The following is a 144,179-nucleotide window of genomic DNA, read 5'->3' as shown; positions in this document are numbered from 1 at the left end:
CAAACCGCAGGCTTAGGCCTCCTCTTCCCTTGTAACACTTCCTGTGTACTATTGACGCCATTTCATTACAGAACTTTCCATCTTTGATGGTTGCATGTTACTTCAAACTTTGCTATCTTGCCACTGCTCTTTTCTGTGGTGCTCTGTTCCTTTCAGTTCACCTAGAAGACAGAGCCTATCTGAGACAACAAGGAACGCTGAATAATAGTTTGACAAACCAAGCCGTTAGCATCAACAGGTGACCACTAAGCTACCGCCCTGTTAAATTTTATTCAGGCCCATACTGAACTACCTAAATTGTCCCACCGAATGATTTAACTGTCTGCATCAGTTAACCAAAATTTTCATACACGGCATAGCCCGTATTATAGCTCGTTAAACGTAGAACGAAATTGCACTGGTCTCTCTGCGTGTGTTGTGTTCCTCTCGCCCACAGTGAAGCCAGTTTGTTCCGGTCCCACAACCCGCTGGGACAACCTCGACACATGGCTGACGGCCATGACGGCTAACTTCCTGCCCGAGGACGCTAGTGACTCAGAGCCTCGAGCCAAGAGCATCGCAGACGTGGACAAGCTGACGGCGCACAAACCAAGCCAAAGCTCCCACGACAAAGACCGGTCAGACACGTCAACCTCACTTGCCAGCTCATCACACAAGAACGTCTCCACGAAAGGAGCCGCATCGCCCTGGAGCACAAAGTTGCAACGCTAAGGATGCAAGCCGAGGATGACAACGACCCCTAGCTACAAGAAGGAAGTGGAAAGACTTCAAACCGCCCTGGCTAACCTTCATCGACACAGACCGAAGTGAATAGTCAGAGAAAAGAACCAGAGAGGAACTCGACGAGAAACTCCGACAAAGTGAAGCCTCTTGCAAAGAGCAGAGACCGAACTGAAAGAGACTCGAAAGCGCACGGCCTGCGAAAAACCCAAAAGAGGCCCGTGCGACCATCCACAAGCCCGTTCAACAGAGACAAGATCTCGAACACGAACTTGGCACCGATCACACAGAGTCGCCACACTCTGTTAGACTGCAGCATGACCTGAAAAGGGGAAACACACACCACAAGTTTCCCCTGACCGGTCCGCACATTTCAGCCAACGCACAAGAGCTGAAAAGGGGGGTGAAAAAGCCCGCCTTCCACACATCTCTGACAATCTACAGGACATTGATTTTTCACCTGCAGTCTCCAACCGGTGAACACACGTCACAGACACCCAGCAGCACAGACCTAGAAGAACCTGTGCTACCACCACCGGCTCCGAACGAGTTTGCTGTGGAACTTACAACGAACCTGTGACTGAGGACACAAGTTTCAAGAAACTTTCCCTCCAAAACCCGTCAGCCACCATAGTTCTTCTGCCCCCACGCAATGCCCACTCAACGATGCGTGAAGGTCCCCTCAGTAAGAATTCCTAAAACCCCAAATTCCTGAACTGCAAAACCAGAAGACACACTGCACGAACACCGTGCAAGACTCAGCTAAAAGGTCCTTGATCAACATCGGACATAAAACTTTTAAAAGTAGATGAAAGTGTGCTCAAAGAGTTGCAAGACTCTGCGTCTGTAAAATTAGAATTTTACTGATTTAAAGGAATCTTAGATGGACATGTAAGCCTCAACGGCCGACAGACTATGCACGACTCTTTTGAAACAAACGGTTTCTAGATGTTGAGTAAATCGGCACCGCTAAACATTAGGTTCCGTGACAGTGAAGAGTTACCTAGAACACCAGATCCAAATAGGGTATACGTTACCTTGACGCCAGAGTGTAGTAAAATCACCTGAGTTCTAAACTACCGTTAACCCACGGGCGTGCACTTGATCATCGCGATCCAACTAAAACAAAACGTGCAATACGTGTTTCGATCGCTGGCTTGTCTAAATGCCGATAAAACAATAGCTGGAATTGACATCTCTACTTCAAGTAAAAGAGCCTTAGATTCTCAACTGGTATCAGTAACTTCAGCATTAAAGCGTAAGTCTGTGTGAAAAAGGTATCATCTCAGCAGCTTGTAATCTGTACCGATATCCATTCCGCTTTGGTTAAAAAGAAATCCAAATCGCGGTATGACTAAAACCTGTTTCTGACAAAGAAAACTCAGAACAGTGTTATCTATGTAGACCCGGGTGATGCTCCCCTTTCTACGATGTAAAGGCCCTCAGAAAAAAAAAGAAAAATAAATTTGTTGCTAGATTGATGTAATTCACCTAAATTTTGGCTGCATCTACAAGCAGAAAGCTACTAAGCGATCAAACCAAGTCACGTGCTGAAAAATCAGCATTTATGCACGAGAAGAAACGTAACTACATACGCTTAGACAAGCGTTGACTTGCAGCAATTCTATTTCCTTACTTTGCAAACAAATAGAATAAGTCATGTAAAGTAAAGAGCAAAGTTCCATTAGTACAATTAGCAAATGCCAAAACACATCTGCAGTTTACTAAATGGAACATCAAGTTCTTGAAAAACAAAGTATAGGCGCCTCCTGTTAACCCGTTAAAACGTGTGTGATTCATGTAAAATGGACAGACAATCTTCAAGTACTGTTGAATTGTTCTGACATGCTCTGGTTCCCATGACAACAACTTGCCACAGGAAGTGTTAACTCGTAATGTCACTTTTGTAAACAAACCAGCCTGGGTGGCTAAGCTAAATCTAGCCTAGCATCCAGCTAACTTGGGCTAAGCTAACCTAGCCTAGCATCAAGCTAACTTAGGCTAAGCTAACCTAGCTTAGCATCAAGCTAACTTAGGCTAAGCTAACCTAACCTAGCTCCCGTACAGCATAGGCTAAGCTAAATAACTTCCACAGTTAGCAGCTAGCATCATTTACTTGAACCCTTAATCACCGCCTGTGTTCCACAGGGCAAAGTATTCTAGAATACTTTCCTCAACACCAGTTAGGGTTTCTAATTATCCACTTTCCGTGTTTGCAATTCTTATTAGCTAAAGTTCACCTTCACTGGTTTAGGAATACTCCTTGCTAACCGTTGAAGACTAACTTCGCAGATCCCCTGTTAATTAAACTTAAGTTTAACTACATGTAAAATGCGTAACTAACTACAGAAGAATTTGTATAACCATAGGAATTTTCATCTGCATGTGGACTAAACCTTTGGAGGGACACACACGAGGTGGTTTTGAACATGCAACCGCTACAACCCACTATAAAGTGTTGATCAAAGCAAATCCAAAGTTTAGTCACTAATGCCACTGATTATTCTCGACTTCAGATCATTCCTGTGTTTGATCATTTTATTCCATTTTGCTTTAATTTTTATTTTATTTTCCTCATTAATTATTTCATTCCTTTGACCTTGATAATAATAGCAAGCAGCTATTCCCTGGTCTATTAGGTCATCTATATGATTTAAATTATTTTTTGCCTCTCTTGTCCGAGTGTGGTTCCATCTCCTATAGGGCCCAGAAAGGAAACAGACCCCCTTATTTGTTATTTTGGCTTAATTTCAACCAGTGCACTCGTTTTGTGACCCTTCAACACCACTACTAGAGTCCTGAGGATTGACAATAAGCAGAATTTAAATAAGAAAGCTGTCCTTTTCCCTATTATCGTTCACTTCGTCAAACCATCTCTAAGTCCAGAGAAATAATTTAGTCATAAGAACCACCTTACGTCATTTATTTCATCTCGGCTATGTCCTTTCCAGGAAATACCATCGGAACCACACAAAACTTAGCCTAACAGTCACAGCTAAGATAAGGACACAAGAGACACTTAGCTTTATGCTAAATGCTTAACGAACCTATTAAGCAGTAGTTCTGAACTTTTAGGGCCACGCATTAATCACTCACAACAAGTGTGCCAGAATGCCACAGAGCCCCTGCCTAACCTGACCTTAACCTTTCAGCTTACCAAAGACTGACAAAACAATAGACACTATGAGAAACCTCCACTCATACCCCTCCAACCACCCACGGACGCCGTCCGCAGAAACCGACAACCGGTGCTCCAGACAACCTGCGTCAACAAGCACATGCTGCGTGCACTCAACAACATTCAGCGTTCTGCACCTGATGCCATCACCGCGCCACGGCTTGTGATGCCACAGTGCAAAAGGGGGGGTAATGCCAATGTATGCCGCTGCACGCCGCAGCACCAGAGACACTTGCAAGACACCGAAGCAAGTGGCATACCGGCGTTCTCAAAGCGAAAAGACTGTCCTCTCGCTGAAATTTTTCCTCCCTTTCTCTTTTTCTCTCTCCCTTTCACTTTTACCAGGATGCTGCTGTGCCTCCAGCCAACCAGAGGGCAACCGCAATCGGACATCTCACCAGGTCTGGCACCAGGACTCCTTTTCTGCCGGACGCGCACTCAGAAAGTGAATGTGCCACCTGATCCTCACAACGCCTACAGAACACTACCCCAGCGTAACAACACAATACAGCTGGGTAGGTATCGATGGACAAAGGACTCCCGCACTCACGCTGAGACCGTGGTTGAACACATGCTCAAGCAACTTGAGAAAATGACTGTCACGCTAGCGGAGCCAGGTGGCCACAACCACCGCCGCACTGCCGTCAGAACTCTGTTTAACACTTGTATGTCCAGCATGAATGCAGCAAACCTCGCCAACGTGGGACGGCATGTAGCCGAAATTCAGACTGAGATTCCACAGATAAAAGAGCACTCACAACAGAGTGCATCCCTGCAGACCATCGACAAGACACTAAAGGGAACTGTGGTAACTTTCAACACTCACAGCGTTGAACCCCATGCACTCCAACACTCACTCCATGAAACAGCTGTTTACTGTCTTCCAGAATGACTTTGCTCAAACTCAGCTGGTAACAGCCCTGATGACAAACCTGCTGCAGGGGGTGAGCTCCTCCATCGACAGCCTCGCCAGGGGTAGAATTCCACCGCACCTGATACCCTTAAGCCTCGTGAAAACCGTGCTGGCGTCCGCCATCACCACGCCACGAGTACAAATACACCTTTCCTACTCTCTGGGTGGTGCCATCCCTCTCTGCGCCGACTACAAGCAGAGAAGTTGTGGGGTTTTCTCTTGAACTTGCCTATCATAGAGTCAAGCCGAATCTACCGGCTCAAGAACATTGTCAAGGTCAGATTTTGAAAAGTAACATTCACATCAAGATCCACACGCCGGACGGGGTTGACTGCAACGACGGCAACACAAAGCCGTCCTAAGCTCCGAACCCGTACGTGTGCACATTGACCAAAGAAATTCACTATCTCTGCCCTAACAAGCCTCTCCTCAGAGACAACACTGACGGAATCTGCGGGCTGCAGATCAGCGACACCCGCTGCCCTGCCGAAGCCAAGCTACGCACTCAAGGCATCAAGACCCAAGCAGAGAGTGTAAGTGACAGGCGGCTCGCTAACACTCCAGTGCGCACAGCTGCACTCACTTACGACCAGAATGACACTGACACCTGTGTCACCTCGCTCCACTAGAGCCTGTAAATCCAAGCACCGAAAAGTGCCATCCTTCACCTTGACGACCTGGCATGGTACCATCTTCCATGCAAAGAGTACAAATTAAAACTGGAAATCCCATCCCTCTCCAGGTACCACACTTTCACCCTAACTCCAGAACGGGAGTTGTGGTTTGCGAAAGGGGGGTGATCCCAGCTAATTGACATTGCTCCTATCGACACAGCTCTCCAAGCTTTGTCTCGACTACCCATTCTGACTACCTCACCTGTTGTCCAAGCCTGGACCGCAGCCGACACTGCACGGTGTACCTCTATGGTAGTCAGACACACCCTGACACTGGGCTTGACCTTCATCCTATACAGGAGACTCAACGAGATACAAACATCTTCAGCCAAGCTCACGAAAGGTTTCGGACGAAACCCGCAAAAAGGGGGTGCCAAGTCAGAGACCAGGCCAGAGGCAGCTTCGAACCTCATAGAGCTGAATCCTCAGCCTTAATAACCACCTGCTGCATGAGTCATGATTCACCTGCCATCCGTCCATTGTGATGATTGTTGTCCGATTAAGTCCACACAGGGACTTCATCAGACAAAAAGGGGGACTGTAAGGACTGGGCTAAAAGGGTGAATCTGAATAACTAAATACATCCTGCTAAAGACCCAAAAAGACTGAATGCAACACACACACACACACTCTCTCTCTCAGGAATGGCCAGAGTCATAAAATGCTTTAAACATTCCATGCCATCCCCCATCTCTACAAGAGAGATAACAGAACTCTGACACACACACACACGAACCAACACACACACACATAATGGACCTTTACATTACACGCATAAAACGAGCCATTACCAATTGTATATGATATATTCCTGTATGTCTGTGTGTTTCCCAGTCCATGGTAGTTTAGAAATGATCTCCTAGCGTATCAGTGAAACTCTTGAGAGTTTAAAAGTTATGTATTAAATGTATCTTCATATTCCAATTATGTGTAAATGTTGTGTTTGGTACCGTTTTAATTATCTCGTTCCAACTGATTTGGTCAGATACAGAAGATTATAGTAAAATGTATGTTTTCTATGTTTTTATCATCTTGTGGAATGATTCTGACAAATTCTGACTGGTCATAAAAGAGGCGGACACGGCCATAGTTTAACTTTGACAAGACAAAGAGAATTTGGCCGCCAAAAGTTTCGTTGAATGTCATTGGCCAGTTCGCACCTCAGAGGTGTGGACTCCAGTTCCTCTAAAGAGGACTGAACCTTCCTCTCTCTCTCTTCCTCCCGTGTCCTCGTGTCATGATGTAACGTCTCGCCTCCGGGCGAGTTCTTCGCCTTTCTTTTATTTGTTTCTAGTTCAGTTTGTGTTTTTCAGTTGTAGATAAGTCTCTGTGTTTAATTCCAATCGACGATTGAAAAGAAAACCCCGTGACATATCTCTTCAGTAAATCCATCTACAAGGGACCTTTAAACGAGCGCGCGCTCGCTTTGAAGGAGAAACACGCGCACGTGACCGCGTGACGCGCCGGACCGAGCGAAGCACGCGCTTCTTCGCCAGCCATGCACAAATGGAACATTAACTCCTCGTGATTCCTCCGTTCTACGAAGTGAAACGAACTCAGCCGAACTATTTTCCTTTGGTAATGTTACCCCAAAGACTGTGAACCTCCGTTCAACACGCGCGCCAAGCAGCCCACGTGATGCTTCCTCACACACAAAGGAATCCTCTCACGCACGCGGCCAGACAAGGCCGCGCAGGATTTCCGCGACACAGAGAGAGACCATAACATAAGTTGATTGCAAGTATAATCTCTTTATAGAGCTTCTAAGAAGTTTTAAGATGATGTTTCGTGTTGTTATCAGAGAGGTGAATGTCTTCCTGCCAATGCAATTCTCCCAATTTCTCTGTTCTCTCTCTCCCCATCCCCTTTCCTCTCTCTCTTACTCGCTCACGCGTGTACGTTATCCATTGTCCAAACTTTATGCATTTCTCGTTCATTGATGTCTTATTGTATTGTTCATTGTTGTCTATGTGTTTGTAAATACATATATCCCATGTAACCGTAGTAAATACATAAGTAGTCATGCCTCTATTAAATCAATTATATATTCATTAGATTGATGTGCTGTCTCTTTGCTCAATTTCAAGTCACTTAAGTGCCAAAGGTCTAACTTATGCTACAAGCTTTACGAATTAAAGATACTTTAAAGAGTAACGTTATGTGCTGATAGGGCGGGAAACCCAATTCTTCTGGCCAGAGAATTGCGTTTCCTGAAATCCTATAAAGTAAGATGATATTGTGGATCCCACAAATATTATCCTGACAATTGAGCTAATTCATTTTACCTGTTTGTGAAACATGGTCCGTGTAATTAACTACAATCAACTTGTGGTTAATTTCCGGGATTCATACGTATGCATGCAGGTAAAATGACAAATCCTCCCTTAGAGGGAGATTAAATTTAATGTAAGACTGATCTAATCCAAACATGTATGAATAATTATTAATTACCAATTATTAATTATGATATGCAACTTCCCCACGGATGAGATCCGCCCTGAATCCTTACAATTCATATACTCTTATTTCTTATACAGACCAATACAATGCGTCTTACATTTTCTTGTAATCAAAATTTAACAGTGCTTAATAAGATAGCTCGTAATTATTACCGTGTTCGCCTGGTAGACCAGCTGTAGAATAATAAACGGGAGCTTAAAAGTTCGCTGTTTTCACCCGCGACTCTCTCTTCTCACACGCGCTACTCTCAATACTTCCGGGGTTAAACATGTGACTATTAATAAACAACTTTTCTCTTCGTCATAAATTTAACAAGAGCAAGGTAAAAAACAGCTTTAAGTCACACTATTACTCAGAATTACTATAAACAAAACACATTATAAATTGCATTACAAAATGACTTTATCGTCTTACAAGGTTGCGCATGAACAACTTCCGGTGTAGTCATGGAAACGCGTCTACACTGGACTCAGCGTCAGCTACAAGTATCCTCCCATGGCACTGTAAACTCTATCAGTTGAACAATGCGTGCTGATCCAGACCACAAAACAATATCTGGTCGGCGGTTAGTGGTGGCAATCTCAGGTGGAAAAATAAGCCGTTGATCAAGATCAGCCAGCATTTTCCAGTCCCTAGCATCTTCCAGTTGTCCTGGGCAAGAATTGGTTTTAACACCTTTTCTTGGTGATTGCTCGCCTGGGCGGAGGAATATTGTCTTCTGTGTGTAATGTTTTGCTAGAACAGGTGGCAACTTATTGGTCATGTTACGCTTGCCTTCCAATGCTAGAGCCAAACATCGCAGTACTTGGTCATGGCGCCAAGTAAACCGACCTTGGCTAAGAGCCACCTTACATCCTGTCAAAATTTGCCTTAATGTGGCAGGTGATGAACACAAAGGACAAGAGGGATCCTCTCCTACCCAGAGGTTTAGGTTCTGTGGTGATGGGAGAACATCATATGTTGACCTGATAAGGAAACTGATCATACTCTCTTCCATTGACCAAAGGTCTTGCCAGCCCATCTTACGTTGTTCCACACTCTCCCATCTCATCCACTCTCCCTGCTTGGCCTGGGAAATGGCCTTTATACACCTCATCCTCTCCTCCTGCTTTCGCACCACATTGAGTACCAGCCTCCTCCTTTGAGCTGGGGCTGCCTTGTGCCATTTAGGAGGAGCTAAACTGAGCCCAAAACCCCTCTTCCATGCTGTACCTGTCCCACGATATCACCAATTTGAAAGGCAGTCTTTGCCTCTACCAAAGATTTCTTTGCTGACCACTTTCTACCAGTTTTTAACACAGGTGCTGCCTCCCTTACACATTTGTCGCGTGACTCTACTAAGGTCATTTCCAGTCTGACCTTGGCACACTTAAACTCCTCGGTTAAAGCAGAGACTGGCAGCTGCAATATTCCTTTACTATAAAGTCCCACTCTGCTGAGGCAGCGTGGAACTTCCAACCATTTCCTAATGTATGAACTTATTAACGCTTCCAGCTTATCCACTGTTGTCAAAGAAACCTCGTACACAGTCAGTGGCCACAGCAACCTCGGCAATAGACCAAACTGAAAGCACCAGAGTTTTAGTTTTCCTGGTAGAGCACAGCTGTTTATGCTCTTCAACCCTTCCACTGCTTGTCGTCTAACTTCTCCCACTCGAACTGTGTCCTTTAGATCAGTGGTTTTCAAACTTTTTCAAGAGGGACCCTTTTATTTTGACGCAACCCATAGGCTTGTGCGCAGAACAAAATCAGCTCAGCACTTTTTTTAACCACTTTTCATGATGCACGTGCACTTGCTGATCCTTGACGCGATTGGAACGCAAAGTCGATTCTGAAATAATTTGATCAAGCTATAGGCCTACATACAGGAATGTTAACCAATTAATAGCCTATAGTTTGCTGCATGCTTAAAAAATACACAAAACATATTCCACAACAAACTCTTTAAATGTAATATTCATTATATACAGAACAGAACAAGAATTAAAAAATAATAATAACTATAAACAAGCCAACACGAAATAATTTAAAGCGAAAGTAAAAGTAAGGGGCATTATGCTCACGTAACTCTCTCATTAGAATCACCATTGCAATATCGACAGGAAAAAAATTATCCTTTTCACATGCGCAAAAATGTGCTTGGAAACATCACAACATCACAGTTGAGCGGTGCTTACGCTGAATAGTACGAATTGTAGGCCTACTCAGTGTGATTTTTATATTAGTTGACTATTTTATTATCATATTTTATTTCGGCTATAATGAACAGGCTGCAATGTCAAGCCTGGAATGGTGTGTGTGTGTGTGTGTGTGTGTGTGTGTGTGTGTGTGTGTGTGTGTGTGTGTGTGTGTGTGTGTGTGTGAGGCGCGGCACTGGAAACAAAAGCATACTTTGTCACTTTGTCATACAGGACATCATTCAAACTCCAAAGTGTTTATTTATATTTGTGCACTCGCAGTAAAACACAACATTGTGCTTTTGTCAAACTGTAAACTCTTGTCAAACTTAACCGTCACCCAACCAAAATCACACAGTTTAAAAGCAAACATATTTATAATTCAAATTATAATAAAGTTAGTGTTAATTACAATTTTAAGGAAAACAAATAGGCCTATATTGATCTGAAATGTGTGTGTTGTGTTGCGGATGGAGCGAATGAGTGTGTGTTTATATATTAATGAGAAGGGTGGGCCTGTTTATTCTGCATATCGTAAAACTTCAAATAATAGCCGAGTCCCAAATAGACGCCTGTCTCTTTTACACGCCTGGTGTGGCTGCAGGTTTGGGTAAATAAAGGCCAATCTCAAATAGAGGCCGGGTCTGTTTTTTAGTTTCGGGTTGTATTTAATCCTCTAAAACCGTCAGATCGTCCACTTTTTGGCGGCTGCCAAAGCTAATTTTTTGTCCCTCCAAAGCCTTTTTTGATCGATGAGTGATGTAGAATAGAATGACTGCTGGTTTGACAGGGCGTGAGCAGAGAGAGCGCGCGCGCGCAGTCACGTCTTCAAACAACACGAGCGCGTCTTGCTCTCTCTCCCTCGCGCATATTAATCAAAATCAATTGACGCGATAGTAAAAGGTCGAAAGACCGCAGTTTCACGTGGAGCATTTGGAGATTGTTAGAGATTAGAGACAGGCCTATACACTCAATGAACAACATCTCAACAAAATTATAAAGGCCTGTCTCATATAGACGCCTGTCTCATAGACGCCTGTCTCAAATACAAGCCGGTGCAGTTCGACGATTTGGGAAAATAAAAGCCCGGGCTACTATTTGAAGTTTTACGATAATCTGGTCTCAAGCCGGTTCGCAGGACGAGAGGGCAACACGCATGTCAGGACAAGCATTCAGTTTGTTTCGTTGTTTCGTCTTCATTTTGGTTAAAACTGAGAATCCAGTTTCACACGTAGTGGTGAAGGGTAGTAGCAAAGAAATGCTTGCTTTGCTCAGCATGGGGTACTCGGTGAAGAGGCCAATCCAGAACGAAGACAATTTTTCTTGTTTTGTGATGGGTTTTCAAAGTGCTGTCACTGGTTAGATGGAGCATTTCTGATTCTTCACAAGGAGTTAAATTCAGTTCAGCAATTGAATCTGGAGTTTCAAAGTCAAAGGGATTTTTCACCCATCGCTTGTCTTTTAATTCATCGAACTTCTCCTGGGGAAAGTAGCGAGAAAATTTCCCCATCAGTGCATCAAGATGTGACTGAATGAGACGCGTCAGGCCAGCGACCGATTCCTTGGGCACGTCGTTTTCTTCAATGCGTTTCATCATTGTCGGGAACATATAGTAGCTTGAGGTTTTGAGTCGCAGCTGCCAGAGTTCGAGTGATTTCTGGAAGGCCTGAATTTGTTCGCAATGTCTGAAAATGTTGTCATCCTGTCCTTGTAGTTTTAGATTCAGTTCGTTTAGAACAGAAAATATGTCAGCAAGATAAGACAGGGTTAAAAGCCATTTCTCATCACTGAATGAGCTTGCGAGAGGTGACAGTTTATCAGTAAGAAAAGCTTGTATTTCATCCGTCAATTCGTACACTCGGCTAAGCACCCTGCCCTTCGACAGCCATCTCACGTCTGTATGGAAGAGTAAATGTTTGTGCTCGGCTCCCATTTCAATACACAGGGCCTTGAAAAGACGGCAATTAAGAGCACTGCCTTTAATGTAGTTCACAACTTTGACAGTGTCTCTCATCACTACTTCAAGCTCAGGTGGGATTCCTTTTGATGCCAACGCTTCACGATGAATAAAACAATGATACCAAACAATATTCTGTCCTGCTGCATCCTTAATCCTTCTGACAACTCCGCTATTTTTGCCAGTGAGGTTGGCCGCGCCGTCGCTGGTGATGCCTTTGCAATTGGCCCAATCAAGACCGCATTTTGTTATGAAAGCATTTAATTGTTCAAAAATATGCGCTCCTGAAGTGCTAGAAGGCAATGTTAGGCAGCACAGAAGATCTTCAAGAAATTCACCTTGCCAAATGTACCGAACATAAACCAGTAATGTAGCGCTTGATGCAACGTCAGTGCTCTCGTCCAGCTGAATAGCAAAATCCCTCGCTGACTTCAGTCTCGCTATGAGCTGGTCTTCTAAATTCTGGGCAATATCCACAATTCGACGTGACATCGTATTGTCACTAAGAGGAATTCGTTTTAGCTTTTCAGATGCCTTTTCATCAAGAACTGTAATAACTATGTCCAGTGCAGCAGGCAATATTAATCTCTCTGCAATTGTATGTGGTGCTTTTTCTTTGGCAACACGATATGAGACTTTATAAGATGCCAAGTGCAATTTGTGATGGTGTGTCACACTTCTGCTGAGTAACTGAGCTGATGACTGAATTTCTTGAGACTTCCTCTGAAAAAAAGATAACGGTTTGTCTGCAAGATCTGCATGGCGTGTACTTAAATGTCTCTCCAACTTCGCTGGTTTCAAACTTTCATTTGCCAACTTTTCACCGCATATTACGCACATTGGTATTGCTGCATGGACTGCGTCCGAACAGTTGACAAACCCAAACTTCAAAAAATCATCTTTATATGGCCTTACTCCGGGTTGCTTTTTCTTTGCTGGGAAAGTACTGCTACTCTGTTGTACTGCTGCTGTACTGCTACATGCATCGCCTTCATTATTTTCCCTGCTGATCTCCGCTGTTCGCGGCAGGGTTTGATGGTTGACCGCGTTTTCTGCTGCTTCATTTAAAGGGGTCTCGGTTTCTGACCCTCTTTTTCTTGTGAAAAAATCATAAATGGTTTTTGACTTTGGTTTGCTCAGGTTCAGCATAAAATAAATTCATTACGGGCTACTAATTTCACGGTACAGAATATTTTCATCATATAATGGGAAAATAAAATAAAATGGCTGCATATCAACAACACTGCGCACAAAGTTTTTTGTTTTGTTTTGTGTTGCCTAGGGCTACGAGTAGGTCGGTCAGCCGGTCAGGTGACGTGGATTATTTATTTTGCATGAATTTGAATGTTTTTTAGTGTACTTATAATCAAAGCTATTATTATTAATATTAATATTATTAAAAAACGAAATTAATTTGTAAAAAAAAAAAATTTAAATCACTGGCGACCCATTTTTTAATTCTCGCGACCCACCCGAGGGTCGCGACCCAGGGTTTAAAAACCACTGCTTTAGATCCCCATCGTACCATCTCCCAAGACTCTTCACTGGCTTCTCAGAAACTGTTGGTATTGCCTCACCATTAATGAACAATGTTTTATCTACTACCTTTTTTCCTTTAACTATCGAGATGCTCCTTGATTTAGAGGGCTTAAATTGCATTCGTGCCCATTCAATATTATCGGTTAACTTGCCCAATAACCGATTAGTGCAGGCTACTGTTGTAGTCATGGTTGTCATGTCATCCATGTACAGTGATGGGAATAACGCCGATGGGAATATTATAAATAACGCCGTTACTAACGGCATTACTTTTTCCAGTAACGAGTAATCTAATTGATTACTCTTCTAATCTTAATAACGCCGTTCCCGTTACTGCCAAAAAATGCGGCGCGTTACTATAACTGATGAAGCTGGTTTTTTTTTTCATCAGACCAACTAGATCTCTGAGCGAGAGGCAAATACTTTTTTTACTGTTCTTCCTTGGTTAGTGGGCAGAGCACGAGACAAGCGCATAAATGCTGACGACTGAGGTAGAGTAAAATGTCATTGTAAGCCAATCAGAGGTAGAGTTGGGCGGGTGTTCGAAAGCACGCATAGTAGGCATTCGGCACTTTTGACTCAGCTCACTGAAAAGAGCCGGCTCTTTTGGCTCACAAACGGCTCTTTAAATGACTTTGACTATAATATTTTTTTTTTTTTTTTACATAATTATTTAATTTCTATAGGCTAAATTTGTAAAAATAGAGTCGGCTCTTCAGATATGCGAGCCAGCTCCCGACGTTCACCTAAAAGAGCCGGCTCTTAGAGTCGCCTCATTCGCGAATCGCGAACGACCCATCAAAAGCTCATTCGCGAACGAGTCGATCCATCATCACTAACGGCTAACGCTCATGAATTGCGAACGACCCATCATAACGCATAGTCGGACAGGACAGGACACACAATGAACAACACAAGAAAGCCAGTCAGTCAACGAGAGACAGGTATGGCGACGAGCTTAACAAGCTTAATTTAATTTTGCCCAGTTGTGGCCTGTTGAGGGGCAATAAATATCAAAAGTTCCAAAACATCTATTGTGTTATTTGCATTGATCCACTATATAAACATAATATCTACATGGCATTTGATTGGAGGCTAGTCTCACTTTGTCCCACAGCAGCATTTTTTTTGTTTAGATGTGTGTACAATGTTTCATGTTTCTGTTAATAATGTATTGTATTAAGTGTCCATTTCATTATAATATTCAGATTTATCATAAATAATTGAACATGCACATGTATAAGTTCCGTTAAAGAGGGGTAGAGGTGGGGTCACATTTGAGCATTTAAAATTTAATTTTACTTGAAAGTAACGCAATAGTTACTTTCTTAAGTAACTAGTTACTTTTAAAATTTGTAACTGAGTAACTAATTTAGTTACTTTTTGGAAGTAGTAACTAGTAACTGTAACTAATTACTTTTTAAAAGTAACTTGCCCAACACTGTCCATGTATGCTCTGATTGGTGGTAGTCGCATCCCAGAAGCCAAGCGCTCTCCTCCTACTACCCATCTCGATGCCCTAATGCCGGGCTATTCAATTGGCGGCCCGTGGGCCACATGCGGCCCGCCAATCATCTCCATCCGGCCCCCAACCGCCCTCCTCCTCTTATCCTGGTGGTGCGGTTAAATTTGTTTAGATATGCGCGTGGCCGCAGTGGCGCCTGCAGCTGTACGGATATACGTATTCTGCGTACCATGAGCGCTCAGACTGAACTGAGAAACGTTTCTCAAGTTTACTTTGAACTTCGCAACATAGTGTATAACGGAACGCAAGCTTACAGGAGTTGCGTTTACTCCCGGTCCCGGACACTATTATTTAACAGCGTTGATACATCTAGTGAGAAGCGGTTCAATTCAACACACCTGTCTGTTACAAGCCACAAATCACTCAATGATTTAACAGTTTTAAATCGGATGAAACAGCCTCAACATTCCAACGCGACTGATGAGGTAAACAGCAGAAACATTGTGCCATGAATGAATTAGAAGACTTTAAATCCCTTAATCACCAGCCTTACAAACATTTACCATGAATGTACTGTAGTAATTTACCATAGTTTGGGCAGAAATTTGGAATATTTAATACTTAGTTATAGTAAGAGTTGGGTATCGAGAACTGGTTCCATTTTAGAACCGGTAACAAATTTCCCAAAACCGGGGATTCGATAAGAAGCACGCATTATGATTCCTCTTATCGATTCCTGACTTTGGGACAGTTGCAAATTCGTTATTTCAAATGTAGGCGCGTGGCAAGCACGTTCATAATAGAAGCGACGAGCATGCGGTGCGTGGCGCTCGTTTTTGCAGGCGCGCAGGTCATGTGACAAAAAACAACGACCTTTCTGTAACATCGAAAGCTCGGCCAAACAGCTGCCCAGCTAACAGGGAACGTTCCCAGAACATTCACTAACGTTCTTTAAAAGTTGTGTAAATGTTAGGACAAAACGTTATTAAAATAATGTTTTCGGAACGTTCATATAACGTTATTAACGTTCTTGTAACGTTGAGAGAAAACGTTCTTAGAACAACGTTCTTGGAACGTCTTTATGACGTTATTTATGATTGATGAACGTTCTCATTACGTTGATAGAAAACGTTCTTAGAACAACGTTCTTGGAACATCTTTATGACGTTATTTGTGCTTGATGAACGTTCTCATTACGTTGATAGAAAACATTCTTAGAACAACGTTCTCGGAACATCTTTATGACGTTATTTGTGATTGATGAACGTTCTCATTACGTTGATAGAAAACGTTCTTAGAACAACGTTATCGGAACGTCTTTATCACGTTATTTGTGCTTGATGAACGTTCTCATTATGTTGATAGAAAACGTTCTTAGAACAACGTTATCGGAACGTCTTTATCACGTTATTTGTATTTGATGAACGTTCTCATTACGTTGATAGAAAACGTTCTTAGAACAACGTTATCGGAACCTCTATATCACGTTATTTGTGTTTGATGAATGTTCTCATAATGTTGATAGAAAACATTCTTAGAACAACGTTATCGGAACGTCTTTATCACGTTATTTGTGCTTGATGAACGTTCTCATTACGTTGATAAAAAACGTTCTTAGAACAACGTTATCGGAACGTCTTTATCACGTTATTTGTGCTTGATGAACGTTCTCATTATGTTGATAGAAAACGTTCTTAGAACAACGTTATCGGAACGTCTTTATCACGTTATTTGTATTTGATGAACGTTCTCATTACGTTGATAGAAAACTTTCTTAGAACAACGTTATCGGAACGTCTATATCACGTTATTTGTGTTTGATGAATGTTCTCATTACGTTGATAGAAAACGTTCTTAGAACAACGTTATCGGAACGTCTTTATCACGTTATTTGTGCTTGATGAACGTTCTCATTGCGTTGATAGAAACGTTCTTAGAACAATGTTATCGGAACGTCTTTATCACGTTATTTGTGCTTGATAAACGTTCTCATAACGTTGATAGAAAACGTTCTTAGAACAAGGTTTTTGGAACGTCTTTATCACGTTATTTGTATTTGATGAACGTTCTCATAATGTTGATAGAAAACGTTCTTAGAACAACGTTATCGGAACGTCTTTATCACGTTATTTGTATTTGGTGAACGTTCTCATTACGTTGATAGAAAACGTTCTTAGAACAACGTTATCGGAACCTCTATATCACGTTATTTGTGTTTGATGAATGTTCTCATAATGTTGATAGAAAACATTCTTAGAACAACGTTATCGGAACGTCTTTATCACGTTATTTGTGCTTGATGAACGTTCTCATTACGTTGATAAAAAACGTTCTTAGAACAACGTTATCGGAACGTCTTTATCACGTTATTTGTGCTTGATGAACGTTCTCATTATGTTGATAGAAAACGTTCTTAGAACAACGTTATCGGAACGTCTTTATCACGTTATTTGTATTTGATGAACGTTCTCATTACGTTGATAGAAAACTTTCTTAGAACAACGTTATCGGAACGTCTATATCACGTTATTTGTGTTTGATGAATGTTCTCATTACGTTGATAGAAAACGTTCTTAGAACAACGTTATCGGAACGTCTTTATCACGTTATTTGTGCTTGATGAACGTTCTCATTGCGTTGATAGAAACGTTCTTAGAACAATGTTATCGGAACGTCTTTATCACGTTATTTGTGCTTGATAAACGTTCTCATAACGTTGATAGAAAACGTTCTTAGAACAAGGTTTTTGGAACGTCTTTATCACGTTATTTGTATTTGATGAACGTTCTCATAATGTTGATAGAAAACGTTCTTAGAACAACGTTATCGGAACGTCTTTATCACGTTATCTGGCTTGATGAACGTTCTCATAATGTTGATAGAAAACGTTCTTAGAACAACGTTATCGGAATGTCTTTATCACGTTATTTGTGCTTGATGAACGTTCTCATTACGTTGATAGAAAACGTTCTTAGAACAACGTTCTCGGAACGTCTTTATGACGTTATTTGTGATTGATGAACGTTGTCATTACGTTGATAGAAAACGTTCTTAGAACAATGTTATCGGAACGTCTTTATCACGTTATTTGTGCTTGATAAACGTTCTCATAACGTTGATAGAAAACGTTCTTAGAACAAGGTTTTTGGAACGTCTTTATCACGTTATTTGTATTTGATGAACGTTCTCATTACGTTGATAGAAAACGTTCTTAGAACAACGTTATCGGAACGTCTATATCACGTTATTTGTGTTTGATGAACGTTCTCATAATGTTGATAGAAAACGTTCTTAGAACAACGTTCTCGGAACGTCTTTATCACGTTATTTGTGCTTGATGAACATTCTCATAATGTTGATTGAAAACGTTCTTAGAACAACGTTATCGGGACGTCTTTATCACGTTATTTGTGCTTGATGAACGTTCTCATAATGTTGATAGAAAACGTTCTTAGAGCAACGTTATCGGAACGTCTTTATCACGTTATTTGTGCTTAATAAACGTTTTCATAATGTTGATAGAAAACGTTCTTAGAACAACGTTATCGGGACGTCTTTATCACGTTATTTGTGCTTGATGAACCTTCTCATAATGTTGATTGAAAACGTTCTTAGAACAACGTTATCGGGACGTCTTTATCACGTTATTTGTGCTTGATGAACGTTCTCATAATGTTGATAGAAAACGTTCTTAGAGCAACGTTATCGGAACGTCTTTATCACGTTATTTGTGCTTAATGAACGTTCTCATAATGTTGATAGAAAACGTTCTTAGAACAACGTTATCGGGACGTCTTTATCACGTTATTTGTGCTTGATGAACCTTCTCATAATGTTGATTGAAATGTTCCGAGAAATATTCATACATATGTTACTTGCTGAACATTCTCATAATGTTTAGAGAAAACATTCTTATAATATTTAATGTCCTGGTATTATTTGTTAAGTCATCCATTAACATTAACATAAGTTAATAAAAATATTGCTTGGAACCTGAAAGGATTAAAAATATAATTGGTACCAGAGAAAAAATTGGTATAAGAAACTGACTTCACCCTCAATGTTTTAAAAATGTTCAACCAAGGGAAAAAAACCCAAGGCTTTTGGGGGGTGCAAAGAACCCTAGGTCGATTTTACTCCGAACCCTGTCAGGTCTCAAAGTATTGAAGTCCAATTTTCCTATTAAAAGTTGGGGGAAAAAATCTGATTGAAAGGGACAACAACTCTGGTCTTTTTTTTTACACTCCATGCATAAAAGAGTAGTAGCCTAGTTAGCTTATTCAGAGATATCAGCCGAATGCCAGTGCAGGCGCTAACGGCTCCATGTATCACATAAATTACATATGTAAACTTTCCAATGCCTCGTTTTTGAGTACGGAACCTATTTGTACCATTCTGGGCATTAATAGTAGGGTAATTTACGAGATACAAACCTGGATCCGTTAGCGCCTGCACTATGCCAGCTGATAACTCTAAATAAGCTCTAATTTTAATATTGTTCAACCAAGGGAAAAAAAGGCTTCTGGGTGGGTGTTTGGCTCGAGGTCATGGTGCAAATTACAGGTTGATTTTACTCCGAACCATCCCTTTTATGGACGAATATATGGACGAAAGACCCTCTGACCAATTCTGTCCACCATGGCAGGAAGAAGGGGAAGGACCAAAAGAGCAACATCACCTCTATTCTCTGCAGAAAAGAGACATAACATCTCAGAAACAGGACCAGCTACAACAAATATATACTAAAGTTAGTGCAATAAGCTACAGACATAGAAATATGCAATAATGATACTACATACCGAAAGTTGCCTTTTATGTTGTATAATTTTGAAGATCTAAAACAACTAACCTTGCAGATATTTTTTATGCACAAACAGCAACATAACACACTAACTAAAGTTGAATAAATGAAATAGATTAATAAAGTAATTCTCCACCCACAAATTTAAATCTCTCATCATTTACTAGCCCTCATTCCACCACAGATGTGATGTATATGACTTTCTTTCTTCTGTGTAACACAAATGGAGATTAACCATATAACATAGTCCATACTATACCAGCTAGCAGTGCTCCCTTTATGTTTTTAGCATTAGTTGAGAGATTTTTTCCTTTAAATTTGTTTACATGAAGCTAGTACTACATCTGATATTTATCCAAATGAATCGACATTGAATCAAGATCGGAATCGAATCACAAGCTTTTAAATTGCTAAACTCTAAGGTTGGCAGCCTTGTGAGCTACCTATAACATACGGATCAAATGTAACGTTATATAGGCTACGTTAAGTTACGCGAGGTTGAGTTGATTATCACAGGCAGTCAATTATATGTAAAAGCTGCAAACGTGTAACGTAGACTAACCATGTTCCGTACACTTTTAGCCTATCACCGCACGTCAGCGACCACTCCTCTGTTTCTGAGAGCAAGACTAGCATGTTTGTGTGATCATTCTCCGGGGGAATACCCATTGATTGGTCCACACTTTGATTGATGTCTTTTGGACCAATAGTTTTTGAGAAAAGTGGGGAAAACTACCTCCTCCACCTGTGTACGGAAGATGATAAGCGTTAACGATGTTCCGTACAGGCTTATAATGGTGTTCCGTACAGAGCGAATAACTTATTTTCAACGGCGAAATGGAAAATTAACCGGTCAACTGATTAATTTTAATGTTAAAATATTTAACCATGTAACAATTTATGTTAATATTAACTTAATTGACCCTTTATGAATATAAACATCATCACTGCACTGCTGACAGACGTGCAGCCTTTTTTGCTGCCTGAGAGTGGCGCCAAACGGTCATCGGCCGCAATCGTTTAAAAATCCCCATTTCACAGCATTTAGTCAACAAAAGGGTAATATATTTAACAATTTGTGATAGCATAATATTCATTTAATAAAGACTGTTATACTGGGAAAAGCATAAATGAAATTGAAATGTACATTTTCGTTGCTCTAGTTGTCTCCCCACCCAAGCCGCTGTCTGAAGTATAGCTTGCCCACGGGCAATTTTCAAGCGAAGTGGGCGCACCTGGCAAACTAACTGAAATATCACTGGAACATACAGCTGGAGTGTCGCCGCGTTTCCATTACCCTTCAAATTGCGCAAATTGAAATTGCGAATTGAAATTACGCTCAATGGAAACACGTCAATTTCGCAAAAACTCCCATTTATCGCAAAAAAGTTTTTACGCTCGCATGAGGAGGTTTTTCAGGCAATTCGAAAAAGGAATATTTCGCAAAACTGCAATGGAAACAGTTTTTGCGCATTTACAGTCACCTGACTTAGAAGACGCGGTGTGTTTGGGGTCCGTCCGTGGTATACGCAAATAATAATGGGCTAATAATTATCATCATTATTATAACATTTATTAGGCTACATATTTAGAAGATGCTTTTATCCAAAAAAAGGAACAAAGCAATTCGTCAAATGTCATTCATAATGGTTAGACAAAATAAAATAGTAATAAATAATAAAATAAAACAATCATGCGCGCTTTCATGATCTCCGTGAAAAAAGCTAAAGCTTGAAATGTCCACTTTAAAACGAACAAATTCGAATCGAAAGCTAATACCTTCTGATTATGTAATCCGTATGAATGGTGCATTTCTCTCTAAAGGTGCATTCGCGCGGCGCGCCTCAGCGGAGATGGAGATGTTTTTAGCCGACACTAATTTAGAAAACAATAGTTTATTAATAAAATTAAAATGCCTCGTTATTCTTTCAGACACATTTATTATCATTAGCCTATAACTCACCTAAATCACCTTTCTGTAGGCTGTGGTTCCAGAGACATAGGCCTAAATATGGCTCTTCTCATTCAGCACTGCGGGAAAAATATAATTTTCAGGTTCTAATTTGGCCTTAGAAAACCATTAAAATCTAAAAAAAAATTGTATTAAGTTGGGAATATTTTAAATGTTTAGTAAAGGGGCAAAAAGTCATAAACAAACATCTGAAATTTAGTCGATTTTTTTTTTTTCGCAGCATTTGTGTAGTTTAAATTTAAAAAAAAAAATTGGTGTTCAACTTTGCATTTAAAAAACAACAACCACCGTTCATTTTTCGTTTTGCAATACGGGTTAAATAAGGAAAAACGAATGGACACAAATGTACACTGACCGTTTGGACAGAGTTCTTTATTAAATTCATAAAAGAAACAATAGGCTACAGGAATACTGGATTCTAAACCTCAAAGAAATGCCACAATCAGACCTCGGAGCAGAAATGAGGGAGAAACACCCAGAAACTCCTTATGCCGTTCGCAGTATACGGGTCTTTCCCTGCCATTAATGCTTGGATAACACACCACGTCTCCTTCTATTAATAATAATGTCTAGTGTGGTGGTGCGGTGGCTGTGATATAGGGATATAGGCTATAAACCTACCCGTTGATGTTTAAATTACTTATCGCGAGAGGGGAAAAAGTCGCATAACATCAGTTAATGGAAACGCCGTCATTTCGCAATAGTTTTTTATCGACATTTAGAAAAAATCGCAAAAGTTTTGCGCAAATCTGTAATGGAAACGCGCCTTCTGTTTTGATCGGGGATGAAAGAGGGAGAAATGAAGACGACACAGATATGTATTTTGTGTATGACCTAGAGGTATTTATTCAGCGATCGGCGGTTAAAGTTAATCTGTACGGAACATCGTTGTTGTACGGAACATGGTTAGTCTACGTTATATTATAATAAACATGAACTTACCGTTAAACTTGTCGATAAGACTGGCTAACTGCCACTCGAGTTTCCCTCACAAATGTATCCATGCTTTTCTGACTAGAAAAAAACGACATTTTGAATTACATCACTTACCAAAAACAAATTTATGTATGTAAAAATACTTTTTGTACCACACATCAAATCACCTCACTGGTCCAACCCACGGCACTGAGCATGCGCGCGCTTTGAAAGTTTTTGCGGTGCTGATAAGTCGATTCATTTCTTGGAATCATTTTGTTTCAAAATTGGTGAACCGGTTTATTTGAACCGGATGGACGGTTCTTTTCGACCTGCGGTCCCACAACATTTTACGCACTTGTTATGTCTTTTACATGTCGGTAATTGCAGGCGTTTTACATAAGAGCAGTGAGTGATATTACTCAATTGTTTTGTTTTGAGTGACTCGACTCACTTTGTTCAATTCGCTTGTCAGTGACAGAAACGACTCTTTCCTCTGTTTCAGATATTCACATATTTAATGGGTTCCGTGTGGTACATAATCATGAACTGTATATTTAAAATAATTATTAATTAGAAAAAAACATTATATAAACTTACCTCAAAACAGTTTCACCCAGCTGCTTTGCCTTTGCCCCTTTGTCCTCTCAAAATGACAGCTGGGAGCGAATTTGAACATCTCCAAGGCGCGAAACTCGTGAAACAACCCAGCGTTACGACCCAGCAGATTTAACCCAACCACTGGAAAATTAAAACTACCCAAAGGTGTTTAAAATATGGTAAAATAACCCAACAAAATTACCCAACAGACTCAACCCAGCATTCTGGGTTAAAAAACAACCCAGCATTTTTTAGAGTGTAATTAAACCTTTTTAGCATGTTTGGGTGATTCTGGGGAGTTAAAGCAGAATTTAAGGTAGCATTGTTTTGACCCTAATTACAAGTTTCCAGCAGCTTGTTGACCGGGTTGTCCACCCAGATTGTGATCCTCAGACATTATAGATTTCATTTTTATATGACAACCTTTTACAGCAGCCCATGTCTGATTTCCTAAAAAACAGGTGTTTTGCCCCCTGGGTATGATGGAACATTTTCAGTCAAAGCAACTGTTACGATCTTTAAAGGTCTAGGAGATGGAACGCAACATCAGATATCACACTACTGCTGGTAGATTGGGAAAAGCAGAAAGAATCATGAATAGAATACAGCAAGTGTTGGAAACGTGATGATTGATTACAAAAAGCTGAAGCCACTAGATACAGTGAGTGAGCTATGTACAATGTAAATTAAAACACAAAAAAGGAAATAGCACATACATTAAGCGTAGTGTCAGTTCTGGCAGGTCACGTTAGTCAAGCTCGCATCAGCTGACTCTCAGCTGATACACGTCTACCTATAGGAATACGTCGCCTATCACTGTATACATATATAAGCTCCTTCAGTATTATCAGCAGCTATTGCGTTTCTCAGGAGCTAATTACCCTCCTCCATCCCCAGCTCCTCTCGTCCAGTCAGTATGGCATTCTGATTCCCCTTGAATCAGAATACATTCTCGAATTATGTACTACTGTATTATGTACTAATTATAATGTTGGTTCTGTTCTGTTTATCCTAAGAGGGTTTATTGCTGCTCTCCCTGCTCTTATCTATGCTAGGCTGAATGGATGCCCAGGGAGTTCTTGCCCAGAACAGAACCATACCGCCAATCCTAACGGTATGCTAATTGTCAATCGTATTTGACGATAGTGGTCCTGACAGAAAAATAATTATAGGGAAAAGGAACTTAAGTGGCGCCAAATTAAAGAACCAAATATAACAAAATAATTCCCTTAAACTATTCCCCACAATCTCTAACCTAATAAAAGAAAATGTGGAAAATAAACTGAATTCTTCAGCGTATTCGACGCCCTAAAATCCTTCTCTAACTTGAGCGTGGAACACACCAAGCCGACGGTCGGCAGTCGGGCAGTTTTTGTGCGTCGGCCGACTAAGTTTCCTCGGTGTGTTCCGTGGAATAAAGAAAGTGTTTAGCAGGATTGATATTTAAAAAGGTAAGCATGCACTGCTTTGTTTATGGTTTGTGTATCTGCAGCATCGGTTTCCCCTTTTTGAATGACGAATATATCTGCAGAAATAGACAGTTGTCTCATTTACATGCAGGCGCAGAATGCGCATTGTAGCTAACAGTCGGCAGTAGTTCTCTCGGTGTAAGTGCAGCTTTTTACCCCGACGCGAGGCGACAACACAGTCGGCTTTCATCAGCGCTAGTTCGTCGGCGTCGGCTTGGTGTGTTCCAGGCTTTAGAAAACAAAAATACAAAGGGTGGCGCACACTTCTTACCTAGTGTGTCTAACACCTGACATTACTACGGGCACAATGTAGCTACATCACTTGATCTACTGACCTATTCTCTTTTCCGACATAAAGAACATCAAACTCAGAACATCGGCATAAATCACAAATTACACTAAGGAAATGAATGTTAGACTACACACAAATGGGATTTAATTAAAATGATACAAAATACGCATGCAGCACACTGAACACACACATTGCTGCCAAACGAGACGCGCTGGAAGTCTTGTAAAGCAGCGGGGCGACAGATTGGACGCAGAAGATCTGCCCTAACGATGATTGACAGCTGACACGGCCTATCACAGGAACCTGAGAGCGAATAAGAGGCATACAAGAGAGGGATGGTAAAACAAAAACAGAAGCACAACAACAAACACGTATAGAACGTAACAGCGACCTCTCTCTCTCTCTCTCTCTCTCTCTCTCTCAGTCTATATATATATATATATATATATATATATATATACTCACCTAAAGGATTATTAGGAACACCATACTAATACTGTGTTTGACCCCCTTTCGCCTTCAGAACTGCCTTAATTCTACGTGGCATTGATTCAACAAGGTGCTGAAAGCATTCTTTAGAAATATTGGCCCATATTGATAGGATAGCATCTTGCAGTTGATGGAGATTTGTGGGATGCACATCCAGGGCACGAAGCTCCCGTTCCACCACATCCCGAAGATGCTCTATTGGGTTGAGATCTGGTGACTGGGGGGCCATTTTAGTACAGTGAACTCATTGTCATGTTCAGGAAACCAATTTGAAATGATTCGAGCTTTGTGACATGGTGCATTATCTTGCTGGAAGTAGCCATCAGAGGATGGGTACATGGTGGCCATAAAGGGATGGACATGGTCAGAAACAATGCTCAGGTAGGCCATGGCATTTAAACGATGCCCATTTGGCCCTAAGGGGCCTAAAGTGTGCCAAGAAAACATCCCCATTACACCACCCCCACTAGCCTGCACAGTGGTAACAAGGTATGATGGATCCATGTTCTCATTCTGTTTACGCCAAATTCTGACTCTACCATCTGAATGTCTCAACAGAAATCGAGACTCATCAGACCAGGCAACATTTTTCCAGTCTTCAACTGTCCAATTTTGGTGAGCTCTTGCAAATTGTAGCCTCTTTTTCCTATTTGTAGTGGAGATGAGTGGTACCCGTTGGGGTCTTCTGGTGTTGTAGCCCATCCGCCTCAAGGTTGTGCGTGTTGTGGCTTCACAAATGCTTTGCTGCATACCTCGGTTGTAACGAGTGGTTATTTCAGTCAAAGTTGCTCTTCTATCAGCTTGAATCAGTCGGCCCATTCTCCTCTGACCTCTAGCATCAACAAGGCATTTTCGCCCACAGGACTGCTGCTTACTGGATGTTTTTCCCTTTTCACACCATTCTTTGTAAACCCTAGAAATGGTTGCGCGTGAAAATCCCAGTAACTGAGCAGATTGTGAAATACTCAGACCGGCCCGTCTGGCACCAACAACCATGCCACGCTCATAATTGCTTAAATCACCTTTCTTTCCCATTCTGACATTCAGTTTGGAGCTCAGGAGATTGTCTTGACCAGGACCACACCCCTAAATGCATTGAAGAAACTGCCATGTGATTGGTTGATTAGATACTTGCATTAATGAGAAATTGAACAGGTGTTCCTAATAATCCTTTAGGTGAGTGTATGTATATATTAGGGGTGTAACGGTTCACAAAATTCACGGTTCGGTTCGATACGATACACTTGTGTCATGGTTCGCTTCGGTACGTTTTCGATACAGAAAAGTCACGTCAAGTCAAGTCATCTTCATTTATATAGCGCTTTTAACAATGGAGATTGTTTCAAAGCAGCTTTACAGAGATAAACATAAAATTTACGGTAACAGAGATTGTTTTGGCTTTATAGCGATTTTTGAATAATGTTATTTCCAGCTAAAGTTGGTTTGATTGATTCACTTCCAGCAAAATTATCATTTGTTATTACATTAGGGGCCACTAAGACGACGCCGTTCTCTCTAAACAGACTTTAAACGCGAACCTGTGACCTGATGGCGTTCACATGCGCATTAAAAATTGATTCTATAGTTATATTCGTTTGAATATGTGTGCGCAGGTTTGTAATTTCCCTACAAACCATGCCTAAACAAACTACTTGTCTTGCCTATAAATTTGATACAGAATTTTATTTTATCACTTCGGGGTACGCGAACCGGATTTTCAACAACGCTTTATCTGTAGAGTGGGAAAGAGATCCTCCATAGGGAGAGGATAGTTGACACTTCAGCACTGCATTGTCATCGGGTCCAGGCGAATCTCCTTCGTCAGATCTGGACACGGCCTGGATCCGGCAGGCTGCAGGAAAACCTCGGGATAAACAAAGACACTAAAGTTAGCGTAGATGCCATTCTTCTTATGATGTAACGAGTACATCTGGATTTAAGGGAAGTGTTCCCAGTTCCGGCTGACCTAATCTATGCAGCCAAACATTGAATTATCAAAGTCTATAATGTATTATGTGTATGCTAGGTCAAAGAGATGTGTTTTTAGTCTAGCTTCAAACTGACAGAGTGTGTCTGCTTCCCGGACAATGGTAGGAAGACTGTTCCAAAGTTTTGGTGCTAAATAGGAAAAGGATCTACCGCCTGCAGTCGATTTTGATATTCTAGGTATAATCAACTGGCCGGAATTTTGAAATCGCAATAGACGTGACGGACTATAATGCTTTAAAAGCTCACTCAAGTACTGCGGAGCTAAGCCATTTAGTGCTTTGTAAATAATCAACAATATTTTAAAATGTATACGATGTTTAATAGGCAGCCAATGCAGTGTTGACAGAACCGGGCTAATATGGTCATATTTCCTGGTTCTGGTGAGAACTCGAGCTGCTGCGTTTTGAACTAGCTGTAGTTTATTTATTAAGCGTGCAGGGCAACCACCCAGTAGAGCATTACAATAATCTAGCCTTGATGTCATGAACGCATTAACTAATTGTTCTGCATTTGTTAATGAGAGCATATGGCGTAATTTAGATATGTTTTTAAGATGGAAAAATGCGGTTTTACAGATACTAGACACGTGACTTTCAAATGAGAGATTGGTATCAAAGAGCACACCCAGGTTCCTAACAGACGACGAAGACTTAACAGAGCAGCCATCAAGTGTTAGACAGTATTCTAGGTTATTACGTGTGGAAGTTTTTTGTCCAATAATTAGAATCTCTGTTTTTTCAGAATTTAGTAGTAGGAAATTAATAGTCATCCAATTTTTTATATCGGCTTTGCATTCCGTTAATTTTGTGAATTGGTAAGTTTCGTTGGGGTGTGAAGAAATATACAGCTGAGTATCATCGGCATAACAGTGAAAACTAATTCCATGTTCCCTACTGATATCTCCTAATGGTAGCATGTACAGAGTGAACAGCAACGGTCCTAGTACTGAGCCTTGTGGTACGCCATACTGAACTTGTGATCGATAAGACATATCTTCATTTATTGCTACAAACTGATAACGGTCAGATAAGTATGATTTAAACCATGCTAGTGCAACTCCACTAATGCTAACATAATTTTCGAGTCTATTTAAAAGAATGTTGTGGTCAATAGTATCAAATGCAGCACTAAGATCAAGTAACACTAATAGAGAGATACAACCACGATCGGATGATAAGAGCAAATCATTTGTGACTCTGATGAGAGCTGTCTCGGTACTATGGTACGGTGTGAATCCAGACTGAAAATCCTCGCAGATATCATTTCTTTCTAGAAAGGAACACAGTTGTGAGGATACTGCTTTTTCTAATATCTTTGATAGAAAAGGCAGATTCGAGATCGGCCTGTAATTGACTAGTTTTGTATGATCAAGTTGCGGTTTTTTAACAAGCGGTTTTATCATAGCCAGCTTAAAGGTTTTTGGTACGTATCCTAGAGACAAAGACGAATTAATGATAGTAAGAAGAGGATCTATGACCTCTGGAAGCATCTCTTTCAGTAGCTTAGCCGGTATAGGGTCTAACATACATGTTGTCGATTTAGATGATTTAACAAGTTTAGAAAATTCGTCCTCTGCTATGGCAACAAATGAATCAAATTTTTCCTCATGGAGACTACAATGCACTGTCGGATGCGATACTGTGGTAGACGGTTGCATAGTTATAATTTTGTCCCTGATATTATCGATCTTATAAGTTCATAAAGTCATTACTGCTGTGTTGCTTGGACACTTCTGGGGTTGAAGCTTTCTTTTTCGTTAGTTTAGCTACTGTTTCAAATAAATACCTAGGATTATGTTTATTTTCTTCTAATAGGGTTGGAAAATAAGCAGATCTAGCAGCTTTTAAAGCCTATCTGTAAGCAATCGAGCTCTCTTTCCATGAAATCCGAAATACCTCTAGTTTAGTTTTCTTCCAGTTGCGCTCCATTTTTCTGGCTGCTCTCTTAAGGGCCTGAGAGTGCTCGTTGTACCACGGAGTTGGACTATTTTCTTTAATCTTCTTTAAGCGCAATGGAGCAACTGCGTCTAAAGTGCTGGAAAAGAGAGTTAAAAGTTTCTGTTGCAATATCGAGTTCTTCTAAGCTATCTGGGATGCTGAGATGATGAAACTGATTAGGAAGATTATTGATAAAGCAATCTTTAGTGGCAGAAGTTATAGGTCTAACGTATTTATAACACGGAGTCGGCTTTGCAGCCTTGGCTAAATGTAATTTACATGAGACTAGATAATGATCTGAGATGTCATCGCTCTGCTGCAGAATTTCAAGGGCATCAATATCTATTCCATGTGATAGTATTAGATCTAGAGTATGATTACGACAATGAATAGGTCCCGACACGTGTTGTCTAACTTCAATTTTCATTATCTACATGTATATTAAAATCACCAACAATTAGTACTTTATCTGCAGCTAATACTAATTCTGATAGAAAGTCCGCAAATTCTTTGATAAAATCTTTATGGTGGCCTGTATACAGTAGCCAGCAGAATTCTCAAATGTGATTTATCGTTTACACTATATATTTTTACATTAAGAACCAACACTTCAAAAGAAGTATATTTAAAACTAGATTTCTTAGTGGTTTTGAAAATATTACTATAAATTACAGCAACACCTCCCCCTTTGCCTTTCAGACGAAGTTCATGTTTATAACTGTAATCTTGTGGGGTTGACTCATTTAAAGTAATATAATAATTTGGTTTTAACCAGGTTTCTGTCAAACACAGCACATCTAGATTGTAATCTGAAATCATATCATTCACTATGAGTGATTTTGGAGTAAGGGATCGAATATTCTGCAACCCAAGCTTTATCATTTGCTCATCTGTATTATATCTGTTTTTTATTTGTTGAACATCAATTCAATTTTTTTACCTGACGTTTTTTGGATTTCCAAATTCGGGGAACAGACACAGTGTCTATATGATGATATCTAGGTGAAAGAGGCTCTAAGTGATGGGATTTATCTGACCTTGGTGACGTGAGGCCGCTAGCAGACGGTCGGTTTAGCCAGTCTGTCTGCTTCCTGACCTGAGCCCCAGATTGTCATGTTTTAGCTCTAAGACTATGAGCCAAATTACTAGAGAGAAGAGCAGCACCATCCCAGGAGGGACGAATACCATCTCTTTTCAACAGGTCAGGCTTGCCCCAAAAACTTTTCCAATTGTCTATGAATTCTACATTATTTTGCGGACACCACTCAGACAGCCAGCGATTCAGTGAGGCCAATCTACTAACTATCTCATCACTCCTGCGAACAGGAAGAGGGCCAGAGCAAATTACAGTGCCTGACATCATACTTGCGAGTTCACAGACCTCTTTAATATTAATTTTGGTGATCTCCGACTGGCGGAGTCGAACATCATTAGTGCCGACATGAATAATGATCTTAGAGAATTTACGATTAGCATTAGCCAGCACTTTTAAATTTGCTTTGATGTCAGGCACTCTGGCTCCCGGCAAACATGTGACTATGGTGGCTGGTGTCTCTATTTTCACGTTCCGTGTGATCGAATCACCAATTACCAGGGCACAATCAACAGAATTCTCAGTGGGTGTTTCACTGAGTGGGGCAAATCGATTTGTTATGGGAATCGGAACGGAAGAGTGGTTCTTTGATCCGCGACTAGAACGATCTCTCACAGTCACCCATCTGCCCTGCTGCACGGGCTCTGTTTCAGCCGGAACCGAATCATGTAAAGAGTTCACTATGCTAGGCGCATCCAAAACACTATCTAAAGATCTAGCATTCTTACCATCCTCAATTAAAGTTTGGATGCGTGTCTCTAGTTCTGAAATCTTCTCCGTCAGCCTGACTGTCTCCTTGCATTTATCACATATAAATCCTATATTGCCATCGGAGAAGGCTATACTAAACATATGACACGTGATACAGGTGACAATAACAGGACAATACATTACTTACCGTGTTTGTTGACTGATTCTTACTTACCTGGACTTATGAACTCAAAGGCGCGGGCGCGCGAGAGAAAATAAATAAACAAATCGCACGGGTGGCGCGTTAACAGGCTAACGTTAGCGAGTTAGCGTGCTGTGTTAACAATAACGGAAGCTAGAGATGTAAGGTTAATCTCAGATGTTGGGTAAGCTGTATTTAGTAGTATAAACAACTAGAAATGATAGTAAATGATAAATGATGGCTCAAAACAGAAAGAAATACGAGGCTCAGGCAGAGCTTACAACCTCGAAGCAAACAAACACACAGCAGGCAGCGAGGCAGACAGGAGCAATCGATCAGCGATCCAGACAGGAGCAATCACGAGCAAAAAGAAAGTAATGCCAGATAAATTTCCTTGATTCAATTTTTTAAATTATATTTTTATTAAAACTAACATCATAAAGTAATATATGTTTTTTACTTTGAGCAATGATGGAGCTATACTTGACTTTTCTTAGGAGCATATAAAACAAAACAGCTCCTTGGACAAAATGAAATGTAATATTGTAGTAGTTATAAACAAAGGTTTATTTTAGTTCAGATTAACATTTGAGGGCAGCAATTGTATTCATAATGTCAAAATAAAACCGACGTAATGTTACTTAAAAGCATTATAGCCTACTATTCCTGCCAAACTTGCATGGTTACAGTTAGTAGTGTTACTACAGTAAATTCATGGTGAATGTTGACACTGATCTGTGGACACTGGATAGTTCATTCATGGCACAATGTTTCTTCCTGGTTTCCACGTCAGCGCTGTTTGATCCGTTAATAACGGAGAAATGTGAATGTTTCTCGCTAGATCTCGCAGCGATGTTATTACTTCAGTGGTGAATTGAAATGCTTTCTTTACTGGATTTCGCTGTGTAGTAACAGTGCTGCTTGATTAAGATCGGCTCACGCTGCATTGGTCCAAACTGATAAACGGTCCGTCAACCACACAATAACGAGTAAATGGTAAATGGACTGCATTTATATAGCGCTTTCACAGACCCAATGGCCACCAAAGCGCTTTACAATTTGCCTCACATTCACCCATTCACTCACTCATTCATACACCGACGGGCGACGGCAGCCATGCAAGGCGCCATCCAGCTCGTCGGGAGCAGCTCGTTTTGCTTATCGTCAGCTCGTTAGGTGTCTTGCTCATGGACACCTCGACACTTGGTCAGGTGGAACCGAGAATTGAACCACCAACCTTCCGGTTTGTAGACAACCCACATGAACCACTGAGCCACTGCCGCCCTTTTGTAATGTATTTAAGATAACTATACAAATAATCTCTGAACAAGCATAACACAGTTAAATTCCAAACATTTAATATAATAGTTGTATATAATTATATATGTTGAATTTAAAGAGAATTGTCCAATAGCATCAACAAATGCTTATTACAATATATTATAATTAAACCATATGTTCCCTAAATATACCATACATACTCATTTTGTTAACCTTTTCTATATATTTTTACCTGGTAATCCACAAGCCCCAATGTGAGAGCCAGTGTAGTAAATTTGATCTCACATTCACATTACTGTGAGCTGACTGGAGTGTAGTTACAATAGTATACAAGTAGTATATAATAGTTTGACATAAAATTTTAGTTTTTTGTCAGACAGGCGACTTACAGTGCATTAAGGCAATACATATCAGCGTGTTCTCTGGGAATTGAACTCGCAACCTTTTGCACAGTAAACAAAATGCTCTAATCACTGAGCCACAGAAACCTTACAGCAAGAGTTGTAGTAAACAGCTTTATTTTCGGCACGAACCCAGAGTCTCCGCTGGGTAACATCGGACGGAAACTGGTAAAACGAGCATCTTTCATTCGACGACTTGTGGTTGCATCTCGGGACAAAACAAAACACCATTGTTGAACTACAGTCTCTCCACAGAAATAAAGAACTGGTAATCGGTTACCTTAATATCACAGAATTCTGTGTACAACAATATTTGGAAAAACTACAATTTGAAAAGACTAAATATATGACGTTATGTATATTAACTGAAAGGTAAACTTCTGAGAACGTGAGGCTGAAACACGGGCTAGTGAGAGATTTCCTGTTTGTCACGATGACGTCTAAAGTCCCCGCCAAAGGATGTAGTCCCTTTTAGCAACTTGTTAGCAATCACCATTTTTAAGACACAATAAAGTTTAAAAAACCACAAGCAGGTTATAACTGGTGTGTGTTATGTCATAGATCAAAACGTGAAAATATTTAGAGGCTTTGTTAACCACAGACCTTATTTCAGGCGATTTAGCAAAAACCCATTAAAAAAACCCATAGACTTTAGGACGAGGGAACCGGAAATGCTAAAATGATAACTCACTTCCGCGTTTTGGCCTACAAAGTGACGTCATAACTTCGGCACTCTATAAGTAACCTAACACGGGTTCGTTCATTCAATTGCATCCGTGCGCTGAAAGTGGTGTAGTTGAGAGTGACGGAAAAAGAGCTGAGTGTCCCCACTACTTGAAACGCGTGATAATACCATAGACTGTAGGATAATACCAGGTTTAACATTAATGCGTCTTGGCTGACCACTTGTGATTGGATCACCGAAAACGCATCTTAATACCAGGTATAAACAGGCTTTCTTTTTGCTCTAGAAATCCCTAAGCCTAGGGGAATGTGTAGACCTTAATCTGCCACTGGCCCCAAACCATGATTCTGCAGTGCACGCTTCACCATGGGTATGGTGTTATTTTGCTGATGTGCTGTGCTGTTTTTGTGCCAAACATTCCTTTTACAATTTTGGTCAAAAAGTTCAATCTTGGTCTTGTCAGACCATAACACATATTTCCACAAGAGTCTGAATATATGGTTTTGCAAAGTTTAGCCGAGCTTTGATGCTTTTTGGTCAGAAAAGGTTTGCGTCTCAAAGCCCAGACATGGAGAATATGGGAGATAGTTGTCACATGTACTTGCCAGAAAGAGCTGAAACACTTTTAAAGGCACACTATGCAAGAATTGTACCTTAATATAACAGCTTCAAAGTCAGTTCGGTGGTAAACAAACTCGTAGTAGGGCAAATCATCCTGGTAGTAAAGCTTGGGGGGGACGCCGCTGGAAAAACCAGCAATGCAAGTTTGAGAGGAGCGCCCCCGACAAATCTCGCGAGAATCACGACATACGGTAACACTTTGTAATAACTGCACGCTATTAATCATTAAGTAAGCATGAGTAAACAGTTAATTCATCATTTATAAAGCATTAATAGACATTAATAAGCAGTTTGTAAATACAGCTATAAATACTTTTTTCTTGATTTATAAGCATATCTATAATGTGTTTAATAATTGTATTTTCATACTTTGTTAATGATTAATTAATAATTTCTAAATGAAGTATAGCATTATTTACAAACCAGTTATTTAAGAGTTGTCAGTCATTCATAAGATCACTTAGAAAGTGTAAGTAAATGGAGTAAATTCAGGTAGTTATAAAGCATTTAGTAGTGGTCAGTTAACTATTTTTGTGAGCTCATCTAAAGTGAGGACTACTCATGCCTTGTAAAGCATTTATAAAGGAGATTTAAAGACTGTAGCAACAATGAGTTTGTTTGGGGAAATTATTAGCTCAAATGGGGAATATTATTCATAAGCTAATGAATATGCACTATCGCATACATAAACTAAATTATCTCAAATAGGGAATGGACTAAACCTTACCATATATGAATAATTAACACGATTAATCGTAGTAATTATTAATATCTGGGTTGGTTAAGTCAGATTAATTATCAGGGTCAATTTACATGTGATTCCAAATTAGTTTGTCATGCATCCCGGTTCGTCCTGCGGACCGGAGCCGAAAACTTCCTTATATCACAAGATTACCTGCCTGTATACCGAGTGAATATTTTCCGGTGGCCACACGGAAGTATCTGCTCGTATACGGCACTTTCAGATGTTTAAAAAAATAGTTAACCGAGGTAGAGCTTTGGCAACTTTACAGACCTTTGACATATTACAGAGACTTCAAGCATGGGACAATGAGACAGATTCGATTCAAAGGATTATGGAATTTAATAACACAATACTAAGGGTTATATAGACTACTAAAAATCACGCAGGAGTAAATAATATGCATATCAAAACAAACAATTAACACAGGATTGCAATATGACGTATTTAAAAAGAGACAGTTAGAATGAGAGAGAGAGAGAGAGAGAGAGAGAGAGAGAGAGAGAGAGAGAGAGAGAGAGAGAGAGAGAGAGAGAGAGAGAGAGAGAGAGAGAGGGTGTGAGAGAGAGAGTGAGAGAGTGAGAGAGACAGAACAGTTCAAAAACAGTTCAAAACCACGAAACTCCCCGAAGGATTCTAACGTTAATCTAGACACCTTTAAGCAGCACTTAATTGAGATTCGTACGTTACTTGATTTAAAACGGTCCCCTTTTGCGTGCGGCTGTGTTACAGAGGCTGGTCGGTAGCTGGCGTGTCTGGAGCGTCTTCCGGTAGGAGGCAGATGTTTGCGATTGCTTCAGCTGCGCCCGTACGAGAAACGATAAATCTTAGGCTTGTTTCGTTCGTGAATACACTGACCGAAGTCAACTATCAAACGGAGGTAGATCAAATAAAAGAAAACTTAGATTAAAACAAAGTAGGAAAAACGACGATGAAGAATAGGCAGAACTCCGGCTGGAGTTTGCAGGAAATTTGGGATTTCTCTCTCTGGCTAAAAGACTGCAAAGAGGAGAAGGTGGCGGTCTATTTTGAAGGGGCGCGGGACACGCCTTTCTCACGTGTCTGATCCAATCGTTTGGCAGGGAGGCGGGTCGCCAGACCTTGTGATTCCCGAGGTACAGCCTCCCTGTCATGTGCATAGCAGATAAAGACTTAGTAACACTATACTTCTTAAACTAGGTATTAATAAAATCATGCATCATATTAAATTTTGAGTTGCTGATTCAATCTTCTTTGGTTATTCTGATTACAACGATATCGCACACGATAGAGTTATACGTTAGTAAGATTACGATACATGATTTTCGTGATTAAACACATATCAAGTCTGATTACATATTATAAACTTACAGTTATGCAGATTTGGTAACAAGGGAATCATGAAAACACAACCACAAAACATTATACATTTACAAAAAGGGATTTTTGATCCCATGTGTTCAGAGTGTTCCGTGTGTGTAAATGGGTGTTCAGAAGTTCAACCAGCGTTGGTCACGCGGTGAATTTGTGATCGAGTCCAGTATGTATGTGTGTGTGTTCATGCGTATGTATGTATGTATGTTCAGAGTTCATTGACCGATGGTGACGGGGGTGAACTCGCGACCAGTCCCGTGTGAGCGTGTGTGCTTCGAATTTTAAGAGTTTAAACAACTGCTACAATGGCCAGTTGTCTAATCTCACAATTCTCTTCTGTGTGTGTAAGCGAAAAACCCCAGGGGGAAGTCACATGTGGATAGTGGCCCGTCTGTCCACTTACTCAAGAGAGAAACCTCATGAGCGCATCACTATCAGTAATTCAATCAAGTCCAGTCACCATCCGCTTAGTATGGCAAATTACAACAGAGAGGCTTTGTGAGTGACTCGGTAATCTAATCAGCAGTTCCAGGACACCTACTTTTGTCATAGTCTCTGAATTAAAAGAATGCACAAACAGCAGTTTAAGAAAATGGCAGATCTGACCATGGCTACAAGACTCAGTTTTCTTCTAAACAGAAAAATGAAACAAACACAACACAGTGATACAGAACATAGAAATTATTAACAGCATTTAAATCTCCTTTGTAAATGCTTTACAAGGCATAAATAGTCCTCACTTTAGATGAGGTCACAAAAATAGTTAACTGACCACTACTAAATGCTTTATAACTACCCGAATTAACCCTGAATTACAGTATAAATACATGTTAATAAAGCATTTATTAACACACCAAGTAACTATTACTATATGTCTGAATAATAAGATATATGAATGTACATTTAAATAGTTTATTAATCATTTACTTACACTTTCTAAGTAATGTTATGAACCACTGACAACTTTTAAATAACTGGTTTATAAATAATGCAATACTTCATTTAGAAATGATAAATTGATCATTAATAAAGTATGAAAATACAATTATTAAACACACTATAGATATGCTTTTAAATCAAGAATAAAGCATGTATAGCTGTATTTATAAACTGCTTATTAATGTTTGTTAATGCTTTATAAATGATGAATTGACTGTTTACTAATGCTTAACTAATGATTAACAGCGTGCAGTTATTATAAAGTGTTACCCAGACGGGATACGCGGTCGGAAGAGACTAGGAAAAGGAAAAGAGAATCTGACCGCGTGAGGAACCGGACAAGAGTCCCACTCGGTCGGGCTTTCACTCGTTGGCGCGAGCTAAAAAGCAGCACTGGATGCAACAGTGATGCTGACCTGGCGATCTTGTTGATGGACTAGTAAGTAAATCTTTCTAAGTTTTTTTGCATTTTATTTTGTGATTTCACCGGAATGAATAGAGAGTCTCTGCAACGGCGATAGATTAAAGAGCGCGTCCGAGTGAAGACTGCGCGCGCCGCCACAAGAGACACTGATAGCAGCGGACATGAGCGCTCAGATTGAGTTCAAAATCACATTTCAGCGCTAGATCTCTTATTTAAAGGCACACTATGCAAGATTTGTACCTTATTATAACAGCTTCAAAGGGGTATCAGGCCGTGAGTGCAGAGACCAGTCTATGGCAGACGGTCTGCGTGAGTGGCATTTTCGACATTAACGTTAAATACAAGTACTCCACAGCGACTCTAGGGGTCGCTGTTTGACAAAAACGGAATTCCTGCATAGTGTGCCTTTAATGTTGCTGTAGCCTCCCTGACCAGTTTTCTCTTTGTCTTCTCGTCAGTTTTGGAGGGTAAATGTTCTTGATATTGTCACTGTTGTTTCATACTTTCTCCACTTGTTGATGACTGTTGTCATTGTGTTGATATATAGATATACTATGGTATACCTAATGGCTTGGAAATTTTGTAGTAGCGTGCAACCAAGAAGATGTCAGAAAAATCTCTCAAGAATAGCTGAGATTTATTTGGTGTTAATCAGAGTCATTTCAGGTGATAGGCGTGTACTATTGCACATGAGCTTGATTATACATTTTTTCAGTGGGATTGCATAGGTTATTATTACACATTAAAGGTACAATAAAATATCCAAAAATCACTTGCACAGTGTGATATATTTCCTGCAGTTGTGCACTTACAATATCCCAAAAGTTTCCAAAGATTTTTAATTTCAGAGAAATTCCAATTTTAAATAATTTTCGAGATGCCGAGAGCTCCACGTCCGATACAACCTTTGACTTGACAGAGCTCTTACATGATGCACTTTATTAGACAGGTGAGCAAATGTACATAAAACTAATCGGTGTTATAGTTCAAAATGATGAAATGTTAGAATATGATCTGTATGTTATTCTAATGTTGATCTAGCTTACTGCTAGTATCATACAGCCAACAAACTAACACATAGAATAACACTATAAAACTTTCAACACACTCAAATGCAGTTTAGTGTGATAGTGTAGAGTGAAGCAGCGCTGCGTTACACAAGCTTCATTCATCAAATAAACTGACCTGTGTGAGTAATTCAGCACTTGCGGGTAGTTTGGTAGAATTAAATGTCCTTATTCCTTTATATCCACGGGACTTGCGTGTGGCGCTGATATCTGTCTCTGATTAGCAATCGAGCCCTGCTTCATACCACAGTCATGATAAAAACATCAATGTATTCACTCATCCATTAGCATTATTAGATCCATAAGCTTGACGACAAGTTCCATAATTCAACTGGAATTTTGCGTCATCAACGCCTTTGTTATTGTAAGAGATTAGCGACCCCTAGCGGCAAATTACATATTGTATCTTAAAGATTCAAAAGTTCTGATTTAATTTTTCTTTCTTTCTTTCTTTACATGACAAAACCAAACTGTTTTAACAAAGGTGTGTAGACATTTTACAACCACTGTACAGGATTGTAAGTTGTACTAATTGTTTTATGTTTTAAAAGCTATTCAAATTATGACAATATGACAATGTTTTTGGTGAGTTTATAATGTAATACATTTCTCATAATATAAAAATTATTACATTATGAGCTCAAGATTTTATTACATTGAGAAAGATTACATTATGAAAATTGTATTACAATTATGTGATATTTATAATGTTATGTGCAGTTTTTACATTATGAGTTGTTATAGGGTCATAGACGTTTGAAGACCATAGGATGGTATTATGCAAATGTGATACCGTGTTACAAATGCAGGTCACGGAAGTGAGACTGGAATTCCTGATGACTCGTTAGTCTATTCTTTCTTCTGGGAGACAATAACTTTATTTATTGTGCACTTTCGACTTTCCAACTTTGCAGACTGTTAACATTCACAGACAGCTATATCACTGCATAAAATATTTGGAAAAAGCATAATAGAGGCACTTTAAAGAGACATTGCAATAAACATTTAAGTTTCAAAGGCGTTTTTATTTGTATTAAGTAAATATTGACCAACAATATTGTAATTAACATTGTAATTAATGATATATACTGTACCTGTATGTATGTATATATATATATATATATATATATATATGACATTTGTTATGTATGTATTATTTTAACAAATCTTTAAAGTAACTTCAAATCTCTTTCAAAATACAAGTACATTTTTGTGATCATTTCCAATATCAGAAAAATAATGTTATCATAGGATCATTAAACACAATAAAAATGTAGGCTTTTATGTTTCCAACATGCCTAACACCATGTATATGTCAAACAAACATGGGTTTCTTATATGTTTGTGAATAGAAAGAATCAGATAAAGAAAGAAGCCAATGGAAATAAGATTTTTTTTTTGTTTTTTTTTTGGAAAACTCGCCAACGTTACTACTATATCCATACTACTCTAAAGCATGATTAGTCCTCAGGTCTCTCTCGGGTCTCATCAGATCAGATGCAAGAAGATACCGAGAAGGCAAATTGCTACTGTAAGTCATAACAAGAAAAGAGAGAGTTATTTGAACTGTATGCATTGAGAAAAGAACATAAATGTTATTGTTGAATAAATTGTGACTAACACAACTTTGGAGAACTTTTGAGAAATGTATTTACCATGACTCAGTAGGCTGGTGAGTGAGATGCTGGCATTTGATTTAGCTGTGGTGCTAGCTGTGGTCCTAGCTGTAGTGCCAGCTGTAGTGCCAGATGTGGTGTTAGCTGTCGTGCCAGCTGTGGTGCCAGCTGTGGTGCTTACAACATTAGTAGAATTGACATCACGTAGATTAACCAGAACAGAGGACCCAAGTACACTTGTTGGTGCTCCCAGCACAGTTCCTTTAAAACAAATGGCAAAATGGCAGTCTATAATCAGCTCAGGGTTTGTGCATGTACAGTTGGGACCAAAAGTCTGAGGCCACTAGTAAAAACGCTACTTTTTTGCATTTTTCATATTTATTATACATCCTTGTTCCTGTCTGCATTTCATGGATTGCATGTGTGTTTGGTAGGGATGGGCAAATTAAGCCTCATGTAGCACTGAGGCCTTCCCCTGAATGTTTCGGGAAAAGATTCAAAGCATCAAGAGTGTGGAAAACAGCGCCATCTTGTGGCAGGTCCAATTTATTGCAGCCATGTTTATGAGCAGCTGAGTGCGTAGCGCCATTGTTTTATCCATTAAGCACAAATAAAAGCCTGACAACGCTAAATGTTCAGTTTTCTAACAAAATAATTCACATATTAAAGTGTGGCAATAAAATAAATGTAAAAATTATATTAATACTAATTATAAAAATACAAACAGAGTTGCTTGATGCAAGTAAATGTTGGTCTAATTTTTTGGGGGGTTTCTATGCTGTTTGTGTCAGAATATATGATCATGTAACATAGGCTCTAGGCTTATTTTTTGCACATGTGGGCGGTCATGAGATGCCCCTTTCAGCCGATTGGTCAAGCAAATCTGAGCCTGTGACGTCATCAGTAATTCCCCAGGTCTGTTCAACAAAATAATAGTCCTATGGCTCTGCGTATCGCTTCTTAAACTGTACAGGGCAGACCAGGGGCGTAGAAAAAGCAATCCCAAAGCAATCGGCGCGCGGAAACTCGACAACAACAACAATAACGCCTGCCGCCTGGCATGAGTGTCACAAGACTTTAATTGTGGCTCATAATACTATACCTAGCTAACAGCAAATTATACAATCTATTCCATGCTGTCTTAACATGAATTTATTACTTAATAATCTTAATTAATTTATGCAGTAATTAATCTTAGCTACTGCACAAATAATAATACCACATCTAAATGAAATTACACCATTACAAATGTAACTTCTGTATTCAAAATCTTCAAAGTTTGTAAGCATTAACTGTAACTTTACCAACATTTTTAAAAGTAAAAGCACAACATATTTCTTAATATTAGCTACTGCATGTGGCATTTTACAGCTAAAATGTTGAAGTTTAGCTGTTTTAACTACTGTAATCATTAAAAATGTAGCAAGCTGAATATCACTTCCTAACATCATCCCTAGCAAGTAACTTGCAAAGTTATTTCTGATTAATTCGGTTCGTGAGTAGTAGAGATAAAAGCCCGCCCGCACTTGATTGGTTGGGTCCTTACATGCTTCGTGAGGCACACGCGCATACTAGCACACACGCGCAAGGTCTCTAGCTCGCTCCCTCTCTCTGCCGTGCGCGCGCTACGCATGCGCACTCTTATTCGCTCTAGATTCCGAGAGATTTTAACTAATTTGCTGGCATCAGTGAGCCGCTATAAATATGCGGGAGACTCCCGGAACTTCCGGGAGACTTGGGATGTCTGTGACTGCGTGTGTGGCGAGTGGTGGGCCGGGGCCGGCCCGCCGGCCGTCCTGGAGTACCGGCCGTTCTGTGATTCTCCAGATCACACAGATGGCCAGTCCGCCCCTGCTACCAATATCCAGTGACACTGATTTGTCCCTAGCAATAATTTCTATCAAATATTTTCGTTTAATATATTTTATATATATAACCACTGTTGTCCGGTTGGGTCTTGTGGTTTTTATGTATTACTTATTTTATTTAACCAGGAAACATCTCATTTAGATTACAAGAGCGTTCTGAGAAAAATGCCCAATTACACAAACGGTTAATAGATCTGAGTCCCGCTGTGTTTTCTTTCTAACTTGTGAGAGGCTGTAGCTACATTTGGTTGTGCGAAGCGGCAAAACTCCTCCGAAGGAAACCATGCGGTAAATGAGGGAAAAATCAACAGTTCTGTGCACAAGAATACCTGGCAAATCGAGAGAGAGAATGTGAATGTGTGTGCGTGCATGCTACAATATAGGGATTTTTTTTTTCAAACGGCTTATAAACCAGACAAATAATTTGTTACATTACAGGTAGGGAGGGTGTCAGAGTGTCGTCCCCCTCCTCTACAACACCCCGAGCGTCCGTGTTTGGACCGTCGTTGCTCCAGCAGGAGCGCCAGCAGGCAGACAGATCTGACTTTGACCGGAGACGACCCACCCTCATGGTCTGTGAGCATGGAGCTCTTGTTCGCATACAAGATCTTGGACACAGTCCATTTTTTGTAGGAGGAATTTCCTCCAGTGTGTCTTTCACCCTTAGCAGGCCCAGGACGGCGCACCTTGGGCATGCCTGGGCACCGGGGGGGTCTGGGTGTCCAAACCAGACCCGCGTTTACTGGAAGTCTCGCCCACACAAAGTGCACTTTCTCTGGGCTGAGTCAGGCCGTTTCCCCACCCGGTCTGACCTCCACGGTTCTCTGGTCTGTGTACCTTGTCCGAGCGGAGCATTTTCCCCTCCTCAACAAAACCCTGAAGGTCCAATTTAGGACCGTCTCGGCTCCAGAAGAAGCTCCGGTGGTGGTGGGCAAATCTGAATCTGGCCCAGGACGGGCCACCCTCCCTGGGCATGTCTGAGTGCATGAAGCTCTGAACACAGTGCAAAACCCGCCATGGGCATTTGAGCTTGATTCGTGTGCAGGAAAGCTGCACCCTGCCTGGGATGCACTTTCAGAAAACCAGCCTGTCTTTTCCTGGAGGTTTCATACTTCCAAAGCTCCACCGCGCTAGAAATTGAACTCACTCCCCAGCCAGAGTGCACCCCGGCTGGGCTCGGCTTTCTCCTGGAGGCCCTCTCCCCTAGGACTTCCAGAGCAGCACCGCGCGGTGTAATCTGGATTTTATACCCACCCAGAGTGACTCTGAGTGGGACTCACGGCGGTCTGATGAGGAGGTGTGTGTGCCTCCACCGCATTCCCCTCCTCCATACTTTTTGAACAAGACAATGATTATCTAGTCTCCAAGTCAGTTTAGTTACAACTCTGCAATAAAGCAAGATGGAAAGCAATCTATTGACATTGACTATATTACATTTAAAATGTTGATTGGCTGGACATACTGGTCAATATGGATGCACATCCCTCAGTAAAAAATAACCATCAAGTATCAAATATTGCTTTTATCATTTAAAACACAGTGACATGCAATGGCAAGCCATTTTAGCTTTTATTAATTCACAGAATGCATTTTTGATATCAATAATTAAATTTGTACTATTTTAAAATGTGAATTATTGATATTCATATAAAAGATGTCTATTTCTGATATCAGGAATTAAATTTTTATTAGTACTAACTAAACGAGGGAGGATTGTAGTGGGAGAACTGGGATGTCAGGTGTGACTGTGTGGCGATGGCAAATGGTTTACATGGGTCAGGAGGGCCCCTTAACAGATTTTTGCTTAGGGCCCCATCAGGGAGGTCAGGATCGGCTCTGCATAGTTGTAACCAAATCCTTTTTTTTAATACATTCATTAAACAATAAGAAAAAGGGATCTTCCAATACCTTCAAAAGTGTTGATAAAATTCAGTTGAAAGCCCATCTGGACCCGGACTCTTACCCTTTTTCATATATTGGAGAGCTGAGAGTAATTCCTCCTTCTTAAGGTCGGAGTCACAAAGAATATTTCTGTTTCTATTAGAGGTGGGCATAGATTATTTTTTTTTAATCTAGATTAATCTAGATTAATATTGAAATTAATCTAGATTAATCTAGATTAAAATGGCTCATTTGAATTCTCCCGAAGGCATTCAGAATATGTGTGCTACCCAAATAATGACTAAAAGTAAGTCTTTGAGAATAGTTTGCCTCGCGTAGGGATGTGCATTTCTGCCAAAAATGCCATTCGATAATCGAGGAGCAAAAGTCGAATATCGTTAAAAAAAAAAACGCAATGACAGAAAGGGAGGCCAATTTCATCTTTAGCGATTTGTCATCAAACAAACTGTTTATTAATTGAACAAGTAACATGTTTTCGTCCTTTTTTTTAACATAGTAGGCTAATTGGAAGAAAAAGAACAATACGCACGACGTTTTTGCATCGCCAATGCTCGTAAGATCAAAAAATAATGTCATCATATGTCATAAGAATTTTATGTGAACCTGCCTTGTTACTGCAATAGCCTCATTTTTAAACAAATTAGTTTCAATCAATGTAAACTATTCGTGTGATTATGCCAACTGCGCAATACACGCGCAATACACACACAATGTTACCTGAATTAAATGAAATCGAATAGTCCTGTGGAATCATTCATTCACAGACAGCTTACGAAGATGTTCAACTAATAAAGATCTTCATCGCTGCCAAAAATATGATGCATTTGCAGATTTGCATTCACTAGACTAGACTGTAGATCGGCCACTTCATCCAACGCTCTTGATGCTCTTAATTTAAATCTTCTGTTTCGACTCCGGTGTGAATTGAAAGCGCTTCAGACGAGTCAGTGCGCGAGGAACTGAACAGATCAACTGATTCGCGAACCGATTTAGACAGATCATCTGACAACTTGTTTGATGAAGTCTTTGAACAGAATCGACTCAAAAGAGTGATTCATTTGTAAATGAGCATCGCTCATGCCCATACAAAGGACACAGCGCGCTTGGAATAAACTCATTTAACAACGTATTGCATTAAAATAAAGTAACGAGAGGAACGTCTTCTATACCTTTACGGCGCAAGGACATATAGAACAGTGAATGTGTAGGCAGCCAGTCTTAACTTTTGTTAACTCTTGACGCGCGAATGGATTCAAAGTGTTCACGCGTATAACTAGACGCGGCAGGCGCGAATTTGACGCGCTATTTGCCTCTGGTGTGAACGCAGCTTTAAAGGAGTGATTGTGACTGTGTGCAAAAAGTAATCTACTATATGCTTGAAAAATTACAAAATCAGTTTGTGTGTCGTGTGTTCTGTTCTGTGAAGTCAAGTGCTTCTGCTACGATCGATGCTGTCAAACTTGACGTTCTTCATGTGAATAAAACGTCTGTAGTAAACATTGGCTATGGAGTTTACTAAGTAGATATTTTATATTAAGAAAACTAAATAGGCCAATAAAAATAAGCTGATGTTTCCTGACTGAGTAGTTTGACCCATTTGAGTTTGACTTGGAAGTATTAGTATGTCAATATGTTTACATTATGTTCTGTTGTGCTTGCAATTGAGATATTAAATGTTCTCCCTTTTATGTAGGCAAAACAAGTACATATTTCTTTTTTTCTTTTCTTTTTGTTGGCTTTGTACCAATCTTTAGAAATTTAACTATGTGCTAAGTATCTTTTTAAGTATACTGGGTATGTTTATTGGGTTAAATTTTATCTGTAAAAAATGTAGGGGGCCCAGAAATTTTGGCAGTAGGTGTTCAATACACGTTTTGGTTGTCTTTTTTCTTTTTCTTTCTTTTTCCCCTTATCTTTTTCATACTTTTGAAAAACCGCGTCTTGCTTAGAGTTCAGGGACTGAATAGCCGTCGAATATCTCAGTAAGCGATACAACATTATCAGCTTTTTGCTTTTTTTCCAGGAGGACTTTTGCTGGGTGTAGCACAAGCATCGAAATCATTTTCAAACTTATCTTGTGATCTAATGGAGGCATCTCCAGATTCAGGCACGGAGTCATCAATATTTTGGTCAAGAGATTCACGAGACATCAGACTGTCGAAGTTCCACGAGGCGCGCAGGTTCCTATTAGCTCTTTTTTTTGCCCATTAAACTCAAATGCGGGTTCCAGCTTTTGTTTTGCAGTCTTTAGCGAATAAAACCATCCGATAGGAACAAAGTAACGACCCGTTTACCAAAAAATTTCTTCTTAACCAGAAGAGGTGCAAATTACAGATCTAATCAGCAAGACGCCATCTTGGCCTCTGTCTGTCTGTCTTATTATAACACTGTGAATGTAGCATGGATTCTGATACCACCCCATCAGCAGTTTTGCATTACCCGGTGAACTACTGATGACGTCACAAGCTCAGATATCCTTGACCAATCGGCTGAAAGGGGCGTCTCATGACCGTTCACATGTGCAAAACGGATTTTGAAGTCATTTATCTGTTTTTGACCCGTGAACCAAAAAACGAAAAATCTATTTGAAATCTCATTTTTTCAGGGTTTAAAAAACCCCCAAAACAAATAAAGGCGAGTTTTCTTGTTTTTGCTTATTTCATTTTAAATTGAAAAAGAAACTATCAAAAAGTACACAGACCATTTTACTTGTGAAAATGTGCTCGGATTCTCTCACTCTCTCTCTCTGTTGTCTGCTGTCACAACCACCAAATCATAACAAGGAGGACTGGGGATGTGGGGAAGACCTAGATAATTACAATAGTCTGCTCCTGATGTAATATAAGCATGGAACCTTTTGCAAATCATGAAAAGTCAGAAATTATTTAAGTTTTGAAATAGCTTTCAACTGGTAGAAACTATTTTTTAAATGATAAAATGGATTCAATCAAGTCAGAGATCTGAATAAAATATAACACCCAGATTTGTTGCATATGGCCTTACTGGCTAACGAGACAGTTTCTGGACTTGGAACAACCAAAGATTTATTTATCTTTGTGATTATTTAAAATGATTTTTCAATGGCAGATTTTCAATGTTTTTGACATTTTGATCCCACTGTATTTGTAAAGATTTTTTTAATGAAATATATTTCTTTCAGTATTAGCTACATATCCTATAACATCCTGTAATGTAACAAACTCACCATTGGTTGAACCCTTCAAGATGTCAAAGAACATGAGAATTTTGGAATTGCTGATGTTGAAATTTGTACCATTGACACCGCTTAGGAAGGATGTGAAGTTTGCATCAACGGGGATGGTGAAAACACACTGAATCAAGCTTGGCTCTATCGAGCCCTGGATATTGTTTACATTAAGCTGGGGAAAAAAGAATATTGATTCATATATAAAATTCAGATTATTTGAAATATATTTGATAAAAAAAGTGCTCAAACAATATGCTCACAAATATTATCTTACTATATTTGTGATCCACAGTGTATTATTGTAGAGTTTTGTAGTTTGGAAGAAAATCCCGCTATTATTATTGCCACAGACAAAGATGACATGATGATCCTGCAAAAAAAAAAAGAAAGAAAAGATCTTATAACTTCCCCTTTTACAAATATAAGATCAAAAGGAGGAAACTTCACACTGTTGCAGTTTACACTTTATTCTAGGTAACTTTTATGACAGAAACATGACACATATTTACAGACTATGTAAACACTTCCCTTAAATCTTGATGTACTCGCTACATCATAAGAAGAATGGCATCTAGGCTAATATTAGTGTCTTTGTTTATCCCGAGGTTTTCCTGCAGCCTGCCGGATCCAGGCCGTGTCCAGATCTGACGAAGGAGATTCGCCTGGACCCGATGACAATGCAGTGCTGAAGTATCCACTATCCTCTCCCTATGGAGGATCCCTTTCCCACTCTACAGATAAAGCGCTGTGAATTCCGGCTCGCGTACCCCGAAGTGATAAAATAAAACAAAATTCTGTATCAAAATTTATAGGCAAGAAAGTAGTTTGTTTAGGCTGGGTTGTATGAATTACAAACCTGCGCACATATTTTAAAAAGCACATAACTATAGAATTCTGAATGAGCATGTGAACGCCGTCAGCGTTAATCACAGGTTCGCGTTTAAAGTCTGATCATTTCGACGGAGGTGAATCAATCAAAGTTAACTTTAGCTGGAAGTAACATTATTCAAGAACCGCTATAACGCCAAAACAATCTGTTACCTTAAATTATATGTTTATCTCTGTAAAGCTGCTTTGAAACAATTCATTGTTAAAAGCGCTATATAAATGAAGATGACTTTACTTGACTTGACTTGACTACTCAATTTTAAAAACAGACGGAAATGTGTTTATTAGGGGTGTGACGAGACGCTTATCTCACGAGACAAGCGGGTTCACGAGAACGAGACGAGACGAGATTTTTGCACAATTTTCAGAAATCCTCAATGACAAAATTCATGACTGGAAAAATAGTATGCAGGTGCATTTTTCAATGTTTTAACTAATAATCTTCTAATGCATGTCATTTTAGGTCTACTTTATGAGTATGCATTATCAAATGCATTGAAAGAAAACAATATTCAAGCACTGTAAAAGGTTTTTATTGACTGGCTTTTCTTCTGTATGATTTCACATGAGTCTCTTCAGACCTTACTGTACATGTAAGAGCTTTCAGAACTGAGGCTGTGTGTGACCTCCTAACTGAACTCCTTTACATACATTTAACAGAGAAATAAAAACAGTATAAATAACAAAAATAAATAACAGTTTTCTCTTAGTCTTATTAAGTGCAAACAATAAGTGCAACCATAATCAAAGTTAGCACACAGACTCTTTATAATAGGCCTATTTCACAAAAATGGCCGCCGAGACCGGAAGTAGGGTAAACTCTTTTCCGGTGAAAGCGCTAGCAGTTACAGTCGGAGGACAAATGCGGAGACTAAAAGCGGTTGCTTACCTTTTTTATGTTTCAACCCAAAGAAGAAACAACCCTATTGATCACTTCACAGCTTTTCGTGTTTTGCGGGTTTTCATGGAACAACCGGGGAGAAGTTAAATCACGCCAGGCGCGTGTGAAGGAGGAAGCAGATGTTGAAATGGAGTGTTGATGCTGGTTCGGGACTGATGCCCTGACAAAACATGTTTATATTGCACTTGATTGTTACCCGATTTGCACGTCATGCACTTTTATTTATTATTATTACCTGTTGGCAAATTAAAATTGTTTGTAGAAGTTGTTTTCTGTAACTTTCTTTCCTTTTTACCCGGGTGCGCTTTGCCAGGCCTGCGGTTTACTTGTGCAAGCAAGGGCAGCTGGGACATTTATTAAACGTATAAAATACTTTCCAAACCGTTACATATAGTCTTATAAATTCAGACGTTTGTGGTTTAAAAAAATAAACATATTGGAATCATTTTTAAAGTTGTTTGAACACGGAGCAGTTTTTCCCGTGAGTGGGACTGGAAAACCCGGAGTGGATCGGGAGCGGAGTGATAATAGAACGCTTCTGTGCAGAGAGGAACGGGCTTTTGCTGCAGTCCAGGCTTTGATCACATCTCCATAAGCGGGTGAACACCTCGTCCTTCCGACCCATTCGAACTAAAATTAAGACATTTATTACACTATTTGAGAAATATAAGCATATTTACGGCCTTAAAATAATGAAAAGGGTGATTTAAGACATAAGGACAGGGGGAAACCTGATATTAACGGAAGTCCGTCGTAGCGACGGATAACTTTAATCCCTGTATATATTTTTTAGTGTATTACTGAATATAAAATTACATTATATATTAGTAAATATATTCTCACATTTTTAAATATATGAAAATGACTTTTCTATGCAAAAAGTGACTTGAATGACATGTTTCATTCAATATATTGTAATATATTAACACCATATATTATTCTGTATGTTTTCAAATATACTGTTAAACCATTTCATATATTGATCATTCATATAGGGAATATTTTCTTTTCATAAGGGGACCCCAGACAGTTAAATATTATTTTGTAACATGATTTTTTTTTTAAAACATGTAAAATCAATCACTTCATTTATGTTTTTAGTCTAAATATTTTTTTATTTGCCTTAATTTCATTATTAGACATACTAGCAACGTTAGGTCAAATTCACTGTAAAGATGTACAATTCTTAGTTTCATTTATGGTAACATGAAAAAGGAGCCATAATCTAGTAGTGGAAGATTGCTGCAATCTCCTGGACTAACACTTAATAACATGATTTTTTTTTAACAAAAGCCACTAGATTTAACTCATAGCCTACAATCAGACATCATTTCAATTTATTTATTTATTGTTTTTCGATATATTAACGTTAAATGTGAGCTTAGTCATCAAGTGTCATGCCAAAAATGAATGGAACTTTTTTTATGTAAGCACTAAGCAAACGTCAAGAATTTGTCCAATTTCGATCTTTTCACAACTCCCTGAAAACTATCAACAAAACGGACAACATCTGATATTCTTACTTTTGTCAGATAACGTTATATGAATGACTGGGAGAGAAAACAAGCTGTTCAAAGTCCATTTTGAAAATGAATGGCGATTCGGGCGGGCGGCGCGACCAGAAGTCTTTTTGCCGTCTGTGTCTGGCGTGATTTAACCTCTCCCCAGTTGTTCCATGAAAACCCGTAAGACACGGAAAGCTGTGAAGTGATAAATAGGGTTGTTTCTTCTTTGGGTTGACATAAACACCATAAAAAAGGTAAGCAACTGGACTAAACCGCTTATAGTTTCCGCATTTGTCCTCCGACTGTAACTGCTAGCGCTTTCACCGGAAAAGAGTTTACCCTACTTCCGGTCTCGGGGGCCATCTTGTGAAATAGGCCTATTGTTGTGAAATTGCTGTTTTATTTTGCACCGGCAGTTATAGGGTTAATGCAGTGAGTTCGGAAAAGGCCGGGTAGAGAGAAACGAGGCTGGTGCGTTTGTCTCTACAGCGTTCCGATTATAAGTTCAGAAACGGAGCCTCCCTTGTCTGTTGTCCTTTATACGTTACAGTGCTCTCTCAATATTCGCAGTGCAAACAGAGACCATAGCCGCAAATAAACAGTCCAGAGATGGGTATTGGGAGACGGACTATTGTATGTATGCAGCCTAATTTGTGCGCAATGCACATCAGGGAGCTTGTGTTTTACTTTCACTTACAAATTCGTCACCGCGCGTATAGGGAGCAGCCGTGCTGAGCGCGCATATTCTAGAAGATAAGACATTTATCAGACGTTTAGTCTGTTGCGCAACGAATCCTCCGCTCCGCCATCGTCACGCGATCAGTGAACTGGGATTCGTGCTGCACTGATTGCAACAGCAACTCGTGCTGGATGAGCAGAGCAGACTTTCACATTAGTTTATAATGGTTTTTATTTTTTTTTAATAAAAACAACAAAACGATAGTTTAGGCGAATGTGAGTGTAGCGGTGAAATAGTCATGGCGATATCGCGAGACAGCTTTTTCACTCGACGAGAAATCTCGTCATATTTAGTCTCGCGAGATCTCGTGGCACGAGATCTCGTCACACCCCTAGTGTTTATATACTGTATGTTTTATTGTATGGAAAAATCGTTTTGTGTTATTTTATCATTTATAGGAAGTATGTTAGAGATGACCTGCCAAGAGTCTGCGGATGAAAGTTAGCCTTTGGCCAGATCTGGAACAATGCATGAAATGGCAACATTTATGTTAAAAATTTTACATGGTCCCTTTACAAATAAATAAATAAAAATAAAACCAATAAAATATCTAAACCTCGAATAGCAGACTGCTTAAACTGTCGCGGTGTGGTTACAACAAAGATGAGGAAGGATCTAAATGCAGCAGTAAAACTTTAATAAACAATTTAAAATAAAGTTCATCTTTGCTCGAGATACTGAAGCCAAAATTATCCTTAATTTTGTATATATTGTCAACGCAGTGCAGCAGCTGCAGACCTAGAGCAGGCTGCCTAGCGTGCTCATTGGCTGCCTTGCGGCAACTGCAGCAGCCTACCAGTGAGCCTGGCGTGACGTCACACCCAATGGTGGCGCTTCGCGCCCACTACGCGTCACAGCCCGCGCGAAGGGGTGTGGCTTAGCGTATAAATACGGGGCTCAGAGGCTGCTTCCCTGATTTTTCATCTCTTCAGCGGAGCTCTTCATTTCCGCTGGATCCGAGAGAAGCCGCCGCCGTTGAAACCAGCGACTGCAAGCAGAGGAAAGCGCCTGAGGAAGCCGGTCGACTTCTCGCCGCCTTCAGCCTTCCGTGCCAGCAATGCTATCCGGCGACAATATCCTTTAGTGCTCTTTTTCACTGTATTTACTGTGTGTGTGTGTGTGCTCGCCGCTGCGACACACACTTCTCTAAAAGAGCGCGAGCATTCTTGTAACTGTACGTTCACACCGCCGCCGACTTGAGCGTCAAAGAAGCTCTGGCCGCCCTGTCAAGGACGCTTGTCAAAAAGTACGGGGAAGCTTGTTGACGCTTTGGACGCTTTGAACGCTCTGACGTTGCAGGGAGAATAGAAGTGTCACAACATAAAATGTAATAAACAGAAAAAAACTAGCAATACATTAAAGAAACCTTTTATTATGACACCATTTTTATAACCGTTTTGGTCACATTTGGTCGGTGGAAAAAGAATAGAACTATTATTATTATTATTATTATTTGCGGTCAAATCGGTGTCACCGTGAGCAAATGAATTGCATTCCCGCTTTAAAACGAGCGATCGTAAATATTTCAAATAAAAGTTGCGCTTTCACGGTCCCTATAAGCAAACAACGTCATGTCATAAATGATAGGAAACCCAGCAACGGCGATTATTGGCTTCTCTTTCATTTTCTCGGAACTAATGTTTTGGTAGGAACGAAAGTTTACATCGTGTGTTTCTCCGGAATCAGCCAGCGCGAGGGACGTCTATATTCCGATTGGTTGCTGGCGTTTTGCCGCTGCTTGCCGCTGAACCGCGTCACAGCTCATTACCATAAAGTTGAGCTTCTTTCAACTTTCTGATTGACGCTCAAGACGCTCAAAACGCCCAAAACGCGACGCCGAGGGATTTGACGCTCCTTGCAGCTGAGAGAAGCCAGCTTCCATTGAAAATGAATGACTTCCGGCCGCTTTGGAAGCTCAAGTCGGCGGCGGTGTGAACGTACAGTAAGAATGCCTCGCACGTCCTGTGGCTCGTGCCGAGCCCCGCTCAGCGTCGGAGACCGCCATGTGTTGCGCTCTCTGCCTGGGCCCGGACCACGCAGCCCTCGCACGTCAGGAGGCTGCGTCCACTGTGAGGAACTATCTATGTCGACCCTGCGGGCTCGTCTAGACCTCTTAACGGCAAAGCTGTCACTCCGCCATCTGCTGGACCGCGCAAGAAGAAGCGCCGTGCACAGAGACTGCCGGAGCCTGATGTTGCTCCCGCCCGCGCTGCCGCCGCCTCAGGGTACGAGGCACTTGATATGGATGAGGACGCGCCGCTAACAGCTGTTCTAATCGCGGCTGGCTTCTCTACGTACGAGAAAGCTATCCCCCCCCCCCCCCCCGCCCCAGGCGCATGCGTATCTCACCGGCGGAAAAGGGAAGGGTGTTCTAGTCCCGCCGAGGCCGGACTAACCCCTATTTCTCAATATTGCAGCTATGAGCCTGTTATATAACATGCACTCCTGCAAACGAACGCCGACAAAAAGCTGTGATGACGCTTTCTTATCTGCTCGCGCTAACTTAAGCTTACGTCGTTTCCCCTGTGGCTCACTGGTGAAACCCTAAGTTTTCGCGGCAGAGACCCGTGTTCGAATCCCGGCTCTGGCAGCAGATAAAATTTATGCGGCTCTCCTCTCTGAGCTCGCGGACAGTTTTTCTTACGTACAGAAGCACTGTTTACCGCCGTCAAACTATCTCGCCATTTCAGTCCCCCTGGAAAGGGCTACTGCAGTGGAGTATTTGGCAGCCAACGAGTCGTTAATGTTACCCGCTTGCCTGCACACAAACGCCGTTTTTAACGCAGGCCAGAGAAATCTCAGAAGAGTGTAATGTCTGGTATCCGGCTCATGCCGTTGGTGTTTCAAGTGTAGAAAAAGTGCCCACGTCTCAGTGTTCAGCCCTACACACAAGCACTGTTCCCCCCGTGTCTCTCATGCTCGCAGAGCCCACTCTTTTAAAGCTGGCAAATGTCGCTTGAGTGTTAGATGCAGGTATCGTGCCCACAACCTTGTGTTCACGCCCATCCTCTGCTCGCTCTGTCACATGGCTAAACACTCCAATATGGGTCAGTCTATGAGCGTAAGTCGCGTGCCCGCTCACGCTTACAAACAGACACACCGCCTTCGGCGCCGCTCGCACACCACAATATTTTCACAAACCGTTCCCCATTCGTTGCAATCGGGACGTCTCAGGTGACACAGCCAGCTGCTGCTGTCAGCGAGCCGCCGTGTCCAGGCTCTCATATCTGTCAAATTATGAATGTAAGTCACGTGCCCGCTCACGAGCGCTCGCGCTTACTAACAGACACACCGCCTCCGGCGCCGCTCGCACAGTACAAGTGCTCACTCGACGTTCCCCATTCAAAGCAATCGGGTCGTCATATATGAAACAGCTAGTCACTGCTGGTTATCCGGCTCATGCCGATGGTGTTTTACGTGTAGAAAATGTGCCCACGTCCCAGTGTTCACCCCTACACACAAGCACTTAAAAACATGTGTCCCTCGGGCCCACAGAGCCCACTCTCATAAAGCTGGCAAATGCCGCTCGAGTGTTAGATGTACACTCGAACTCGCGCTCCCGTGCATCTCATGCCCGCACTGTCACACGGCCATTTCAACCTCAAGTAAGTCAGGTTATGAGTGTAAGTCATGTGCCCGCTCACAAGCGCTCACTCTTACTAACAGACACACTGTCTCCGGCGCTGCTCGCGCGTCACAAAATGTTCATCGCACGCTCCCCGTTCATAGTAACCGGGTCGCCTCATTTAAAACAGCCAGCTGTTGCTGTCAGCGAGCCGCCGCATATAGACACCCATATGAGTCAGGCTGCGATTGTAAGTCTCGTGCCCGCCCCAGCGCGCTCACGCTTACTAATAAACGCCTCGCCTCCGGCGCTGCTCACTCGCTACAAAGCTCTCAGAAAACGTTCCCCGTTCAGTGTAACCTGGACATCACATATGAAACAGCGTGCCATCGCTGTCAGCGAGCCGCCGTGTCTAAGCACTCATACCGGTCAGACTGTGAATGTATGCTACGAGCTCGCTCACAAGCGCTCGCATGTACTATCAGTCGCTCCGCCTCAAGCGCCGCTCGCGCTTCAGAAAGCCATTGTAAAACGCTCCCCATTCATTGTAATCGGGACGTCACATATGAAACAGCGTGCCATCGCTGTCAGCGAGCCGCCGTGTCTAAGCACTCATACCGGTCAGACTGTGAATGTATGCTACGAGCTTGCTCACGAGCGCTCGCATGTACTATCAGTCGCTCCGCCTCAAGCACCGCTCGCGCTTCAGAAAGCCATTGTAAAATGCTCCCCATTCATTGTAATCGGGTCGTTACGTGCGAAGCAGCCCAAAACGGCTGTCAGCGAGCCGCTTCATCCAAGCACCGAGGGCGCGCGCGCCGCGCCCACATCTCCGTTTTAGTTCCCTAAGCCCACAGTGTGCGGCGACTGGAACCCGGAGGCCATTCTCCCCCTGGCCACACATGCACAAGCATGTGAAGCCATTACTGGGGTTTCAGAGTGGGTGCTAAGCACAATAAGACAGGGCTATGCACTACAGTTCGCTCGCCGTCCCCCGCGTTTTCACGCTCGGACCGAGTCGACAGTGAGCGCGAAAGTAGCACATCTACTTTGCGCAGAAATAGCCAAACTGCTGTGCAAAGGAGCTATAGAACCGGTGCCGCCTTCTCTGAGCGAGTCAGGCTTTTACAGCCGTTATTTTCTCATACCGAAGAAGGACAGAGGCCTGAGGCCTATATTAGATCTGAGTTTTTTTAACAAAGCTCTCATGAGGAGACCGTTCAAAATGATTACAACCAGGCAGATCCTCGCGCAAATTCACCCGGAGGACTGGTTTATATCTCTCTATCTGAAAGATGCGTATTTTCAGATACAGATTATACCCCGTCACAGGCCATTCTTGAGATTCGCCTTCGACGGCCAAGTATATCAGTACACCGTCCTCCCGTTCGGCCTGTCCCTGGCACCCCGTACATTTACAAAGTGCATGGACGCGGCGCTCGCCCCCCTCAGATGTCAGGGTGTGCGAATTCTGAACTCCCATCGGAAAATCATCTCGACAGACGCCTCCAACTCAGGTTGGGGCGGCCTTTTCGAGGGCAGACCGGTCTTTGGCCTGTGGTCAGACCAAGAGAAACGCCTTCACATAAACTGTCTGGAGATGCTGGTGGTCGAGAACGCGCTGAAGCGCTTCCTCCCGTTCATACAGGACCAACACGTTCTAGTCCGCTCGGACAACATGTCGGTTGTGTCCTACGTGTACCGCCAGGGTGGTGTCAGATCCAGGAGCCTCTGCGATCTGGCAGAACGCCTCCTCGTTTGGACCCAGTGCTTCCTGCGCTCGCTGAGAGCGACGCACGTGCCAGGGATCCTGAACGAAGGAATATTGTCCAGGGACAATATTCCCCCCGGGGAATGGTCTTTACACCCCCAAACAGTCCAGCTGTTATGGCGCCTCTTTGGCAGAGCGGAAGTCGACCTATTCGCGTCAAAGGACAACGCTCATTGCCCAGTGTTCTTTTCAAAGAACGAGGATGCGCTGGCCCAACTCTGGCCCAGCCGCCCGCTATATGCCTTCCCTCCGATCTCTATGTTACCACAGGTAATCAAGAGAATCAGGGAATCGCACAGCCCGGTGCTCCTCATAGCCCCGCGATGGGAGAACCAAACCTGGTTCCCGGAACTAAGACGGCTGTCACGGACAGCCCCGTGGCCGATTTCGGTGAGGAGGGACCTCCTCTCTCAAGCCTGCGGCTCGATCTGGCATCCCCACCCAGAGCGCTGGTCTCTGCACGTGTGGTTGATCAACGGATACCCGTTATCCTGCCAGAAGGAGTTATGAACACGATCACGCAATCTAGGGCCTCCTCTACGAGACGGCTTTATGCGTCTAAATGGTCTGTGTTCTCCAAATAGTGCACCAACAAAAATCTGGACCCCAGAACGGGTGAGGTTTCGCAGGTGCTCGATTTCCTTCAAGAGCTGCTGGATAAGGGCAGGTCCCCATCCACGCTCAAAGTATACGTGGCGGCCGTTGCAGCCTTCCCTGAGTCGAAGCAAGGCCGGTCGCTAGGAAGGAACGAGCTGGTCATCCGCTTCTTAAGATGAGCCAGAAGGATGAACCCTCCGCGCCCACCTTCAGTTCCTATTTGGGATCTCTCCGTGGTCCTAGAGGCCCTAAAGATGCATCCCTTCGAACCATTAGATTCAACGAATCTAAAATACCTCTCGCTCAAAACCCTTTTTCTTTTGGCTCTGTCATCAGTTAAACGTGTGGGGGACTTACACGCGCTATCTGTTAGCGCAGCGTGCCTTGAGTTTGGCCCGAATGACTCTAAAGTCATCCTCAAACCGAGACATGGCTATGTCCCGAAGGGGATTGGCACTCCCTTCAGAGCGCAGGTCATTTCTCTGTCGGCTCTGCCAGCATCCGACAGCGTGAGCAGCGACAGCCTCCTCTGCCCTGTCAGGGCACTGAGAGCTTACGTTACGCGCTCCGCTCCCTTCAGACGCTCCGAGCAGCTCTTCGTTTCGTTGGCGGGCGCACCAAAGGTCTCGCCGCCTCGAAACAGTCCCTATCCAGATGGATAGTGGACGCAATTTCTGCTGCCTACTCGTCAAAAGGTCTGCAATGCCCTCTGGGCATCAGAGCTCATTCCACAAGAGGCATGGCCTTGTCGTGGGCATGGTCCAGTGGAATTCCATTCACGACATCTGTATGGCAGTGGGCTGGGTCTCCCCGTCTACATTTGTGAAATTCTATAATCTGGAAGTTCCCGCCTTGCAGGCTAGACTTCTCTCAGTCTAATGTGTGTATGATCTGCCCACATCACTGGTGTGCAGGCTACCTCAACGTTAGCTCTCCTGGTTGAGCTGCACTAATATGGGTTGATATACATGTACATGCAGCCCGGCGCCACCGCTCTGCATTCCCCATGGGTGCTTATGTTTATACATGTGTCGGCCCGCTTGCTGGCCGCCTGAATTTCCCACTTTCAATGTTCCCCGGGTTGGGACTCATAGAGTGGATGCTGGGCGCGCACGGCGTTGACAAAGTGTTCCCGTAGCGTAAGCTAAACTTACGCAATACGAGAGAACCTCTCGTAAGAGAACGTACTCGGTTACCTAACGTAACCTCGATTCTCTCTAGAGAGGGAACGAGTATTGCGTAACCGGCCGTGCTAAGAGCCACGAGCGATTTTCGCTTCAGATCATGAAAACCAGGGAAGCAGCCTCTGAGCCCCGTATTTATACGCTAAGCCACACCCCTTCGCGCGGGCTGTGACGCGTAGTGGGTGCGAAGGGCCACCATTGGGTGTGACGTCACGCCAGGCTCACTGGTAGGCTGCTGCAGTTGCCGCAAGGCAGCCAATGAGCACGCTAGGCAGCCTGCTCTAGGTCTGCAGCTGCTGCACTGCGTTGACAATATATACAAAATTAAGGATAATTTTGGCTTCAGTATCTCGAGCAAAGATGAACTTTACCCGTAGCGTAAGCTAAACTTACGCAATACTCGTTCCCTCTCTAGAGAGAACCGAGGTTACGTTAGGTAACCGAGTACAATTTACTTTATAGACATTGTTTGTGTATCTGTCACTGCCTTTAATCCAACCACCAGAGGGAGCCCTGTCCTGAATTTTGACATCACTTTTCTTTCAGGCTGCAGAAAAGAAACCACAACAGTCATTTCAGGTTAGCCTGGTTAAAACCAGACCATTCTCAGTTGTAACTGAGTTATGGTCTGGCAAAGCTTCATTGACAAATCATTTCCAAAGGGGCTTCACCAACAGACGTAGCTCAAATGCCTCTGGGCGCAATTGGATAAACCTAAAACCAATCAGAGCAATGAAGGAGATGACGTATGCAGAGCGACGTTCGTCTGTTATAGAACAACTTAGTTTGAATAAACGAGCAGACACTGATTAGCTACTTGCTCTACGTTTATTTAAAATTAACAGCAAGACAACTAGAAGTGAATGTGCTTTACATTAAATAAATCACACACAGTAAACAAAACCTTAACAAAAAAAACTTTGCAATGAACTTTGCAATTTAGACGTGCAAACTGGGTGCCGGTGAGGTGAGACGTACATGCTCGGGCAGATTCGGCTTGAAGTCGTTCATCCTCGGACGCGGCACCGCGCGCACTGTTACAAAAAAAAGCCGTGCACACAGCCAAGCGAAATGGGGTCTTGCGCACCGAATGCGTCATTTTTGCTGCGCGCACCTTCACGCTTGTGCGTATAAACAAGGCTTTACTCCGTGTCAGCGCACGCTCTGATCGGTGAAGGTGCACAGACCTCTCCCGAATCATCTCCAACAGTAGCAGCCTCCGAAGCACCACTAACTCCGCCCTCCGTTTCCCTTGTAAGCTGATATTAGTATTTAAACATTCTCTATGATAAAAAACGTTTGTGAAAAAAATATTTTAATAACATGGTTTTGGCGGTTATAGAGTTCTAATGACGGTGTTCAACTATAACCGTCACACCCCTAGTTCCACGGCGGCATCCATCTTTGTAAATGTACAAAATCTGCTTCACCGTCGCTGTGCTGTCGTCATCGTGTAAAGCCCGCCCCAACGTTTCTGATTGGTGCCGCGATTTCGACGGATTAGAAATGGGCTTGAATGAGCTCTTTGCCAGACTAACTTGCAGAGCAAATCTAAATTTGCCGGAAGTTGTCTGGGTTTTCCCAGGCTAATTTCAGGTACGTACTAACTATGCATAATATGTCGTGTCACGCTTTATAGAGAAGATAAGTGACCATTATGGTGGGAAGGGACTTGTTCGGTTCACTTAGTTTTGTCGTAGCTACAAGTTTTTTTGTTGTGGCCACAAGTTTAATGTGTACACAAATCTACGTGACATGGGATTTTCAGAAATGGATATTTGGAATTTATGTATACCTATTATTAGTATTCTTCAACAAAACATGTTACATGTTTATTATTATACTTAGTAATATAGCCTTTAATGACTAGCCGGAATGAAATGAAATGAAATATTATAGCATAATATGTTAAATTCCTATAAAGTAAAGTTAATTCATTTATTGCCACCTACTGGTGCAGGCCTGGAGAAATAGTCATTGAATCAAAGCATTACTGGCATGATTGTCAGGCATTTACTGTATTTATTTGTATATCTATGTTCTTTAACAATTTTTTTAATGCTGTCACAGGCATGTCTACATTGTGCGGAATATAATATAATATATTATAAAATAATATAAAATAATATAATATAGACATTTCTTCATGCTGCACTGTCTTAATGTCATTCTTAATTATAAATAAAAAGTCAGTTTTTAGTAAAAATATCCCTTTATTATTATCATCCCCTTTTGCTATGGTCACACAGGTTTGTTTACATTTTAAACTTGTGGCCACGAGAAAAAGATGCTGTTCCCTCCTCAACATAGGATCTTGAGACCACGACATATCATTTGTAGGAGAAAAAAACAAGACCCGCAAATCCATAGCCACAGTTTTCCAATTCGTCCCCTCAGTTTATACAACATACACTCTCGGATTCTTTAATTGTTCCCTCGGTTTAACAAATCGCGTCCACTGATTAATAAACCATATCTGCGAATTTCCCATCCGTGCGTTTAGATTTGTAAACCGTACCTTCGGTTTTTCAATCCATACCCACAAATTCATTATCCTTGCACACGCTTTCGCAATCCATTCCCACAGTTTTGCAAACTGTACTCAAGGATTTGTGGCCTGTCCCTCATTTTAGAAATCTCTTCTTCAGACACAAGAACAGAACAAGCTCCCAGTTAACAATTCTTTCTGTATATTGTTTTATTGCAAATAATTAAGATGAATATAACTGTATTAACTGCATACTTCTTGGCTATTGGTTTGCAATGGGGTGAAATAGACAACGATTTATTAAAAAGTATTTGCGTCATAATCTTCTTGTCCATCTATTTAATTGTGATATTGCGACTACAATCCCCACGATTGATCCCACCCTGCCGCTTTGGCGGGACCCGAGCCGTGATGTGTAGACCCTCGACTCTCATTCCTCAAGAGATCGTGCAAATACTAGATTCCTATCACTTGTGAGAGAATAAAACAAGAACAGAGCTTTTTATGTATCATAGATGTTGCACATAAAAACAAGTGGCTCCTGAAGACAAAAAAAGAAAAAAAGCTGATAACATGTATTACAGGCGCCCTTTATACTCTGCATGAGATGTCATGGACTGCCGTCTGCCAAGGATTTATTGACGTGTGTTTAGACGTTCTTCAAACACTGGTCACGCTGATGCCATCTCTATAGCATCAACTCCATGACGCAGCGCTGAGGTTCCTCTTCAAAAGAGAACTTACTTACTTCAGACTTACCAGTTTCCTCAAAGATATTAAGCAGCAAAAACTGTTTTCAACATTGATAATAATAATCAATGTTTCTTGAGCACCAAATCGGCTCTCAATTTTATGAATTTGGTCAAAACAAGTTATCGTCTTTGCTTTAAGGTAGTATGGTCCACAGAGGTATTGAAGAGTGTGTGTTGTAAAATGTGCTTTGTATACCTGAGGGATATTAGATGTCAGTCCAGCTGCTAAAGCGATGTAACCGGTAGAGTTGCCACTGAGCTCAACAGTGAGGCTGATGTTAGTTAAGATAGCTGAGGTGAAGAAACACTGAGAGCTAGCCGAAGGATCACATCCTTTAGGGTTGTCCAAACACAGTTTGGTTTTTCCACACTCATTGCGGGTGATTTTGGACTATGAATAAGAAAAATCAGAAAAAGTATATACATATTAGTTATGCCTTTGTCAACATCAACAGCCTAAACTGCTTTCATTACAATCACAAATTGATAACAAATTACCTAATTGTCTGTCATTGTTTAATAATGGTTCTTTGAACCAAATAATTGTGGAAAGGAGTAAATGGTATTCTTACAGTCAAAGTTGTTGGTGTTGATAGGTTGCTTTCAGCCTTAATGAAAGACACTGCACAGCCTATCACGCAAACCACTAAAAACATCCGCTTACTCTCCATGTCTGAGAAAAAGATTATAAATGTATTTAATCAAATATATCTGAATTAGAATGATACATCTGATATCATACACATTTATGGAATTAACTATTTATGGATTACAATTAAGATAAAACATTTTACGATTAAACTAAATGTTGTCTATAATAAATACTATTCTGGAAACATGTTTTACTCAACAATTAGTTGTTCAAATAACAAATGGATAATCGTTCAAGAATGGAAGGGTTTGATTTAAAATAAACAAAGTTTTAGGGTTCTGAAAAATGTAAATTAAAGAAACATTATAAAGTAAAAGATTAGATTTTAGCTTAAATTTTGTTCCTCCCACTGAAGCACAAGATCTTGCACAAACCTGTGGTATTCATGCCAAATTATCTGAAGTTATAATCGTGTACACTTTCAGTTCAATATCGCAAATAATTATTCAGAAAATTAAATTCGTTATGAAAACTATATTTATTTAAATAAAAAATACAAATAATATATATATACATTTAAATAAATATATTTTTCATAACTAATTAAATTATACGAATAATTCTTTGATTAGGCTTTAGTTCAATTAGGACATTTAAGTAGCTTTTATAAACTTGCCTTTGACTTGAAAAATTATTGGTGTGAGACAAAACAATGTTACTGACATATTTTAAGATATGTCCATGCAAGTTGTTTTCAGTTAAAACAGCTCAAACATGCAGTTTAGTGTGGGACTAGGCTTAAGCCTTGTCTTTCAGGGGTATGTGTATTATATTAAACTGCAAAACATAAAAATGCAATTTACTATACAATATAACTACAGTGTAATTTTTTTTTTAATTTTAGTAAAATAAACTTAATTTAGTGTTTCAGTTGATTTACCCAATGCATTTCTATTTACAAAATCAAAAAAGTTATCTCAACTCAATAAAATTCAAAAAAGCACACCAAAAAAAGTTGTTTTTTTTTACAGTGGTCTAAGACTTTTGAATACATTACCTTCAATAATTGGCATGGATTAAATAAACATCAAAATACTGATGAAAATTAAATTAATTACGCAAACCTTAATCAAAATCATAAACTTTGCCTAAGATATGCTTCTTTTACTTCTACCTGTAGATGTCTTCACCAGTAGATACGTTGATCTTCAATCCCTTGGAAAATGAGTAATGAATTTCTTCATGTTTATATCTTAAATAGAAGTAAAAGCCCACAGAACCGGATTGGAAATGAGCACACCCCATTGAATAAAAGTAAAAAGTGACGTGTGAAGGTCAAGTATGGCCATACTCGGAATTTATCCTCTGCATTTAACCCATCCAAGAGTATGTTTATACAGCAACGACGCACCTACTAAAAACAGAAACGTTTTTTTCTTTGTTCAGATGACAATGTTATCAAAACGTTCACACGGATCCGCGAAAACTATGCTGTATTATGCATGCCAGACAAGTAGTTGGCAATGTCACTTTGTAAAGAAATACTATGCGCCTGCGCACATACACATTCAAACGCTCATGCATATAGACTAAACACGTAATACACATGTGGATGCCATCACCGTTTTCAGACGATAACAGTATCGTTTTCAAAAGCTTACACTTTGAAAACTGTTTTTTTTTAAGTTTTCATTTTCAGGCCACCAAAACACCATTGTCGTCTAAACAAATGACCAAAATGCATAAAAAGTTTTACATTTTTAGTTGAAAACGCTGTCGTGCAAATGGCACACATGTTAGGAGTAGTGAGTAGTGAACACACACACACATTTAAATACTTAAATATATACTCGGGGGTATACTTATCCATAAATGAGCCTTTAACATATATAGAGAATGTGAAGCTACGTCACTCCGCGTTGCATTCTGGGCCGGCGCCTCCATCTAGGATCGCCCTCTGCTACTGATACTGAAATGAAAACCAATATCTGCACCTTATGGCCTTTAAATTAACTATTCACATTCTCTATGGCATCGTTTGCAGGGAAGAGAAGCTATTTTATTACATTGCCTGATAATTTGATGTTTTCACTGCAGAAATCGCTTCACAATGTATCTGGTTACTATGAAAATAGTGTCATGTGCTAGACGCTCGCTGCTGCTTCAGTCGTCACACGGCAGAAATGTCCAAAAAACACACAGCCAGAATATGAGCCAGATCAAATTCCTAGAAGCTTGTGTTTTGTTGTGGCTACGTGCATGTTCTGCTAACTCGCATGCCGACAAACTGTGAGAGTCATACTTGCAAAGGTATTTTTAAACCAAACAAAATACAAAACTTTCAAAAACACTCAGCAATGTGATTATTTTATTGAATTTTTTATTGAGTTTAATCAGTGACATTATTAATAGATTTACTATCCATCGTTGTATTCTCGCCCCCTCAACATGTTTCCCTTAGTGTTTTTACACATAGAAAAGGCGAAAATATGTATTACATTGTTCAGTTTTCTCTCTGAACGATGATGTGAGTTACAATGGCAAATCTGATGCAATAGGAATGACCTACAATTGCAACATTTTTCACAATAATGAAAATCAAAACACTGCCTTAAACTCACTAGCAGTAATCCAGCGTGATCCTCCTAAAATGCAGTCTAAACAAGACAGTAACTTTAGTGTATTTCTTGAAAAGTTTTCATTAAAGGTACAATATGTCAGAATTTTGTAATAAAATATCCAAAAATCACTTGCACATGTGTGATATATTTCCTGCAGTTGTGTACTTACAATATCCCAAAAGTCTCCAAAGATTTTTTATTTCAGAGAAATTCCAATTTTAAATAAGTGGCCGTCCCGGAAAAAAATGGCGCCTGTCAATGACGCAATATCCGCGCTATCCTCGGTTTCTGTTCATACTGCCACAGCCATGACGTAACCATGGCGACAGACGTGGACAACTGCGTAGTGCGTAACGTTTAGCGGCACGCAGTTCTTGTTTCTTTAAAACCTAGACCATGGCAAGCAGACTTTGGGACAAACAAGGAGAACTAAAATGAGAATCAATATCAGCGTGGCGTTTTTGAGATGCCGAGAGCTCCACGTCCGCGACTAACTTGTACTTGACAGAGCTTCACGAGTCACGACTTAACAGCTTTATTAGACAGGTGAGCAAATGTACATAAAACAAATCAATGTTATATAACGTTAGCTCAACATGATGAAATGTTAGAATATGGTCAGTATGTTATTCTAATGTTGATCTAGCTTACTGCTAGTTTCGTATAGCAAACGAACTAACACGTAGTATAACATTATAACTTTCAACACACATTTAAATGCCGTTTAGTGCAATAGTGTAACGTTAGACCAAGTAAAGCAGCGCTGCGTTACCTCACAAGTTTAATTCGTCTAATAAACTGACCTGTGTGAGTAATCCAGCACTTGCGAGTAGTTCAGTAGAATTAAATGTCCTTATTCCTTTATATCCGCGGGACTCGCGTGTGATATCTGTCTCTTTAGCAATCACGACCTGCTTCCTACCACTGTAATGTTAAAAAGCATGAATGTTTGCTCTCATCCATAAACATTATTAGATCCATCAGCTTGACAGCAAGTCCCATCATTCAGCTCATCACTGCGTCATAAACCTACGCCTTTGTTATTGTTGGAAACTGCGCCCTCTTGTGGCGAAAAAAAACCTACATATTGTGCCTTTAAGATATGTTTTACAGCCTGTAGTGTAAAACTCAGAGAAGGCCTCAGGTCACAAGAGTTCACCATTTCTTACTTGAGCAGACACCCAGCACAGCTGTACCAACCACTATGGAACATCAGACAGGGTTCCAGACTGCGACCAAAATGGTTAAAATTGTATGTGGTCGCATTTGTGCGAGCGCATGGTCATGTACTCACCATGAGCACATTCACCATGCGCAACAGAACGCCGTTGTATCAGCAGCTGCTGCAGTCCGTATGTTCAACATCATGAATCCATTTTCCAAACCGTGTTTTTGACTCATCCTGAATCACTACAGTATGTGTTTATATTCTGTCAATTTTATCCCGGGGTCGGCTCGGCTGCGGAGTTGCCCAGTGCCTGCGTGACTCGCCATAGATATTAACGGAGAGAAGTAGCTCCGGCTACAATGTTCTTCCGCAAGACACTTGCATTTTTTTTATTAACGAACGTGCACGTCACGCGCATTGCACACTGATGGTGAAACGCGCCAAGTCATAATAATTGTAAGTTAGATGTACAGTGTACGACATGTAAAAAAGACAAGAGGCTAACAATGTCAATATTTGTGTAGCCTGACACGGTGTTTTCACACTGCATCCGTTCCAGGAGCGGTGCGTAGCAGTGGAGAGATCGTTTACACACCGAGGCTGCGTACCAAACCGCATACTTCCCTACTATTTAGTATGGGAAAAAGAGTAGGCGAGCGAAAAAGTATGTATGAATCCAAAAGAGTAGGCGAGAATTACCTGGGTGACGTACTAATTATCGCGAGTTTCGGACTTAAGTGCGTTCGAATATGCCTACTTTCCTACTATATAACTGTTAGTAGGCGAAAACAGTACGTGAAGGAAGCAGTACGTTCGAAACATCAGTATTCATAAAAGAGTAGGGGAGAAGTTCCCGGATGGCTTAATGCTTCCGGCCCAATTTTTAAGTGCTCAACCGATGGATACTCTTCTATCCCAGGAGGCCACGCGAGAGAGCATACGTCATTATCAAACATCACGGAGATCAGCGACGCTGGGGGTTTTCAAATGTGAGTAAACACGGTTCCTTATGTGTTAAACTACTATAGAGTAAACGTTTTAACTGTTGAAGGTGTAAAGTAGTTAGACAGTATAGTATAATTGTGATTTTGCTATAAAACATGTTTTGTATAGCTAGCTAACAGGGGAGCTCTAAGCACACGTAACGTCTCTAAAGTGGATTTACATAACCATATACATCTTAAACACGCTTATTTAAAATGTCTATTTACGTCTGAAAGGAAAATATTGTAAGTATTGACATATTGCAGATGAGCACATCACAACATGAAAAAGACATCTGAGTGATGTATGTGTGGCATTATTATAGGATAACGTTAATTCACTGTTGTCAACACTGTTGACATTAGACAAATGTGCTGTAAATAAACAAATCTATAAAGTAACTAAACATGTTTTTATTCAGACTGGTGTGAGCACTGAGGATGAGGAGCCCAGAGCTGAATCCTGGAAACGGTGCCATGGATGAGACGGTCCATCTCTCCATCTGCCCTTATCGCCTCAGATTGTGAAGCACAGCACAGCAACAGGCTCCGGCAGGAAGGCACGGTCACCTCTGGTGAATTCATCAGAATAAAGCCACAGAATGGGAACCGCTGTGTTGAGATGGCAGTAGATGTGGGGTTCAGCGCCTGTAAATACATGCTTGTAGTTTGAATAAAGATTTGTTCTCTTACGAGAGGTTCTCTCGTATTGCGTAAGTAACTTACGCTACGGGTAAAGTTATCTTTTCTCGAGATCTGAAGCCAAAAATTATCCTTAATTTTTCACACTTTGTCAACGCAGTGCAGCAGGCAGCAGACCAAAGCAGGCTAAGGGAGCGTTCTTATTGGCTGCCTCGCAGCAACTGCAGCAGCCTATCCATGAGCCTGGCGTGACGTCACGCCCAATGAGGACACTTTGCACCCTCCGCGCGTCACATCCCGCCAAAAGGGGTGTGTCTACGTGTATAAAGGGGAGGCTCAGAGGCTGATTCTCTGATTTTCTTCTCTTCAGCGTGCTCTATGCATCGCTGGATCTTGAGAGCCGCCGCCGTTGGAATCAAGCGACCAGCAAGCTTAGGAAGCGTCTGAGGAAGCCGGCCATCTTCGCCACCTTCAGCCATCCGTGCCTGCTACGCTATCCGGCGTCGATATCCTTTTTCACTACTGTGTTTTGCTATATTTCTAAAAGAGCCAAGGCGTTTTTGTCAAAATGCCTCGTATTTCTTGCCGCTCGTGCAAAGCCTCGCTCAGCGCCGGAGACCGCCACCTCATCTGCGCTCTCTGCCTGGGCCGCGAGCACGCAGCCTCCACGCTCGCCTTGGGCGGCTGCCCAGAGTGCGAAGAGCTCTCAATGTCGACCCTGCGGGCTCGGCTTGAAGCTTTCAACGAGGAAGCTGTCACTCCTTCCGCCTCTGTGGGACCGCGCAGAAAGAAGCGCCGTTCCCAGAGACCACCGGAAACGGACGTTGAGCCCAAAAGCCCGCCGGAACCTCTCCCTCGGGCTTCTCTGTCTCCGTCCCCGCCCCCCCTTCCTGACGGGCAGCCGTCGGCTCCCGCCCGCGCCGCCGCCGCCTCAGGGGATGAAGCGGATTCTTTAGTGGGGGACGCCGCTGACAGCTGTTCCATCCTGGCATCCGACTGCGAGGATTGGTCCGGTTCGCACCTCTCTTCCGCCCCGTCGATCCAGGAATCCGGCCGGACTCGCGCCGGCGTGGATGCGGAGCTTATGCGCCTCCTCACCAAAGCCGCCGACCAGCTGGGCCTCGAATGGTCGACGCCCAAGGAGCCCGCGCCTAACCGATTCGACGGCTGCTTTCTCTCTCACCGCCATCAAGCGCCTGCATCCAGGACTGCACCCTTCCTGCCAGAGCTCCACGCGGAACTCTCCAAGTCGTGGAACGCTCCGTTTTCGGCCAGAGTCCGCTCTCACATCCCCTCGGCGCTCTCTCAGGTTGATGGCGCCGCCGAGAAGGGATACACCGCTATCCCCCCAGTGGAAGAAGCGGTAGCTGCACACCTTTGCCCGCCCGCTGGTTGGCGCTCAAAGGCTGCGCTCCCTTCTAAGCCCTGCAGAACCACTTCAGCCCTCGTCGGCCGCGCTTTCTCCGCCACCGGACAGGCCGCTTCGGTTCTGCATTCGATGGCAGTCCTCCAGATCCTCCAAGCTGATCTCCTCCGTGAACTGGACGAGAGAGGCCCGGATCCGGCTTCCCTCACGGATTTAAGGAGCGCGACGGATCTTTCCCTTCGCGCCACTAAATCCGCTGCTCAGGCCCTGGGTAGATGTATGTCCTCGCTGACCGTCACAGAAAGGCACCTGTGGTTGACACTCGCGGACATGAGAGAGTCAGAGCGCGCGGTTTTTCTCAACGCCCCGCTCTCCCCCACCGGCCTCTTCGGCCCAGCGGTTAACGGGATCATTGACCGCTTCTCAGAGGTGCAGAAAACTACTCAGGCCATGAATCTCTTTCTGCCTCGTCGTTCGAGCTCAGCTGCACGCCGTCCACGTGACCAGCCTGCGCGTAGCTCCGCCCAGCGCCCAGCTCAACCTCCGCAGCGACGACAGGGCTGCCGCCCTAGATCGCGCTCGAACAGCCACCACGGACCGCCTCCCCCGCGGGGACCCCGACCGAGGATAGCGCTGAAACCCGAGCCCGCGAAGTCCTCCTAGCAAGCCTAGGAAGGAGAAGACGGACCAGTCCCGCCACGGCCGGACCGCCGTCAAAGTTTCCCGCCTTGCCAGTCCCCGTTGCCATGGTTACTGCAGGCGAGTATTATGCAGCCAACGAACCGGTAATACAACCCGCTCGCCTACATCTAAACGCCGTTGTCACGGCGACCCAGAGAAAGCTCAAAAAGGTTTTACGGTTTTACGGCTCACGCCGCAAAATGTGCCCACATCCCAGTGTTCACCCCTACACACAAGCACTATAAATCCCGTGTCTCTCACAGAGCCCACTCTCATGAAGCTGGCAAATGCCGCTCTAGTGTTAGATGTAGATCACGTGGCCACAACTCCGTGCACACGCCTACCCACTGTTTCACGGTCATTCCCCATATACCACACAATATGTTCCCCGTACAAAGCCACCGGGACATCGTGTATAAAACGGCCAGCCATCGCTGTGTGCGAGCTGCCGTATACAAGCACAGAGAGCGCGCGCCTCCGATTCGGGTTCTCAAGCTCGCAGAGTGCGGCGATCAGAACCCGGAGCCCATTCTGCCCCTAGCTTTACATGCAAAAGCATGGGATGCTATTCAGGGTGCGTCAGAATGGGTGCTGAGCACAGTAAAGAAGGGCTATACACTACAGTTCGCTCGCCGTCCCCCGCTCTTTATATCGCGTCTCGAGACGAGAGTGAATGGGGAAGTAGCACATCTACTTCGTGCAGAAATAGCGAAACTTCTGTGCAAAGGGGCCATAGAAAGGGTGCACCCTTCTTTGAGCGAGTCGGGCTTTTACAGCCGTTACTTCCTCGTTCCAAAGAAGGACGGAGCCCTCAGACCACTATTGGATCTGAGATATTTGAACAAAGCCCTGATGAGGAGACCGTTCAAAATGCTCACTACCAGGAAAATCCTCACGCATGTTTGCCCAGGAGACTGGTTTATCACCCTCGATCTGAAAGTTGCTTACTTTCAGATTCAAATCATACCCCGTCACAGGCCATTCCTGAGATTCGCCTTCGACGGTCAGGTATACCAGTACACCGTCCTGCCGCTCGGCCTGTCCCTAGCACACCGTACATTCACGAAGTGCATGGACACGGCGCTCGCCCCCCTGTGGAATCAGGGAATGCGAATATTGAACTATTTGGATGATGGTTAATTTTAGCACAATCAGAGAAGGAGCTGATTTCTCACAGGACAGTGCTTCTCAGCCACCTGGAAAGCTTGGGTCTCACAGTCAACTGGACCAAGAGCTCATTACTGTCCAGTCAGTCTACTTCTTTTCTGGGTATAGAACTGGACTCTGTGGCTCTGACGGCGCGGCTGTCAACAGAGTGCGCGCGCCGTATTCAGCGCTTGGTCGCGTCTTTCCAGGAAGGCAGCATCGCACCCCTGAAAAAGTTTCAGAGGATGCTGGGCTTTATGGCATCGGCTGCAGCAGTCCTTCAGCTAGGTCTGCTGCGCATGCGCCCGCTGCAGCGCTGGTTGAACGCTCGTTTGCCTCACCGAGCCTGGACGTCCGGCGGCATACGTATCAGAGTGACTCACAGCTGTGTCTCAGCCCTGAGCCCCTGGTCGGTAGCCGACTGGTACCAGCAGGGTGTGACAGTGGGGTCTGTCTCACACCGAAAAGTCATCTTGACGGACACCTCCAACCTAGGCTGGGGCGCCGTTCTTGAGGGCAGACCGGTCTTCGGCCTCTGGTCAGACCAGGAGAAATGCCTCCACATAAACTGTTTGGAAGCGCTTCCTCCCGTTCATACAGGACCACCACGTTCTAGTCCAGTCGGACAATACGGCGGTGGTGTCTTACGTGAACCGATAGGGCGGAGTCAGGTCCAGGAAACTCTGCATCCTGACAGAACGCCTTCTGGTGTGAGCCCAGCATTCACTGCGCTCGCTGAGAGCCGCGCATGTGCCAGGCCTCATCAATGTCGGCCCAGACAGACTGTCCAGGGACAACATTCCTCTGGGAGAATGGTCCCTACACCCCCAGACAGTCCAGCGGCTGTGGCACCTATTCGGCAAAGCGGAAGTAGACCTTTTCGCGTCGAAAGACAATGCGCACTGCCCGAGATTTTTCTCCAAAAGCGAGGACGCGCTGGCCCAGGGCTCCTGGGATGTACGCAGCGTATGCTTGGCGCGCACACGGCGTTGACAAAGAGTTCCCGTAGCGTAAGTTACTTACGCAATACGAGAGAACCTCTCGTAAGAGAACTTACTCGGTTACCTAACGTAACATCTGTTCTCTCTAGATGAGGGAACGAGTATTGCGTAACCTGCCGTGCTCTCGCCACGAGCTCACTCGCTTCATAGAAGAAAACTAGAGAATCAGCCTCTGAGCCTCCCCTTTATACACGTAGACACACCCCTTTTGGCGGGCTGTGACGCGCGGATGGTGCGAAGTGTCCTCATTGGGCGTGACGTCACGCCAGGCTCATGGATAGGCTGCTGCAGTTGCTGCGAAGCAGCCAATAAGCACGCTCCCTTAGCCTGCTTTGGTCTGCTGCCTGCTGCACTGCTTTGACAAAGTGTGAAAAATTAAGGATAATTTTTGGCTTCAGATCTCGAGAAAAGATAACTTTACCCGTAGCGTAAGTTACTTACACAATACTCGTTCCCTCATCTAGAGAGAACAGAGGTTACGTTAGGTAACCGAGTTTCATGTGTTGTTGAATTGTATATACATTTGTTTATTGTGTGATGGTTATACTTTTATTTGTTCTTTTACTCATTTATCTTATTGTTGTCTGTATATAAAATATAATTATTTAATGTATGCATTAATTCATTGCTTGACTGACAATTGAGATGTTCACGTGTATTCATGCATAACTCATATGACAAAACAAATTACATTTTGCTTGTTTTATTAAATTATATCATTTTAGTATATAAAAAAAGTAATATAATTAAGTAGGCTATTGGTCAGCATTTAATATTATTTTGTTTAAGTTTTGGGGTGGGCTAACAATGTGTCACGGGTCTGTCACAGATGATGGTGCAGGATGAAGGAGAGGCTGACACAAAGACTCCAATTCAAACATTTACTTATATAATCAAAACTCAGATACAGAATGACGGTCATACGGAAACACTCCAGCTTTACACCATGTAACATAGACGAGAACCGACAAAGACAGACTGAATACAGAGACAAATGAACCATAATGATGTGAAGACAGGTGACACAGATGATGATAACGAGGAACAGGCTGGTAAGTGAGGGAGTAAGTTCAGGTGTGGAGACAAGGAGGATTCTGGGAAGTGTAGTGCAGACAAGGACAGACAGGTGCAGACGAGGACTGTGACATTACTCCCCCCTCCCGGTAGGCGTGACCTCACGCCTTAAAACAGGGGTGGGAGGGTGGGCATCCTGGAGTCCGTAACGGGAAGGCGGACCGGGTGCAGGAGGATGGACTCCAGGATGGACCAGGCGGCCATGGCGGAGCAGGACGTGGGCGTGGCCAGGGCGGAGCAGGACGTGGGCGTGGCCATGGCAGAGTAGGACTTGGGCGTGGCCATGGCGGAGCAGGACTTGGGCGTGGCCATGGCAGAGCAGGACGTGGGCGTGGCTGAGCAGACGAACCCTCGGGCGTCCAGGGTGGAGCTGTCGGACCCTCGGGCATCCAGGGCGGTGGAGACCCTTCGGGCGGCCATGGCGGTGCGGACCCTTCGGGCGGCCACGGCGAGGGCATATGGCCCCCCCAAAAAAATTAAAGGGGAGAGTGACAGAGTCATTACCAGTCTCTGGACTGGACGGAACCAGCGGTGAAGGGGTCTCTGGGCTGGACCAGCGGTGAAGGGGTCTCTGGGCTGGACGGGACCAGTGGCAAAGGGGTCTCTGGGCTGGACGGGACCAGCGGCGAAGAGGTCTCTGGGCTGGACGGGACCAGCGGCGAAGAGGTCTCTGGGCTGGACTGGACCAGCGGCAAAGGAAGCTCAGGGCTGGACGGGACCAGCGGCGAAGGAAGCTCAGGGCTGGACGGGACCAGCGGCGAAGGAAGCTCAGGGCTGGACGGGACCAGCGGCGAAGGAAGCTCAGGGCTGGGTTCATGGGCTGAAATGAATGTGTGTGCTGCCCACACACACACAACAGCCATGGATCCCACAAGTAGCACTGCGTCATCCAGAGCTGGCTGGACGGTCTCTGGCTGGACGGTCTCTGGCTGGACGGTCTCTGGCTGGACGGTCTCTGGCTGGACGGTCTCTGGCTGGACGGTCTCTGGCTGGACGGTCTCTGGCTGGACGGTCTCTGGCTGGACGGTCTCTGGCTGGACGGTCTCTGGGACTATGGCCTTCCTGGCAGCACGTGCTGATATAAGTGGGGGATCGGCGATGCAGGAAACCAGTCCTGGACGTCCATATACCGATCCGGTGGCTGGTTTGATGGTGGGCGTGATGGAGATGGCTGGAGACGGTGATTGTGTGGCAATGTCATCCGCCTCACCAATGGTGAAGGTTGAGCCACACAACCACAGCACATGATCTAGGTACCGGGCAAACTAACCTGGGTTTGCCGTTGCTGGAGCTTGCTGGTACAAAGGTTCATCCAGACCACACCAGAATACGGTCTTCAGCGCATCGTCAGTCCAGTCCACGAGGTGGGATATTTCAAGGAATTTTGCCACATATTCCTCAATTGGGCTACCGTCTTGAAAACAATGGACCAGACGATCGGCTGGGGTGAATGGAGAGTGAGCTGGGTTAACCGGGGTGAGAAGAATTCCCATGCTGACTCTTTACTTGGTCGGTTCTTCTGTCACGGGTCTGTCACGGATGATGGTGCAGGATGAAGGAGAGGCTGACACAAAGACTCCAATTCAAACATTTACTTATATAATCAAAACTCAGATACAGAATGACGGTCATACGGAAACACTCGGCTTTACACCATGTAACATAGACGAGAACCGACAAAGACAGACTGAACAGAAGAAACTAAATACAGAGACAAATGAACCATAATGATGTGAAGACAGGTGACACAGATGATGATAACGAGGAACAGGCTGGTAAGTGAGGGAGTGAGTTCAGGTGTGGAGACAAGGAGGATTCTGGGAAGTGTAGTGCAGACAAGGACAGACAGGTGCAGACGAGGACTGTGACACAATGCAATTCATTCTGAGGTAATATTATTTTTTAAGGAGCGATACTTACATTTTTCGAGTATAAAGACAACAGTTTTCTCCAAAGGAGATCTTCGAGCAGCGGCCCGTCTCCTTGTGCAGACATTACAAACGCCGAGGAAAACTGTTCTAGGCTGTGCTGTCGAGTTACTGATGTTATGAAGTGTTAGTGCACCCGTCGCTCATATCATTTAAACTTATAAACTTATTACATAAAGATCATGGAAAGATACCATAGTTGTATCTAACAATGAACAATCATAATGACAAAACAGAAAACATAAAGATCATTGGTTTGTGTACATCATAAAATGATATTTATACACAGGAAAAAAGAACAATAACAAGGCTAAATATCTTTAAATAGTTCTTCATAATACATTAAAAATTGTTTTGTTGTTATAAGTCTGAGGGATGAAACGAGAGGTAAATTCATCAAGAAAAGAGGAAACCTTAAAGGTGCAAAACGCAGGTTTCTGAGTTTTTGCAGAACTACGCCCCCTCTGGCGACAAGCGAAACTGCAACCAGAGTTGTGCACGCTCATAGACCACACGCACACGCATGCACGAGCACGAGCTGTTCATAACTAAAGGAGGATCTGCCGCACAGATCTTTGGTGTACAGCCAATTTGTCTTCAGAGGTAATAAAGTTATAAATCTGCAAGTCATTTCAAATATATGGAAGGAAAGACATTTGAGTAAATTACTCTTATGTGTGAGGGGAAAACGTACTCGGTTACTAACGTAACCTCGGTTCTCTCTAGAGAGGGAACGAGTACTGCGTAATAGCTTACACTAGGGGAAAAACTCTTTTCCGCGAGATATTGAAGCCAAAAATTATCCTTAATTTTTTATTAATGTAAAACGCTTTGCAGCAGCAAGCAGACATAGGCGAAACAGCTCGCGCGCCTATTGGTTGCTCTGCAGCAAATGCAGCAGCCTATCGAGAGAGACTCTGCGTGACGTAATGACCAATGGGGGCAATTCGCGCCCATATCGTCACGTCCCGCCAGAAGGGGCGTGGTCTCACCCTATAAATATGCTCGTTAGGCTGATAGATACAAGCTGGTTTTTATCACTGAAGCGAACCAGAGCGTATTCCAAGCACGGCAAGATACGCAGTACTCGTTCCCTCTCTAGAGAGAACCGAGGTTACGTTAGTAACCGAGTACGTTCTCTTACGAGAGTATCTCTCGTACTGCGTAATAGCTTACGCTAGGGGAACACAATGCAACACGCCGTGCGTACAGGGATCCAACACCAAAGTCCCGGGGGCCGAAGCCCAGGGCTCATGTAGTGCATAATCACCATGAACTCACATAGAGTGTAGGAAGAGAGGCTGGAAGCGTCATTCCCTATAAAAAAGCACCCAGCGGGGCTATAATATGACAATAAAACGCGCAGCCAGGGTGAAAGCTTTCAGCCTGATCTGGGTGGCCATACGTGTGTCAACACTCATGGGGCTGCAGTAAACTCAGCATCTGGGCCGCACAGCGGGGCAGATAGCACTGAATTTTAGACCGCCAAAAGCTTAGCTTGTAAGGCGGGTACCTCCAGGTTATAGTATTTTATAAATGTAGACGGCGAGGCCCAGCCCGCGGCCGTACAGATATCTTGCAGGGAAACCCCGCTCGACCATGCCCACGAAGAGGCCACGCCTTTAGTGGAGTGCGCCCTGACACCCAAGGGGCACTGTAGGCCCTTCGCAGAGTAAGCGAGCGCAATGGCATCCACTATCCATCTGGATAGGCTCTGTTTTGAGGCGGCGAGTCCCTTGGAACGCCCGCCAAACAAAACAAAAAGCTGCTCCGTCTGTCTGAAAACAGACGAGCATGACACATAAGCTCTCAATGCCCTGACGGGGCAAAGGAGACTCGCATCCTCCTCCTCACTGAGAACCGGAAGGGCGGACAGGGAAATTACCTGGGCCCTGAACGGTGTATTGAGGGATTTCGGGACATACCCGTGCTTTGGTTTGAGAATGACCTTCGAGTCATTAGGCCCAAACTCCATACACGACGCGCTTACTGAAAGCGCCTGTAAGTCCCCTATGCGCTTCACTGAAGCGAGAGCCATGAGAAACACTGTTTTGAACGACAGGTGTTTCATGTCCACCAGCTGGATTGGCTCGAACGGGGCGCCTTTCATGGCCTCCAGGACCGTGGAAAGGTCCCACGTCGGGACTGAAGGGGGCCTGGGAGGGTTCAGCCTCCGAGCTCCCCTAAGGAAACGCACGACCAAGTCGTTTTTCCCCAGCGACTGGCCAGACACCGGTTTTGCAAACGTTGCTATGGCCGCCACATATACTTTGAGCGTGGATGGGGTCCTGCCCTTATCCAGTAGCTCTTGAAGGAAGGAAAGCACTTCCGAAACCCCGCATTCCACAGGTGAAAAGCTCTGGGCTTGACACCATGCAGAGAAAACAGACCATTTCGAGGAGTAGAGCCGCCTGGTAGACGGAGCTCTAGCCTGCGCGATCGTGTTTAACACTCCTTCTGGGAGGCTAGCGGGTACCCGTTGATGGGCCATGCGTGCAGGGACCACAACCCCGGGCGAGGGTGCCAAATCGAGCCCTCCGCCTGAGAGAGGAGGTCTCTCCTCAATGGTACAGGCCATGGGGCAGTGCTGGTCAGCTGCATCAGGGCAGGGAACCACGTCTGGTTTGTCCAGAGCGGAGCTACGAGCAGCACTGGGCATCCGTTCTCCCTGATTCGTTCCAACACCTGAGGCAGGAGCGAGACAGGAGGAAAAGCATATAGGGGGCAGCGGGGCCAAACATGAGCCAGCGCGTCCTTGCTTTTCGAGAAAAACTCCGGGCAATGAGCGTTTTCGTGGGACGCGAATAGGTCCACCTGTGCTCTGCCGAACGTTTTCCACAGCAGCTGGACAGTCTGCTGGTGCAGCGACCATTCCCCTGCTGGAACCTTGTTCCTGGACAGTCTGTCTGGTCCCACATTCAGGTGACCAGGCACGTGCGCTGCTCTCAGTGAGAGCAGGTTGTGCTGAGCCCAGACCAGGAGGCGTTCCGTCAGCCTGTGAAGGTTTCGTGACCTGACGCCGCCCTGGCGATTTATGTATGCCACCACTGACATGTTGTCCGACCGGACCAAGACGTGGTGGCCTGTTACCTGGGGACAAAAACGCCGTAGCGCTTTGTCGACTGCTATCATCTCCAAGCAGTTTATGTGAAGGAGCTTTTCCCGTTCAGACCACAGGCCAGCTAGCGGTCTGCCCTCGAGCAGCGCTCCCCACCCCGAGGTGGAGGCGTCCGTAGACACCACCTTCACACTCGAAGCGGTCCCCAGACTCACACCTGACTGATACCAGTCGGTTATTTTCCAAGGTTCCAGAGCTGAAACACACTGAAGGTCGACCCTGAGGCGAAACAGACCCGCTGTCCATGCCCTGGGTGGAACCCGCGCTTTCAGCCACATCTGCAGTGGGCGCATGCGGAGCAAGCCCAACTGGAGTACAGAGGCTGCTGAGGCCATCAGCCCCAGCATTTTCTGAAACCTTTTGAGCGGAACTATCGCGCCGTGGTGGAAGGATTTCACGCCGCGCTGAATATTTAGCACGCGCTCGTGAAGTTCCGGGAGGAAGGGCGCGGGCCGCGATTTCGTCGGAGCCTCGTCATTTCCGAGAAAGCGTCCGTCCATTCTGTTGCGCGGCGGCTGCGCGGGCGCCTCCCAATCGAGGCCGATGCTTTCCACGGCCTGAGAGAGCAGACGCATCAGCTCAGTCTCAATGCCGGCTCTCTTACCAGTGGTCTGGCGGGAAACGCTAGCGGAGGGGAGATCCACGGAGCTCGCCCAATCCTCACTATCGGATGCCAGAAGAGAACACGCCTCGGTGGGTTCGTCAAACTCGTGGATGGACGCGGCGGCAGGCGGCGGCCGTTGTCCGTCAGTGAGCGACTCGAGCGAAGCCGGTGAAGCTGGCGGGTGAACCGGCGAGCTTTGGCGGGCTGGAGAAAGCTCGGGAGCGCGCTGGGCGCGGCGCTTCTTGCGGCGCGGCACCACGGCGAGCTGCGGTGAAGGCTCGGAGAATGATGCCAGGCGAGTCCTCAGAGTCACCATGGGCAAAAGCTCGCAATGAGGGCATCCGCCGTCAGCGAGCGCGAGAGCCGCGTGATCCTCACCCAGGCAGGAAACACAGATGACGTGCCGGTCTCCATCGCTGAGCGGGGCGCGGCACGAGCCACAGGAAGGCATCTTTAAAAAGACGCAGCTCTTTTTGTGAGAGAAGTGTGAGTCGCGTCAAGTAAGCGAGCAAACACTCTCAACAGAGTAAATACACACAGAGTATGAAAGGATATAGAACGCCGGAAAGCGCAGCAGGTACGGCAGTTGAAGGCGGCGAGGCCAGCGACTCCAGAGCTCGTCCCGCTGAAAGGCTTGCTTCGACGGCGCGGCTTCTCACTCCGGATCCAGCGATGCGTGTGCTTCGCTGAAGAGGTAAAAATCAGCTTGTATCAGCCTAACGAGCATATTTATAGGGTGAGACCACGCCCCTTCTGGCGGGACGTGACGATATGGGCGCGAATTGCCCCCATTGGTCATTACGTCACGCAGAGTCTCTCTCGATAGGCTGCTGCATTTGCTGCAGAGCAACCAATAGGCGCGCGAGCTGTTTCGTCTATGTCTGCTTGCTGCTGCAAAGCGTTTTACATTAATAAAAAATTAAGGATAATTTTTGGCTTCAATATCTCGCGGAAAAGAGTTTTTCCCCTAGCGTAAACTATTACGCAGTACGAGAGATACACTCGTAAGAGAACGGGGGTAGTAGAAAACTTTGTTTATGTGTTTAACGTTACTGTATCCACCTATGATTGTATTGTTATGAAAACACGTTCATGAACAATATAATTGATTACTTCGCAATAGTTCAAAATAATAATCATACCGTACACGGTTGGCCAACAACGTTCATTCAAATGTCTCACGGTAATAAACAATCAAATGTCACCATGACGTTTTCATAAAAGCCAAAACAGGCTAAGCCGCCGAAGACTTGCGGGGTTCAGCCTGTTGTATTGATCTGCTAAGTAGAATATTCCAATAACAATACATACTTTTTCTGTTAGAATTTACTCAAAATTTGTGTCTAATTATCGGTCATATTTTTCAGCATGTTATATCACACTCAAGAATCTTGTACTGTTTTGCTAATCACTGAACTACATGTAGCGCTGATTTATTTAGTAGATATTTTGACAGGGACAATACACACTGACAAACATTAATGTGAAATGTGTCAATACTTTATTTAGTAAATAGTTAGTCTGCTAAACAGTATGAGTAAAGTAAAAATATTTACCCCTTTACCATTGTATTTCCCTTCCTGCAATGTTCAGAATAAAACATGTATTTTTTCACAATACCAAAATATTTTAGGTTTTCCTCGTTTTGATAGAATACGAGCTCTGACCAATTTGATGTTACTGTGGAGAGAAGCACTGAGAATAGCAGTGACAGCAGTGAAAGGATTTATAATTTACTATTTTTATTGAAAAAGACAATATAGCCAATGCAACGGCGTTCTTCCTTGTTGGTCAACGACATGAACACCTTAGCATGTTAGCAATGGACACAAGGCTAACGTTATCGGTAGGCCATGCACAAAAAAATAGTTAGCATCTTTTATTGGATATGTTTCATGTTGTACTATTCTTCCGAACACAATTCCTAGTTTATGAAACTGTTCACTAACAATGGTAGTAAAATCAATTCTGATTGTACATGTATCTAGCTTACGCTAAAGCATTACACATTTTAGGCATCGTCATTTGTTGTCATACATAGATTGGCCGTATCAAACATTAGAGACTGGGCTATATCTTACCGTTTTATCAAGAAAAAAGCCAACTGAGGATCCCGTTTGAGACCAAGAGCAGACCGGAGATCTCTCCATTTGTTAAATGCCTTCCCGAGGTTGACTCTCGTCAAACTCCGACGCTTGTCTGACTCCAATTTGGCCCTTTTGGTGGCACTAGACAAAATTTTTCTCTTTTTTACTTTACGTGGAGTTTGCGTTGGGGTTTGGAATGGACTACAAGCCGGTCTCTTTGAATCCATCTTCTACTTTTGACGCACGAGTTGTCCGCTGATGCGGAGAATGGCGGCGCCGGCGAATACACAAACTTGCGAGACAGCCTGGTGAGCGTGAACGCGCATGACGTCACGCCCAGTCTCAAATTCGAGCCCGAATCCCTCTTATATATTTTACTGTACAGGATTATAGAGGCAATCTCAGTAAGCAGAGAAGGGCTCATTCAGCCCATCAGGCCGTTCTTTAAGCATGTATAGGAAGAAAAACAGGTATTTTTAACATGAAAAGTTGCGCAATGCACCTTTAAAGGAGAAACTTTTTTGGTATAAAATAAAGAAATTAACAACATATTCAAGAGATGACGATTTTGGGGATTCTTAAAAAAAATATATCGTTATAAGGAAAAAACTGTGGGTCACATTAGTAGGGTTTAAAATATAACAACTTAAATCAACCCTAAATGTATTCACAAAATAAATTGGCAGCTGTTTCTTCAACAATACCACAAAATGAGCAAGTTTCATCAATATCAAGATATTTATAGATAGATTAATTAAACGTGTCGTTCATCTTTTAAGTTGTTGCGCTTGTGATAACGCGTCGTAGGTCACATGATAACGTCAACATGGCGGATGATGTCCGGATCACATTCATACTCAATGAGATTTGGCTATAAATACCTACTCTTTTAGCGCTCGTTAAGTAAGTACTCATTGAAATTAAGTACCTACTCATTGAGTATGCGGTTTGGAACGCAGCCTGAGTCTGTTTTTGCTGTGCTGCACGCGCTGAATTAAAGTGACAGCGCATAGTTCGTGGTCAAAAGGAGCACAAATTGACATGACAATGAATTTCATCATAAATGCATTTAATTAAATAAAATGTAGTAATCTCACCATAAATGCATTTAATTAAATACTACTATTTTTCACAGTCATCTTTTTACTTTTAACTTTTTAATATATTTTTTGAGAATATTTTGATTTGATAGTTAAAAGATTAAAACATTTTGCTAACATGAGGTCTTGTCACTGTCAGTCTTTTTACATCAGTGCAAAACTATGGTATGTGCATATGCTGGTGCAACCAACTGAGAAATTTAGTAGCACCAGTGCAACCAGTGGAAAAGTTAGTCTGGAGCCCTGTCAGATGTTTTAATATGAAGATCCGTATATCAAGCGCACTGATGCAAATGACAGTTGTCTATATGTTGCCTTGATGATAAACCAGGTGACGGCTCGCCACTGTGGACCCAAGACAAGAGATGATTTATTGGGGAGGATGGGTGAATAATAATAAAAAAAAGACCTAATGAATGCTCATTGGCTGAGCAAAGTTGGGGGGTGAGGTGTAAGAAACTGTATAAAAGTGAGGGTCTTGACTGAGGTTGTTAGATGTTCTGGAGGCATCTCAGCTTTATTGTCTCCACCAATAAAGACTACATTTTTGGCATCTGGAACTCTGTGACTCGAGTGATTTCTTACAAAAATGAGAAGACTTTTTCCCAGAACTCAGAGTGGTGAGCAGCGATAAGCAACAAGTATGTGATCTAAATAATGTCTGTTTTTCATAGAAGTCAAAGGTAACCAAAATGTTTTGGAACCAGATCCCAAAAATGTTTTGGTTACCAAAATGCTTGAAAAAAGTCTTCTTTTGTGTTTCACAGAAAACTTGGTAACACTTTACTTGAAGGGGTGTGCTGTGCATAAGATTAAGAATGACATGACACTTTCATAATCATGACATGGCACGTCATGAATATGAATGAGTGTTTATGCATGTTTATGACAACTGTCATTAAGTGACATTCGCTCAATTATGACATTTTTAATGCAAATATGACATTGTTTGAGATGTCTTTGTTATGACACCTTGACATAAACCAAAACATCATAACCTGTCAGTGTCTTTGTCATGACAACTTGACATTACTAAGACAACACAACCTGTCATACACTGTAAAAAAAAATCCTAATTTTACAGAAACTAACTGTGATTTTTTGACGATCATTTTCTTTCATTTTAAATTGTACTCAAAACACTGTAAAATTACAAATAATATCTGTAAAATAAAAATTCAGCTGTTATTTTAGGTATTGTGACATTAATGACAAATTGCAGTGATTCACATTTTTTATACAGGAAATTGATTGTATTTTTCATACAGTATTTTTTCTGTTTTCTTAAATTACATAAAAATGTATGTAAAATTACAAATATAATCTGTAATTAAACAGTAACAAAACAGTTAAATGATAAAACGGTCAAATGACTGGCAGCCCCCAAAAAACTGTAACATTAAAGTAAAAAATCCTAAATTAAATAAACTGAAAAACACTGTGATAATTCAGGATATACCTGTAAAATAACAATCATATACCTTCAGTGAAAAAAATATCGTAAAAAAAGGGTCAAATGACTGGCAGCTACGGCTGCCAAACAAAAACCATAAAATTAAAGTAAAATCTTCTAATTCAAATAAAACAAAAAATACTGTTATTTCACAGGTATTTCCTGCATTATTATGATCATATACCTTCATTGTAAAAAAATCGTAAAAAAAGGGTCAAATGACTGGCAGCTACGGCTGCCAAACAAAAACCATATAATTAAAGTAAAATATCCTAATTTAAATAAAGTGTAAAAAACTTTAATAGAAATGTGATGTCACCATGATTGAGATCAGTGTTTGCTTTAGTTGGGCTCATGACTCTTGAGTTTCAACATTACTTTTTCTCTGGCTGCTTTAACTGTGTTTTGATGCACATTTATTATGGCAATAATTGCAAGAGAAAATATAAAATGATCTTGGTCATTTATTGATCATTTTATAGTGATCATATGATGATCTGATTCACTGATATGACAGTCAAATCTCTATTAGCTGTGAATACATTATATATAGATGGACTTTAGTGTTATACAAAGGCAATTATTATCATACTTTTTTCACATGATTTGTTGAAATATTGTGGGATCAGTATTATTGCAATCTCAAATTTAAAAAAATATATATATTCTACATAATTTTTTTTTAGTTGGTTTATTTTGTTAGGAGTATAGAGACATCAAGAATCAACATATGAATCTCAACAATGGTGACAATCAACAAAGCCTTTTTGTGACTTTATAATAGGTCAGTTTTTTTTTCATTGTCACCATTGTTGAGATTCACACGCTAATTCTTGATGTCTGAGTGAGTCTGTATGATCCTGTCAAAACATTTTTTGCATAATGACTTCATAAAATCTTATATCACAGCATTGTAGGATCTCCTATAGTAATACTGGCATTCTAAATTAACAATTAACATTTTTCAACTTAATCAGCCATTAAAAAGTCATACCAATCAGGTGGTATCAATACAGCAGACAACTGCTTGATGAATATTATCACTATTAAGTGACCAACATCATTTGATCTGAGTTTTTCTCAATATCCTACAATAACAAATATGCATCAAAGACATGCACAGTTAAGAGAAAAACTAATGTTAATATATGAAGGGTCAAGAGCCCAACTAAAGCCAACACTGACCTCTATCATGGTGACATCAAACTTTATTATTTTCAATAAAATATCAACTTCTAAACCTCTGTTATTTCTCAATAAGAATGTTAGTGTGAAAGAAGGATTGTAATAAGTGAAGATGCTGAGATCTTGAGAGATCTGTTGGTGTTTAATGTTCTGTTGGGATGTAAAGTGTTTCTGTATGGTGTGTTTTGTGTGTGTCACCATTGTGTTGAAGAGTAGAGCCTGAGCTTCAGTCCAGGATGAGCAGAGTAACACTGATGAAATGCTGTGTGTTGCTTTATTTAACAGACAGTAACTGTGTAGTTGTTGATGACGTATAATCACAGTAAATCATGCATGTAGTTTATAGCAAGATATTTACTTTTTACAGTGAATGTTTTTTAGTAAAAATTCAGTATATATATATATATATATATATATATATATATATATATATATATATATATGTGTGTGAAACAACTGTGTTTCTGTTAAAAAGCTTAATGAAGATTTCTGAAATAGTATTTATTATTTAAATTAGGATATTTTACATTCATTTTATGTTTTTTGTATGGCAGCCATTGCTGACAGTCATTTGACCTTTTTTTTCACAGTGAAGGTGTTTGATCATAATAATTCAGGAAATAACTGTAAAATAACAGTGTTTTTCTGTAAAACATTTAAGGACAAAGTTTGGAAAAGTTTTTTGCACTCAATTTAAATTAGGATATATTACTTTATTTTTACGGTTTTTGTTTGGCAGCCGTAGCTGCCAGTCATTGCCGGTTTTTTTTACGATTTTATTTTTTACAGTGTAAATATGTCAAAAACATGACATAGCAGATTAATTATCAAACTTAAGAAACCACTTAGTTTTATAGGTTAACATTACATTAAACTGTCAGGTTGGTTTTGACAATGCAATCTACAATTATGGTTACACTTGTGTGATAAAAGAGTGTTTGGGATATAAATGATTCAATTCGAAGAATTACACAACACTGTTTTGTACAAGATAAGTTTATTCATTGTTGTTTTTCCACAGATCAACGTCACAGGGAAGGTGCACATTCCAGTGTGACTAATGTTTGTCATTCTCTGTATCTGTGGTTCTGTAAACAATAAATCATCAATTGCAAGTAGACAAACAGTGCTTTGTTTAATAATAATAATGGTTTTCTTTTGTCTTACCTTCTCCTCTGAGCTTTCTAATAGGAGAAGCCCGCAAACAGGAAGCCACATATATAGGCTACCGTCCTGAGGGGGAAGAGTTGAAATGAGAAAGTTTTTGCATTGAATGCATGTGTTTTTAAATGCTTATGGGGTTTTTGTAGTTGAAATAGAGCATGATGAAGATGCTTGTATAGATGATTATAGAAAAAAGTGGAAATGTTCCTAATATTAATGTTAAACTTAGAATATCCAGTTTGTGATTGACTGAGAGTTGTCATTAGACTGTTTGAATGTAGGGTGAGGAGCCTGATGTCAGGGTTCTGTCACTTCTGTCTGGTTTTATCTTAGTGGGTGACAGAGCTCTGACATTCCCGGTTTGTCATGTGCTTGTGTTCTAGTTCTGTTTATTGTGTGTTTCCTTTGTGCCATGTGCTCTCCTGTCTATTGTCTGGCCCCTCCCATCTTGTTATCTGATTATTGGTTAATTTGTCCCACCTGTCTTTCTCGTTACCCTCCTTTGTTTGTTCCCCTATTTAGTCTCCCTGTGTTTGCTGTCCTGTGCTGGTTCGTTGTCAATGTTTCCTTGTGTTACCTGTTTTTTCCTGAAACCTCTCTTGTTTTCCCCCTCTGGGTTTTTTTTGTTTATAGCCTGTTTGATTTCGTATTATTTAATAAAAATCATCTTATCCTGCTCTTGTATCCTCGACTCAGCTCTGACCATTCCGTGACACCTGATCTATAAAAGAGAGTCCAAATCTTTGATGAAGAGAACAAAGCCAAGTTTGTTGCCAACTTTTGATTTTCATTGTTATGTATTAAGTGTTATCTTTATTGGTCCCTTTTTTTCTGTTGTAAATGTTTTTATTTTATTTTTGATCCTATGTTGGGTGACCATGTTCCATGTTATCTATTTTTTTTATTTTTTTTTGGAGCATGCCTTACCAGAAATGAAAGCCAATTCAAGATACTTCAGAGTTTTTGCTTTTCTTGCCACTGTCAAAACCTCCTTACAACAACTTGATTGCTCATCCTCATATTATATTGTTAGAGCCTTTATGTAAACATATTGTGTGTGGCGTCCATCCAATCAATGACACTGACACAAATTTGTAAATAATGACATTAACAGGGTTTACAGTGTGAAACGTCATTTTATGAATGCTCGGGATTAATTGTTAACCCCAGGTAAATTATGAGCAATGTGAAAAATCTAGAATTACAAGAGTGAACATTCCTTTACCCAAGGTTAGAGTTATGCTCTGTGTGAAAAGTCCTATTTAGAATGAAAAGCCCCATTTAGTACATTTGTTTTTTACTCACATGGCCAAGGAAGGGATAAAAGAAGAGTAGAGCTTTATTGCCATTTATTTTTTCTGCCTCTTTTCTTGTGGCTTTGTTCCTCTCTACCTGAGCTTTGCATTCCTGTACAACTAGATTAAACGCCATAGGCCAGACCAATTCAGTTCTCTCTTTCTCTTTCTCAGGTAACATTCTAAATACATGCTGGATACAATTACCTGTATGTTTTATCATCATAAACATCTCTTTTGTAACCAATTCAAATATAACCATAACCAAATACTGTTGTTAAACCCTTTGAAAAATAAATAGTTTGACCTACTATTGACTCTGTATTAATATTAAAGTGCTACCAGTAGCAATGGAATATAGCACCCTCAATGCTCCCCCACATATTTTGCTGTTCTAACTGCTCTTATTTCTATCATGGTTTAAAGGAGAACTCCGGCGCAAAATGAACCTTTGGTCTAATTACACATTGTTCTAGTCAACCGTTATCTGAGATTTGTTTTCATGATTATCGAATGTTAATAGTTTTATCTCTAAAAACAGTTTAGCCTGTAAAGCTAGTATAACGCTAGTATATTGGGCATGGAGTAATGACAAATAAAAATCGCTTGTTAATACCACTAACAAGGCTCAAAATAGCCCCACACTAACACGGTAGCATAATGAGGGTCCCACCTTCAAACCGAAGCATTGAGAACTTTGTCAGTGTCCAGACAGTTTAAAAAGGCGTTCGTAGATCGACTGGTAGAGACTCTTTTTCAAAGATGGCTTCTGCCTGTATACGCGAAGTTGACTGTATGTATAAAATATCTTCTTATTAAACTGTCTGGACACTGACAAAGTTCTCAATGCTTCGGTTTGAAGGTAGGGACCCTCATTATGCTATCGTGTTAGTGTGGGGCTATTTTGACGGAGTTCTCCTTTAAGCAGCAGTGTATGGTAATAGAGAAGAAATGTACAGTTTTATACCATCATGCTTATAACGATTTATCTTTAGTCATTCATCAATCCTGCAGCCTGAACCACTGTAGTGAAACCACTCTTATATTATGACCCTTATAATTATAAAGTGCCCCTATTTTCCTAATTTTTTGAAGGTCTCCTACAACAGGATTACATGCATCATAGGTCAAACAACACTTTCATTTTCTCATAATATACATTGCACATCACCACATTTTTCAATGATTTTCAAACGACTTAAGATTAAGTCTCTCTAAATCCCTCTGCATGCCTACTCGACTGATTGACCAGGTGGCCCAGTATGTTGTGATTGGTTTACCACTTACAGCCCCCCCCCCCCATTACCATAACTAAATTTCAGCTCCAGAGACTTCTCAAAGCTCAGCAATTGTACACACTGTAAAGACAGTATCGATCGAGCAGATTTTACCATATCAATTTGAGCGCTAGTCCGATGAAACATTGGAAGAAATAGTTATTCAACCCGAACCTCGACTTGATCAGGGCCCGGTTCCCTGATAACGCTCACTCTTAGCGCGCTAAGAAGACTCGAAAGATATATCTTACCAAAATTGTTTATGTTCCTAAGTGTGTTCCCCGAAGTGTCCCTTAGGAAGCTTCTTAACACGCTGCCTCTTACGTTCGTAGTTACAAAGGCGCTGTCCCAAGTGAAGGTGCTGAATTAGTTGGCATCGATTGCTCAGGAATCGATTTTCCACTTCACGCGAAGGTGCATTGCGGCGTTAAGAAAGACAACATGTTCTATGCAAATGAAACATTCCTCAAATTATTCCAGTAGCATTTATTTTAACATAGTTATCAGTAAAATATAGACTATTAATTAAATTATCAAATTGTCAAAATGTTCACACGATATGTTGTGACGGGTATCCCTCGCTAATCATCCACCCTCCTTATCCCGTTGTGCCACTTGTGCTGCTTCTTGACATGGGTTTAACGACTTGTGTGTGTGGAGGGGCGGGATGCGTTTTTTAAAAATTCAGGCTTTCTCGACCAATTTTAAAAATCGTATATCATAGCTTTAATTCAGTTATAAATTCAACCTGCACGTTGCTCTTAAAGGGCTTAAAGCTAAATTCTGCCACGTTCGCCTGGCAAGCGCAGGTCTGAGAAGGTCCAGAAGCTCCATAATGAGTTGTCTTAAGAGGCGAATTTTTTTTTAATATAGCCACGTCAGGCAACATGTCAAAAGGGCTTAAGTTTTGCCGAATAAAAAAATTGACATGGACTAAACGGCCGCCGCCATCTTTGATTCAATACAAGGACACGTTGGATCGCTGCCATAGTTGGTCGCTTACTGGACACCACCATGCTTACCCATTTATAGATCTTAGCCATTTAGAGCCAAATTGTTTGCCAGATTTTAAATATCAAAAGTGATTGCCAATTTAAACGCTTTAATGACATTACGAAATAGCCTAGGCTAATTACCACCATATTAGTTCTGATACCAAATAAAGTCAACTTCATAAATAGGCCTGTATCCATTGCGAACATATTTTATTATTAGTCTTAAAATGTCCATAACATAAAATCATTGTTGAGCCACAACATTGTCAACATACCATAGTTTGACTTGTACTGCGCTGCGCTGATTTCTAAAGACTGCTGCACAGTGACGGCGACTAGCGTCTTGAGCTCAAACAACGCTAAGAGAGAGCTTACGAATGGTCCAGACCAACCTTACGAAAGTGTGACTTACAGAAGATATACTTAGCGTACGAACGTGTCGGGAATCGTGCCATAAAGTTAAGGAATAGGTTAAGAACTACTTAGCGATAAGAACGTTTTGGGGAACCGGGCCCAGGACGTTTCTCGGTGATACGCCACTTAGTATGACGTACGCTATGAGATTTTGCAAATGTAATTCCTCACCATCAGCATTAACAAGTGGATGTCCATCAACAATGTGTATATTTCTAATTTATTACACGGCTCTGTGGAATACTTGATTCTGATTGGTCAATTGCGTCATCCAGCGGTATATTATTCCCAGATAACAACCTCTAAAAGCAGATAACGCAGGCTCATGGGTTACTTAAGTCAGCAGTGCTGTCCATTGCTAGAAACGTTTTTTTTTCTTCGTGTAGTTATTTAATTATGCCATCCAGTATCGTGGACTCGCTCTCTCTTGTTTTATACAAACACAGCTTCCATTTTGTGACTATTGAGTTGTACACTGTTGGATTATGAGATACAAACAGGTACGACTTTAAAACAGTTTAATCGGAAATCAATATCTCTTATCTCCATAATTATTTATGTGGCGAAATGCTGTGTAATAAGTGGTATGACTGTACCGTATCACTTAAATGTCTGTCCGTGTAGCCGTGTAATAAGCGGGATAATGTACATCCGGCCGGTTGTTCTCTAAAAATACACATGCAGTGCACATGCAGGAACTACATCATCTGTATCAGTAACAGCGCATACATTAGCTGAGCACTAACATGAATGACTGATGAAACATTAAAGTTTGTAAAACAAATCTTGCTCAATCTTTATCATTACTCAAAGTAGTAAGAACGACAGACAATCTGCAGGTAAAAGTGGGCCCACAGCTGCTTGGCAGTGGTATTTGAGTAAGACCGTAATAACTTAAGTTAGCGGTTGTGGCGAGCAGGACGAGGCCGAGAGATGTGATAGAACGGCGTGAGGCCGGTGGCGTGAGTGGTAATGAACAACACCTGTGAGACGCACCAGTCTCGCAACTCTCACGGAGGAGCGGAAGCATAAAGGAGGAGCGACGACAGTGAAGACTTATAATACACCTTATACTAGACTTATAATAGACTTATAATACGCCTACTTATAATATGCCCTAAAAGTATGTAATCTTTTTGTGAAGAAAAAGTACCTACTTTTGAGTGTGTAGCAAAAGAGTAGCTAAGCTTTGGGACATACTACTTCGTCATCTTTAACGGACAACTCTGTCGCTATTACACGCATCCTCACCGTAAACTGCCCTGTCAATCATCCTGTCACAGTTAAAATCCTCCATTCAATCTAATTTAATTTCCTACCATTTCGGAGAGAAATGTTGTAGCACGTTGATCTGCCAGTCGTGGGTCTTTCATGCGGAGACTCTCCTCATGTGCTTGCAATTTGAATATTGTTGTGTTGAGAAGCATACAATACTTGATGGTCAATTCATAGTAATTGCTAACTATAACATATTAATGTGGAACTGCACCACTAGGGACTCTAGTGACGAATGGTGTTGAGTGATGTGAAGAAGACGAATAAAAGTTTGATATGGACACCGCATGGAGTGTGTTCTGTCAAGGGTGAAAACACCACAAATTGGCAACGAGGATGAGCGCTTCAGTGCCGAGCCCGCCCCCGTTTCTTCCTGTTAGTGGGGAGCCACTAATTCCATTTGAAACGTGGCAGAAAATCTTCCATAATTACATGATAGTCATCCAGGCAACCGGAGATGCATGGCCGGAGGGACGCAGACGAGCAGTCTTGCTGCATTGCTTGGGGACGGAAGGCCAGCGCCTGTTTTATACTCTGCCAGACCAAGGTACTACTTTTGATGAAGCCATGGCTGTACTTCAGAAACACTTTGTGCCTAAAGTTAGCGTAGTCGCATGCCGACAAACATTTAGACAGCGAGTGCAAAGAGCGGATGAGACTATTACGCAATACGTTGCTGCTTTAAGAGCGTTAGAGAGTTAGAGAGTGAAATGCTACGAGATCAGTTGATTGCAAATGTGTCGTTGACTGCAGTAAGGGACAAATTACTGTTGGAGGACGACCTCACTTTAGAGAAAGCGATTACAATCGCGTTTCAAGTGGAAGCTGCAGTTAAAAATTCGTCGTTACTCTGTAATTCCACTGCTACTGCCATGAAGTCGGTACAAGCCATTAGTATGGATACTAAGTATGGCAGAGGGGGAAAGGGCACACGATCAACTAAGCAGTCACATGCTGCGCAGAGACGATCGGAGGATCGAAAACAAACAACGACCGGTCAGCAACGTCGACAATGCTTCAGATATGGATCGGACAAACATCTGGCAAATGATAAAAACTGCCCGGCTGCTAAAGCGACATGCAGACACTGTGGGAAAAAAGGACACATTGCTAAAGTGTGTAAAGCAGCTGTGAGTGAAGTAAGAGAGGTGGTAGTTCCAGACGTGACTGTGCTCTGTGTGGATAACGTAAAACAAGTGTTACAGCCAATGATAAAATCACTTGTGAAGTGAATATTGAAGCACCAGGAGGTCAGAAACATAAGTTACAACTGGTTGTAGATACGGGCGCATCAGTTTCCATACTTCCAGAAGATGTGTATAAGAAACACTTCTCAAAATGCACCCTAAGTAAGCCCAAAATTGAACTTTCACTTATGCAAAAGAAAACCTACCAGTTATTGGCTGCTTAACAGCATTAGTGGGTGTATGTATCTACAAATGACAATGTAGTTCCAGCTACTTTTTATGTAGTGACTGCAGGATCTCCCTTGCAAGGATTAGATTTAATAAGACTGATGAACCTGGACATTGTAAGCGGAAAAGTAAGGCACATAGACCATGAATGTGGAATCTCACCTACACCTCTTCATATGACTCAGCATTCCACAAGCCCTGTGTACACAGTATCACCTGTATCTGCTACTCACCTTGGATGTGTGAAAGGATTCATCCACAAAGTGCAAGTTAATTCAACAGTGACTCCAGTGCGTCAAAAATTGAGACGCTTACCTCTCAGCATCCGTAAGGAGGTGTCCACTGAGCTTAATCGTCTCCTTACAGCAGGCATAATTGAACCAGTTGATGCTTCAGAATGGGTTAGTCCGTTGGTGGTGGTACGTAAGCGTGATGGACACATTAGACCAGTGGTCACCAACCTTTTCAAGCTGAAGATCCCTGACCTCGGCCTTAATGAAAGGCAAGATCTACCTATTGAAGAATAGATAGAAAAAGACAGCCCAGATTGTACTTCCAACTTGAGGCCTTTTATTTAGTATTTTAATTGTATTTGAATTTAATATTCATTAAATATTATTTTCTCTTTGTTTTAACTTTAAACTGGATGCAACCATCATATGATCAGATCATATGGCACTGAACTAAAAAAACAAAATGCCATTGTCAGCAATAAAGTGCTTATTCACTGAAGTTTCTGAAGGTACACTTAACATTTTATAAATGAACTGTACTAACAAAATTCTCAACAATCTCAATTAAGCTAAGTGCACTTATGTCCCATCTTATGCAACATCACTTTTCATAATGCCACCAGAAGGCAAAACTGCTGCAGTAATGTTACTCACTCAAGTCAGTGTGATGGCTGTGACTGAATACTGTCTGTGAGTCCTCTGAAGTCTGGCTCATAGCTAGAGACAGCCAGTTTGAGGCAGTCTGTGAGGTGTCTGTCAGTAAGGCGGCTCCTGTATTTTGATTTGATTATTTTCATCTGTGAAAATGCCATTTCACAGAGGTAAGTTGATCCAAAGTAGGCACTCACTTTTAGTGCACATGCAGTGAGGAGAGGAAACTTCTCTCTGTTGACAAGTCCCCAAAAGTCACTGTCCCTTGATCTGGCTTTCAGCTCAATGTCATTTTGCAAATCAGCCATCTCCATGTCAACTCCACTTGACAAAGAAAATACTTGCTGGAATTTGGCTGCAACCTGTTCTATATCAATGAGCATGAACGGGTTTGAAACAAACGCAGCAATACATTCCATTTCGTTTAACTCACCAAAACGCATATTGAACTCTGTTGCAACTTTTTCCAAGTGAGCACAGTATTTCTCAGGGTGAAAAACATCTTTGTCTTTAATGCTCTGTGACATTTTTTCCAGGTTGGGAAAGTGTGTTAGCCTCCCGTTTTTAAGATGTGTGATCCAAACACCGAGCTTAGACTTAAAAGCATTTACTGCGCTGATCATGTGGGGTAGGTGTCGGTCTTTTCCCTGGAGCTCGTTGTTGAGTGTATTCAGCTTTGCGGTCAAGTCTGTGAGAAACCCCAGGTCACACAGCCACGCATCATCTGACAGTTCCTTGTGCTCCTCGTTTCTTGCAGACAGAAATGTCTTTATTTCAGGCAGTAAGTCAACAAACCGCTGCAGCACTTTCCCGCGACTCAACCAGCGCACATCAGCATGAAGTAGTAGGTCTCCGTACGCGGCATCGAGCTCATCCAGTAACGCCTTGAATAAGCGACGCTGAAGTGCTTTTGCTCGTATCGAGTTTATTAGTTTGACCACCAATGACATTACGTGAGAGAAGTCCACGACTTTCCCTGCCAAGGCCTGCTGATGAATGACACAATGATAATTCTTGAAGTCGGGAAAATCAGGGTCATTACGGCACAGTGCTATAAAACCAAGGCGCACACCACGCATCGCCGGTGCTCCGTCGGTTGTAATTGCTACCAGTTTATGGATGGGGATATCATTTTCTCTTACATATTTTTTAAACTCATTGTAAATATCCTCACCTCGCGTTCTCTCCTTTAAGTGCAAAAGAGTGAGGAAGTCCTCTTTCGTTGTAAAATCCTGGAAAGCCATTCTAACAAAAACAACAAGCTGAGCTGTGTCCACTGCATCCAGAGATTCGTCGAACTGCAGTGAAAAATATTCACAGAGTGACAAGTCCTTTAACACCTGTCGATCCACGTCCTCTGACAGTGACTCGACCCTCCTTGTCACTGATGCAGGGCCGAGAGCAACAGCACGGAGTGAGGCTTTTATGTCGTCTTTGTTTTTGAAATCCTTGAAAATAGTCTCTGCAGTAATGACCATTGCTTCCTTGAATAATTCGCCATCCGTAAAAGGCTTTTTGTTTTTAGCCAGAAAGTGACTTACACGAAACGATGCTTCAGTCGCAGCCTTATTTTGATCAGAAGATTTTGTAAAAAGTGATTGCTGGGCCTTCAACTCAGATCTCAGCTCGTCAACTTTCCTTGCACGGATGGCGCTCTTTGGCGGGTAGCGATCTTTAAATTTCGGGTGGTTGGTATTGTGGTGCCGCTCCAAATTCCCTCTTTTACATAATGATTGTTTTTGGTGGCACAACATACATACACACTTATCTTTTACCAAGGTAAAAATAAATTCCTGTTCCCATTCTGGATGAAAATGGTATGTTTTTGCCTTCTTTCGTGTAGCCTCCGCCATTCTAGTTTGACTGTTACCTCGCGGACGCGGGCTGTCACCATGGAGATCCATATTGACGTTTGCGACAGTTAACTTACGGGCGCTCTTCTCTTATCTGATTGGTTACTTCATTGAAAATAAATGAAGCAGTTGGATTAAAAAAATGTTGGATTTTTTTTCGGGAGCTACTGGGACAGTGATAAAGATCTACCAGTCGATCGCGATCGACGGGTTGGCGACCACTGCATTAGACTTTGTGTAGATCTCCGTGAACCCAATAAGAGTGTGATTATGGATTGCTGTCCATTACCTCACATGGATTTGTTTACAGAAATTGCAGGTGCTTCACATTAGAGTCAAATTGATCTGAGCTCTGCTTACCACCAGCTGCCTCTCCATCCTGACAGTCGTAACCTGACTGCGTTCATAACGCACAAAGGCCTTTTCCGTTTCACTCGGGTTCCGTTTGGACTAGCTTCAGCACCGTCAGCCTTCCAAAAAATTATGCAAACGGTCCTAAAGGGGCTGGAAGGGGTAAAGAATTACTTGGATGACATTATAGTGTATGGTAATTCTAATGAGGCCCATGATAAGCACCTCCAATATGTTCTTCAAAGGCTAGACGAGGTTGGCTTGCAGATTAACTTTGATAAAATCTCCTTCAACCAAGCAAGCATTCCGTTTCTGGGTCATGTCATTTCTAAAGAATGATTACTTCCCAGCCCAGACCACCTTACTGCCATTTCAGAAGCACCTCGACCTACAGATATGGTAACTTTACGTTCGTTCCTAGGGCTCACTTCATGGTTCAACAAATTTCTTCCAGGCTATGCTACTGTGGTTGAGCCGCTGAGGCAGATGCTCAGAGCTGATGCAAAAACGCCACTACAGTGGAGTAGAGAAGCAGTTGATAGCTTTAATACGCCTAAGAGAATGCTGCTGGAGAGCCCTGTTCTTTCTATTTATGATCCTTCCCTTCCAACATTCATTTCTACAGATGCCTCAGATTACGGCCTTGGTGCTGTCCTGACACAGCTACATCCTAATGGTGTTGAACCACACGTTACCAAGGCCGTAATCTGAGGCATCTGTAGAAATGAATGTTGGAAGGGAAGGATCATAAATAGCCTTTGTATCCAGGATGCTATCAACATCTGAGAGGAAATACTCTACTGTGGAGAAGGAGGCGCTTGCATGTGTTTGGGCGGTGGAAAAGTGGAGAACTTTGGAGTGTGGGGACATTGTTTCACTCTAAGAACTGATCATCAGGCCCTTACTACTCTTCTCTCCACAAAGGGCATGAATAGAGCAGGCATGAGGGTAGCTTGTTGGTCTGCTAGGCTCCTGTGCTTCCAGTATGATGTCCAGTACCGTCCAGGTAGTAAAAACTGTGTGGCGGATTGTCTCTCCCGTATGCCATTGAGCCACACAGACACCACTGTATCCATTGAACAGGATTTGATTTCTGAAATCGCAGAAATTCAGCCCTTCCTGACTGCGTTGCCGCTAGTGGACCTTAAAGCTGAATGCGAGGACTGTCCAGAGCTGTCTCAGTTACGTCAGACAATTCAAACAGGTTGGCCTAAACTGCAAAAGTCTGTCTCCAGTGACTTACGTCCATACTTCCCGATTAGACATGAACTGGCTGTTGAATCTCCATTGATTTTCAGAGGAAATCGTGTGATTGTTCCTATTGCACTGCGGGAACGCCTCATCCACCTGGCACACGAGGGACATCAAGGGCTGGTGCGAACCAAACAGCGTCTGAGAGAGCTGTATTGGTGGCTGCGAATGGACGATCTTGTTCACACAATCCTATCCGCATGTGTGACCTGCCAGGCCAGTGATAAATCGGCCAAAACATTTACAGCTCCAATGCAGCCAGTGGAGTTCCCAAAAGGCCCATTTCAACATGTTGCTATTGATATAGTAGGACCGTTCGAAAAGGGAGCTACTGACTGTAAGTTTGCAATAACATTGATTGACTATTTCAGCAAATGGCCAGAAGTTGGTTTTGCTTCATTAGTAACAACAGAGACTGTTCTGAAATTTCTGACCACTATCTTTGCTCGAGAAGGAAACCCCTCCACCATCACGACAGACAATGGGCCGCAGTTCACTTCATCTGAATTTGCTGATTTTGTGAAAACACAGGGAATAAAGCACATAAAGACCAGTGTTTATCACCCTCAGGCTAATGGGGTCATTGAACGGTTCAACAGGGTGCTTAAAGAGTGTCTTCAAGCAGCTGAAGTGACTCGTAAGCCCTGGAAATCTGCAGTACTGACCATGCTGAAGAGCTATAGAGCGACACCCCAGGCTACAACGGGTGAGACCCCTTTTCTGCTCTTGAGAGGCCGACCTATGAGGACGAAGCTGAATGTTTTTCTGCCTGTGGATAGCCCTGATCAATTTGCTCAGGTCAGAGCTCGTGTGACACAAAGACAGAACAAAAGTAAACAATACGCCGATCGTAAAAGAGGATCTAAATTTCTTAAAATTGCGGTTGGAGATAAGGTGAGTGTGAGAAAGCCTTTTCATGTGAAAAAAGGAGAAGCCCGGTTCACTGATCCGTTGTCAGTACAACAACAAACAGGACCGAGGTCTTTCATCTTAAGTGATGGGAAAAGATGGAATTCAGCACGTCTTTCATTATGCCCAGAAAGAGAGGAAATCTCTGCACAGGATGACATACCTGAAAGAGGTTGTACATTCGAGAACACTGCTGTGAGTATGAATAGGGGTTTAAGACAGAGACGACCACCTTTGTGGACTCAAGACTATGTGTTGGAGTAATGTATCTGAAGATAAAGAAATTAGTCAGACCAAGAAGAAATGTAAAGGGTGTAGGCGGACCGCTGCCCTATCTAAAAAAAATCAAATGTACACTGAATCCTGAAATGTTTGATGAATGTTATTCTGTGTTATGTTAAGAGGATAAAAGTGTGCTAGAAGCTTTCATTATGCTCCGTTGAAATGCCTATTCGAAATTTACTGTTGTTCGGATGCATAAGAGGTCATGTGAATATGCATCTTTGAGATAAGTTGTTGTTGTGAAGAAGACGAATAAAAGTTTGATATGGACACCGCATGGAGTGTGTTCTGTTAAAGGGTGAAAACACCACAAATATAATGATGCATTTAAAAGTGAATGGCTAAACGTATCTTTACAAAAGTTCACAATGCTGCTGCAGATAAAATATATATTGTGGACAACATTGAATATTTTTTTTTTCATCAGGTTAGACACTGATAATTAATTACTCAAACCCCTTTATCTAAACCTTTCTACATAAGCGTCGGACTCGCATGTCTGTAGTTTTTTTAACACTTTTTACTTGTGTTTGTAGTTCGAATCAAATCCTTGTCCAACGCACAATGGGTTGTGGGCAATATTAGTCGTAGAGTGTGCATCGATCTGCAATTTGGATTCTGACCGGAAATAGTAGACCATCCGGGTATCTTTGGAATACTCATTTCAACATACTACGATTTGGGATGTACTAATTCTATTTTAAAATACTATTAAGGACAGATAGTATGCGAATTGGGACGCAGCGTGAGACTGTAATTCCTGACAACTCATTTAGGCGGTTCAGGGTTGATTCTTTCTTTTGGGAGACAATAACTTTATTTGTGCACTTTTGACTTTACAACTTTGCAGACCGTAAACATTCACATACAGCTATATTACACACTGCATGAAAGGTAATATTCTAAAAAACATAATAGGGGCACTTTAAAGAGACATCACAATAAACATTTAAATTTCAATGTTGTTTTTATTTATAGTAAGTAAAGATTGACCAACAAAATGTTTAAACATTTTAATAACATAGTATTTAATTGTATATATAATATTTTTTATGTATTATTTTAACAAATATTTTTAATGTAACTTCAAATCTCTTTCAAAATACAAGTGTACATTTTCATGATCATTTCCACTATCAGTAAATAATTTTAGAGGATAATTAAAACACAACTAAAAAAAACGTGGCTTTTTATATGTGGCCAACATACCATGTATATGTCAAACACACATGGATTACTTATATGTTTGTGAATAATCGTACAGAAAGAATAATATAAAGAAATATCCAATGGAAATAAGAATATTTTTGAAAAACATGCCAACGTTACTACCTATCCATATGATTAGTCCTCAGGTCTCTCTCAGTCTCATCAGATCAGATGCAAGAAGATACTGAGAAGGCAAATTGCTACTGTAAGTCATAACAAGAAAAGAGAGAGTTATTTGAACTGGATGCATTGAGAAAATAACATACATGTTATTGTTGAATAAATTGTGATTTAACACAACATTGGATAACTTTTGAGAAATGTATTTACCATGACTCAGAAAGCTGAGTGAAATGCTGGCATTTGATTTAGCTGTGGTCCTAGCTGTGGTTTTAGCTGTGGTTCCAGCTGTGGTTTTAGCTGTGGTGCCACCTGTGGTCCTAGCTGTGGTGTTAGCTGTGGTGCCAGCTGTGGTGTTAGCTGTGGTGTTAGCTGTAGTGCCAGCAGTGATTTTAGCTGTGGTGCCAGCTGTGGTTCCAGCTGTGTTGTTAGCTGTGGTGCCAGCTGTGGTCCTAGCTGTGGTGCCAGCTGTGGTGTTAGCTGTGGTGCCAGCTGTGGTGCCAGCTGTGGTGTTAGCTGTGGTGCCAGCTGTGGTTCCAGCTGTGGTGTTAGCTGTGGTTCCAGCTGTGATGTTAGCTGTGGTGCCAGCTGTGGTTCCAGCTGTGGTGTTAGCTGTGGTTCCAGCTGTGATGTTAGCTGTGGTGCCAGCTGTGGTGTTAGCTGTGGTTCCAGCTGTGGTTCCAGCTGTGGTGTTAGCTGTAGTACCAGCTGTGATGTTAGCTGTGGTGCCAGCTGTGGTGTTAGCTGTAGTGGCAGATGTGGTGTAAGCTGTGGTTCCAGCAGTGGTGTTAGCTGTAGTGCCAGCTGTGGTTCCAGCAGTGGTGTTAGCTGTGGTTCCAGCTGTGATGTAAGCTGTGGTGCCAGCTGTGGTTCCAGCTGTGGTGTTAGCTGTGGTTCCAGCTGTGATGTTAGCTGTGGTGCCAGCTGTGGTGTTAGCTGTGGTTCCAGCTGTCGTGTCAGCTGTGGTGTTAGCTGTAGTACCAGCTGTGTTGTTAGCTGTGGTTCCAGCTGTGGTGTTAGCTGTGGTGCCAGCTGTGGTGTTAGCTGTAGTGCCAGCTGTTGTGTTAGCTGTGGTTCCAGCTGTGGTGTTAGCTGTGGTGCCAGCTGTGGTGTTAGCTGTGGTGCCAGCTGTGGTGTTAGCTGTAGTGGCAGATGTGGTGTTAGCTGTGGTTCCAGCAGTGGTGTTAGCTGTAGTGCCAGCTGTGGTGTTAGCTGTGGTGTTAGCTGTGGTTCCAGCAGTGGTGTTAGCTGTGGTTCCAGCTGTGATGTTAGCTGTGGTGCCAGCTGTGGTTCCAGCTGTAGTGTTAGCTGTGGTTCCAGCTGTGATGTTAGCTGTGGTGCCAGCTGTGGTGTTAGCTGTGGTTCCAGCTGTCGTGCCAGCTGTGGTGTTAGCTGTGGTGCCAGCTGTGTTGTTAGCTGTGGTTCCAGCTGTGGTGTTAGCTGTGGTGCCAGCTGTGGTGTTAGCTGTAGTGCCAGCTGTTGTGTTAGCTGTGGTTCCAACTGTGGTATTAGCTGTAGTGCCAGCTGTGGTGTTAGCTGTGGTGCCAGCTGTGGTGTTAGCTGTAGTGCCAGATGTGGTGTTAGCTGTGGTGCCAGCTGTAGTGTTAGCTGTGGTTCCAGTTGTGGTGTTAGCTGTCGTGCCAGCTGTGGTGCCAGATGTGGTACTTACAACATTAGTAGAATTGACATTACGTAGATTAACCAGAACAGAGGACTCAAGTACACTTGTTGGTGCTCCCAGTGCAGTTCCTTTAAAACAAATTGCAAAATGGCAGTCTATAATCAGCTCAGGGTTTATGCATGTACAGTTGGGACCAAAAGTCTGAGACCACTAGTAAAAATGCTATTTATACATTTCCCCCACTATAATTTATATTATACACTGAACAAAAGTATAAACGCAACACTTTTGTTTTTGCCCCCATTTTTCATGAGCTGAACTCAAAGATCTAAGACTTTTTCTATGTACACAAAAGACCTATTTCTCTCATATACAATATACAATAAAACAGAGATACAAAGTATATACAGTGCTTTAATTTCAGTAAGGTCTACTGACATAAGTAATATGGGCTAAAAATAAATCTAATAAAGTAATCAAATGTAAAATAACACATAGTTTATCATAGATAGATTAAAGCTTATAAAAGCCAAATTTATTCATTCAAGAGCTGTGACTGATTTTCTCTTTGCCTTTTGTTGTTTGATTCACATTTATGGCGCAATTGTCTGCAGGTTTATTAGACTGCTACCCCTTTAAGACCAATTGCAGATATACTAATTATTACACATCATATTTTCTCCAAACTATTTACGCCCATTTAAGACATAAACTGTATTTAAGTGTATATTTATTCGTTTTGAAGCACACACGAAGCCCAAAGTATAATTTTCTTGTTTCGTTGCGGTCTGTTTTGGAGCGTGCGCCACCTTTGGAACAGCATCTCTTGCGTTGATTTTGGTGCTTTTAATAGCTTTTTATTATCAAACGCGTCCCGCAATTTAGCAACAATAGAGACTGGATTTTACAACAATCACCGATTGTGCTGATTCTGACGTTACGTTTGGGTTTTAGGGAGAAATGTCAGTGCACCGCTGTGAAGGGAAGGAAGTAGACAGAATGTGGCTATAGTTTTTAATGGTTTTACCTCAAATATCTTCTTTTTTATAATCATTGGAAGCCCAAAATCGAAATCGAAAATAAAATGAGTTTAATATCACAGATCTAAAGTGTAACCATACGTTTGAATGTTAGTTCTGTCCTCCATCGTCACTCATTAAAGGGGTCATATAATGATACATGCACTTTTACAAGTTTATTGTACTGAAATGTGTGTTGGCAGTGCCTGTACACAACCATCATATAATGATAAAAATCCATCCAGTGTTTTTTTTTTTTAATCTCCTTATATGTTTTCCCATGTCTCAAATCAACCCGTTCGACTGTGTGACGTCACACGGTCAGACGCCCCTCCCAGGATTGTTGATTGACAGCAGCGTTTCAACACAGACCCACCCTCGCTTGTGAGCGAGCTGTCAATCATAGTCTGCGCGGACCGGCACGGTCATTGTTGATATGCTGGAGCACTGTCTATGAGCAGAATGGTGTCTAAGCGATTGTGGTGTTCTGTTCTTGGGTGCAATAAGGAACACAGCAGTCATTTTAATGTTCCCAAATCCGAACCGCTGAAGACGCAGTGGCTGAGTTTTGTTTTCGAAGGGAATATTCCCCACGAGCAACGTCAATGCTTTCCTGTTTGCGCGAATCATTTCTCACCAGACTGCTTTATAAGGAGGGTCAGTATAAAGCTGGTTTTGCTAAGAAGCTACTCCTGAATAAAGGATCGGTACCAACTATTTGTGTTCCTGCTGAACCTCCAGAAGAACTGAAGTGAGTGTAACGTTTTATTAACCTTTATATTAATATTTATATTAATCTTTGCAAATCGCTTGCATGCTTCACGATGAATGCGTCTAAGGTTTACACTCAGGGTACATTACGGCATGTTTTCTTTGTACGACGTTCTCAATATAATTCATAATCCCCCGTTTATAATGAACAATGCGTTATGGTTATGACTATGTGGTATGGAGTTCTGACTGTTAAATCCAAGCAGAAATTGTCTAGGGTGGTTAACGTAGCTAGAGCAATCGTAGGTGAGACACAAAGACAATTGAATGAGATATATTTATTGAAAGTTAAAGAAAAGGCATGGGTTATTATAGAGGATTCCTCTCATCCCTTACACTCTAGCTTTCAGTTGCTTCCATCGAGGAGAAGGTTTAGACAACCTAGGGCGAGTAAAAATGTGTACCAGATGTCATTTGTGCCAACTGCTATTTGAATTTTAAATGCTGAGAAGACGTGAATATGAGTAGAGGTGGATATGTAAGCTATGTATAGCTGCATGGAAATGTTACTGTTTTTATTTTATGTATATTTTTATGTTTGTGATGTCCTTGTGTGTGGTGTATAGTGAAGCCAAAGACAAATTTCCACTTGTGGACAATAAAGGAACTAAACTAAACAAAGCTCGTTATCATTTAAAGTCATATGCACTGAAACAGCGTGCTGAAAACAGAGCTGTTTTTGACCAGGTAAAATAAGTGTTTTCTTACAATACTAATGAGAATTTTTAATTAAAGTATATTACAAACTTTTAATTTAGACCCTAATGAATCATATTAGCTTGTACAAAAATGGCATTATATGACGCCTTTAAGCAGGGGCTGTCGTGTTGTGCGCGCTGTGGCTCTGCGTGAGAGAAATCTCTCTGGCCATGTCCACACTAATACGTTCTCTTTCATAGGTTCACTCAACGCTGCGTAGCTTAAGACGCAGTGGGAACGTCCTCTGGGTGTGCCGATTGTCTGAAGCCCTTATAGAATCACGCCAATTCATTGACTTATGGTGCGGGTGCCGCCCCGACGCTCTTGCGTCGTCATATCATAGTAGCGCGCGCGCCATCTGCTCCTCAGATTTCTCTGCCTTCACGAAGCGGCCATCTTAAGCCCTTCGTTCTCGGTTTTTCTGGCCCAAATAATTCGGATTTATCATCAGCATTCTTCATCTGCACTTCAGTTACTGCGAATAGTGGAACTCAGTTCTCCTTGCGGTGAAGTGCCATGGAGTTTCGTCGTTGCTTTATTGCGATAGACGACCCTCACAGTAAGTGTGTCAAATGTATGGGTTTTTTGCATGCGCGCGAGGCTGTTTTAGGCTTGTCTAAATGCAAGTTGTGTGACAACCTGCTTCTCAAAACCCTCCGCTCTCGGCTCGCGGTTTTTGAGAAGGATCGTTCCCCCCCGTCGCGCTCCCGAGGCTGCCAAAGCCTCGTTGGAATCCGCGACCTGGGGTTCGGATGTAGAGCTCGAGGATATAGAGTACGAGCAGATGGGCCAGGCCCTTTCTCTCCCTCCCTCTCCCGAGCACGCACGCGGAGTTCGGCCAGTCGAGTGATTATTTATGCCCCAGCCCGAGAGCACGCGAGACGGTTTCTTTCGGGCTGGAAGATATTATTTACACTACAGCGTCCGACTCCGAGGATTTTGGGCCTGCTTTAGCTACTGACGGTCTCCCGCCTAGCGGCCAGGAGGCGCGGCCTACTGCGGCCTACACGGAGCTTATCGACGTGTGGCCAGACGAGCCCCGCGAGTCACAATCGTCTAAACTCGATGAGAGATTTTTAAGTGGCCCTAATTCTAGGCCTGAGCAGAGAAAGCTGCCCTTTTTCAGTGATCTGCATCACGAGATCTCCAGATCCTGGAAGCAGCCTTTTTCCGCGCGTCTAACAAACGCGGCAGCCGCTGACTTCACCAACCTCGTTGGTTCTGTGGAGCAGGGCTATTCCGCCATTCTAGCGGTTGAGGACACGTTGGCTACTCACCTTTCTCCGTCGTCTGCTCTGTCGTGGAAATCTCACCCCCTCCTTTCCTCTAAACCGTGCAGGACTACTTCCTCCCTTATCGGAAAGTCCTACATGGCAGCTGGTCAGGCAGGCATGGCCCTACATACTATGGCCATCCTCCAAGCCTACCAGGCGGACGTCTTGAAGGACTACGTGTCAGGACGTCAAGTGCTCTCCACCACCCCACAGGAGTCAGCGCCTCACCCTAACACAGGTATGTCCGCCGCATTGCAACACTCCACTCCACCTCTATCTCATTTCTTTCAAGAATGGAGGCGTCTGCCAGGGGTATCGCCTTGGACTCTCCACACGGTTCGGCTCGGCTACACACTTCTGTCGCCCGCCCCCTTGCTTCAACGGAGTCTTTCCAACTGTAGTCAACAGTGCCTCAGAGGCTTCTGTACTACAGCAGGAGATTTCGTCCCTTCTCCTCAAGGGAGCAATAGAAGAGGTTCCTCCGAAGGAAGTCGAGCAAGGCTTCTTAAGCCGTTACTTCTTGGTTCCGAAAAAGGGCGGAGGTCTGCGACCGATACTAGACCTGCGCCCGCTAAATTTCTCCCTTTACAAAGGGAAATTCAAGATGTTGACGTAATCAAATGTAAACATCTCAAATTTGAGCAGGGGACTGGTTCGTGACAGTAGACCTGAAGGATGCATATTTTCATATTCAGGTCGTACGGTGACACAGGAGGTTCCTCAGGTTTGCCTTTGGAGAGAGGGCGTACCAGTACAGGGTCCTTCCCTTTGGTCTCGCTCTAGCGCCGAAAACGTTCACAAAGTGTATGGATGCTGCTCTGGCCACGTTGCGGCTCCAGGGCATCCGTATACTCAACTACCTGGACGATTGGCTCCTTTTAGCCCACTCCAGGGAATTAGTGACTCACCACAGGGACATTGTCCTTCGTCACATTCAGTCTCTCGGCCTGAGTTTGAACACAGAGAAGAGTGTTCTTACCCCAACTCAAAGCACAGTTTTCTTAGGGGTGCGCCTGGATTCCGTTCTGATGCAGGCCCGTTTGGCTTCTGCCCGGATTTCCAGTCTTTTGACATGTTTGGCTCGCTTCACGCTCGGCCATCGTGTTTCTGTGGGCACTTGCCGCAGGCTTCTGGGTCTCATGGCCGCAGCATCCTCTGTGCTTCCCCTAGGGTTGCTCCACATGAGACCGTTTCTGTGGTGGATGAAACTCCCAGGTGCCCGGTCCACAGGACCGGCTCTTTGCCTGTTGAAGGTGTCGCCCAGTTGCTTCCGCACCCTTTCAATTCGGCGGGACCCTCTCTTCCTTTGGAAAGGGGTCGGCATGGGTGCAGTTTTCCGTCGCCAAATGGTTTCGACGGACGCCTCTCTGACCGGCTGGGGTGCGGTTTTCGAGGGCAGGCCAGCATGTGGGGTCTGGACTGGAGAGACTCTCTCTTGGCACATAAACAGCTTGGAGTTGAGAGCTGTTTCCCTGGCCCTTCTTCACTTTCTCCCCTTTCTCGAAGGACACCATGTCATTGTCAGAACAGACAATATGGCGGTAGTGTCTCATGTAAACCGGCAGGGGGGTTCACGGTCACGCACCCTGGACAGGCATGCGCGCCACCTTCTCCTGTGATCTCAGGGCAAGTTCCTTTCACTGAGGGCAGTCCATGTTCCTGGGATCCTGTACCTCGCAGCAGATTTTCTGTTGAGTCAGAAGCTCAGGTCGGGGGAATGGATGTTGAACCGCCGAACAGTAGCCCTGATTTGGGAAGTGTTCGTAAAAGCAGAGGTGGACCTCTTTGCATCACAGGAGTCGACCCAATGCCCACTTTGGCTCTCCCTGAGCCCCCCAGCACCATTGGGGATACACCCATGGCCGATGCAGAAACTTTATGCATTCCCGCCTGTCAAGTTTATCCAGGCAGTTCTGTCCAGAGTGAAGGAGAGCGGAGCCCGTCTCCTACTTATAGCCCCATTCTGGCCGTCCCAGCCGTGGTTCTCGGAGCTGGTTCCTCTTCTGGAACTCCCCCCTTGGGAGATTCCGGTCAGGGAGGATCTGCTGTCCCAGCTTCAGGGCAGGATATGGCATCCTCGCCCCGAAATTTGTATTCGCCCCATATTCGCCCCGTATGGCTCATCAGAGGCCGTTGGCGTTGAGCTTTGGTCTTCCCGCTGATGTCCAGGAGACCATTGCGAGTGCGAGAGCCCCTTCCACGAGAAAGTTATATTCCTCCAAGTGGAGGGGTTTTGAGTCGTGGTGTTCGACACACGCTACGGACCCAGTCAGCTGCCCAGTCGGTTCAGTGCTGGAATTCCTACAGGAGAAGTTTGCTTCTGGAGCGGCCGCTACTACTCTGAGAGTGTATGTTGCTGCTATTGCCGCTCATAGAGAGTCGGATGAGATCCCCCTAGGTAAATTGAGGTTAGTCTCAGCATTTATGCGTGGGGTTAGGCGCCTGAAACCAGTACGCTCCCCTGGAATTCCCTCTTGGGACCTGTCGGTCGTCCTGGAGGGCTTAACGGAGGCTCCCTTTGAGCCCTAAGAGTCAGCTCCAGAGCGGATTCTGACTCTCAAGGTTACTCTTTTGTTAGCCTTGGCTTCTTTGAAGTGGGTGGGGGATTTGCAAGCTCTTTCTGTTAGCAAGACATGTATAGACTTTGCTCCTGGTCTGGTCAGGGTTACTTTGAGACCGAAACCCGGATATCTGCCCAAAGTATTGTCCACAGCATTCTGGTCTCAGGTTATTAACCTTCACTCTTTCCATCCTCCGCCTTTTGTCTCTGAGGAGGACAAGAAGCTTAATTTGCTCTGCCCTGTCCGAGCATTGAAGTTATACGTGGATCGCTCTGGCGGTTGGAGAAAATCCAACCAGCTCTTAGTATGTTTTGGTGCTGGCCGCCGCGGGCTTGCCGCATCAAAGCAGAGAATTTCCCACTGGGTTACAGAGGCTATTTCACTGGCATATGAGGTGCGCGGTCTGCCTTCACCTCTTAGCATCAGGGCACATTCCACCAGAGGCGTGGCTTCCTCTCAAGCACTTTTTAAAGGTGCCCTCCTGGAAGACATTTGTGTACCGGCAGGCTGGTCCTCTCCACACACTTTTATCAGATTCTACATTTTGGATCTTGACATGACTCGAGGTTCCCAAGTTGTATCTGCTTGAACCAGTCGTGTGAGCTATCTGGTCTTTGTACTAGTTACGGCAGCGCTTAGCTTGGCGAGTTTGGTATTTCGTTCCCACTGCATCTTAAGCTACGCAGCGTTGAGTGAACCTATGAAAGAGAACGTCTCTGGTTACTGATGTAACCTATGTTCTCTGAATAGGGAACGAGACGCTGCGTTCGCTGCCAAGCTCCTTGCGCTGCCGACAAGCTTCCTTTTTCGGCAGAGAAATCTGAGCAGATGGCGCGCGCGCTAATATAATATGATGACGCAAGAGCGTCGGGGTGGCGCCCGCGCCATCAGCCAATGAATTGGTGTGATTCTATAAGGGCTTCAGACAATCGGCACACCCAGAGGGCGTTCCCACTGCGTCTTAAGCTACGCAGCGTCTCGTTCCCTATTCAGAGAACATGGGTTACATCAGTAACCAGAGACGTTTTCGCTTAAAAACGTATATTTTTCTCTTCGGTTTGGCCTTCCGTCCACACTGAGACGGCGTTTTAAGTCAATGAAAACGTAATTTTTGGAATATGCTCTCCAAAGCGGATAAATTTGAAAACGCCGTTTTCGCGTTGTAGTGTGGACTGTGAAGCCGGAGATATTTGAAAACGATGACGTAAGTTTAGTCATGTGATCCATGTTGTACCAATAGATATTCATGTTTACCGGTATTGTGCCTGTTATGTGCTATTCACTTTTACACTGTTGCTAAAATATATTACTTTGCACACTCTTCATATCACAGTACTGCAAAGATGACAGAAAATGTACTCACATTTGCTGTCCTGCGACAATGCAGGAGAGCAGTTGCGTTTTAGACAAAACATATGGTGACTGGGTGCGACCTGGACGCATCAGTGATGGTGAGATATTTTGCTAAATAAAATTATCCTGTTAGAAGAATTGCGCGATAACTTTATTATTTATTTTTCCATCTGTATCATCTCAGCGAGCTTTTGTGAGGTTTCACGCATGCGCAGTAAGGCGAATTTAGAAGTTTCTCATCCACACTGAAACGTCGGAAAACGCCTGAAACGCTAGTGTGGACGGAGAGCGTTTTTAAACGAAAATGCCGTTTTCAAATGTATCCGGATTAATGTGGATGTAGCCTCTATCTCTATCCTGGACTGCGATTAGCAAAAATGCATCACAGACAAATGGTTCAAGTGGCTGGCGAGATAAAATTTGCAAGATAATGTCTTTATAGCAATAATAAAAAGCACGTGTACATTTTTTCATTTCTCCAGTACCGACAGCAGAACCGATAAAGTCCGAGCTTATCGATCCAGCGGTCTTTCGTAATTCAGCACCAGAAAGCACCCATCCCTACCGGTGAGTATGCTGGCTGTAATGTTTACGATTTATAACATGTGACGTTGTTATATTATTTCCACATGTGATGTGTTTTAGTTTGGAAGCAGACATTGTTTATCGAGTCCACAAGGGGGCGTTAGAGTTTGATAGTTGAGTTGAGTCTGCGTATGCAGCGGGGAGGTTTTAGAAAAGAAGAAATAGAGTGTTGACAAGGAAATGAAAGAACTGTAACGGAGTTTGAGAAGTTCATTAAAAAGGTCTGAAAGCTACTTTGCTGTGTCATAGTCATATTCAGAAACTTTACACTGGCGACAAGGATTTAATTTTACCTTCCTCATCTCAAAATGGAAGCTGCACTGCCGTCATTCCCTGCTTTTGATATCACTGACGATCAAAACTCCTCCATCCGCTGGAAGAAATGGTTACAGCGCTTTGAAAACTTCATAGTTGCTTTGGATATAAAAGATGATACAAGGAAACGTGCAATGCTTTTGCATTATGCTGGGGATGGTGTACAGGACATTTTTGACACACTTTCTGACACCGGAGAAGCAAAGGACTACAAATGCGCAAAAGACAAGCAAAGTGAGTACTTTTCCCCTAAAATCAACATCGCCTATGAGACTTACAAATTCAGACAAGCTAGACAACTAGCTGGGGAAACACATGACTCACATCACGTAAGGCTACGGCACTTAGCAGCAACATGTGATTTTTTGGATGTTGAAAGAGAGATCAAAACTATGCTCATTCAAACGTGCACGTGCAATAAATTGCGGCGTCAAGCACTACAGAAACCAGAGATGACATTGACGGGACTCCTGTCACTCGGCAGAACCATAGCACTTGCTGAAATTCAAGCATCAGGAATGGAACAAATACAACAAGGTGAAGCACAAGAAAATCCACGGGAAAACGTTATGGCTGTTGAAATGGGAAGAGGGGCGGGAAAGAAAAGATGCTACAACTGCTCCGGTACATTTCCACACCTTGAGGGAATGGTATGCCCAGCACGGGGGAAAAGATGCAATGCTTGTGGAAAACAAGGACATTTTGCCAAATGTTGTCGCTCTAAATAGCCACAAAACCGCATTAGAGGCAGACATGAAGTGCACTATGTACACACCAGTGGAAGCAGCAGCACTACATCACAATCAGCAGGTACCGCAGACGCAGAGTCCTCGGAGGAATATGTATACACACTTACCCGACAAAAAACTAATCTCCCACATGCAAAGATAAAGGTTAGTGACTGTAAGATACAAGTGATGCTTGATTCTGGGGCAACTGTAAATATCATTGATGAAGCAACTTATCAGAGACTGAGACACAAGCCCTCACTCACTAAATGCACAGTTCCCATCTTTCCTTATGGTTCAAGCACCCCACTGCCTACCCTGGGAAAATTCACCTCACTGGTGGAATCCAAATCACGATTCACAAACGCAACTTTCCAAGTACTTCAAGGCAGTAACGGCAGTTTACTTGGCTATGACACTGCCAGTCAATTGGGACTAATCAAAGTTGCTAACACCCTCCACACAGCTCCAGAGCAGCCAGTGCAGTCACTACAGCCTATGACAACCTCAAACCAGACGGAGATGAATGCAATAGGTGATCTCCTCACTGAGTATGGTGATCTTTTTTGTGGGATGGGAAAATTAAAAGACTTTCAAGTCAAGCTGCACATAAAGAAAGACGTTCGTCCAGTCACACAACCTCACAGAAGGGTACCGTTCCATATCAGGAAGCGAATAGAAGCTGAATTACAACGTTTAGAGGGACTTGACATCATTGAAAAAGTAAACGGGCCCACTCCATGGGTTTCTCCAATTGTTCCTGTTCCAAAGTCAAAAGACCCAGAAGCAGTGCGCATTTGTGTGGACATGAGGACACCAAATCAAGCCATCGAACGAGAAAGACATCTCACACCTACAGTAGATGACGTAATACAAGCGCTCAATGGAGCCAGGTTCTTTTCAAAACTGGATTTAAATTGTGGATATCATCAGTTGGAACTGGAGCCATCATCACGATATATCACAACATTCTCCACTCATGTAGGACTGCGACGTTATAAAAGACTGAGTTTCGGAGTTTCCTCGGCAGCAGAGGTATTTCAAAACGCCATTCAGCAAGCCCTGGATGGTATCCCAGGAGTCATTAATCTAAGTGATGACATTCTGGTGTTTGGCAGAACGAAGGCTAGTCATGATCGAGCTTTAAGGGCAACATTTCAGAGACTCAAGGAGAAGAACCTGACTCTTAACAAGACCAAATGCTCCTACGCACAAACCACTTTAGACTTTTTCGGCTACACATTCTCAGATGGGGGTTTCTCTCCTGATCCCAAGAAAGTTCAGGCGCTACATGATGCTGCTGCCCCAACCAATGCCAGCGAGGTCCGCAGCCTTCTCGGCATGGCAAATTACAGTGCCCGCTTCATCAAAGATTTTGCCACTATTACTCAACCTTTGAGAGAACTTGCAAAAAAACATGTTCGCTGGACTTGGACAGAGGAACATCAGAAGTGCCTTGATGAAATGAAACAATGTTTAACAAGTGATGCTATCATGACCTATTTTGACCCTTACAAACTAACCGAACTGGTGGTTGATGCAAGTCCTGTGGGTCTTGGGGCCGTGTTGGCACAGAGAAATGGCCCACATGAACCAGCCAGAGTGATAAGTTATGCAAGCAGAGCCTTGTCACTCATTGAACAAAAGTATTCACAAACTGAACGTGAGGCTCTCGCCATTGTGTGGGGCTGTGAACATTTTCACATGTATCTTTATGGGGCACCATTTACCCTTGTCAGTGACCACAAACTTTTGGAACGGATTTTCAATAACCCCAAATCCAAGCCGCCTGCTCGTATAGAACGCTGGAGTCTACGCCTTCAGCCTTACAACTACACAGTCCGTTACAAGTCTGGCAAGGACAACCCAGCGGATTACATGTCACGCCACCCCACACGTTTCACATGGCTTTCGGGAAGTTGGCTAACATCGAACAACAAGTGGAAGAATACGTGAACTTCCTTACTGCAAACGCTGTCCCCAAGGCAATGACGTTATCAGAAATTCAGAATGCAACCACAGCTGACCCCACTCTATGCAAAGTCATTCAATTCATCAAAGGAGTCGCTGTCTGAAAAACAGGATTCTGCTGATGGAGTGGATTGTGCTGCGATGAAATCATTCTATAAAATTAAAGATGAACTGACAGTAACCGCAACTGATGACACTGTACTGCGTGGCACAAAGATTGTTGTCCCCCACTCTTTACAAGTCAGGGCAATATCACTTGCACATGAAGGCCACCAGGGGCTAGTTAAAACAAAGAAACTGATCAGGGAGAAAGTTTGGTTCCCTGGTATCGACAGACAGGTAGAGGCCATGATAGCTGGCTGCATCCCATGTCAGGCTGTTGTGCCCAATCATACGCAAGAACCTCTCTGCATGTCTGAGCTGCCTTCATCACCATGGGAAAAAGTTGGTGTAGACTTTTGTGGTCCATTCCCCTCCGGTGATTACCTTTTGGTGGTCATTGATGAATACTCCAGGTATCCAGAGGTGGAGATTCTGCAGTCCACGTCAGCCAGAGCCACAATTCCTAAACTTGACAAAATATTCTCGACAATGGGAATTCCGCTGGAGGTCAAAACAGATAATGGTCCACCCTTCCAAAGCTCAGAATTTGCAGATTTCGCAACATATTTAGACTTCAGACATAGGAAGATAACTCCACTCTGGCCTCAGGCAAATGCAGAGGCTGAACGTTTTATGCGTACCCTTGAAAAGGCTATACGTGCTACACATGTTGAAGGCCGCCCATGGAAACAGACTTTATACACGTTCCTCCGTAATTATCGTGCCACACCTCATTGCTCGACTGGAATGGCTCCTGCCGATGTGCTGTTTGGGAGGCCCCTTCGAATCAAGCTACCTGGATCTCCTATTTCGTTCCAGTCTCCGACAGACGCACCACTACGACAGGCAGATTCCCTGGCAAAGAATAGGATGAAACAAAATGCTGACCGGATGCGCCGTGCTGCTCTGGTGGCTCTGAGAGTGGCGACGTGGTCCTGTGACGTCAAAAGAAGGAAGGGAAGCTATGCCCTGCCTACAACCCCCAGCCATACGAGGTTATTGCTGTTAAAGGTTCCATGGTGACAGCCAAACGCAATGATCATGTCATCACCAGAAATTCATCTCACTTCAAGACTCTACCAGCAAATGCAATTCACCCCTCTCAATGTGGTTTGAAAGTCATGAGTGGTGGACGAGATGCCATGAACTGGACTGAAACTCTTCCTGAACAAACCCCAGAACACTTAGCCCCTGACCCCCCAGGGTCACAGTCACCTGTTCGTAGATACCCAGTTAGGATGAATAGAGGACCCCCATCACACCTCGCTGACTTTGAATAATGTGGACAGTAAAAAAAAAAAAAAAAAATTACAAAAGGAGGGTTGTAATGTTTACGATTTATAACATGAGACGTTGTTATATTATTTCCACATGTGATGTGTTTTAGTTTGGAAGCAGACATTGTTTATCGAGTCCATAAGGGCGCGTTTGATAGTTGAGTTGAGTCTGCGTATGCAGCGGGGAGGTTTTAGAAAAGAAGAAATAGAGTGTTGACAAGGAAATGAAAGAACTGTAACGGAGTTTGAGAAGTTCATTAAAAAGGTCTGAAAGCTACTTTGCTGTGTCATAGTCATATTCAGAAACTATACACTGGCCATGCAAGAACTGGGATGTTTTCAGCTTCCAGGAATTGTGTACAGATCCTTGCAACATGGGGCCGTGCATTATCATGCTGCAACATGAGGTGATGGTCGTGTTTGAATGGCACAAGAATGGGCCTCAGGATCTCGTCACGGTATCTCTGTGCATTCAAAATGCCATCAATAAAATGCACCTGTGTTCGTTGTCCATAACATACACCTGCCCATACCATAACCCCACCGCCACCATGGGCCACTAGATTCACAACGTTGACATCAGCAAACCGCTCACCCACACGACGCCATACACGCTGTTTGCCATCTGCCCTGTACAGTGAAAACCGGGATTCATCCGTGAAGAGAACAGCTCTCCAAATTGCCAGACGCCATCGAATTTGAGCATTTGCCCACTCAAGTCGGTTACGATGACAAACTGCAGTCAGGTTGAGACCCCGATGAGGACGAAGAGCATGCAGATGAGCTTGCCTGTGATGGATTCTGACAGTTTGTGCAGAAATTGTTTGTTATGCAAACCGATTGTTGAAGCAGCTGTCCGGATGGCTGGTCTCAGACGATCTTGGAGGTGATGATGCTGGATGTGGAGGTCCTGGGCTGGTGTGGTTACACGTGGTCTGCGGTTGTGAGGCCAGTTGGATGTACTGCCAAATTCTCTGAAACGCCTTTGGAGACGGCTTATGGTAGAGAAATGAACATTCAATTCACGGGCAACAGCTCTGGTGGACATTCCTGCAGTCAGCATGCCAATTGCACACTCCCTCAAAACTTGCGACATCTGTGGCATTTTGCTGTGTGATAAAACAGCACATTTTAGAGTGGCCTTTTATTGTGGCCAGCCTAAGGCACACCTGTGCAATAATCATGCTGTCTAATCAGCATCTTGATATGCCACACCTGTGAGGTTGATTGATTATCTCGGCAAAGGGGAAGTGCTCACTAACACAGATTTAGACAGATTTGTGAACAATATTTGAGAGAAATAGGCCTTTTGTGTACATAGAAAAAGTCTTAGATCTTTGAGTTCAGCTCATGAAAAATGGGGGCAAAAACAAAAGTGTTGCATTTATAATTTTGTTCAGTGCATATAAAAAATTGAAAATTGAATAAAAACATTTACATATTTCATAATTATTAGTATTTGGTATGTCCACCTCTTTCTTTAAAGGCAGGGTATGTAAGTTTGAGAAACTAACAGAAAACTGCTGGATTTTGAAAGTATCCAACAGAGAAACTCCCACCCCCTCCCTTCTGGGCTCCTTCCAAAGACACGCCCCCAAAACACATGAACGCGTGATGCCGACCGCTCAGCTGGAGGATGCGTTTACTAGCGCCGAGCGGAGAGGAGCGCAGTGCATGGAGTGACATCACCTTTTTTTGCCTTGTTTGCCTGTGCTGACTGTATATGCAGGTACAGGTGGTATTGGGAATTTTGACTGCTCTTCTCTTCTCCGTTCCGAATGGAAAGAGTAGCTGTGTTTATTGCAGCCCTGAGAGGACTACAGACACTCGATTTTTATACTCTCCTTTTCAGAGTATTTACATTTTAGATATGTATTGGTATATAAAGACAGTTTAAACAAATTTGGGAAAAAGTGTTTTAGAAACAAACTGCCTACCCTGCCTTTAATGACAGCAGTGACAGCAGCACTTAAGCTGACATAGACTCCTTAAGCAAAACTGAATGATCCATGCAACAACAACAAAAATCTGTTAAAAAATCATGTTAAAAATCTGCTTATTTGATTAGTGACTTAGAAATAGTCCAAAGTCCAGTATGTTATAATTTTTTAATTCATTGTTTTACAGAAATAAGTAAATATTATTTCTAAAGCACATATAAACAAAGCTTGCATTGACCAAAGTGCTGCACAAAGGACATAAACCCATTTAAAGTTTTATGAACAATTAGTATAAGCTTAAACTGAATTCTAAAATGAACAGGGAGCCAATGAAACAAGTCCAGAACTGATGAAATATGATTATGATTTTTAGTACCAGTCAACTAGCCTGGTTAAAACCAGACCATTCTCAGTTGTAACTGAGTTATGGTCTGGCAAAGCTTCATAGACAAATAATTTCCAAAGGAGCGTCACCAACGGACGTAGCTCAAATGCCTCTGGGCGCAACTGGATAGACCTAAAACAAATCAGAGCAATGAAGGAGATGACGTATGCAGAGCGACGTTCGTCTGTTATAGAACAACTTAGTTTGAATAAACGAGCAGACACTGATTAGCTACTTGCTCTACGTTTATTTAAAATTAACAGCAAGACAACTAGAAGTGAATGTGCTTTCCATTAAATTAATAACACACAGTAAACAAAACCTTAACAAAAAAACTTTGCAATGAACTTTGCAATTTAGACGCGAAAACTGGGTGCCGGTGCGGTGAGACGTACATGCTCGGGCAGATTCGGCTTGAAGTCGTTCATCCTCGGACGCGGCGCCGCGCGCACCGTTACAAAAAAAGCCTGCACACAGCCAAGCGAAATGGGGTCTTGCGCACCGAACGCGTCATTTTTGCCGCGCGCACCTTCGCGCTCGTGCGTATAAACAAGGCTTTACTCCGTGTCAGCGCGCGCTCTGATCGGTGAAGGTGCACAGACCTCTCCCGAATCATCTCCAGCAGTAGCAGCCTCCGAAGCACCACTAACTCCGCCTCCATTTCCCCCGTAAGCTGATATTAGTATTTAAACATTCTCTATGATAAAAAATGTTTGTGAAAAAAATATTTTAATAACAATATGTTTTGGTTTTGGCGGTTATAGAGTTCTAATGACGGTGTTCAACTATAACCGTCACACCCCTAGTTCCGTCGCTGTGCTGTCGTCATCGTGTAAAGCCCGCCCCAACATTTCTGATTGGTGCCGCGATTTCGACGGATTAGAAATGGGCTTGAATGAGCTCTTTGCCAGACTAACTTGCAGAGCAAATCTAAATTTGCCGGAAGTTGTCTGGGTTTTTGTTAATGAGGAGTGGGGATGTGGGAAATACCTAGAGAATTGCAATAGTCTGCTCCTGATGTAATATAAGCATGGATAACTTTTAGCAAATCATAAAAAGTCAGAAATTATTTAAGTTTGTAAATGGTTTTTAAGTAGAAGCTATTTTAACGACAAAACTGATTCGATAAATCAATGCATGGATCTGAATCAAATATAACACCCAGATTTGTTGGATTTGCCATTGCATATGAGCTAATTTGCTAGCAAGACAGTTTCTGGACTTGGAAGGACCAAATATAATTTATTTATCTTTATAATTATTAAAAATGATTTTAAATGCCAGATTTTCACTGTCTTAGACATTTGGACCCCACTGTATGTGCATTACAGAACTTTTTATGAAATATTATTTCTTTTAGCATTAGCTACATATAACAATCTGTAACAAACTCACCATTGGTTGAACCCTTCAAGATGTCAATGAATATGGGAATTTCTAAATTACCAATGTCGCTGATGTCAATGGGGATGGTGAAAACACACTGAATAAAGCCTGACTGTATCGAACCCTGGATATTGTTTACAATAGCCTGGGGGAAAAAAGAAAATTGATTCATATATCAAAATCTGATTATTTGATAAAATGTCCTCAAACGATATGCTAACAAATATTATCCTTACTATATTTGAGATCCCCAGAGCATTGTTGTAGAGTGTTGTAGTTTGGTAGAAAAACCCACCATTATTATTGCCACAGACAATGATGATATGAAGGTCCTGCAAAAAACAACAACAAAGAAAAACAGGGTTGGGTGTCATTATGAGAAGGAGAAAATGGACTTAGCACCAAGCAGACTGCCGTAGAAATGTAAAAGCAGTATTAGGTAGTTGGTTTTCAGACAGTCAAGTGAATACTTCTGCTATTGATACACCAAAAACAAACAAACAAACAAAAAACTTACGGCATAATTTTATCGAAGTTGTGTTTTGTAACTGGGTCAGAAAAACAAACAAACATGTTTAATTCGCATGCAAATTTTCCCAACCACCTCCAGTCCTCTCCGAATAGTTCTAAAGAAGTGACTGGATTATGATTTTACAAGATCACAATATAAGAGATATAAGATCAAAAGGAGGACACTTCACACTGTTACAGTTTACACTTTATTCTAGGTAACTTTTATGACAGAAACACAGCACATTATTTATAGACTATATTATCTTAAAAACAGACTAAAATGTATGTTTATTAGGCTATGTATGTTTTATTGTATGTAGAAATAGTTTTGTGTTATTTTATCATTTAAAGGAAGTAGTGATGACCTGCCAAAAGACTGTGGATAAAAATGTGCCTTTGGCTAAATTCAGAACAATGCAGGAAATGGCAAAATGAATGTTAAAAAATGTATATGGGCCCTTTTCAAATAAATTAATAAATAAAACTAAAAAATATTTAACCCTCAAATAGCAGACTGCTTAAACTATCATGGTGTGGTTGCACCAAAGATGAGGAAGGATGTAAATTCAGCAGTAAAACTTTAATAAACAATAATTCAAAATAACAAACACTCAGGAGATTTAACAACATGCAGGAACAGAACAACCAGGGCTGTATAAACATAAGGGATAGGTAGGGCTGAAGCCCCAGGCATGGAGGGGGCCCGTGATTGGCAGAGGGAAGGATTGCCAGCCAGTAATAGACCTATTATTATTATTATGTTGTTGTTATAAACCATAAAACCATGGCAGTGATGAGCATGGCTTTTGCCTGTGTCATGGTCTATATATTTAAACTCTTGATTCTGTCCAATAACTATGGAAACATTTCATTGGTGCAACAATGGAGAATTTAAGAGCTTTATAGCCTGGATCATGAATTCAGGATGAAGCTATGACTTTTTATTCTGTGTAGAATAGATATGATCAGTTCTAATGAACTTTAATTTAAGTAAAATATTATTTGAAAAATTGACAGCCTGTAATATAATGCAACATGAATATTCAACACATTTGCAGAATATTAGGAAAATGTATTATTTTGTTTCTTCCCTTTATTTAGCTATTCATTGATTCATTAATTTATTCCAATTTAAATGCCGTAACCCCAGCAAAACATTAATGGGTGCAAGGCTGGTGCCAGTATGTCTGATCGACCCCTCGATGAAACAAAAGGCCCCCCTAAGAATTAACACTTAAAATATCTCACTTCACACACACACACTTCTTCCCCTCATCCCCCACTCTTGCAGAGATCACCCAAACTCACACAAGAATCTATATGGTTTTAATGTGAACAATTATCATACAGTTTTATACATGTTTGGTATCATTTGAAATGTCTCAGTGCAACTGTACAAATGTCTCATTTCCAAATAAGTAAAACAAAAGGTAATAAGGTTTTTTACGAGTTTAGAGAAACTGGCACACAAAGGAAGATAGACAAATGGTCTTCCTTCCCCCCAAAAGGTGTAACCTCTGAATCCAGATTACCATTGTTAGCATGTTTCCATGTGAAAGAGGTTCTGGCTATTTAATGAAACGCAGCGAGGGATCGGGGCCCTTTTCTGTACTTCAGATGAGCCCGTGAGGCTGAGAGAGGCCGAGTCTCTCAGCTTCATGTATTCTTTAAATGTCGGGTTCGTCTTCTCTTTATTCCAGAACATTTGATGTTTTGTATTGATTATCTTTGAACTGATGATAAATTTACCTGACATAATAAATTGTTACATTTGATGATTCTAACTGACTTTGATATTATTTCATTAGAGTTAAAAGGAATAGTCAAACTTTCGCTTATATTTAATGATACACAGATATCATTAAAAACCTTTTTATTTATGGAGTCAGATGAAATAACGAGAGAATACATATGAAAAATGTATTGCATTTAACCCACAATACTTTGCCACGAGAAAAGAGACCTTCACCCGCTGATTGGATGCCGGATTTTGGGCCGATCGAGCCGGGCTTTACATGGGGAAACTTCTGGGACAGATGGGCTGAATTTGTCCCTCCAGTCCAGCTCTGATTATTCTCATCTTCTAAAGCCAGAAAGAAGACCTTCTAATCATGAAACTGTTTAAAGCAGGAGTGTCTGTCCTGGAGGGCCACTGTCCTGCAGAGTTTAACTTGCCTCAACACTCCTATTTAGAAGTTTCTAGTATGTCTAGTGAGAACTTGATTAGATGGTTCAGTCAACTCAAGTCAAGTCACCTTCATTTGTATAGCGCTTTTTACAATACAGATTGCTTCAAAGCAGCTTTACAGTGATAATAGGAAATTAATGCAACAAAATGCAGTGTTACATAAAGCACCATCACTTCATATAAAATATATTTGAAACTAGACCTAATACTAAAGATATTACTATAAATTACAGCAGCACCTCCCCCTTTGCCTTTAAGACGTGGCTCGTGTTTATAACGTCTCGGTTACGTATGTAACCCTCGTTCCCTGAAGGAGAGAAGGGATACGTAGTCGATGTGTCGACTGATTGGGATCACGCTTGAGGAGCCTGTCATCTTCGAGTATTGATACAACGAGTCAATGCACATTGGGTTTTGCATCTCACACTCCGCCCCGCGCACGGGTATAAATATGGAAGTGGATGCACGCACCATTTGGCCACATACACTTAGAGGGTGGAGGGAGACAGCCCTCGCTCCAAGCCATCTTGCAGGAAAGAAGCACGAAGTGACCGAAGAAGTGACCTTTCGGGGGGTCGGAAATGAGAAGAATAGGTTCCACTTCAGGGCATAAGCATGCCTCATAGAGGGTTCTCTCGCAGAAGTGATGGTATCTACGACATGTTTGTGGTAATTACCTAGAACCTCCGCGTCACGTCCTTTCGGGACCAGACATGGAGTTTTCAGAGGTCTCGACGCGGGTGCCAACGGTGCCCCGTCCCTGAGAATGTTTGGGAGTCCAGGAACCGAACCTTGTCCGCATTCGTCATATCGACCGTGCACGCCACAAAGCTCGTGCCCCGGAGGGCGAGGGCGGTTGCAGTGCGGAGCTCACCTATGAGCACACGGCCTGGGGTACCTTCGTGCATGTCCGTGAGTGCCTTGACCTGGTAGACCTGTAGCAACGCCATGGCATGCAAAGAGGAAGCGGCTTGCCCACAGGCTTTGTAAGCTCTGCCCGTCAGAACGGACGAGAACTCACAGGCCTTAGAGGGAGACGGGGATCCCCCATCCACAGAGGTGGACAGAGTACAGAGCTTTGTTACTTGAGTAAAAGTACAGATACCCCTTGCTAAATTTTACTCAAGTACAAGTAAAAGTACTACAGTCAAATGTCTACTTAAGTAAAAGTACTAAAGTACTTGTTTTTAAAAGTACTTGAGTATCAAGAGTACAAGAGTAGATTTTCTAAATATTGCATTAGTAATCTACTGCCACAGTGCTTACATTTATGCACAGAAACGTCCTACATGGAGTTATGAAAAATGTTAATGTTAATACCTTGGAAAATGTAAAAGGAATTGAAAGTAAAATCAAGTCATTTTCATCTTTTTACCATGTTGCTTTATTTAATTTAATTACATTTTTTGGGGGGTCCCATCTTTAAATGCGGGGACAACACACACACACACACACACGCACACACACACACACCACATGTAAGGGTGGCGCTGCCAATAAAACACCTAAAAGCTGTCACAAAAAACCGGCAAAAGGAATGATTATCAATTTGTAAAATATAGCAAGGATATATTTTAATTGTTTATTAATAAACACTTGTTAATAAACAAGTGTTTTCTTTGTCGGCTAAGATGAAGTTGACGATGCTGACTCGCGATATTCAGTAGTGAACGCGCCAGAGAGAAATGCACATTTCATACGGATTACATAAGCAGAGAGCTGTCTGTAGTCTGTTTTCTTTCGTTTTGAATTTTTCTGTTTAAAAGTAGACATATCTGTGAGAGGCAAGTAGGCTACCTTATACACTGAGTTTCGGTTCATTTATGAGACGAGATCCAGTTTACGTGCCGGCGCCTCCGTTTCTTATCTATCGTCTGCTATATTTACTTCTTATTTATTAAACCCAGGCAATTGGTTGATGAAACATTGATTAAAATTAAGATACAATTAATGCAAAACGAAATTCAGGTTAAAGAAAGGTTTTGTGTTTTCTGTTTGATGTCTCTGTGAAAGTTTTAAAGCATTTTTTATGCCGCTTTCAGAGCGCTCATGTCCGTAACGGAGAACACGTCCATAACATTGTTTTTTCCTCATAAATGCAAACCCGAAAAATAAAATAAAACAAAATTAATATTTTATGTACTGTGGAGACTGAGCGCCAACCCTTCTTCATTCGCTGGGTAGTAGCCTACTTTGGTTTGCGCAGTGTAATTCACATAATCAGTAAAAATATATTTTGCCTCCTAAAGTTTTTTTTTTAAGAAATCAGAAATCCCTCGTGGCTACGCCACTGCCACATTTGAACCTGACTGTGTTAAACACACCACATACTCAAGAACATCAAACCAAATGCTTGGCTTACATTAATGTGTAATATAAAATCTGACCATGGAGTTGACTTTGGCGGAAAGCTGAAAGTGATTGCTGATAGGCTGTCCCAATCAGTGGCTCCTGCACAATCCAATCACGTTTGAGAGGGAAACAACAAATTGAGGGTTTCCGAGATTTTTTTTTTTTTTTTTTTTACTTTTTTTTACTTTTTTTTTTTTTACTCGGGTACTCACGGTTATGGATAGAAATGTATTGGAGTAAAGAGTACAATATTTGCCTCTCAAATGTACTTGAGTAAAGTCATGAGTACTCCCCAAAAAATGATACTCGAGTAAAGTACAGATCCCTCAAAATTGTACTTAAGTACTGTTCTCAAGTAAATGTACTCCGTTACTGTCCGGCTCTGCCCATCCAAGAGGCAGCGGCCGATGAACACAGCTGTGTCGCAACAGACTGCTCCACTGGAGGGATAGCCTCGTAAACCTTCACCGCTCCTCCGTCAAGGGTAGTGAGGGGGGAGGAGCTACTCAGGCAGTTTCTGGCAGAGAAAGGTGCCGTCCACAACCTGGTAAGCTCTCCATGCACTTTGGGAAAGAAAGGCACTGGGGTGGTAGGCTGAGAACCAGCACGGCCCGCCCCGAGAAACCAATCATCCAACCGTGACACGGTGGAGGATTCCACTCGAGCCCAGCGGCCCATTTCACCATAGCTGACATCTCTGGACATGGCTCGGGCAACGTTACACTTCCAGAGGGAGATAACGCAGCCGAGTTATCATCTCCAGAGGTCAGTTCACCCTCCGATGCTGCAATCGGCATCCTGTCCTCTAGAGGGGCCCCGAATGAAACGTCTGGTCGGTCCATTACAGAGGGACCAGCGCGCTCAACGGGGAGCTCCACCGGCTGCGGTGTGATAGAGGAGTGGGTGGCCCACAGGGATTGGTTACCGGGCGGGGAAGCCATCACTATAATCCTCCGATCACACATCCCACACAGCACCCTTGGGGTGGGGCGTGGAAATGGGGTCTCCACCTGTGTGGACGAAGGCGAGTCTTGACCTCAACACCGCGATAGTCATGTTCCCACAATGGGAACATGAACTATCCACAAAAGCTCCCATTGTGGAAACTGATCCATTTTTCATTTTTTCAACATTCTTGATAAGAACCATTATTAGTAATTGAGCATCAATATAATGCAACTTTTAAACAGCATAACATTTTTCACAGGATCATGTTTTTCTGAGCTTTATCAGCTTCAAATCATCTTGTCAATCAGCTTGTTTTTCTCAGCTTCAAACTGCTGCGGCTAAATAGAATAGATTGCTGCTAGCCTTATTTAAGTGAATAGAAGTTTCGTTCCCAACTCATGGAAGCATAATACATTCTAGTGTATTAAGTTTTTGTAACTCTCACGGGTCCTTTCTTTTTCTATTTGGCCATTTTCTTTCAAGCTGCAGAAAAGAAACCACAACAGTCATTTCAGGTACGTACTAACTATGCATAATATGTCGAGTCACGCTTTATAGAGAAGATAAGTGATCATTATGGTGGGAAGGGACATGTTCGGTTCACTTAGTTTTGTCGTGGCTACAAGTTTTTTGTTGAGGCCACAAGTTTAATGTGTAAACAAATCCATGTGACATGGGATTTTCAGAATTTAAGTATACTTATTATTAGCATTCTTCAACAAAACATGTTACATGTTTATTATTATACTTAGTAATATAGCCTTTTAATGACTAGCCGGAATGTAATTAAATGAAATTAAATATTATAGAATTATGTTAAAATTCCTTTAAAGTGAAGTTAATTAATTTCTTGCCACCTACTGGTGCAGGCCTGGAGAAATAGTCATATAGAATAAAAGCTTTATTGGCATGATTGTCAGGCATTTATTGTATTTTTTTGTATATGTATATTCTTTAACAATTTTTGGAAAGCCATCACAGGCATGAAGTAGCCTGTCTACATTGTGCACAATATAATATAATTAATTCCTGTGTTTGTTTCCTTTTTCTGTTTAGAAGATAACTGAGCCTTTAAATCACCTTTGTAAAAGCTTTACTACATAAATAGTCCTCTTTAGGTGAGCTCACAAAAATAGTTAACTGAAAACTATTAAATGTTTAATAACTACCTGAATTAATCATGATTTACAGTAAGAATACGTGTTAACAAAGCATTTATTAACACACTGAGTAACTATTACTATACGTATATATAATAATATGTATAAATGTACATTTAAATAGTTTATTAATAATTTACTTACGCTTTCTAAATGATCTTATGAACCACTGACAACTCCTAAATAACTGATTTGTAAATAATGTAATAGTTAATATAGAAATTATGAATTGATCATTAATAAAGTATGAAAATACAATTATTAAACAATTATTAATTATATTAAACACATTACAGATATGCTTCTAAGTAATAAAAAATAATAAAGAATAAATAATTTATAGCTGTATTTATAAACTTCTTACTAATGTCTATTAATGTAGGGACAATGCTTTATAAACGATGAACTAACTATTTACTAATGCTTAACTAATGATTCATAGCATGCAGTTATTATAAAGTGTTTAAGCGAGAAGGGAATTCCCTCCCCACGGCTCATCTCTTTCAGCTCCCTTGAGAGCCAAATGCACTCGCTTAATTGGCATGGAGAGTCTTGAAAAAGGATGAAGCACCAGAGGAGAGATAACTCGCAAGCAGCTCTTCAACTGGGGCGTCCTTGTTTATCCCTGTTCACAGAGCCTCTCCACATGCGAATAGTTCGAGTCCATGGGAGAGACTGTACGAGCTGACTACAAATTCCTCCATTATCTCAACACCTCAATGTGGATACCTAAGAGTAATAAATTGCTCACAAACTTATGTGTGGGACAGTGGAGGAGGTGGATTATTAATAACACCTCAACTCTTTTTGTATTTTATTACTTAGAATTAGACGTGCCACATTAATCAGTCAGGTCAGAAGCCAGCAGGAGAAGGGGAAAACTTCCCGTCAGACTCCTTCCACTCTCTGCTACAATCCCCACGCCCTGTGACCCGAGCCGTGATGTGTAGACCCTCGACTCTTCTTCCTTAAGAGATCTTACAAATGCTAGATTCTTGTGAGAGAATAAAACAAGAACAGAGCTTCTTACTGCAGATGTATCATAATGAGTGTATTCACTTCCCTCGGAAGTCAAACATTCTCCAACAGAGTGGTATCTTGCGCATACAAACAAGTGGCTCCTGAAGAGAAACTTGTATTACAGGCACCCTTTATTCTCTGCATGAGATGTCATGGACTGCCGTCTGCCAAGGATTTATTGACGTGTGTTTAGACGTTCTTCAAACACCGGTCACGCTGATGCCATCTCTATAGCATCAACTCCATGACGCAGTGCTGAGGTTCCTCTTCAAAAGGGAACTTACTTACTTCAGACTTACCAGTTTCCTCAAAGATATTAAGCAGCAAAAACTGTTTTCAACATTGATAATAATATGTTTCTTGAGCACCAAATCGGCTCTCAATTTTATGAATTTGGTCAAAACTTGTTATCATCTTTGCTTTAAGGTAATATGGTCCACAGAGGCATTGAAGAGTGTGTTGTAAAATGTGCTTTGTATACCTGAGGGATATTAGATGTCAGTCCAGCTGCTAAAGCGATGTAACCGGTAGAGTTGCCACTGAGCTCAACAGTGAGGCTGATGTCAGTTAAGATAGCTGAGGTGAAGAAACACTGAGAGCTAGCCGAAGGATCACATCCTTTAGGGTTGTCCAAACACAGTTTGGTTTTTCCACACTCATTGCGGGTGATTTTGGACTATGAATAAGAAAAATCAGAAAAAAAAAATTAGTTAGGCCTCAATATCAACAGCCTAAACTGCTTTCATTACAATTGAATCTTGATTCTAAACAAATTACCTAATTGTCTGTCATTGTTTAATAATGGTTCTTTGAATCAAATAATTGTGGAAAGGAGTAAATGGTATTCTTACAGTCAAAGTTGTTGGTGTTGATAGGTTGCTTTCAGCCTTAATGAAAGACACTGCACAGCCTATCACGCAAACCACTAAAAACATCCGCTTACTCTCCATGTCTGAGAAAAAAGATTACAAATGTATTTAATCAAATATATCTGAATTAGTTAGTTAGTTAGTTAGTTATTTTCTTCGGTCATTTTGAACAATTAAATCTTAGGTCATATGTAATTCAAAAATCCTGTACATAATACAATGAAAAAAACATAAAACAATGAAACAAATAGAGAAAGAAAAGAAAATTTAAATACATTAGAAAGATAAATACAAAATGAGTACCTAGGAATTTAAATGCTAAATAATACCTGACCGAAGGGGTTTAGGCTGAAGTCAAGACTTATTTTGCCTAACCCCTTTTACAACAAAAACACTATGTCCAAAGATGACACAATTTTATGGTTTCTCTTATACCAAAAATGATAACATGTAAGCACAGAACTTAAACTTCAACAATCAAAATTATATTATGCATCCACTTTCGCTTACTTTTCTAATGTTCTTCATTCAAGTGTTCTATACTTTTCCATAATGTTTTACTTATATCTTTTCTTAAATGTATTAATAGTTTTAGAGCTCTTAATGTCACATGTCTGTCCGGTCTTGTGTTGCACATGGGTGTTTGTTATGTTGAGCCATGTGCTCTCGTCATTGTTTGACCCCTCCCTCTTGTTATCTGATTATTGGTTTATTTGCTCCACCTGTCTGTCTCGTTATCCTCCTTGTTTGCCTCCCTATTTAGTCTTCCTGTGTTTGCTGTCCTGTGCTCGTTCGTTGTATTTGTTACGTTGTGTTTGTGCCGTGCTTGCCTTGCCTTGCCTTGCCTTGCCTTGCCTGCTTTGTTGGATGTAGTTTTTGGTTTGTTTGTTTTTATGTTTTGTCTTTATTAAACACTTTCTCGCTCTGCACCTGAATCCACGGAATTATTTCCACACGCACCGTGACAGAACGAACGAGCCACATGTGGATTCAGCGGAGCGAACTTTGTCTGGCTGAGAGGGAGAATGGGATCTCTCTTCTCAAATATTTCTCCCTGTGTGCCCAGAGGAATGAGGAGAGGAGGGCAGCTGAGTCTTCCTCACCGGTCTCTCCTGGAATGGGATCTTCGTCATCGGATCAGTCCAGCGTTGGGAATCTGTCTATGGTTTTAACCAACTTCGAGTCTGCACAGATCCGTCAAAAGGGAGGGAGAAGGAGAAGGAGACATAATCCGTCTGCCCAGTCAGAGACTGTTCACGTCACGTCTGCTCAGCGAGAGACTGTTCACGTCACGTCTGCCCAGCCAGAGACTGTTCACGTCACGTCAGCCCAGCAAGAGACGGTTCACGTCCCGTCTGCCCAGCGAGAGACGGTTCATGTCACGTCTGCCCAGCGAGAGACGGTTCATGTCACGTCTGCCCAGCGAGAGACGGTTCACGTCACGTCTGCCCAGCGAGAGACTGTTCATGTCACGTCTGCCCAGCGAGAGACAGTGCACGCTCTGTCTGCCCAGTCAGAGACTGAGCACGTCCAGTCTGCCCAGTCTGAGACAGATCCGGAAATGTCCATTTGTGTGGCCGCCAAGGCACTTACGGACTATTTGGAATGTCTGGCGCGGATCCTGGATATGTCTGTATCTGCTGTTCCAGGGCCGGAGCCAGTGTCTGCTGTTCCAGGGCCGGAGCCAGTGTCTGCTGTTCCAGGGCCGGAGCCAGTGTCTGCTGTTCCAGGGCCGGAGCCAGTGTCTGCTGTTCCAGGGCCCCGGAGCCAGTGTCTGCTGTTCCAGGGCCGGAGCCAGTGTCTGCTGTTCCAGGGCCGGAGCAAGTGCCAGTGCCCGTTCCAGAGCCGGAGGCAGAGCCAATGCCAGTTCCAGAGCCGGAGGCAGAGCCAGGGTCTGCTGTTCCAGAGCCGGAGGCAGAGCCAGTGCCCGTTCCTGAGCCGGAGGCAGAGCCAGTGCCCGTTCCTGTTTTTGTGTCTGTTCTTGTAACAGTTTCAGTTCTTGTGGCTGTACCTGAGCCGGTGTCCGCTGTACCTGAGCCGGTGTCCGCTGTACCTGAGCCGGTGTACGCTGTACCTGAACCGGTGTCCGCTGTTCCTGAGCCGGTGTCCGCTGTTCCTGAGCCGGTGTCCGCTGTTCCTGAGCCGGTGTCCGCTGTTCCTGAGCCGGAGTCACCACCATGGCCGCCCGAGGGGTCTTCACCGCCCTGGCCGCCCGAGGGGTCTTCACCGCCCTGGCCGCCCGAGGGGTCTTCACCGCCCTGGCCGGCCGAGGAACTTCACCGCCCTGGCCGCCCGAGGGGTCTTCACCGCCCTGGTCGCCCGAGGGGTCTTCACCGCCCTGGCCGGCCGATGAACTTTGTTTCGCCCTCGCCGCCCGAATTTACTCTGTTTCGCCCTGGCCGCCCGATGAACTCTGTTTTTCCCTGGTCTGTTCCTCCCGTTCCCCCCCTGGTCGGTCCCTCCCGTTTCCCCCTTGGTCTGTCCCTCCCATCCCGCCCTGATGTTTCCTTACTGTCCCGCCTTGGCCTGATGGAGCGTCTGGTAGCCGCTCCGTAGGGAGGGGGTTATGTCACATGGAGGGGGTTATGTCACATTCTCTGCTCTGCGTGCTTGGGCTTGATCACGCTAGAGCAGCGTTTGTGGATGACTCACGTTCTCCCCGCGGGAACGTGACCATCGCGTCATTACGGTCGAGACTCAATGATCTCGTTAAAGAGAGAGAGTCCCCTCTTCACACCCCGATCTAACGGCTGGTGGCCAGGGTGACCTGAGGGTGTGAGTGTGGAACAAATCCGCCGACTGTTTGTCCGTGGACCACGCCCCCCTCTTCAGTGACGAAACCCGCGAGTTTTCAGGGGATTCCCCGGGTCTATTTTCGGATGCCCCGCGGGTTTCCCTTGACGCTCTAGAATCGGATCTGTTGTCCATCGCAGCATCACAGGGCGGGCTAGAATCTTCAGGAAGTGAAGATTCGACAGTGCTGCCACTTTCGGGTGTGCATATGGCATTTGTCGAGTCAGATCCTGAGATGACGGCCATGCTTTCCCGGGCCGCTGCGAGCATCGGACTAGAGTGGAACCTTTCACCCTGTCCGAGCGCTCGCTGCTGGACGATTGGTTTTGGGTGTGGCCGCTGACTCCTGTCGGCGTCCACTCCAATGCCTTTCTTCCCGGATGTGCATCAGGAGATCTCGAAATCCTCGAAGACCCCCATGTCTTCCAGCGATCCCTCGTTGATCTCCTCCACCCTTCCTTCCCTCGACGGGGCCACTGCCCATGGGTACACTGGGGTCCCCCCGGTTGAACGCTCTGTTGCGATGCTACTGTGTCCTCAGAGTGCTTCCTCTCGGCGCGATCCTAAGCACCCGTCCAAAGCCTGTAGTTTTTCGTATACACTTGTGGCAAATTCCTATAGCGCTACAGGACAGGCAGCCGCCTCACTGCATGCCATGGCCATTCTGCTGGTCTACCAGACCCAGATGCTCACGGACATGCACGAGGGCGGGACTGACCCAGGGCTCTTCAATGAGTTGCGCGCCGCCACTGACCTTGCTCTCCGAGCGACGAAAGTGGCCGTACGCTCCCTGGGTCAGGTGATGTCCACCATTCTGTGGCTGAACCTGTCTGATGTGCAGGATGTCGGGCGGACCCATCTGCTTAAATCCCCCAAATCCCAGGTCGGCCTCTTCGGCGGTGCGGTTGAGGGCTTTGCCCAACAGTTCTCAACCGCCCACGAGCAGACTGAGGCTTATTCTGCCCCGACGGCCCCGCCGTCCGAGCAGATCCCTCGGTCTGCCCACCGCCGAAGGCGCCCTCCTGCGGCTCCCACCCCGCCGGTTCACCCGGGCTGGCTCTGGAAGCCGCAGGGGGACGCCACAGCCCTCTCCAGCCCCGCCCCCCGCTATACGCCGGGTTAAGCGGCACTCTTGAGATGGGCTGCTCAGAGATGGGACTCAGTTCTTTCCAGGAGCTGGTAGCAGGGCCACTCCTTTCCCTGGTGGAGGGCCGGGGAAGAATCCTTATTCCAGAAAGAACTGACTCTCCCATCTCTGAGCACACAGAGTTCTCGGAAGACACGGTGCGCCGCCCCCGGGCCGTGCACCCCTCGTCCTCCTCTGTCCCAGAGCCGGATGACAGTACGCGCCGTCCCCGGACCGTGCCGCTCTCATCCTCCTCTGTCGCCAGACCCCTGGCAGAGTAGACCCCGTGGAACGTTCGTACTTCCCTGGTCTCCTCTGTCAGGACGCGGTCTATGACTGTACCCCCACACCGGGCCGCTATGCCGTCCACGTCTGGGTCAGCAATACCGCCTCGCTGCTCCACCGACGGGAAGTCTGTGGTTCGCATGACCCCGCTGGTACAGTCCTTGGGAGCCTGTCTAGAGCTTCCCAACCTCTCCCGCTGGGTCGCGTGAACGATCAGGCTCGGCTACGCGATTCAGTTTGCGCGGTCTCCTCCCCGCTTCAGGGGAGTCCGCTCCACTATGGTTGGTGGCAATGCCCCTATCATGAGAGCGGAGGTTGCTACCCTGCTGGCAAAGGGTGCAATCGAGACTGTCCCTCCAGCCGAAATGAGGACCGGCTTCTACAGCCCGTACTTCATTGTCCCGAAGAAAACCGGTGGGTTACGGCCAATCCTGGACCTGCGCGTTCTGATCCGCTCCCTTCACAGGCTGCCGTTCAAGATGCTCACCGCCAAACGCGTTTTCGAATGTGTGCGGCACCAGCCGAAATGAGGACCGGCTTCTACAGCCCGTACTTCATTGTCCCGAAGAAAACCGGTGGGTTACGGCCAATCCTGGACCTGGAGCTTCCCGGCATGTTGTTGTAACGACAGATGCCTCTGCCACGGGCTGGGGTGCCATGTGCAATGGACGTGCTGCCGCGGGCTCCTGGACAGGACCCCACCGCCTATGGCATGTCAATTGCCTCGAGTTGCTGGCTGTACGTCTTGCTCTGCGCCGCTTCCGGGCCGTGCTCAAGAATCAACACGTACTAGTCCGATCAGACAATACCGCCACTGTTGCGTACATCAACCATCAAGGTGGTCTACGCTCCTGCCGTATGTCGCAACTCGCCCGCCACCTCCTCATATGGAGTCAGAAGCATCTGAGGTCGCTTCGTGCCATTTATATCCCCGGAGCCCTGAACTGTGCAGCCGACGAGCTCTCACGGCTTCAGCCCCTCCCGGGAGATTGGCGACTCCATCCCCAGTCGGTTCAGCTGATTTGGGACCAGTTCGGGGACGCACAGATAGATCTGTTTGCCTCTCACGACTCGACCCATTGCACCCTGTATTATTCCCTGACCGAGGGCACGCTCGGCACGGATGCACTGGCGCAGAGCTGGCCGCGGAGCCGCAAATATGCGTTTCCCCCAGTGCGCCTTCTTGCGCAATTCCTGCGCAAAAATCAGGGAGGAGGAGGAGCAGGTCACTCTGGTCGCGCCGTACTGGCCCACCCGGACCTGGTTCTCCGAACTCATACTCCTCGCGACAGCACCTCTTTGGCCGATTCCCCTGAGGAAGGACCTCCTCTCTCAGGGACGGGGCACCCTATGGCACCCTCGTCCCGATCTTTGGAACCTCCACTTGTGGCTCCTGGACGGGACGAGGCAGGTTTGAGTACCCTACCACCAGCGGTGGTGGCTACCATCACTTCCGCTAGAGCGTCGTCCACAAGACACGTCTATGCGTTGAAGTGGAACCTCTTCGTCAACTGGTGCTCTTCTCTCCGAGAAGACCCCCGGAGATGTTCGATCAGCGTCGTGCTTTCCTTCCTTCAAGATGGGTTGGAGCGAAGGCTGTCTCCCTCCACCCTCAAGGTCTATGTCGCCGCTATTGCCGCACAGCATGATCTTATAGAAGGTAAGTCTGTGGGGAAACACGACCTGATCATCAGGTTCCTGAGAGGAGCGAGGAGACTGTATCCTCCTCGTCCTCCTCTCGTACCCTCTTGGGACCTTGCAGTGGTCTTAACTGCCCTGCGCAGTGCTCCCTTTGAGCCTTTGCAATCGGTCGAGCTTAAATTCCTGTCAATGAAGACAGCGCTTCTGATTGCATTGGCCTCCATCAAGAGGGTAGGGGACCTGCACGCATTCTCTGTTGACGAAGCGTGCCTGGAATTCGGGCCGACTTACTCTCACGTGATCCTGAGACCCCGGCCTGGATATGTGCCCAAGGTTCCTACCACTCCCTTCCGGGACCAGGTGGTGAACCTGCAAGCGCTGCCCCCGGATGAGGCAGACCCAGCCTTGGCACTGCTCTGTCCAGTACGTGCTCTTCGCATCTATGTAGACAGAACGCAGTGTTTCAGGACCTCAGACCAGCTCTTTGTCTGTTATGGTGGGAAGCTGACGGGAAAGGCTCTCTCCTAGCAAAGGTTGTCTCACTGGATAGTGGGCGCCATTGCTTTGGCATACCAGCAGCAAGGTCGACCGTGCCCCCTTGGTGTGACCGCCCACTCCACCCGGAGTGTGGCGTCCTCTTGGGCTTTAGCGCATGGTGCCTCGCTAACAGACATCTGCAGAGCTGCAGGCTGGGCAACACCTAACACATTCGCCAGATTCTACAATCTCCGAGTGGAGCCAGTCTCCTCCCATGTACTGTCTTTTTCAAGCTAACATGGGAGCCGTTCAGGTGTCTTCGCTTGCTCGCCATTCCACTCCACGGACTGGATACGTGCGATATTTCCTCAGGTGAGCCTTCCTCTCTGAAGCCCTGAGTTCCTCCAGCACTCCTGACGTCGGCGCCAGTGTCTCTTGCCTGCGCGTCGGCTAGGTGCCTTCCGTGTGCATGGTACCTCCTCTGAGCTACCCCCACATGTGTATTTCCACTGTAAGCCTCTCTAAGCATGTGTCTTTCCCTTGGCAAGCCACCTTGCCACCCCTGGGGTTGAAATATTCCACCTGCGGCTGGACACCCCAGTGTTCTCCATATGCATCCCTCTGGGTCATATGTGTATTCTCTAAGTCCAATCAGTTTACTGTTGGTCATTTGTTGTGTAGCGTCGCCCCTCGCCGCATCCAATGTAGACAGCATTGCTTTCGTTTGAGGGCGCTTAACACACTCAAGCACTAGAAACGGGACTGGCAGCTCGCGCCAGATCTAGACACGGTTAGTTACCTCATTGACGGATGGCCGAATTTTTATGACACATTTAAATTAGCATTATAGCCTGCGATAGATACAGTGCCAAAGAGAAGAGGCTACAAGGGGATAAAGACAGAGGTAAAGCAATGTAATGAATGAACAGTTTATCTAATTGCATAGTAGTAAGATACTATAATTTAATGGCAGTTATTTTTACCTTATAACTTTATGCTAACAGTAGTTCTGAGTTCTTCAGAGCCCCCAGACAATGCGATTTGTAACAATCATGTCAGTCTTTTTTAGACGCATTTACTATCACTTTTATTAATTAATGTTTTACTATACAGTTGTGCAGTTTTAAGGGGGATATATGGCATTTTTTCAAATTTATTTGCCAAAATTTTTAACGATATTTATAGGCTATAGGTTTATTATGTTTTATGTAAAATTCACATTAAAGAAGACATTTTGCAGTTTCATTTATATTGACAACATGAACCGTGCCATAATTTAGTGGAAGATTGCTGCCATCTACTCCCAAACAAACACTTTTGCTAGTGCTCAATGAATAGTTTGTGCATGAATGACATTTGGACGATGACATCACTGTTTTATCCAGAGCAAGCTATATATAAATTAGATAAATTAATATTTTTTTACAACAAAATAAACCATCACTGAACATTCTTAAGCTTTATTATGACACTATTTTCTTCTAGATCTGCTGTAAAGGAGAAGCAAACTTTGTTGCATTATTTTCCTTTTATCACTGTAAAGCTGCCTTGAAATAATCTGTATTGTAGGCTAAAAAGCGCCATATAAAAATAAAAGAGACTTGACTTGAATGCTAGATGTAATGCTCTTATATATATATACACTACCGTTCAGAAGTTTGGGGTCAGTGAGAATTTTATTTTATTTTTTTGGAGGAAAGAAATCAATACTTAATTTGATCGAAAGTGACAGTAAAGACATTTATAATGTTACAAAAGATTCTATTTCAAACAAATGCTGTTCTTTTGAACTTCCTATTCATCAAAGAATCCTAAAAAAATAAAAAATAAAACTACAACTGACAGACCAACAACTGTTTCAACATTGATAATAATAATAAATGTTTCTTGAGCATCAAATCCTCATATTATACTGATTTGTGAAGGATCATTTGACACTGAAGACACTGACACTGGTGATGCTGAAAATTCAGCTTTGATCACAGGAATAAATTACACTTTACTATATATTCACACAGAAAACAGCTGATTTACACTGAAATAATATTTAATACTATAACTGTTTTTTGTTGTATTTTTAATCAAATAAGCGCAGCCATGGTTAGCAGAAGAGAATTCTTTTAAAAGTATTTAAAATCGTACCGACCCCAAACTTTTGAACGGTAGTGTATATATATATATATATATATATGACTAAATAATCACCAACACAATGATGGGGTGAAATGGGCTGTAATGCATGGGGCACCAGGTAAAATCTTGCCTAGGGCGGCAAATTGGTCAGGCCCGGCCCTGGCTATGGGATATGCTCCCCACTGTACCTTGGTATTCTTGTGCTAAATAGGAGTCCTTCGTCCGTGCTAGTCTCACGACAGGGATCTCAGATTTACGCAGGGCACTGGAAGACAGCCGAGAAGGTGGCGTGATTAGACTGGATCCCCATTCGTCATCATCCGACGGAACTCGGAGTGACAACGAAAGGGAACGTCTCGGTTACGGATGTAACCCTCGTTCCCTGAGTAGGGAACGGAGACGTTCCGTCTTCCTGCCACTTTCCGCTGTACCGCGGGGATCGCCTGAGCTCAGTCTTGGCTCTTCAGCGAAGAACATGCCTATTTGCTGCCAGCGTTCTCCTTAAATACCCATGAGGTGAGGTGGAGTTACGCAATGCAAATTCCGCAGACCCATGGCATTTCTTTGCCATTGGCTCGTTTTGTAGTACTCGAAGTCGATAGGCTTCCTAAGCGAAACCCCCATTCGTCGTCATCCGACGGAACGTCTCCGTTCCCTACTCAGGGAACGAGGGTTACATCCGTAACCGAAACGTTTTTCATGGTTTAGACCAAATAGAAGCAGAAAATCTAGGATTGATTACTGGTTGGGTACTGACAATATAATGAGTCATGTTACAAAGACAACTATGTCTAATGCACCTTTATCAGATCACTGTTTCATAGAACTAGTCTTAGGACCTACAGATAAATCAACATATAAGAACGGCTTTTGGAAATTTAATGCCAAATTATTACAAAATGAAGAATATTGCTGTAAAATCCTAAATGATGAAGCAATTATTGGGCATTGTAACAAATAGGAATTCATCAAATTCAGAATTAGAGAATTCAGTATTCAGTTTAGTAAAGTATTAGTTAAAAAAATAAAGAGTTGGAAAACAAATTATTACAAGAAATACATACATGCTGTAGCAACACCAATTTAACTTCTGAAGAAAAAAGTAGTCTAGTCGAATTACTGAACAAGTTAGATCAACATTATCTTGACAAAGCACAGGGAGCTTTCGTGAGATCGCGAGCAAGGTGGATTGAATCAGGTGAAAAGAACTCCTCTTATTTTTTTTATCTAGAAAAAAGTCATCAACAAAAAAATTGCATCTCTAGTCTTTTAGTAAATGGTGAGGTAAAGAAAGATTCTAAAATCATAGAAAATGAAGTCTACATGTTTTACTCTAAATTATTTTCTTCTCAGTTCTCGAAAGTAGACTGTAATAATCTTTTTCAAAATCTTTGTCCACTAATCCCCCAGATTGATTTATCTTTTAAAAAGATCTGTGTCTCTGAACTTAGAATTGATGAACTGGATGCAGTTCTTAAGAAAATGGCTTTAAACAAATCCCCGGGATCAGATGGCCTCACAGTTAATTTCAATAAATATTTTTGGGAAGATTTGAGAATCATATTATTTGAAGCGCTAAAAGAATGTATAGTTAGGAAAGAATTGATGACTAGTATGAAACAGGGTGTAATTACTTTGATTCCAAAGCCGGGGAAAGACAAACGGCAATTAGACAATTTAAGACCGATTACGCTATTAAATACAGATTATAAAATATTTTCAGGATCCATTGCAACTAGACTTAAAAAAGGGATAGCAGACATAATAAGTGAGACACAGTCAGGCTTTATAAAAGGAAGAGTCATTCATAACAATATTAGACTTGTAATGGATTTATTAGACTATAGCGATTTAATTGATGATGATGGTTTTATACTCTTTCTTGATTTTTATAAGGCCTTTGACTCTGTTGAACACGAATTTATTTTAAAAACACTTCATTATTTTGGTTTTGGCGACAAATTCAAAGATATTATACAAAAAAAAGAAAAAAAAAGTTAAGGTTTTTTTTACAATGCAGTGTTCTCAGACTTTTCACTTGAATAATTGGCATATATTAAACTAATGGATTAAATTAACATTAAAATACAGATTTAAAAAAACGTATGCAAAGATATGCTTCTTTTACTTTTACCTGTAGATGTCTTCACCAGTAGATACGTTGATCTCCAATCCCTTGGAAAATGAGTAATGAGTTTCTTCTTGTTTATATTTTAAATAGAAGTCAAAGCCCACAGAACCAGATTGTAACAAATATGTAAACATTTACATGTTGAAGCCTTGCCAACAGAATAAAAAAGGAGGGGGGGGGGGACACAGAAACTGAAGAAAATTCTCGGCCAGCAGCATGTGTCCAAACTTCAATCTTAACAGTTCTATTTCATCAGAAACGATCTTAAAACAGGGCTTTAAGTGTAAAATACCGAACTCGTCCTTTGACAGATTGCATCATTTTATAGTTAAAGGGCCCTGAGATTAAAAATTGCAATTTACTATACAATAACTAAGCTACACTGTAAAAAAAATTTTTTTTTATTTTTTTAGTTTAGTGTTAAATTTAAATTAGTTATCTTAAATTTTAGAAGTAGGAATATTCAAAAAAGCCCAAGCAAAAAAAGAAAAAAAGTTTATTATTTTTTTTTTTTTTTACAATGCAGTGTTCTCAGACTTTTGAATCTATTCACTTGAATACTTGGCATAGATTAAACTAATGGATTAAATTAACATCAAAATACAGATGGAAAAAAAGTACCTATAGATGTCTTCACCAGTAGATACCGTTGATCTTCAATCCCTTTCCCTTGGAAAATGAGTTGTTTGTGTTTATAGAAGTCAAAGCCCACAGAACCGGATTGGAAATGAGCACACCCCATTGAATGAAACTGAAAGTGACATGTTAAGGTTAAGTATGGCCATACTCATGGATACATATTCAGTTACTCACTGAAAGTCAATATGGATTCAGATTAAATAGATCTACATCGATGGCAATAATATAATCAATTGAGGAAATCACAAGTGCCATATCATAAAAATTATGTAATGGGGGTATTTGTTGATCTTAAAAAAGCTTTTGATACAATCGACCATGACATACTTATAAATAAACTGGAAAGGTATGGTATCAGGGGGATAGTATTAGACTGGGTTAGGAGTTATCTAAGTAAGAGACAGCAGTTTGTGAAGTTAGGAAGCTCCAAGTCAGAATGTTTGGACATTGTTTGTGGTGTCCCCCAGGGGACAGTGTTGGAACCAAAACTATTTATTTTGTATATTAATGACATGTGTTCAGTATCTAAGTTGTTGAAGATGGTATTTGCAGATGATACAAATATATTCTGTTCAGGTGAAAACTTACAGCAACTAGTGAGGGATGCCACTAAAGAAATTAACAAATTAAAAATATGGTTTGATAGAAATAAATTATCATTAAATTTAAACAAAACTAAAATAATGTTATTTGGGAATTGTAATATGAATATACAAATAGATGGGGTTATAACTGATAGAGTTCATGAAAATAGGTTTCTTGGGGTAATTATAGATGACAGAATCAGTTGGAAATCACATTAATTATGTACAATCAAAACTATCAAGATCAATTGCAGTATTAAACAAAGCAAAGCAGGTTCTGGATCAAACATCCCACCACTTGTTGTACTGTTCACTAGTTTTACCATATTTCATTTACTGTGCTGAGATTTGGGGACACAACTACAAAAACTCATTACATTCATTATCTGTGCTCCAAAAAAGAGCAATAAGATTAATACACAACGCTGGGTATAGGGATCACACTCACTCATTATTCCTTCAGTCAAAATTATTAAAATTCACAGATCTTGTGAATGATCAATCAGCCCAAATAATGTTTAAAGCCAAAAATAATTTATTGCCGAGAAATATTCAAATATTATTTAGGAAGAGAGAGGGAGGTTATAAGTTAAGGGGGACACACAACTTCAAAACAAACAGGATACGGACAACTCAGAATTTTTTTTTGCATTTCAAGCTCTGGAGTAAAGCTATGGAACAATGTCTCAACGAGGAACTAAAGCAATTTCCAAACATAAATCAATTTAAAATCAGGTATAAAGATATGGTTTTCAAGGGATACAGGGATCAAGTAAGGGGTGAATAATCACAGAGTGTTTTTGGGGTTAGTAATTATCTTCAGTTTCATTGTGCTGTTATAATTACTTCATTTTTTCTGTACTTTGACATTTTATAATCTATTCTTTCCTATTATTTAAAAAAAAAAAAAAATCCTTGTTTAAATAATTGGTGTACATTTTGATTTGCTTTGGGGTAAAACAAAGTAGATGTGAAAATATTTGGAACCCGTGTCGATTGTAAGCTTTTTATTTGTGGATGGGGGGTGGGATTAAATAAAAAATTTCTTCTTCTCACTCCTTTTCAAATATGTAATGGACATTGACAAGAGTTATAAAAGTCCTTGGCTGAAACTATTGTTAATTAATTTTTTTGGTTTGTTATTCTTATCATTTTGATTTGTCTACTTGATTTTCATTTTCTTGTCGGATGTTCTTTTTTTTTTAACATAAATTCAAAATATACTTAAAAAAAAAAAAAATACTCGGAATTTGTCCTCTGCATTTGACCCATCCAAGTTAGTGCACATACATTAGGAATAGTGAGTAGTGAACACACACACACACACACACACATTACGAACCAAATACAGTTTTGGACCCAAAAGTAGAACACACACTAAAGATGATAGTATACACATAAAAGTCATTTAATGCCAGAAATTAGATAGCACCGTCCATCTCTCATACTGTACAAATAGAAGGATAGATGGTTTTAACAATGACAATTATCAAATGACACTAAATTATCATAATATTTTGCTCAGGTTAGGTGGTTGCTGGGGGTTTCGCTTCTCATCTTTATCAGCCTGCAACATGATATCATTTTTTAAAGATCGCACGGTAGACCTTGATCTATGGGGACCTTTTGAGCCATACTGCCTCAGGCACAAATAGCATAGCCCACTATAGCGTGGAGCCATTTGCAGCCGTCAAAAAAAGAAAACTTAAGTTTAGTGGCACGCATGCACTGGTATGTACTCAGTCTGGTTGATGGGTTTGTGAGGAGAGTGCTGTACTTTGAAAGTTAATCAATACATTACATTTAAATAACCAAAACTACTTATTATTTTGTTGTTGTTGTGTCTTTTTGTTTTTGTAAGATCGTTGCACTTTTGGTGTTTTTTAGGTAATTTGGTGTTGGTAGTTGGGTGTTTGGTGACGGGTTTGTATGTACAGCAATGGCAACAGCCAAAAAAAGGAAGACTTCCCCTAACTGGGAATATTTTGAGCTTATAGCTTCCAATGTATGAATGCATTTCTAAAAAAAGAAATAAAGAAATAAATATTTATTTATTTATTTAGTATTATTTTATTTTTTATCATTCTATTGTATAATTGTTGACCGTTGATGTTGTCATGTGGATGGAATGGACAACCCAGGCACAGACAGCAGATGATACAAACAGGGGTTTATTGATGACAAAACAGAAAACAAAACCCACGATGGGGCAAAACAAGACAGGAGCAGAGTACAACTAAACTACCCACATAGCAAACAGACTTGGCCCAAATGTGGCCTCAAAATGGCACTGCTGGCGTGTTGCCGGCACTGGCATGCATCATGTCAGCCAACTCTGGGCCATGCGTGGCAATGATGGCACTGAATGCATGACGGCAGACTACATTTGGGCCGATTGTGGATGGGAGGTGTGTGGCCCAGATCAGTTTAGCGATTATGGCCCAGATCAGTGTAGCGATTATGGGCCTTTGTGTACTGGACAGTTATAAGTATTTAGGGCTGCTATAGGCCTATTAGTTTTCAGCAATGTTCACAAAATTCAATAATCATTAAACAATTCCCAAATCCATTTGACCTGAACAAAATATACATTTTCCTAACATGATAATTGATTTTTTATATATATATATATATATATATAAATTTATAATTTAAAGAAAAAATAATTCACATACAAAATAGTCAACGTTTTCCATACTTTTTAGTTTAAGCACCACAAAATCATGTTAAAAACGTACTATATATATATATATATATATATATATATATATATATATATAGCAGTTTATTAAAAAAACGTTTGAAACAAAATATCATTTAAAAAATGTTTATTTTGGCGCGATCTCCACGGTAACAGCAGCTTTTCTGGTTGGTGAATGAGGTTCACGTGATGTATGCGTCGTTTGAAATTTCTCCCGCTGAAGGGTGAAGAAGTCTGTCACTGTCAGACAACTGCTGTTCAGGTAAGTAAAGTTCGTCGCTCTCTTTCTTTGTGCTTTTTTAAATACCAGAATTCAAACTCGGATGTCACTTTGTTCTTTATTGAAGTGAACTTTTGCTTATATGGTAGCGGATCCACTGCCCCTTGAGAATGCGAGTAAGTTACAGACTGACGCGACCGGTGCGATAGACCGGCCTGCGGGATGTAATGTAAGTTAATGCTGTTAAAATGATAGGAAAAATCACAGCGAAATCAGCAACAAACAACAGTAATTGACTTTTAAAGCTCAAAGTGATTCAATGGTTGTATAATCAGATTTAATTATATCTAAATCTAATCTGTGACTTTGATAATCAGGATATGTCTGCTATTTTATGTGTGTGTGTATGTCTGTTCTTGTTTTTTAAAGGAAGTTCAAACAAAACTGAAAATTTACTCATCATTTTCTCTTAAAGGGCATATTGCAGGTTAGAGGACCCAACGAGTCAATGTATAGAAAAATAATGTAGGAACTAGATTTTCTTTAAAATATTCTTATAAATACGCTACAGAAGCTTCTGGAGTCGTTTTTGTGAGAAATTTTTACTTCCGCGTCTGAAAATGGGTGTGGCGGGCGTGATGTAACGGGCGGGAGAGCGGTCGATTCAAACAACAGGAAAACAATGGATCGCAATGACATTTCGGACACTGAGGAAATACTTACTCGTATGACGGACTACAGCCATACAATTATGAGCCTGCTATGCTGCCAAGAGAGTAGGGACAGGCCAGGATTAATGTTAGACAGAACGGTCAGAGACACATTGAGTTGTGGTGTGAGGAGAACCAGTGGAGAACAGGACAGGTGTCTTGGTGAGAGACGTGCTTATAGATACACGTTCGCTAACGATATACATGTGCTCACAATATTGATTATTACCATTGTATATCAGGCCAGCAGACATTAGTATGTTTAGGGTAGATGTATACTATTAAATGTATAAAAACTATACTTGAGTATATTTCTATTGTAAGTTACTAAAAACATACTCAAGTACATTTTTAAAACATATTTTTTATCTGGGTTATAACATAAACAGAAAATTAAAGATTTGAATATTTAATCAACCTAGTAATTTTGTTTTTCAATTACAAGTTGCCTCTATTTAGGGCATGACTACCTATATCACACTATTTGATGCCATTGGTACTAGACGATCAATATTCTTGCTTCGGCATCCCATGTTAAACTCCATCATATCGCCGGGATGATAATCCTCCGATCTGAAGTGAACGCTACACACGATCTGAAGTGAACGCTACATACGATCTGAAGTGAAAGCTACACACGACCGCGTTTCTCGAAGCCGATGCGGAAGAGAAATCCCGTCTCTTCACCTGCACAAACCGCACCAGGCACGAAAGATATACAGCACCGTCCTTTTTCTTGTTATGGAAACCTGTGGACTCGATGTCCTGACAGGCCGGAGTTTTTGCAACCTCCACAAACACAATAATTTACCATGACGATGATAGATTGAAATACAAAAACTACCGAAAACACACTGACTCACGGCCGCTCTCACTGAATGCCAGCCTACTCTGCACTGAGCTGAGGCTCCCTAGCGTGACGTAAAATGACGCGATGTTGGAAAAAAAAAAAGCCGTTTTTACGAGCAGTCCAAGAAACGCTCACTTTATCTTCTAAATTAGTGCCCTTATGTCGTTTTAAAACATTTTAAATCCTGCATTACCTTTTCATATGGTATTTTCATACAAGGTTATATATTAATTTAAAAAAAAAATTAACCTGCAATATGCTCTTTAAGATTGGATGAGTTGGTTTCTTTTGATGAACACAAAGAACACATTTTGAGGAATGTTGGTGACCAGACAGGTAACTGGAATGTAACATTAAATTGGAAAGTGGTTCTCTACTGTCTGATTAAACATTTATTTTTTTAATTTCTGCTGTGTTCAACAGAAGGAATAAACTCATACAGGCATCGTACAAGTGGAGGTGAGGAAATGTTGACAGAATTTAAATTTTTGGTTGAACTATTCCTTTAGTGGATAATTGCCGTTTTATTTTAACAGTTAATAAATTAAAAGTTAATTCACAGATAAGCATGTGTTTACACCACAGTTTCCATATCTAAACATTTTTAAGGTTTTTGTTTGCTAAAATGGTTTTGTTTGTCAAAATACTGTTGTCATACTGTTGTGAGTTTGACAACAGTATTTTGACAGTCATTCAATAGTGCCACATTATAAGCAACCATTTCCTGTATAAAATGTAACCAAAGCAACCTTATTTTATTTTGTTACCTACATTTATTTACAGGTGGATTAATGTTTGTATATGTATTTATTAATTTTGTATTAATTTAATATTTTGTCTTTTAGCTGCTGTGAGAAAAAAATCGTCTGACACAACATGCTCCCGATCAGGAGATAGAACCAACTATACAAGATGGCTTCAGCTTGCTCCTGATAGAGATGGAGGAAGGAGAGAGCGCTTGAGGAGAAAAGAGGGGCTGCAGAGCTGTACTTCACTTCCTGAGAACTATTTTTTTCTCCCTCACACATACAAAAATTCTGATGTGTAAATTTGTTTTAAGTAATTGTTTTAATTTGCTCTATGTTTGTTGAGAGTAAAATTACATTATAATATGGTTACATTTCAGTGCTAGATTCATTCATAGATTCATTTATTTAGAATTGGAAAATGTTGTATACTTGGCTGTTCAGGCAACTAAAATAGTGTTCACACAACTCTAGCTGTATTACTACAATATTACTACAATAAGTAAGCTACTGTTTAAAGGAACACTCCACCGTTTTTTCATATTAAACTTTTTTATTTTTTATTAAACAGACCATTAATATATTAAACAGACCATTAAACTATGTTATTGCCTTATAACATATAATGGATAACT

The 144,179-nt window shown here is 42.5% G+C and overlaps 1 protein-coding gene and 1 long non-coding RNA gene across 2 annotated transcripts; both read right to left on the bottom strand.

The window, feature by feature from the left end:
- Positions 1-40,048: 40,048 nt before the first annotated feature.
- LOC130071641 (uncharacterized) lies at positions 40,049-137,142 on the bottom strand. The gene is made up of 8 exons (XM_056236505.1): positions 137,098-137,142; positions 126,491-126,591; positions 126,121-126,315; positions 117,695-117,790; positions 117,468-117,603; positions 99,784-101,220; positions 40,700-40,828; positions 40,049-40,573 (listed from the first exon to the last, which is right to left on the bottom strand). Exons 2-8 carry the CDS (start codon positions 126,587-126,589, stop codon positions 40,533-40,535), a joined length of 2,133 nt encoding a protein of 710 aa, XP_056092480.1. The 5' UTR covers positions 126,590-126,591; positions 137,098-137,142; the 3' UTR covers positions 40,049-40,532.
- LOC130071642 (uncharacterized) lies at positions 85,757-86,325 on the bottom strand. Its single transcript, XR_008804017.1, has 2 exons — positions 85,945-86,325; positions 85,757-85,865 (listed from the first exon to the last, which is right to left on the bottom strand). It is a non-coding gene; the product is annotated as an uncharacterized LOC130071642 (long non-coding RNA).
- Positions 137,143-144,179: the final 7,037 nt, after the last annotated feature.

Source organism: Rhinichthys klamathensis, unplaced genomic scaffold, assembly GCF_029890125.1.
Source record: "Rhinichthys klamathensis goyatoka isolate OS25496 unplaced genomic scaffold, OSU_Roscu_1.1 h1tg000449l_1, whole genome shotgun sequence".
NCBI lineage: Eukaryota > Metazoa > Chordata > Actinopteri > Cypriniformes > Leuciscidae > Rhinichthys > Rhinichthys klamathensis.
Note: the sequence above shows the minus strand (reverse complement) of the source record. Positions and strands in the feature narration are given on the sequence as shown.

Bases quoted from the DNA above. Each gene is read 5' to 3' on its own strand.
- LOC130071641 (XM_056236505.1), bottom strand. From the start codon at position 126,589: ATGGAGAGTAAGCGGATGTTTTTAGTGGTTTGCGTGATAGGCTGTGCA. The intron at 117,604-117,694 runs GTAAGGATAATA...TTTTTCCCCCAG, and splicing joins CTCTGGGGATCTCAAATATA to GCTATTGTAAACAATATCCA. The intron at 40,829-99,783 runs GTGGCACCACAG...TAAGCACCACAG, and splicing joins CACCACAGCTAGGACCACAG to CTGGCACCACAGCTGGCACG.